Source organism: Neoarius graeffei, chromosome 2, assembly GCF_027579695.1.
Source record: "Neoarius graeffei isolate fNeoGra1 chromosome 2, fNeoGra1.pri, whole genome shotgun sequence".
Lineage (NCBI taxonomy): Eukaryota > Metazoa > Chordata > Actinopteri > Siluriformes > Ariidae > Neoarius > Neoarius graeffei.
This window is the reverse complement of record NC_083570.1, coordinates 15,450,054-15,594,232: the sequence shown is the minus strand read 5'-3', so window position 1 is coordinate 15,594,232 and position 144,179 is coordinate 15,450,054. Positions and strand designations below refer to the sequence as shown.

At 42.5% G+C, this 144,179-nt stretch overlaps 4 protein-coding genes, 1 long non-coding RNA gene and 3 pseudogenes across 5 annotated transcripts; all 8 read right to left on the bottom strand.

The window, feature by feature from the left end:
* Nucleotides 1-11,878: 11,878 nt before the first annotated feature.
* LOC132869000 (CXADR-like membrane protein) lies at nucleotides 11,879-13,918 on the bottom strand (annotated as a pseudogene).
* Nucleotides 13,919-49,019: 35,101 nt separating this feature from the next.
* LOC132868992 (uncharacterized) lies at nucleotides 49,020-64,662 on the bottom strand. Its single transcript, XM_060902376.1, has 9 exons — nucleotides 64,614-64,662; nucleotides 61,411-61,728; nucleotides 60,994-61,302; nucleotides 60,591-60,656; nucleotides 60,146-60,235; nucleotides 56,408-56,515; nucleotides 53,106-53,209; nucleotides 49,145-49,289; nucleotides 49,020-49,036 (listed from the first exon to the last, which is right to left on the bottom strand). The coding sequence occupies exons 1-9, from the start codon at nucleotides 64,660-64,662 to the stop codon at nucleotides 49,020-49,022; spliced, it is 1,206 nt and encodes a 401-aa protein (XP_060758359.1).
* A 4,725-nt stretch (nucleotides 64,663-69,387) lies between these two features.
* Nucleotides 69,388-78,936, bottom strand: LOC132868989 (uncharacterized). The gene is made up of 6 exons (XM_060902362.1): nucleotides 78,903-78,936; nucleotides 77,623-77,751; nucleotides 73,363-73,551; nucleotides 72,991-73,254; nucleotides 69,542-69,664; nucleotides 69,388-69,443 (listed from the first exon to the last, which is right to left on the bottom strand). Exons 1-6 carry the CDS (start codon nucleotides 78,934-78,936, stop codon nucleotides 69,388-69,390), a joined length of 795 nt encoding a protein of 264 aa, XP_060758345.1.
* A 1,881-nt stretch (nucleotides 78,937-80,817) lies between these two features.
* On the bottom strand, nucleotides 80,818-88,113 carry LOC132868983 (uncharacterized). Its single transcript, XM_060902347.1, has 9 exons — nucleotides 88,104-88,113; nucleotides 86,408-86,725; nucleotides 85,988-86,299; nucleotides 85,590-85,652; nucleotides 85,145-85,234; nucleotides 81,303-81,524; nucleotides 81,177-81,244; nucleotides 81,012-81,077; nucleotides 80,818-80,925 (listed from the first exon to the last, which is right to left on the bottom strand). Exons 1-9 carry the CDS (start codon nucleotides 88,111-88,113, stop codon nucleotides 80,818-80,820), a joined length of 1,257 nt encoding a protein of 418 aa, XP_060758330.1.
* Nucleotides 88,114-95,106: 6,993 nt separating this feature from the next.
* LOC132868978 (uncharacterized) lies at nucleotides 95,107-111,375 on the bottom strand (annotated as a pseudogene).
* A 9,228-nt stretch (nucleotides 111,376-120,603) lies between these two features.
* On the bottom strand, nucleotides 120,604-120,990 carry LOC132872111 (uncharacterized). The gene is made up of 3 exons (XR_009651386.1): nucleotides 120,954-120,990; nucleotides 120,785-120,850; nucleotides 120,604-120,688 (listed from the first exon to the last, which is right to left on the bottom strand). It is a non-coding gene; the product is annotated as an uncharacterized LOC132872111 (long non-coding RNA).
* A 4,516-nt stretch (nucleotides 120,991-125,506) lies between these two features.
* LOC132868969 (carcinoembryonic antigen-related cell adhesion molecule 2-like) lies at nucleotides 125,507-129,228 on the bottom strand. Its single transcript, XM_060902322.1, has 3 exons — nucleotides 129,146-129,228; nucleotides 125,947-126,264; nucleotides 125,507-125,838 (listed from the first exon to the last, which is right to left on the bottom strand). The coding sequence occupies exons 1-3, from the start codon at nucleotides 129,219-129,221 to the stop codon at nucleotides 125,507-125,509; spliced, it is 726 nt and encodes a 241-aa protein (XP_060758305.1). The 5' UTR covers nucleotides 129,222-129,228.
* A 4,660-nt stretch (nucleotides 129,229-133,888) lies between these two features.
* LOC132868961 (uncharacterized) lies at nucleotides 133,889-135,896 on the bottom strand (annotated as a pseudogene).
* Between the last annotated feature and the right edge of the window lie 8,283 nt (nucleotides 135,897-144,179).

Genomic DNA, 144,179 nt, shown 5'->3' with positions numbered 1-144,179 from the left:
AGATTTCCTGGAAGATGATCATTAAAGAGCTGAACTCTGTCTGTGTAGAGATTTGTCTGGTCCTTTGGGAAGATTTCTTTGTGAGGAGAACCATTTAAAAACGTCCATGTGAAATTGTGTGGTTTGGCTTGTAGGTCAGAGCAGGAGCAGGGCAGAAGGACAGACTGTCCCACGTATCCAGTCACATTCACTGTCTGTAGATTCAGTGTGCAACCTGGAGAATGAACAAACATCAACATATTGCATCGCTGTTACAACATCAGATTAATCTGTCATGAGATTATCACTGAAGTAGCATTGTGAATAAAAATGAGTCCTTTACCTTTAACAGTGAGTCTGAGGTCTCTGTATTGACTCCCTTTAACACTACACCTGTAAACTCCTCCATCCTCTTCAGTCAGGGTTGATATGAGCAGAGAGAGATTTCCTGAAGAGCGATCATTAACCAGCTGAAATCTCTCTTTGTACTGCTCACTCTCAGGAGATATCTTTACCCATTTATTTTCATTTCTGATGTATTTCTCCCATCTGAATGTCTCAGGTGTGGTGTGGAGGTCAGTGCAGGAGCAGGGCAGCAGTACTGAGCCTCCTGTATATGCAGTGATTTTTATTAAGACTTCATTTCCTTCCAGCCAGCAGCCTGTAGGAACACAGCAGGTAATGATGTGTTAATGAGCAGTTCACCATCTGCAGCAACTCTACAGAACTACAGACAACCTGGAACTCTACAACTCACTAACATCGACCACTCACTGAAGTCCATGAGTCAGCTTATTAACATCCACTCATCACAAAATCAGAGGTGGACAGTAACGAAGTAAATTTACTTGAATACTGTACTTAAGTAGGCGGCACGGTGGTGTAGTGGTTAGCGCTGTCGCCTCACAGCAAGAAGGCCCTGGGTTCGAGCCCCGGGGCCGGCGAGGGCCTTTCTGTGCGGAGTTTGCATGTTCTCCCCGTGTCCGCGTGGGTTTCCTCCGGGTGCTCCGGTTTCCCCCACAGTCCAAATACATGCAGGTTAGGTTAACTGGTGACTCTAAATTGACCGTAGGTGTGAATGTGAATGGTTGTCTGTGTCTATGTGTCAGCCCTGTGATGACCTGGCGACTTGTCCAGGGTGTACCCCGCCTTTCGCCCGTAGTCAGCTGGGATAGGCTCCAGCTTACCTGCGACCCTGTAGAAGGATAAAGCGGCTAGAGATAATGAGACGAGACTGTACTTAAGTACACTTTTTAACTATCTGTACTTTACTTGAGTATTAATTTTTTTGGCAACTTATGACTTTAACTTCACTTCATTTGAACGAGAAATATTGTACTTTTTACTCCACTACATTTCTATCAAGCTCCTTTTTACTTGTTACTATGAAGCAGCTTTGAAAGTGGATGTTTTTTTTCTTTTCTTTTCTAAAACGTTATTGTTTTTTTCGTAGGTGACACTGAGACAGCCTATCAGTAATCACTTGGGTCACGTCTCATCAGGGGCATAGCACCAAATTTGGGGCCCCAGGAACCACCAGTTCCGTGGACCCCCCCCCTCCCTCCCCCGCTGCAATTGCATTGATTCCTCAGAAAATATTGCACATGCACAGTTTTTTGTTTCATTTTCTTTATTCATAATATATAAAATTAACAACGCCAGAGGCAGTACAACATTTTGAACTGGCCCTCTACAACCATGAAATATATACAGATATAAGCATGCAGTCTATTTGATATGACAGAACGATTTGCGATTGGAAGTTGTTTTTTTTTCCTCCTTGCGCTGCCCATTCGCACCGCCGCCTTGACATGGCAGCTGATGGACGTCGATTCACATTCATAAGGTAACGAGGACAGACTCTACAAATTTGATGTGGGCAAGAAGACAATCTCTTGACCTCATTAATGGGTGTTGTGGTATTGTTGTTAAGGATGTTGTGGCCGAATCATTTAGATTACATTTCATTTTATATCTTAGTGTCAGCCACGTTTCTACGGCACCCCTGAGGAGGGCGCGCGGCATCGCACACCAGTGGAGAAGGTTTATTGAGGTATTTCACTCACGTGACCAAGTCATGTGATGCTGCCATTTTGGACGGCACGGCTCGAATCAGTTTGAATGCGAGGAAGGCGACAAACGAAAAACATAAAAGAAAAAGGAGCGAGATGCAGAAAACACCTTCACTATCCAGCGACGTAGGGCATTTACAGGGCGAGCAGAGGGAGAGGTATTTGCAAAAATTGAGGTTAGCAGGCTTAGAGAACGATGTTTACCTGCTTCCACCAGGATTGTTCACTGACAGCTAAGATTTGTTCACATTTTCATTTACTTTCGGTCCTCAGGATAAACAAAATGTTATTAAATGTCATTGAAATAACTTCTTAGTCTGTTGAGACATGGCCCGTTATAAGTTTTTCCTTTACTGTATTTAGTAGTTTACTGAGCGTGCTCCGGGGCTGGCTGGCGCTAGCTAGCTAGCGCTCCGGGGCTCGCTGGCCGGCTAGCGAGCGCTCCGGGGCTCGCTGGCCGGCTAGCGCGCGCTCCGGGGCTCGCTGGCCGGCTAGCGAGCGCTCCGGGGCTCGCTGGCCGGCTAGCTAGCGCTCCGGGGCTCGCTGGCCGGCTAGCTAGCGCTCCGGGGCTCGCTGGCCGGCTAGCTAGCGCTCCGGGGCTCGCTGGCCGGCTATCTAGCGCTCCGGGGCTCGCTGGCCGGCTAGCTAGCGCTCCGGGGCTCGCTGGCCGGCTATCTAGCGCTCCGGGGCTCGCTGGCCGGCTATCTAGCGCTCCGGGGCTCGCTGGCCGGCTAGCTAGTGCTCCGGGGCTCGCTGGCCGGCTATCTAGCGCTCCGGGGCTCGCTGGCCGGCTATCTAGCGCTCCGGGGCTCGCTGGCCGGCTATCTAGCGCTCCGCGGCTCGCTGGCCGGCTATCTAGCGCTCCGGGGCTCGCTGGCCGGCTAGCTAGCGCTCCGGGACTCGCTGGCCGGCTAGCTAGCGCTCCGGGGCTGGCTGGTTCAGCCTACAAAATGACAGATTATTTCATTTCGAATTATTTGATTTAGGCTACTTTCACGGTGGTATGCAACTGAATGGGATAACCAGTTAGCTGCTGTTAATTTTCACATTTGGGCTCACCTTTCTTGGGAAAGAAATCAGTAAGCAGTTGCTTTCCTTCATCTTGTTTCCTCTGCCTTTCTTGCCTTTCTTTTCTTTTCTGAAAGCCTGATTTCTTCTTTGACGACATGATCCTTGTTGGCTAAGAACTGTCTGCTGCGTTTCATGCCGAAGCATGAAAAAATCCGTTGCGCATACAATCAAAAGTCCGCGAGAGGGCGGACTAAACCAATGTGCATTAATAATGAGGGTGTCTGATATAGGTACTATTTGCAGGCTGGGGCATACATTTCAACCGATGTATTCCCAGAGAACATTGAATTTGCATGAAATACCAACATATATTGACATTATTGAGAAAAAAAAAACGAAAGGGGAAAAAATAGACTCCTTTTGGGGACCTCCCAGCCAGGGGCCCTCCCTGTAGTCAGGACGCTGTGAATTAGTCCTACTTTACCCCCCTCTACGACGCCCCTGCGTCTCATCCATAGACTGGATAAAATCAAGAGTAATTATTTGTCCGCAGCATTATTTAACATGATCAGTTGATGGCAGAATGGAAGGAGGTGGTACTTCTGGGGAATGCATGCACTCATGGCTATGGACCCTTTTCAGTCACGTGACCTTCGTAAACGCGACCGCCATTTTGGACATGTAGTGGACTTCGGCTCAAATCGGTTTGAATGCGAGGAAGGCGACAAACATAAAAGAAAAAGGAGCGAGATGCAGAAAACTGTATTTACTAGTTTACTGTAATTATGATCTGGCAGCTATTTACACCGGATCCAGTGTAAATAGCTGCCGGAGCCAACGTCCGGCCGGGCCGCGAGCGAGCGCGCGCTGGCTCCGCGGCCGCCGGCTCCGGCCGGGCCGCGAGCGAGCGCGCTCCGGAACCTCGGACGTTGGCTCCGGCGGCTATTTACACTGGATCCGGTGTAAATAGCTGCCAGATCATAATTACAGTAAATTAGAATGGAATGTTAACAGCAATGTAATGCCTTTTCTGGCTAATTTTATTCGTCTTACCTCCAACAAAGTGGTCACTACACAAGCGCTGGTATGCCGCTATCCATCTTCTCCGTCGGTCAGCATCTACCGGGATCCGATAAAATGATAACCCTTGCCTTGTTTGTCGATGGTTACTACATCCAGGTGCACAACAACATAGTGGCATGATGGAAGTCTTGCTGAAAATAAACACTTTCTTTGCTGCCGTTCCTCAATGCTGGCTGTGGTAAACTACTGGTAGTACATGTCCAAAATGGCGGCCGCGTTTGTCGTGACGTCACGTGAAAAGGGTCCATAGCTAGAGCCCATTTTTCAGTTTTCTGAAAAGAATAAAGAGTTGTTTTGTTTTAAATGTTTGCTTTGTTTGCCGAAAACGGAGCACATCCAGCCTACAAAATCTTGCTGTCCGACCTGCAGAAGCATATTGAGGTATGTAAATATTTTATTCCAAGAGAAAGCTTGCAGTGAAGTTGTCTGTGCTTTTAGAGCTAGCAATAATGTTGCAATCGCTGTGCAGTCTGGTTAGTCAAATGACTTTCTATCGATTTGCCCACCAAGTTGCCATCGCCTTTTCCATGGCTAACGATAACACATAGCTAGTTAACTTGAACACTGTTAGTTAGCATGTAAAAACAGAGTTACACTAACATGAGTAACATTAACTTATCTGAAGTCCTTTCAGAAATGTTTTCGCATAATCTTGCCAAATAAACAAAATATAGAAATCTTTTTTAGTAGCGTTATCTACCCAATATGATTTTGAGTTTGAAAAGAGTTTGCGAGCATGTCAGGTGGCGATCCACTGACCACAATCATTCCACAGACAGATTCATATGTGCATGAATACATGCACTTGTGTGTGTGTGCTCACACACCACCTGTGAGGTAATTGTACTAATCAGTCACAACAAATTGTTGACATTTTTTGTTTTGATGTTGTCTGTAAACCCGCTGAAAACGAGTAAACTACAATCATGGACAACCCCGACTACAACTCCCAGTTCACACAGTGCCCTCTATCTCCCGCCTACTGAATCACAACTGAATCATATTTCCGCAATCACCTGTCCATCTATATAAACCCCAGTCACACTCTCGCCCATTGCGAAGTACTGTCCTGAGTCTCCAGTTTATACCAAGCCTTGTATCTTTCTGACTGCTTTACTGACTTTTGACCCTTGCTTGTTCTTCCTCGTTTTCTCGATCTTTGTCTTGTCCTCGTAACACTGTCTGTCGATCGCCCGACCCACACTAGCCAGTAAATCCAGTAGGTTGCTTCAGACGCATTAGGTTTTGTAAGCGTTGTGGCAATAATACAAAAATGCATTGACAGAAAATGTACTTTTAATACTTAAGTATTTTTAAAAGCAAGTACTTCAGTACTTTAAGTAAAACTTTGACTGGACAACTTTTACTTGTATTGGAGAAACATTTGACCAGTGGGATCTGTACTTTGACTTCAGTAATGGAGTTGGGGACTTTGTCCACCTCTGCACAAAATTCAATAACTCTCTAATATCCACAGCTGGACAGTCAAACTGAAAGAGTTTTGCAGTTGTATGTTATTTTTAAGGATATTTAAGTTGGTGCAACCGTCTAGACACTAGATTATTAAAAGTGAGACACACACACACTGAGGCACACTAAAGTGAGACACACTAAACCCCATAAAGATTGGACCACAGAGGACCGGAGGAAGTTCCTCTTGTCTGAGGAGTTCAGCTTTCAGCTTTTCCCATCACCTGGTTGTTTAATGGTTAAACAGAGACCTAAAGAGGCCTACAAGCCACAGTGTCTCGCACCCAGTGTGAAATTTGGTGGAGGATCGGTGATGATTTGGGGTGCTTCAGCATGGCTGGAATGGGGCAGATTTTTGTTTGTGAAGGAAACATGAGCCATTAAGCCATATAAACAAACACACAAAAAGATCTAAAACCTGCAACAGACCAACTCTGTTGTATTTTGTGTTACACTGAGGCACTGAAACTCTGAATGTATTTTAATCTGAACAGCTAAACTTCCTTCCGTATTAATGACACGCCACCAAAGAGGCCAACTGCTGGTGGAGGAAGCGGCGCTGTGATCACACCACACGGGTAAGCAGTTTACTGACATCAACCACCCATTCTGTGAACAGTGGACACACCCCAGTGTTTCAAGCCTCTTTGGCCACATATGCCGCTTTTCCACTACAAACGCGGCTGAGCCGTGCCGTGCCGAGTCGATCTGAGTCGAGCTGAGCGGGGCTGTTGGAGTTGCATTTCGACTACAACCGCGCTGAACCGTGCTGGCTGGAAGTGGGTGGACACATTGGGTGGAGTTAGCGAAAGTGGGTGGACGTCAGGTGATGTCGTTAAGCAGCGCAAACAGTGACATCAGTGACAGTGGCGGAACAAGTCAGAGCCGGGCCGGGGGCGGGGCAAATGACCGGGCCCTTTATTAAAGCTTATCATAACATCATTTTAGGCTACAAAATGTCCGCAACTGCGGTGTTTACCAATTTCAACACTACCGGGTGCAACTATGTTATTTAGTACATCAAGTCCTTCAAACGAACATGTAACTCAGAAACAAAAAACATTAGGATACTGTACATGGCTCATAATAAAACATCAATAGCCTATACTGCGCACATTATTTGAAGGGCATACGAATGAGCGCTCAGAGGCTGCAACGGTGACAGGAAGAGTCAGAAATAAAAGAAGGGCGGTGCAAACCTCACTGAATGCACTGTGTTTACCAATTTCAACACTACGGGGTGCAACTATGTTATTTTGTACATGTCCTTCAAACGAACATGTAACTCAGAAACAAAAAAACATTAGGTGACATACTGTACATGGCTCATAATCAGTGATGGGAATAACGGCGTTAGAATAAACGGCGTTACTAACGGCGTTACTTTTTTTAGTAACGAGTAATCTAACTAATTACTTTTTACATCGTTATAACGCCGTTCCCGTTACTTACAATAAAATACTATGCGTTACTTTATTAAAGCTGTTTTCAGCTGGCACGCTGCTCGTTCAGCCTTTCTTTACTCTGCTTTAGTGTGGGGCGGGGAGACACGAGACAACGGCACAGTAAGCCAATCAGAGTAGATTTGGACAACATATGTAGGTAGGCCACGCCTACTGCACTACTGCGCACGCTTTCAATCGGAAGAGCCAGCGATGGCGAGCGGTCAGCCCAGCACTGCGCTTTCACACTGGAAATACAGCATTACTTTTCATTACTTGAAATAAAAGGCAAGAGTGTTTACGTGCAATGCACATTATGTCGAGGAACAAAGCGTTTGTCCTCGTCAGTGGCCAGTAATTAGTAACATAATTTTAATAACTGCAAAAATATATTACATTTGATAGATGTCTTATCTCACATTGTCCCACAAAAATATTAATATAGTGTAGATAATGTTACTAAAACTGGTTCTGTTAAGTGTCCATTTCAGTCATTAAACACATTTAACATTCACTTTTATTATGATTACACTAACTGAATTTGATTTTTTTTTGAGGGGGAACAAAATGTAACGGAATAATTACTTTCCCTGGTAATTAGTTACTTTTATGACAAAGTAACTCCGCTACTAACTCACTTTTTGGGAAAAGTAACTAGTAACTATAACTAATTACTTTTTGAAAGTAACGTGCCCAACACTGGTCATAATAAAACATCAATAGCCTACTGCGCGCATTATTTGAAGGGCATACGACGAGCCTTGCGCTCCGCGAACTCGTCCACGATGCTCTGTGTGTCACTGATTCAGTGAGCTTTTAAGCGGTAGTCTCACGACCCGAATAGTAAACAATAAACATGGAGGACATGGAGTCGTTAGTGTTGCTGGTCTTGGTGCTGTGGCTTGTTGTCACCGACAACGCCAACAGATACTGGCAAGAGCGTATAGATGAGGCGAGGCGCATAAGGCTTCAGAAATTCTCGTAATTCGTAATTATTCTTCTTCCGGGTTTGCGGTGTTTACAGATCCCAGCGCGCTCGCGGGGCGTGTGTGGGCATGTGAGGACACTCCTCCTCACCAATCAGTGCACAGGGGAGTGTCTGCTCACGCCCCCAACCTCACTCGGCACGGCTTGGCTCGCTTCAGCCCCACTCCAAAACGGTGCGAGTTTTAGGGGCTAAGCAGGGCTGAAACGAGCTGAGTCGTGCTGGTTTTTGGTAGTCGAAACGCGAGCCGTGTCGGGCTGAAGTGAGCTGAAGCGAGCTGAAGTGAGCTGAAAAAGGGTAGTGGAAAAGGGCCAATAGATGACGCTGTAAGAACCTCGATGAGTAACAGCCAATGAGAGAGCAAGAGGAAACTTTAGAGGGACGAGGCAGAAACCACCAGAACCTCAATCATGATGGCGGAGACTCAGCGTTCTACATGAGCCCAGGAAATAGACGGTGATTAATAAAACTCTGGCAGAAAATTCTTCTTAATAAGTGTTAAGCAGCTTTTATAAAAGTCACATGATGATCATTTTCTCATGTTTATATTTGGTTTGACGGCCAAAAAAAAAAAAAACTCCATAACTCACCCCAATAATTTCAGTTGTTCAGTGTGCACTTTATGTTTCCACATCACGAGTAAGATTACTGCATGACTTTATGCTTTAAAGGCTTTAAATCGTAAAATCTTACATGTAGTATTTCCTGATATATATTCAATGAGAGAGAGAAGAGGAGACTCACCTTCAGTGATATGAAGCTGTATCAGGAGGAGAAGAAAACACACCTGCATTCTTACTGAGGACCCAAACACACACATTTATCCAAAGAGATAATTGGAGCGAAACACACACTGACCTACTCGTACACTGTGTCTCATCAGAATGAACATACAGTAAAAGCCACATGCAGACCTTCACAGTTAAGACAGGAAGTTCAAACTTAGCAGTTTGCCACTGACCACATAGAGGTGAGAAAGTCTCCCATATCTGTTGCACAGCAGAACTGAGTCTATGTTCTGAATAAATCATCCAACACCAATAAAATATTAACTATTCTTCATTTTCATGCCTTCAACTAAACAAAAGCATTTTTTTTTTGCATTTTTTCATTTCTTCTTGGAAAACATGCATTTTATTGTCTTACATTTTGCATGAGCTTGTACATGACGTAATGACAGTCATCTGCAGTCTCCTGCATTACTGATCTAACCGCCATCTACTGGCCTTTCAGGGTTAGTGCACCACAATAAAGCTATACATACAGTGGCATGCAAAAGTTTGTGCACCCTTACTGAAAATGTCTGTTCCTGTGAATAGTTAAGTGAGCAGAAGATGAACTGATCACCAAAAGGCATAAAGGTAAAGATGACACATTTCTTTTCAGCGTTTTCTGCAAGATGTATTATTTTTGTTTTGTACAACTGGAGAGTGAAAAAAGAAAAGGAACACCATGCAAAAGTTTGGGCACCCCAACACATTTGAGTTCTCAGGTAACTTTTACCAAAGTTCCAGACTTTAATTAGTTTATTGAGCTGTGGCTTGTTCAAATTCTTCGTTAGGAAAGGTCAGAAGATACAGATTTCAAAGCTATATAAATTCTCTGAGGGCGGCACGGTGGTGTAGTGGATAGCGCTGTCGCCTCACAGCAAGAAGGTCCTGGGTTCGAGCCCCGGGGCCGGCGAGGGCCTTTCTGTGTGGAGTTTGCATGTTCTCCCCGTGTCCGCGTGGGTTTCCTCCGGGTGCTCCGGTTTCCCCCACAGTCCAAAGACATGCAGGTTAGGTTAACTGGTGACTCTAAATTGACCGTAGGTGTGAATGTGAGTGTGAATGGTTGTCTGTGTCTATGTGTCAGCCCTGTGATGACCTGGCGACTTGTCCAGGGTGTACCCCGCCTTTCACCCGTAGTCAGCTGGGATAGGCTCCAGCTTGCCTGCGACCCTGTAGAAGGATAAAGCGGCTAGAGATAATGAGATGAGATTACACTCACTACACAGTATATTATCAATCAGATATTTGAGAACAGTTTATTGACACAAACCCACTGATGCAGTAACACACACAGACTCAAGGGGGCGTAAATGAGATGTTTGAATAGAGAGATGGGATGATTCTAATGGATGGACATCAACAGTAAACGGGCAGCAAAAGTGAACAAACTGTGGGAGAAAAGTGTGCACCTGGTCACGTGACTCCACCGGGAGCGCGCTGGCTGGCGATGGAGAAAAGGGACACGTGCGCGTTCACAGAGTCTGTAATTCCGTTCCCCTGTTGCAGAGAACCTGCACTGTTTCTGTGTGTGGTGCTGTTTGGAAATAACAATGCACTGTACGCTCATGTCAGGCTTTTATTTGCTTATCAATTGTTATTTTATAGCCAACAAGGGAGTTAAATCTCTCCATGAAAAAGAAGCAAATGAAGGTGAAGAACCAGCTGATGGATGAATGCAGTAAAGAGGAAGCACTTCATGGTGCAGGAGAACACAAGAGCAGCAGTGTGATCACATGCAGAGGTTTAGAGGCGGACTGTTCAGTGTCCATCAGGAGAGAGAGAGAGAGAGAGCTGGGTGAACAGAAAACTCTCACACGAGCAGGAGAAGAATTCCTGTTTGGTTCTGTGCAGATGTGAGGATGATGAGATTCTGAGAGTGGAGAATCTTTTCTCAAGGTGAGTGATGATTATTTTTTTTCCTGTGTATTATGATCTCTGTCCAGCTGATCACCTGATAATGATCAAGTGGAGGAATCTTTTTAATTGAATATATGCCAAGCAGGGCGGCATGGTGGTGTAGTGGTTAGCGCTGTCGCCTCACAGCAAGAAGATGTGGGTTCGAGCCCCGTGGCCGATTAGGGCCTTTCTGTGCAGAGTTTGCATGTTCTCCCCGTGTCCGCGTGGGTTTCCTCCGGGTGCTCCGGTTTCCCCCACAGTCCAAAGACATGCAGGTTAGGTTAACTGGTGACTCTAAATTGACCGTAGGTGTGAATGTGAGTGTGAATGGTTGTCTGTGTCTATGTGTCAGCCCTGTGATGACCTGGCGACTTGTCCAGGGTGTACCCCGCCTTTCACCCGTAGTCAGCTGGGATAGGCTCCAGCTTGCCTGCAAACCTGTACAACAGGATAAAGCGGCTAGAGATCATGAGATGAGATATATGCCGAGCAAAAAAGAATGTGAAAGTGTTGAAAGAAAGCAAAATAAAGGTAACAGGTGATATAAGGACAGGATTGTGTCTGAGGGAGGAGGAGGAAGGTTTTGGGAGGTGGACTGGACATCCGGCTTTGCAGACGAAGATGGAATCCACTGATGAAGCTGATCAATGTTAGGAAAGTTGTTTCCAATCATCACTGTGACACAGATTTGTTTATTTAGGCAAATGTGGTGCAAAAGAATGCTAAAATACAGAAATGTGTATCTCTTGAAATTTTATTTAATTTTAAAAATAGAAAAGGAAAGCGCACCAGCGTTTCTCAGAATACATCAGTTCTGATAGCGTTTACAATACAGGACCAAGAACATTACAATATCATGTGAGGAAAAAAATACAATGTGCCTCGTTTTTAATGATGTAAATATTGTGAAAGTGAAGCAGGCTTCAAAAGTATGTAAGTGTCTGATATAAAACTGTAAATGATACCCTTTTAAATCTAAACACACATTCTGTGATTTAGTTAAAATATTATTCAGCATCAAAGGGAAAGCTGAAAGTCTAAAAGGGCTGAAAAGAACAAATTGTGAATAAAAATGAAGCGACAGTATTTAGAGAAGTGTTTTTAAGCAAGACTATTTCTGAACAACTCTCTTTACTAATTTATTGATGGATCAGCTCACTGAGTTCTCAACTACAGACTCACTGCTCCATCTCCATCAGCTCTGCTGTAATGAACTGTATCAGGACCTGGAGAGTAAAATACACAAGAAAAGCTCAGTTCATGCAGCTGAAATTTTGGGGACGTGGATGATAAATTTCCACAAAGAGCCAGAAAGTGTTTGTACCTTTCTTTCTGGTGGTGTAATAGACCACAGCCACGATAATGTGCAGAAAGAACACAGTCACTACGCCAAAGGGGATGTAGGGAAGATGCTCTGGAGAGACATCAATATCACTCAGAACATTACCTTAACAATGTATTCAGATTTAATTTCAATTTTTAAAACAATCCAGGAATCGTAGTGAAAAGTGAAAGCGGGTCAGAACACAAACTCAGATAATCCATCGTCATCAACACAAATGAGGAGCAGAACACGGAACAGAAACTTTTCACATCTGATTCTTACATTTTATTTCTGATTTTATGTTGCACTTTTCCTCTATTTCTTTATATTTCTTTACTTTAGCTACATACTGTAGTCAGCTTCACACATGGTTTATATACAGAAGGTCATTTTACCTCTTACTGTGAGACGGACGTCTGAGATTCTGTTCCTGATCTCACACCTGTACCGTCCTCCATCCTCTACAGTCAGGTTTGATATGAGCAGAGAGAGATTTCCTGGAAGATGATCATTAAAGAGCTGAACTCTGTCTGTGTAGAGATTTGTCTGGTCCTTTGGGAAGATTTCTTTGGAATCAGAACCATTTAAATACGTCCATGTGAAAGTGTGTGGTTTGGCTTGTAGTTCAGAGCAGGAGCAGGGCAGAAGGACAGACTGTCCCACGTATCCAGTCACAGTCTCTGTTGGTTGATTCAGTGTGCAACCTGGAGAATGAACAAACATCAACATACTGCCTCGCTGTTACAACATCAGATTAATCTGTCATGAGATTTTCACTGAAGTAGCATTTGTGAATAAAAATTAGTCTTTTACCTTTAACAGTGAATCCGAAGGTTCTGTATTGGCTCCTTTTAACACTACACCTGTAATCTTCTCCATCCTCTTCAGTCAGGTTTGATATGAGCAGAGAGAGATTTCCTGAAGAGCGATCATTAACCAGCTGAAATCTCTCTTTGTACTACTGCTCACTCTCAGGAGATATCTTTACCCATTTATTTTCATTTGTTGCCTATTTCTCCCATGTGAATGTCTCAGGTGCGGTGTGGACGTCAGTGCAGGAGCAGGGCAGCAGTACTTGAGCCTCCTGTGTATGCAGCGATTTCTATGGTCCTGCACCATAACTTATTGCATCTTGTCAATGACTGACTTGTTTATCTGCCTGTAACAGGGGAGAAAGCAAGGACAACCCCAGAGAAGACAAAAAAGAAAAAAAGCGGTAGGAGAGACAGAGCTGCGACTGAACAGTGAAACCAGTTCTGGTGAGGATAACGATTCCCCCTGCTACGAACTAAGATACAACCTGAGGACCAGAAACAGAAAGAATGTGATACCTACCAGCGAACCTACCTATGTTCCACGGAGGAATTCAGCTCCTGCTGAATCCAGTCACATAGCCAATTCGGAAAACCTTGGAAAGGAAAGAGAATTAAGACACACAAAGGAGACACCTGTAAAACTGACACGTGGACAGGGAGGAACCGAACAAGAGAGGTCTGACGAACAAAGCATGGAACCTGACTGTTTCGGTGAAGAGGAGGAAAATGTGAGTGATGTGGAGTCAGGCGTCAGTCACGCACCAGCCATGGAGAGTGAAAGTGGAACTGGGCAGCCCGTTCCAGAAGAGACTCATGTTGGGCCAGACCTGGCCCCACATCCAGATGGACAAACACTCAGAAGGTCCACTGGAGATAGGTGACCAGCAGCACTGTTCACCTACAATGCTTTAGGCCAGCCTTCACTTCATGTTCAACCATCAGTCAACAGTGCAGAGGTTTATGAGGCGCCACACATGACACTTTTGAACATGCCACCATACACTTCAACGCCTTACTCTGTTCCAATAGCACATCGCATTCCATCATCCGACCTGCTACCACCATGCACATGGCTAGTATTTTATAACATGCCTTTTTACACTTGCTAAGAGATTCAGAAGGGGCAAGGATAGCATTGAGAGTTGTGATATTGAGTAAATGAGTTAAAGGTGGTAAAATGTCAGGAGCCATTTTTTTTTTTTTTTGGGGGGGAGTGTGTGACACCCACAAATGTATGGTCACAATTGTTGAGTTGTTTGAATTGTTGTGTATTTTTCTATGAAAAAGGCCAGATTTAAATGTGTTTTCTATATGGGTTTTAGTAAGGTGCGTTTCCCCAACTCTACCACAAGAGGGAGTATCACCAAAATTGAGCGCTAGTTGTAGTAAGCTGCGCCAGGCTAACATTCCTCAGAGAGGACTGCCTGCTGAACCAACACAACTGACGACTCTTGTCCGTACTTTTACTGCACAACACGTTAGTAATGTGTGTTAATTTACCACAATGTATCCTGAAGGACTTATAAAGTCTTTGTGATTGTTGTTTGAGTAAAGTTTAAGATAGAAAATGGGGTGTTGGGAACTTTAAGGGACACAGAGTTTTCTTTACTGTGGGAAACAATTAAACAAAATGGCGGCCGTACTGTTGATGTTTTCATTTGGTTGTATAGAGATCTTGCAGTCACGTGACCGGAAAGTACACAACCGCCATCTTGTCGGTCAAAAACACCGCTGAATACTGCTGCACTCGTGTACAGAATGGATCAATTTTAACCGACGGACTACACGGCTCATTTTTCTAATGAACGGATAACTAGATATATGTCTAAAATAAACGATCTACAGATTTGTGACCCTTATGGCTTACCAGATGGCGTTTTCACGACCGGATTTTGAACTGCCAGCGGAATACCCGGACGTGTATAATTACCTCATTAACTTTCCCTCGCTGTTCAGTGGTGAAGCACTGCGTGCTTATAAATCTCTGGACAGTTATCTTTACAGAAATTCAGGATTTGTCAGCGACTCAGATGTGGCATCTTGTAAACAAGAATCCTCATTGGATGGGTAAGTCACTTAAGTATTGAGTATAGCACTGACCAGCCGATTATAGAATAGAATAAGGTAATTCCAGCTGTAATTCCAAATCGTCCGTCTTGTTTACATGGATCTGGCGTCGGAGAGGTAGAGGCTTGGCAGTGGAGATTTGAGTGGCTGTTTTCTGAGCTTAGTCAACAGGCCGGCTCTGCCTGCAGCCTCGCTTTTGCTTCCGCTCCCGGCACCGCCTCCTTCGCTTTGCTTCCGATAACAATCCACGGAGACCCCGCTGGTCTCGCTATCTCGTCCGGAATGTTTTTTTTTTCTCGTCCGGAATGTTGTGCATGCGATGGAAATCGCTACAAACCGTCATTTTCTGCTGGAAACCAATGTCCAGTAAGTCCATACGGTTGTAGTGGATACTGAAGTCCGGTACAGACAAACAACACGCAAAAATACACACAAAAAACATAAAAACGTGCACAGGTAGGGAGAGCTTGTAGCCGCAGCCGTTGTAGTAGAATTGTATATAGTAGGGTTTTCCAGAAGAAAAGGTAGAAGTAAAAGCAGAAGTAGAACCAGAAGTAGAAGGCGGAATATGGCGTTTGACCGACAAGATGGCGTCTGTCACAATCTGGATCGGCTGTGACGTCACATGCAAGTGCTCCATACTGTAGAGCTCCTGAGCATTTCTATTTCATTTCATTAATTTGATTTAGACTAAAATTGTTAATTGATTGTACTGTGTTGATAAGTTAAAAATGTTCAATCTTATATTTTTGTATGGTTAAAAGACTGGCGTTTGTTACTGGGAAGTCTGCATCATTGTGTAAAAATTGTGTAAAAGTGTTCAGGCATACAGTAGGATAGGAAAGCTATGTCAAGCAAGCTGTAGAAACAGTCAGTGCGTTTACATGCACATAGAGAAAATCGAATTTCTGCCGTAGCTCGACTGAAATCGAAGTTCTAAATGCCATGTCAACACATTAGCTCGGCTGAAATCGAACCGAACTGGATTTCTCGTAATCGAGCTACGCGACCTAGATTATGCGATTGTAGCCTAGCTACTTAGTGCATGTAAACCCTATTGAGCTACGTAGTCGAGCTACTTACTTCAGCACTGCCCCTTCCGGAAGTGACGAGACCACAAGCGGGAAACACAACAGCCTTGGTCGGCATGACAACAGTAGTGAGATGTGAAATACACACACTGCAATTTAAACAAGGTCGAAGTAAAATTCATCAGCTTTGAATCATATAGTCTAGTATATGCTCATATGATGTGTTCTTCTTGTGAACACGGAACTGATAACTTTGTTTATACTCTTGAATAGCTCTTCTTCATGACGACAACCGGAAGTGTACCAACACGATGGGGCGTGTAGCGCCACCTGTGGCTTGGGTGCACAATGTACCTCACACAATAGCTCGATTTCCTTGTGTGCATGTAGGACTGGATTTCTCTGGCACCCCTGCTGGGACCCTTAGCTCGATTACCGACAGTAGCTCGATTTGGATGTGCATGTAAACGCACTGAGTGTTGTATCACGGGTGGGATATCTTTTGAGGCTGGTTGAAGCAGCATGGGGAAAATGTGTGTTTGAGGCCAAGTTTACATTAGACCGTATCTGTCTCGTTTTCTTCGCGGATGCACTGTCCGTTTACATTAATACGCCTGGAAACGCCGGGAAACGGGAATCCGCCAGGGTCCACGTATTCAATCCAGATCGTGTCTGGTCCGGTGCTGTGTAAACATTGAGAATACGCGGATACGCTGTGCTGAGCTCTAGCTGGCGTCGTCATTGGACAACGTCACTGTGACATCCACCTTCCTGATTCGCTGGCGTTGGTCATGTGACGCGACTGCTGAAAAACGGCGCGGACTTCCACCTTGTATCACCTTTCATTAAAGAGTATAAAAGTATGAAAATACTGCAGATACTGATGCAAATACTGCCCATTGTGTAGTTATGATTGTCTTTAGGCTTGCCATCCTTCCACTTGCAAGTGGTAAGTGACGCGCATGCCCGACATGCACTGAGATCACACACACAGCGGCTCAGTCCCAAATCACTGCTTGTGCGCTTCACTCGTGCGCTCTGTGAGCTGTGCAGGGCCGGAGTGCGCACCCTCCAGAGGGCACTCGCTGTTCAGGGCGGAGTGATTTGGAGCGCAGGATGCCTGCGGAGCCGAGCGTATCCGTGTATTGGCGTTGCTATGTGCACACTAATCGTTTTAAAAACGTTAATCTGATGATCCGCTGATACGGTCTAATGTAAACCCCACCTGAGTGCGCATTGTCTGTTCACAGTGATTTGTAGTTTAGTCAGTACCAGTAATGAGGCCAAACAAAATGTGTTTCCTGGGTTTTCAAAATAGGGTAGGTAGGTAGGGGAAAAAAATTGCTTATCCCAAAAGTTTACGACAAATTTTCTAGGGTAGGTAGGAAAAAGTGAGAAGTTTCCTTTGAAAACTTTTTTTTTTTTGCAAAATGCTCGTTCAAAACTAAACCTAGTCATCAGATATCGTTGATGATATAAGGATGCACTTGTATATAAATTGTTCTAATAATGATGGCATACTTTCATTTTCCAGGTAAAATGGGAATATTTTGGTGGATGATCTATTTGGTGGTGGCCAGAGTGGTGGTGGTGGTGGTCCAGTACCTAGAGCTATCCCTTCAGTTCTGAACATTTCCAAAATATATTTTTATATACTAGTGGGGACTTTCATACTTAAAACTGATGTCTTGTGTGTTTATCAAAATTGGGTGCATGCCTAACATCTCGGGGGCTATAATCTGTCGGATTGTTCTTCAAAATTAGTCATTGCCACCTATCAAAATACCATCCAGATTCACCCTGAATCATCATATAATCTATTTCAAATATGATATATCAGTTGAAATTCGTTATAGCAACGATGTCCAGTGATTTCTATACCTACCATCGTCGATTGGGGCGTTAGCAGATGCTATATTTCCAAGGTCGTGATGTACGCTCGTAAGGTGAACCGGAACTACATCTATAGCACAATGGAAACTGGGCGTGTTGGTTGTCAGTTTACTCCTGACGGGCCTCGTGTCTTTTGGCAAATACCGAGTGGTTTATATGACACGCCTTAGCGGTTCTCGTTTGACTCGCCAGGTGGCTGCCAAGCAGGTAGGGTCGGGTGCGAGAAATAGTTTGTTTATCGTGGTCATAAACAGTTGCAGGGTAGCAGTGTTTTTACAGGGTCGGTCGGGTAACCGGAAACACATATATTATTTTGTTTGGCCTGATATACAGCATGGGTGTAGTGGACGCGGGGGACATGTCCCCTGCACTTCCCGTATTTGTGCCGTCTGTCCCCCGCACTTTTTACAGCCATTACAACCACTCAATTAATTTTTAACATGTGGAAACGCATTTTTCCGAACCGCCTCTAAACGCATCATGAGCAGGCGGAGCTAACAAACACCGCTGTCGTGTGTGATCAGAGACGCTTTAGAAAATATTGTATGAGTATCTTTGGTGTGATTCAGATCTGGGCAGTGCTTAACCAGCCAAGAGGCTAAAGACTTTAGACAGTTTTTTCCAAACAAACCGTGTAAGTTGAGTAATGCTGTTGAATGTAGATAATGTTTAGCTAAAAGATGACAAATGTCAATTTAGTTAGTTAAGCTAGCTAGCTAACTTGGAGGCGGTAGTAACTAGTTACATTTACTCCGTTACATTTACTTGAGTAACTTTTTGGATAAATTGTACTCGAGTTGTTTTGTTGCAAAATACGTTTTACTTTTACTTGAGTAATATTATTCTAAAGTAACAATACTCTTACTTGAGTAACGTTACTATTTTGGCTACTCTAAGATTACTCACTTCTGGGTAGAAAATAAGAGTATAAATGTATTTTTGTTCCTTTGACTCTTGTTTTTGTAAAGATTTAATTTATTTTTGTGGTAGTTAAAGTTTAAAGTACATGAATTTGCTGATTATTATTACCGTATTCCTAATTCTATTTCAAAATGTTGCTTTCCACATATTTTTTAATCTTTATTGCCACAATAGAAAGAGCAGGGTGAGAGAGGAAACAGTGGACCAGAGGCCAACAGGGATGGTTATGCAGGGTCACAGGTGAGAAGAGAATATAACTAGCTACGTCACTACTACTATTCTTAATTCTATTTATAAATTTTACTAAATAGATTTATAGATTTTGACTTCAGATTTTGATACTATATCATTTTAAAGAACTAAAGTCAGTTCCCTGGTGCTGTGCTGTTTGTGGTTATGTGGTTCTTTAGCTGCTAAGGAGAGGCGCAATTGAATGTGAGAGGATGATAACTCACTCAATAGACCTCTGAACAATTTGTCCCCCTCACTTCTAAAATGATGGCTACGCCCCTGATATACCGTACCGCGATGTAGGGGTACCAGATGTATGTTATGCTAACAGTAATACGTCTGTGAAGTTGTGTATTGGTGGATGTTATATTTAATATTGTGAAAAGAAATGTAAAAGCCTGTTATTAAAGACCGAGGACTGCCTGCTGAACGAACACAACTGATGACTCGTCTGTACTTTTCCCGGACAAAACAGGTAACTCATCCTGAGGCTTGAAACGCCTGAAAACTGCCATAAAACCTGACAGAAGAAGAGAAAATTTAATATTTATTGGGTTTTTCCACAGAGAACAACTCAAACAGTGCAACACAATAATCATCATTTTACACACTTTAATACAAACTTGAAAAAGATGTCAGAACAAGTTCACCAAGGAGAGAAAGATGAAGTGAAAACCGGGAAGAGAGAGAGTTTTGACAGAGGAAGAAAAGGAAAGAAGCGATGAAAGAGCAAGAGAAGGGCAAAGAAATCTTTCACAAGAAAAGCGACAAGCTGAAAGAGAAAGAAAATGGTTAAAAAATGAATGAATAGAAATGAGTTGTAGGAATTTAATTCTAAATAGTGATGTTGATTTTGAAATCACTGCGAAATCCTTCGGGATCTGACAAGTTGCCCTGAATCCACTCAGTGTTTTCATGAATCGTGTCTCTTTTGTTTTCAAAACATTTTGCTATAAATCCCCCTGTCATCCACGAAACCCCTCTATCTGACCCAAGTGGTACAGTCCCTCGGTTCCTCCTAAACCCGTAAGTAGCAGAGTTTGAATGCCGGTGAGTAAAGTGAATACGGAAATGTCATCACAAAGTTTTACCCAATAAATGAGTGTGTACATTTGCATTTCTTGATATTAGCCAAAGTGAACACAGATGAGAGATGTAAATGACAATGAGCATTTTGACCGAGACATGACAAACATTTGGGATCCAAAAATGCTGCTAGGCCTTTCCCCGCTCTCCCCACAGCACAGTTGGGGAGAGCATTTCACAGCATGAAAATGAAGTGATGGCAAACAGTGATTAATGCCGAGCAGGGCTTATGAAACCAGTTATACTGATCAATTCAAACGGTCTGGACAAGGAAAGAAAACAGCAATACACTAGCGACAGGTCAGCTGATGGTAAACTGGTGGCAAAAGGCTGCCTGCGCACTGCGCATGCTCCGTTAGCTTAGCTTTAAAGGTCATAGGCAAGGGTCGGAGGCGAAACGTAGAATATCAACTTTACTGTCTAGAAGAACAGCCCAAAAAGCGAATTCAGTCTTCCTAGTGTCTAATTTGCACCCTAAAATTGAATAAAATGCTTAAAATATACTGTTTTGCCCAATTTCCGAAGGTTTGTTTACATCTCACTTATGCGCACTTTCACCGCCAGGCGGCTGTCATCGTGACGTCATTTAAGGCAAACAGACTGGGAGCAGCTCTGTGTTTACCTGCGAACCGAGCACACGTGTACGGACTTGGGTCGTGAGAGGTTGTGTAAAATGTCTGATGGCGACTTTGAAGTAGGAACTCTCCAAATTGAATATCGAGAGGTGAAACCATATACTAGTGCATTTCAAAAAATTAGAATATTGTGAAAAAGTTCAATATTTTCCATCAGTTATTTAAGAAAGTGAAAATGTTATATATTATAGACTCATTACACATAAACTAAAATGTTTCAAGCATTTTTCTATTTTAATTTTAATCAGTATGTCATACAGTACAAAAACATAAAAAAAATCTCAAAATATTAGCATATTTAATTTCAAGTTTGAGTAAAACAGTATGAACACAGTGTATCTCTCAGTGTAGTTCAGTACACACAACCACAATCATGGGGAAGACTGCTGACTTGACTGTTGTCCAGAAGATGATCAGTCAGTGCGTTTACATGCACATAGAGAAAATCGAATTTCTGCCGTAGCGCGTCTGAAACCGAAGAACTAAATGGCATGTAAACACCTTAGCTAGGCTGAAATTGAATCGAACTTGATTTCTTGTAATCGAGCTACACGACCTAGATTATGTGATTTTTTGCCAAGCTACTTAGTGTACTTAGTTTCTCCTCTCTCGGAAAAAGGTAAAAACTTCTTCCTGAACCGGTCCTGTTGTTAGAGTTCAATGCACAACAATAAGGCATGTTTTTTTTTCTTTGGAAATTCCTGAATGCACGTCTGCACTCAAGCCGAACAGCAATGCAAGTAACGGAAATGGACTCAACTCAAGGGGTTTGTTTGTCTTAAATGATGTCACGCGCCAAGCGGTCACGAAAATCGCTGAACGGAAATTTGCCACGATCCGCACTAACTTATTTTAATTATTATTTATTAACAATACTTCTTGTAACCAGAAGAAAATTACAGAGGGTTTTTTAACAAAGTTTCAAATGTGCATAAATTGAAAACCGTTGCCTATGATCTTTAATATCGCCTGCATGGTTTGGCTCCTGTTGCAACTTGGCCCACAAGGGTAAAAATTTCAACCAAAGACCTTGAAAACTTTTATATTTCCTTTACTTTTCGGCGAAAATTGCCATTCTGTGTTCAAAATAAGAAAGTATGTCACCTATGATTTTGGTGTAGAGCAGAGGAAAAAACTGGGTGGGGGTGGGGTGGTTTCTGTTACGCTCAATCCACAGAAATAACTTCAGATAGCAAATTATCTCGCAAGCACAGTGATTTTCTAAGATGGACATAGTGCCAAAGATGAAAATGACAACTCCCGATGTGTCGTGTTCTGTGTCAAACGGCTGGCTAGCTGTATTGGAGCGATTGGAGAGCAGCAACTGCAAGTCGTGCGTATTCGTCATTCTAGACGACATGCTTTGCAGGCTGCTTTAGAACATCCCCACACCAAAACTAGCTATATCAGTATTTACTCACCACGGAAATCAGTTTAACCTTTAACTGAACCACACTCCTATCGGTAATTAAATTTTAACTCTTCATATTAGTGGAACTCCTTTGGCCCACGCGAGTGGAGCCCCATGGGCATAGTGAATGGATACATAAAGAAACCCATTGAGTTGTTTTCTGATGGTTTTGGTCCTTTGTGTGGCAGGCACACCATGGGAAACCTAACAGCTGAGTAGTGAAAGAAAGAAAGAAAGAAAGAAAGAAAGAAAGAAAGAAAGAAAGAAAGGACAACTTTATTCATCACACACTTGTGAAATTTCCTCTCTACATTGAACCCATCTGAAGCAGTGAACACACACATGCGAGCAACGAGCACACATACATACCCAGAACAGTGGGTAGCCATGCTAACAGCGCCCGGGGAGCAGCTGGGAGTTAGGTGCCTCGCTCAAGGGCACCTCAGCCCAAGGCCGTCCCATGTTAACCCTAACCGCATGTCTTTTTGACTGTGGGGGAAACCAGAGCACCCGAAGGAAACCCAGGCAGACACGGGGAGAACGTGCAAACTCCACACAGAAAGGCCCTCGCCAGCCGCTGGGTTCGAACCCAGAACCTTCTTGCTGTGAGGCAACCGTGCTAACCACTACACCACCGTGCCGCCCAATGAGTAACCCATCGAGTTGTTTTCTGATGGTTTCGGTCCTGTGTGTGCGTGCCTGCCACCACAGGAAACCCAACAACTAGTGAAGTAGAGTAGTATTCGGGACAGTATAGTAGTGAGTAACTTGTCACTGTTGTCGCCCACATTTTGTGCAACATAAGGAAACAGTATAGTAACTATAACGGTCGAAAAATAAAATGAAAAAGGCTGGCTATGATATAAGAAAATTCTACACCCCAGAAACAGATGGAAGCGCTGCTTTTAGGCAGTGCCTAAATCTATATATTATTAAATAAGAGTGAGAGAACCGGAGACTCACCTGCAGTGACGTGGAGAAGAAGAGGAAGAAGATAAAAACACACCTGCATTATTAAGCTCTCATGTAAACAGCTCACTAATGTCCACGCTGCAGTAATGACCACAGACACAAAGACACAATCATTTTAAATGCAGCCTTACCCACTCTCTTCCATGCCCCCCCCACACACAGCCCACATGTAATGTAGCAATCGTTTTGACTGATTTTTCAAGTGAATTGCTTCAACTTCCTTTGCTATTTCATGTTTCAACACACTGCATCACACAGTCACATGGTATCTATGTTGTCAGTAAAGACATTGAGAATGACAGCACTAGCCAAACTACAAAGATGGCCAATCAGAACTACAACTCCCAAAGAGCACAGTGCCCCATGTCAACAGCTTATTGAAATCAGCTGTCATTCATTCACAACTCATCAGCCACACTACTTTAGCCTCTCTTTCACACACCTTCAGTGTGAAGTATCGTTCTGTGTTTTCCAGTCCATACCAAGCCTTTCTATCTCTGCCTGACTCTAGTATTTCTGACCCTTGCTATCGCTCTTAGTTTACATTATTTGTCTTTTCTACATTGCACTGTTTGCTGCTCGACCAACCCTTGCCTTCCCTTTGACCAATCTTCTTGTTTTGCGATTTGGCTTCATTTCAAGTTTGCTCCCCGCTCTCCCCTGCATATACTGTACATCCATAAGTGTCTGCACTGACAGGAAACTTTGCCTATCATGGATGCAGCAGAGGAGGCGAAGCAAACCGCAATGAATGCTCAGGGACATCTTCGAGGAGAACATCAACAGATGCTTGTAGACCTCAACACCTGGATGGCGCAGCTTGCAGCTGTGATGTCGCAGGCCTTCCTAACATGTCCTGAGGCTTCTCCTAGTTCCACATTACAACTCCCCATTCCGGAGAAAATATGCCAGGAATGGTTGTTCAAAAGAGTGTTTGACTATAAACCCGAGGGAACTGAAGTTGGCAAAAGTCTGCTCACCATCTCACAGGGTTCCTGAGGAATCACTGAATACGCCCTAGACTTCAAAATGCTAGCAGCAGCCAGCGGATGGAATGACCCGGCACTGAAAGTGGTGTTTCGCCAAGGTCTCCATCCAGAAATTCTCAGTAAACTGGTGTGTCATTGCTCATCTCTAACGCTTGGCTCCCTCATTGACTTAGCAATATGACTGGATCATTTGCTGACCGATCGACCCTCGCTCAAGGATAACTCCACACCAGTCCAGCCCTCTGAGGAGGCTACACCTGTGGAGGTTTCTCACACCCATCTGAAACATGCTGAATGTGAAAGAAGGAGGAAGGAGGGTTTTTGCTTCTTCTGCGGGAGTTCCGAGCACCATATCAACCAATGTCCCATCCACCCGTCTCACACCAACCCAGTTAAAAGCCCAGCTCATGCAGTGAGTCCGATGAGAAGACTTAATGCAAAGTTATTTAAAGTACCTGTGTTGTTAAAATTGGTATCCTCCACACACATTCTGTCTGCTTATGTCGACCCAGGGGCAGAGTGGAACTTCATCAACAGCATGATTGTCCAGAACATCGGCCTGCCTACTACCCCTCTGCAGAGTCCATTCAGCATCAGGACCATCGATGTTGGACCAATAGGTGATGGTCTCGTCACCACTCGCACCGCTCCTGGTCACAATCAGGTGGGAGCACTCCACTCTGAACTCCTCTCCCTCTGCGTGACCACCACTGTCAATCACGGCATCATTTTTGGTTACCTTTGGTTACAGCTTCATAACCCACTTATCTCATGGCAGAACAAGGAAATTCTCCAGTGATCATCCACCTGTTTTCAGAACTGTCTCTCACGTCCCCAACTCAGTCTTTCCTCCACCACTGTTGAGAGTCCACAATCGGATTCCATGTAGAATGTTCCTGAGTGTTACCTGGACTTGAGAGAGGTCTTTAGCAAGGGGAAAGCCTGCAGGCTACCACCGTGCTGACCTTATGACTGTGCCATCGATTTTCTACCAGGCACATCACCTCCACGTGGTCGCATCTATCCCCTTCCTCTAAAGGAACACTCTGCCATAGAGGGGTACATCCAAGAAGCCCTCAAACAGAGTTCTATATGTCCTTCTAAGTCACCAGCATCAGCAGGCTTCTTCATTGTGGAGAAATGAGGTGGTGGCCTCCGGCCATGCATAGACTATAGAAGATTGAACTAAGTCTCTCTCAAGTGTCCCTATCTTCTTCCTCTTGTTCTTTCTGCCCTGGAACAACTTCCATCTGCCAAGATCTTCTCCAAGCTCGACCTACACATTGCATACAACCTAATCAGAATTAAGAAAGGCAATGAATGGCAGACCGCCTTCAGCACAACCGCTGGCCATTATGAGTACAGGGTAATGACCTATGGCCTTTCTTCAGTGCCAAGCATGTTGCAGTGCTTGATCAATGACGTGCTAAGGGACATGCTAGGCAAGTTTGTGTTTGCATATATCAACAATATCTTGATTTACTCACCCAACAAGAAAAGTCATCTGGAACATGTCGGAGCCATCCTCCAGTGTCTACTGGCCAATTATCTCTACGTGAAAGCAGGGAAATGTGAATTTCATCAGGATCGAATCTCCTTTTTGGGCTCCATCATCAGTGCAGAAGGAGTCAGCATAGATTTCTCCAAGATAGCTGCAGTCACATCCAGGCCAGCACCCACATCCATATAGGCGCTTCAACGTTTCTTAGGCTTTGCCAACTTCTCCTGTCATTTTATTAGAGGCTTCAGCACAATTGCTGCTTCCCTAATGGGCCTGCTCAAGAAGGGACCCAAGCGTCTTCAATGGAACTCTTTGGCAGAGGAGGCTTTCAATCGGCTCAAGAACACTTTCTTCACTTCTGCCCCTGTCCTCCAGCATCCTGACCTGACCAAGCCATTCACGGTCGAAGTTGATGCCTCTGACACGGGAGTAGGAGGAGTCTTGTCTCAACACTTCGGCGAGAAACACAAGCTTCACCCAGTGGCCTTTTTCTCAAATAAACTCACCCCTGCAGAAAGGAATTATGACATTGGTAACAGAGTACTTCAGGTACTTGCCATCAAACTAGCTCTCAAAGAGTGGAGACAGTGGCTGGAGGGAGCCACGCACCCCTTTGTGATACTGACCAATCATAAGAACCTTGAATATCTCAAGAAGGCCAAAAGATTGAACCCATGTCAAGCCAGATGGGCACTCTTCACACGTTTTAATTTCACAATACCAAACAATACCAAAGCAGATGCCCTGTCTCGCACCTTCGACTCCAAAACTCAACCCATACTCTTGCCCAACTGCTTCATCCAGTCCATGACTTGGGACCTGGATCAAGAGATAAAGAACTCCCAACTGTGGACAAGCCCAATCAATCTTCCACTGGGCCTTCTTGACATCCGGAAATACCTCCAAGGGCGACTCATCACCTGGGCTCACACGCCTCCTGCCATGGGACATCCTGGCAGCCAACAAACTCATCAAATGCTCAGGAATGAGTACTGGTGGGAGAACATGCTTACAGAAATTAATCAGTTCATCGCCTCCTGCTCTGAGTGTGCCCAGGCAAATGTCCCATGAACCCCTCCTGCTGGCAAGCTTTGTGCCCTCCCGATCCCTCAAAGACCCTGGTCCTATCTAGCCATTGATTTTTATCACAGACTTACCCCCCTTCCAGGGCAACACCACCATCATGGTGACTATTGACAGTGTCCAAAGCTCTGAAACTCATCTCGTTACCTGCTATCCCCATGGCACTCCAAACAGCTGAACTGCTCTTCCAACAGGTATTCAGGTACTATGGCATCCCTGAGGACATACTGACCGGGGGCCCCAGTTTATCTCATGCCTATGGACCTGTTTTATGGAACAGTTAGGACTTTCAGTGAGTCTCACATCTGGGTACCATCCCCAATCTAAAGGCCAAGTGGAACAGGCCAACCAGGAAACTGGATGTTTTTGTGAGAATCTTCTATATGAGGAACCAGGGGAACTGGTCTCGATTCCTTCCGTGGGTCAAGTGTGCTCAAAACTCACTCAAACGCTCTGTGATGCAACTAACACCATTTCAGTGAATACTCGGCTACCAACTGCCCCTGTTCCCTTGGGACGACGCACCATCACAAGTACAAGTTCTGGAGGACTGGTTCTCTCATAGCCAAGCCATATGGGAGGAGGTACGCTAACACAAAGACCATTAACGCCAAATACAAGTAGCACATAGGTAAACACAGAAGCAACAATCCAGATTTCTCTCCAAGTGACAGAGTATGGGTGTCCACAAGGAACCTCAGGCAACCCAATACCTGTCGGAAGTTACAGCCACATTATAATCATAATAAGTTCAATTTATATAGTGCCTTTCTCAAAACCCAAGGTCGCTTTACAGTGATGGGGAACAAACAAATAAATAAAGTCCACCAAATAGAGGCTAGGATGTCATTCCAATGGTGTAGCAGCCACAGTCCCACCAAAAAGCACACGAAAACAAGTCCCACACTGCCAGCACAGCCGCCGTGACACCGCCAGCAACATCACTCGGAACACCACGCCATGGGTAAACAAAGTGAGCACAGAAGCACCGCCATGCAGAGCACTGCAGTCCATAGCTAGGAGCATAGGCATCACCCACAGCGAGCCAAGGCCTGGAGGGAACCAACACCCAAAACTGGGTCCGGAGCTACACCCCAATTGACGGACAAAAACACTCAAACGAAAACAAACATCAAACTACACAAACACAAGAAAATAATCATAATGAATAAAATAAAAGAGAGAAAAATAAATAAAAAAGCCCATTTAAAGTACTTCAGCATATCAGCAATGTCTTGTAGAGTAGAACTTCTCCCTCACAGCCGGATATGTCCCACGTTTCATGTTTCTTGTCTGAAAACTGTAATTCTTGGCCTTCTTGCTGATAATGCTCCAGTCCAAGAGCACCCACCGCTAAGCCTAGAAGGTGAGCCCATCTACCAGGTAAACAGAATAATTGATTCCAGATGCAGAAGTCGTCAAGTGGAATATCTGGTAGATGGGGAGGGCTATGGACCTGAGGAATGAAGTTGCGTGGGAGCCAAGGACATTCTGGACCCTCTGCTTAAGCAAGAGTTTCATACACAACACCCTGACAAACCTGTACCTGGGGGAAGAGGGCACCCTAGGAAGAATTTAGCTCCCAGAGGGAGCTCCTTGAGGGGGGGTTCTGTAGGTAAAGACATTTGAGAATGATAGTGCTAGCCAAACTACAAACATGGCCACTCAGGACTGCAATTCCCAAAGAGCACAGTGCCCCCTGTCACCAGCTTATTGAAATCAGCTGTCATTCATTCACAACTCATCAGCCACACTACTTTAGCCTCTCTTTCACACACCTTCATTGCAAGGTATCATTCACTACGTTCAGACTGCAACCTGAAACGACCCATATCCAATTTGTTGTGAAATCCGATTTTTTTGTTAGGCCGTTCACATTACCAATTATATGAGACTTGTATGCGATCTCCAATATGAATGGAAAACGACCCAAAAGTGTCCCGCATGCGCAAATTGACACGTAATAAGCACATCTACGTAATACGTAAAAAAAAAAAAGCGCACTCTTCATGTTTAATGATTTCGTTTTTGTTTGTTTGTTTAATTATCTGGTTAGTGTTAAAGTGTGAGGTCTCGTGTGTGTTTTTGTTTCTGGACTGAAATGAAAACGTGTAGCCTGGTAACGAGGGTTGACTCCTAAATGTCTCTCTAATTTCTATATAAGTGCACTACATGTTACTAGGAAGTAATGGATTTTTCAACTCTATATAGTGCACTCGAGCTTCAGTAGGCAGTCATTTGGCATACGGCCACTGTATTACCAAACTTAATTCAGGGTTAATAATTTGCACATATTTCTCATCTCATCTCATTATCTGTAGCCGCTTTATCCTGTTCTACAGGGTCGCAGGCAAGCTGGAGCCTATCCCAGCTGACTATGAGCGAAAGGCGGGGTACACCCTGGACAAGTCGCCAGGTCATCACAGGGCTGACACATAGACACAGACAACCATTCACACCTACGGTCAATTTAGAGTCACCAGTTAACCTAACCTGCATGTCTTTGGACTGTGGGGGAAAACGGAGCATCCAGAGGAAACCCATGCGGACACGGGGAGAACATGCAAACTCCACACAGAAAGGCCCTTGCCGGCCACGGGGATCGAACCCAGGACCTTCTTGCTGTGAGGCGACAGTGCTAACCACTACACCGTGCTGCCCTTTGCACATATTTATTTCGTCATATTAATAAACTTTTTCTACATTTTTATAAATATTTATTTAGATTATTTGTTTATAGCCAGCTGAATTCTGCAGCTTCTCTCAGCGCTGGCTCAAGGTGCAGAAACACCAGTGCAGTTTGCTATGGAGATGAGGCGAGACCTGGCGATGTGGTTTTTGTGGCGGCAGCGGAACTCGCACAATAATCTGATTAATGTGGGCAGCAGACTAATGAGACCACAGGTGTCAAATTACTGGAAATTTCTAGAACAATCTTATTTTGTAATACAGAATGGTTTAAGTTATAAATCAGTTATAGAAACTGTTTTATTTAATCAGGCTAACAGATCAACATCCATGTCCCTACCAAATCCACCATTAGCTTGATCAATTCTATTAAAGTCTATTTAAATTCTGAAAACTGTATAAATGTTGTTTTCCACCAAAGAGGTGGGATTAGCCAACGCAGAATAGTGACGTTTGTCTCTTGTTGATGACGTGTAGGTCGCATGAATGCGACCTGTCCGGTCAGACTGCAGTCGCATGTGAAAATATTGGATATGCATCGGATTTAGGACCACATATCCAAGCGGCCTGGGTCGCATGTGAAAAAATCGGATCTGTGTCGTTCAGATTGTCAATAACAAATCGGATACAGGTCGCATATGGGCAAAAAAATCAGATATGGGTCGTTTCAGGGTGCAGTCTGAACGTAGTCATTGTGTTTTCCAGTCCATACCAAGCCTTTCTATCTCTGCCTGACTCTAGTATTTCTGACCCTTGCTATCTCTCTTTGTTTACGTTACTTGTCTTTTATATATTGCCCTGTTTGCCGATCGACCGGCCCTTGCCTGCCCTTTGACCATGTTTCTTATTTTGCGATTTGGGTTTGTTTCAAGTTTGCTCCCCGCTCTCCCCTGCACATACATCCGGAAGTGCCTGCAGTGATCTAGATGATCATTGCAGACACTTACTTATCACATGATAATGTTCTACAGCGCTGCCTCCCAAAGTAGGGTCAAACAGTTTGATGTATTTTACAGTGATGGACATCACAACCCACCATTAACCATCAAAGTTTTTATATTGCTGACTGAGTTCTTGCAGTTAGTTCCTGCTTTGACTGATTGTGTCAAATAAGTGGGATAAATCCAAATCTTAATCATGAAAGAGCAATTCACTTGGACCATGGATATTTTGTAAGTGGAAATGTTCATTCATATTTAAAAATATTTCAACAATAATAAAGATTTTCTTGCTCGTTTCAGTGAATGATTCGACTCGTGTAAATAGTCATTTTTTCTGTTGAACTCTGTGGTATGGATAAAAATGCAGAATAAGAAGACAGTCCACAGTGAGCTTTTCAGCTTTTATTATTTATTTATGGAATAGAAATAAACATGCACAAAAATTGTTGCAGGAAAAAACAATGAACACGACTTTATCAACAGCCGTAAGCTTTTCCGCATTTTTACAGGTTTATACAGACCTAAAAAAAATTATATAATTTCAAATATCTTATAACAACTCTGATTCACAATACTGCCTTGCAATCAGATCTGCACAGTTTCATTTTTAGGTTTCTCTTTTTTTTTTTTTTTTTTCCAGCCCAGAAATCACCTCGGTCCCAGCCGAGAGAGAGTTTCTTCAGCTTTAAATGTTTTTCTCAAAGATAACCCATGATATGTACACAGTTTAAGCAGCGAGCATGAAGTTGTATCTCTGGATCAAATTGCTGTTTTAAAGATCGAAAGATGATGCAAAATGTCACTACGCCAAAAAAAAGCTGAATATATAAAGACAATAAAGTCACATTGTTCTTTAGAGATAGTAAATTTTGATTAGGATACAAAAAAGTTTTTTTTTTCAATGGTAGACACTTTGGAATAATGCAATGCAAAACCCTCATAAATACAGTGGGGCAAAAAAGTATTTAGTCAGCTACCAATTGTGCAAGTTCTCCCACTTAAAAAGATGAGAGAGGCCTGTAATTTTCATCATACGTACACTTCAACTATGAGAGACAGAATGGGGGGAAAGAATCCAGGAAATCACATTGTAGGATTTTTAATGAATTAATTGGTAAATTCCTCGGTAAAATAAATATTTGATCACCTACAAACAAGCAAGATTTCTGGCTCTCACAGACCTGTAACTTCTTCTTTAAGAGGCTCCTCTGTCCTCCACTCATTACCTGTATTAATGGCACCTGTTTGAACTCGTTATCAGTATAAAAGACACCTGTCCACAACCTCAAACAGTCACACTCCAAACTCCACTATGGCCAAGACCAAAGAGCTGTCAAAGGACACCAGAAACAAAATTGTAGACCTGCACCAGGCTGGGAAGACTGAATCTGCAATAGGTAAGCAGCTTGGTGTGAAGAAATCAACTGTGGGAGCCATTATTAGAAAATGGAAGACATACAAGACCACTGATAATCTCCCTCGATCTGGGGCTCCACGCAAGATCTCACCCCGTGGGGTCAAAATGATCACAAGAACGGTGAGCAAAAATCCCAGAACCACACGGGGGGACCTAGTGAATGACCTGCAGAGAGCTGGGACCAAAGTAACAAAGGCTACCCTCAGTAACACACTACACCGCCAGGGACTCAAATCCTGCAGTGCCAGACGTATCTCCCTGCTTAAGCCAGTACATGTCCAGGCCCGTCTGAAGTTTGCTAGAGAGCATTTGGATGATCCAAAAGAGGATTGGGAGAATGTCATATGGTCAGATGAAACCAAAATAGAACTTTTGGTAAAAACTCAACTTGTCGTGTTTGGAGGAGAAAGAATGCTGAGTTGCATCCAAAGAACACCATACCTACTGTGAAGCATGGGGGTGGAAACATTATGCTTTGGGGCTGTTTTTCTGCAAAGGAACCAGGACGACTGATCCGTGTAAAGGAAAGAATGAATGGGGCCATGTATTGTGAGATTTTGCGTGACAACCTCCTTCCACCAGCAAGGGCATTGAAGATGAAACGTGGCTGGGTCTTTCAGCATGACAATGATCCCAAACACACCGCCCGGGCAATGAAGGAGTGGCTTCGTAAGAAGCATTTCAAGGTCCTAGAGTGGCCTAGCCAGTCTCCAGATCTCAACCCCATAGAAAATCTTTGGAGGGAGTTGAAAGTCCGTGTTGCCCAGCGACAGCCCCAAAACATCACTGCTCTAGAGGAGATCTGCATGGAGGAATGGGCCAAAATACCAGCAACAGTGTGTGAAAACCTTGTGAAGACTTACAGAAAACGTTTGACCTCTGTCATTGCCAACAAAGGGTATATAACAAAGTATTGAGATGAACTTTTGTTATTGACCAAATACTTATTTTCCACCATAATTTGCAAATAAATTCTTTAAAAATCAGACAATGTGATTTTCTGGATTTTTTTTCTCATTCTGTCTCTCATAGTTGAAGTGTACCTATGATGAAAATTACAGGCCTCTCTCATCTTTTTAAGTGGGAGAACTTGCACAATTGGTGACTGACTAAATACTTTTTTGCCCCACTGTATAGCACAGGTGTGTGTGTTAGTTACTTCGTTTTGATGGTGGCATATACTGTTGTATCCCCTGATGCCTCTTGAGTGTGTGCTGCTCTCACAGGGTTGCTGTGGACTACAGTCGAGTACGTCACATCATCCTGCAGAAATACAGCATAAACATTTTTACACACACATGCACATATAAGGTACACAAATCTAGAATGATACACACCTTTTCTTCTGCTTTCTTGCGTTTAGTTTGTGGATTTATAGCTGTGTACAGAACATCCAAATCATTCTGTAGAAAAAGAAGTTACATGACACACTCTCTCTCTCACACACACACCCACACCTCAAATGTGATGATCCTATTATTGGAACATGGATGTGTGTATTCACCTGCTTCTTCTGCTGTGTCCTCTGTCCTGTTTGTCCATCACCGATCTCGGTCTGTCCTCGTCTCTGTGCTACAGAATGAAACCAGACAGAGTGAGACTGCAGAAGTGTGTGTGTGTGTGTGTGTGTGTACCTCTGTGTTTCCAGTACATGACTCCTCCGAGTAGCAGCAGCAGCAGAACCCCAACAGCCGTACAGATGATGATGATGATGTTGCGAGGATTTGGGTTTGTGGGAGTCTCTGTGTGGAACAGAAGACAAGTGAAAAGGACACATGGAGGTTTGAGTTCTCCATTCTGATTGGTCAGATTAATCAACGGTGCTGAATCAATTCTGAGCTCTGACAGAAGTGCAACTGAATATCACAGGTTTATATTAATGCGCTTGTAACCTGTGTCTCAATTTGGGCCGATCAGAAGAGTTCTAGGTGGTTTTTCAGGAGGCAGTCAAACGCAGGTAAGTTTCAAAATTTTACTTAAGAAATGATATTTAGACATATACGAAGTTAAGAGATGGAAAAATACATAACAAACAAGAAACAACACAGACAATAGAATCCTTGAAGCATACAAATACAAAAATTCAAATAAACTCCTTATTAAAACCCTATTGGTTTCTATTTGTGTCCTATTTATATCTATGTTAATGTTATTTAGTTTAAACTGGTTTTGGTTCTAGTATCCTTATTTTGTACAGGAAATAAAATGTCTTTCTTTTAGTTCCTAAAGTTTTTCAGCTAATATTCTAACTCTAAAATAGGTTAATCTAATAAGTACTCTAATTAATTAGTTTTCTTAAGCTTCAACTTAGTTCAGTCTTTGTTTAACATGAACTCAACATACATTCAAAATACACACAGTCCTAACTCCTGCGTGGTTACAAATCAAAACTCACGTTAACAATCTCGTACAGCCTAAGCAAATTTACACCTCCGTAGTCAAAAAAAAGAAATTAAAGCCTAAAATCAGTTTGTCTGCTATGGGTAAATTCTTAGTCTTTCAACTGGTAGTCTCTGTTTACTTTCCCAAGATTTGTACTTATCCAAGTAGTGGGGGGTGATTCAGTGGAATCCGCCGCATGGAGACTTGTCTTTGTTCTTTGGGGGGTGGCTCGCCATCTTGTTCCGTCGTCGTTGTCCATGTTCAGCAATAAACCAGTCAGTAGGGAGACTTTGAAACATACAGTTCTCAAAATATTTTACACTTTCTTACTCCTTGTTCGGAAATCTTCGTTCTTCAAACAATTCAAGTAATCTAACTAGGTTCGATACGACACACTGGAGAGGCTGGCTGTATGGCCTAGGAACAGCACTCACACAACGGCAAATGTCTTCTCTTCCAAAATAAATTCAGCTTATGGTTGAACAAAAAAACGTTTCCAAATGTCTACAACTCAAATTGTATCACAGATATCTTTCTAGACTTTCGTTTACCAATCTTTCTTTCACAGAATTCACCAGTGGTTTACTCGTGGATTTCTTTGTTTTTGTCTCTCTAAAGCTCTCTCCTTAAGTTTCGTTTTTACACTTCCTCTCTACATGTACCCTGTAGAGGGCGCTCCAACATAATTTTTTGTCCATTTCTAGCTTAGAAAAGGTAAGTATTTTAGGTCTATTTATGTAAATGTTTTATGCATATACTGTTCTGTAAATATTTGTCTGTATCCATTTTAAATCTGCTTAATTTATTATTAAAACAACAATGAACTGAAAATGTATTGGTTATTCTACACATTCTGCAACCCTTGGTTACACCCTCCCCCTCTGAATATATGCAAGTCCCTTTGCATGCAGGAAGGCTGTACAGTTATAGAGATGGGGCATTCAGGAGTGGTGAAATCAGGTAGAGAATCTACAATAGCTGTACTCAACCCCTGAAACAAGGATTTCACAATTGTAACAAGTGGGTTTCCAAACTCTGGGTAAGTCAGCATTCTAGGGGGTTCTCTGTGTCTATAAGATCTCCTAAGAGAAGGCTGTTCTTGTTCACTATTCTGATCTGTGTCTGTATCTGTATTTATCAGTGGTTGTTGTGTCTGTGGCTCTTGGGCCATACTGGGTTCATCCAAGACTGAACCAGGCCCTGAGGACCTGCTATCAGTCAGGGCATCTGGACATTGCTCATCTGTAGGTATTTCTTCTACAGGTTTCTGTTCAGGACTCATCGGTGGGGACTCTTCAAGAGGACAAGGTAAGTTTTCTGACGTAGCAGTCTCTGCAGGTGAGTGTTCTTCATTTCTCTCTGTTGTCAGAGGGCTTTCTTTAGTTTGACTTACTGCATCTGGTCGAACAGTACTTTTTTCAGGTGTCATTGGCCTGTGGTTAATCTGCCTTTTACGTGACTCAATCCATGTCATAGGCTCAATGTTCACGTTAGGCCCAAAGAGATAGGGCAAATCTTCTTCAGGGTCAGATGCCATTTCTTCCTCTACTAAGTTCGCATCTCTGTGATTTCGGTGAGTTCTACGAGCTCCTGCAGGAACTGGCCCAACTTCTACCTCTTCTTCCGGAGGAAGGAAACTGCAGGGCAGCAAGAGATCCCTGTGCAGTGTACGCATTGGTCCAGATTGATTCTCAGGGCGCACTTTGTAGACTGGAAGATCACCGGCCTGGCTTAGCACTTCATAGATTGTTTGCTCCCATTTGTCAGCTAGTTTGTGTTTCCCACGTAAACGCAAGTTCCTCACTAACACCCGATCTCCTTCCTTCAGTTGCGAAGCAGTCACATGTTTGTCATATCTGGTTTTGTTCTGTCCAGCCATCTTCTTGGAATGTTCAGCTGCAATCTTGAAGCTCTCCTCAAGATGAGATTTCAAATTCTGTACATACTGTGAGTGTGATGTGTGCTCTTTTTCTCTCATAGGTAGTCCAAAGGCTAGGTCTACTGGCAATCTTGGTTCACGGCCAAACATGGGTTCATATGGACTAAACCCAGTCGTGTCATTTTTTGTACAATTGTAAGCGTGTACAAGGGGTTTCACAAATTCTTTCCATCGACTCTTACTTTTGTTTTCTAGGGTCCCCAGCATACTGAGAAGTGTTCTATTGAACCTTCCTACTGGGTTTCCTCTGGGATGGTAAGGGGTAGTTCTAATTTTCTTTATTCCAGCAATCTCACATAACTCTTTTATCAATCGAGACTCAAAGTCAGGACCTTGGTCGCTATGCAGCCGTTCTGGATAACCATAATGGGAGATAAAGTGTTCCCAAAGGGCTTTTGCTACAGTTCTGGCTGTCTGATTAGATGTAGGGATCGCTAAGGCATATTTGGTGAAATGGTCCGTCACCACTAATATGTCTTTGGTGCTGCTCTGATCTGGCTCTACAGAAAGGAAGTCCATGCAGACCAGCTGTAAGGGCCTAGAAGTGGTGATATTCACTAGAGGAGCTACTTTCTCAGGTAAGGCTTTTCTTCTTACACACCGTCCGCATGTCTTAACCTTGTGTTCTATGTCTGCAGCCATCTTGGGCCAATAGAATCTCCTTCTAACTAAATCAAGGGTTCGATCTATGCCCAAATGTCCAAAGTCATCATGCAAACTCTTCATTACATCACTCTGAAGATCTTCAGGTAAGACAAGTTGGTAAGTAGTCTGATCGCCTGTTAATCTTTTCCTGTAAAGAACTCCATCTTTTAAGACTAAGCGATCGAGCTCTCTAAGCAGAAGAGGTAATTTTGGGATGGCCTCTCTAACTGAACTACAGGGCTTCTCTCCAGTCTCCATCTGTCTGATTACCTCTCGAATACAGGGGTCTGCCATCTGTAACTCCTCAAGATCAACGTCAGACAGGTGGGAAATTAATGGCAATCCCCCACACAGGTCTTCATTCTCATAACTGTCTGGTATGGCACTTGTATCCATTGTCAGAGAGCCAACGAATGCAGTGGCTGCAGATGCTGTTGTCTGGGCGAGGCGACTCTCACAAATAGCTCGGACAACATCAGAAGTAACTTCATCATCGCACAGGTGACTTTCACTGAACTTTAGTATGCGCTCACGCTCTTTTTGCGATGCGAGGTCATCAGCAAGTTCTCCATGGGGTCGCCTTGACAACCCATCCGCGTCATTGTTCTGTCTTCCTGCTCTATATACTAACTTGAAATTATAAGTAGATAGAGCAGCCAGCCACCTGTAACTTGTTGCATCTAACCTAGCAGTGGACAGCACATATGTTAGAGGATTGCTGTCTGTAACTACAGTAAAGGAACTTCCATACAGATAATCATGAAATTTCTCTGTAACTGCCCATTTAAGGGCTAAAAATTCAAGTTTATGGGCTGGGTATCTAGATTCGCTACGGGAGAGTCCCCTACTGGCATAGGCTATGACTCTTAAGCGCCCTTCCTGCTCTTGGTAAAGGGCAGCCCCCAGGCCCGTAGTGCTCGCATCTGTATGAACTCTATAAGGCAGCAGGGGGTCAGCAAATGCTAAAACTGGCGCAGATGTTAACTCACTGATCATTAGCTCAAAAGCTTGCTGGCAACTGACTGTCCACCTGCTACCGAATGGCTCTTTCGGATTATGATATTGTTCATGCTTCTTGATTTTCACATTTTTTCTTAAAGGTGGATATCCTGATGTTAATTCATTCAATGGCTTAACTTTATGGGAGAAATCCTTTATGAATCGTCTGTAATAGCCAATGAATCCAAGAAATGACTTCAGTTATTTTAAGTTGGTTGGTACTGGCCATGTTCTCACAGCAGCTATTTTGTCTGGGTCAGTTTTGACTCCCTCATGAGACACTATATGACCTAAATACTTGACTGAAGTCTGAGCGAAGACACACTTTTCTGGTGCTAGTTTTAGACCATAATCTCTTAGTCTACCCAGGACTTTCATTAATCTCTCCTCATGCTCTTCTAGGTCTTTTGAGAAAACAATTATGTCATCAAGAAACACGAGAACTTCTTTAAGATTCAGGCCTGTCATGCATTTCTCCATAATGCGCTGAAAAGTGCCCGGCGTGTTGGTCACTCCTTGTGGCATCCTGTTGAATTCATAAAATCCAAATGGGCATACAAAGGCAGTCTTTGATTTATCACTCTCTTCAACCTCTATCTGATAATAACCAGACTTTAGATCAAGCACTGAAAACCATTTAGATCCAGTCAAAGCCATGAAAGTGTCCTCCAGATTAGGAAGAGCATATGCATCTTTTACTGTTCTTAGATTTAATTTCCGATAGCCTATGCACAATCTGATATCTCCATTTTTTTTCCGTACCACAACATTTGGCGATGAGAAAGGAGACTCGGATTCTCTTATAATGCCTGTGTCCAACAACTCTTGGAGATGCTTTCGTACACCTTCTCTATCCTCAGGATGTACAGGTCGACAGCGATGTTTAAAGGGCGTCTCATCCGTCAAATTGATTCGGTGCTTCACTTTGTCTGTGCATCCAAAATCTAGCCGGTGCTGGGAAAACACATCCTGCATGTTCTGCAGCTTCTGCGTCAGTCGTTCCTTCCATTCAGAAAGTAATGGGGGAATCTCCGAAATTGAATTCTAGGCTTGGGGCCTTGTCAGTATCAACAGAGACTCTAGGAGGTTCTTTAGGAAGCACAGACTGTACAGCATTCAGCTCTGCCACAACACATCTAGGGGGAATCATGATGTCATGATCTGTGGTATTAGTGATCACTACAGGTAAGTGAGAATGCTGTTGGCTCTCTATAGTGACCAAACAGGCTTTCACAATCAACCCTCCCGGCATAGAAGAGGACGGGTGCTCAAGAATAGCCCATTTGTCTTTGTGTAGATCTCTGACGGTGGCAGATGTGTGTAGGACTAGACTCTGTCCAGCTGGAATTACTTTGGGGTCTTTTCCAGGCAGTCTAGCAAGGCCAATGTTTCCCTCTGTAAACTGTTTCTGTCTTATCTGCAGAATTTTCAGCACGTCTCTGTAATCAAGTCTGGGAGGAGTATGCGGGGCATTTCTTATTTTTGAGTAATCTTTGTAGAGCGCATCTAGTGTGTTCATACCAACTAATATATTGGGCTGTGAACTAGATGGAAGGCCTGGAACAATCAAGGCTAATGTTGGCACTTCTATGTCAACACCTACAAAGTCTTTGGGGAACGCTATAGTGACTTCAATATATCCAAGATACGGGACAGCTTGACCATTAGCTCCCTCAACATTCAACAGGTTGTTCAGAGAGTTGATGGGGTGCTTTAACAAATGTCTGTTGTAGTAAAATTCAGGAATGGTGGTGACCTGAGATCCTGTATCTAATAGACAGGTGCAGTTTCTTCCAGCTATTCTTATCTGTGCAGTACACTTTGTGCCAACTAAACCTTTAGGTACCTGTGCTATGTGTGATCTGACTCCAATTTGTTGTTGTTGTTGCATTAAACTTTGACATTTGGGACGTCTTTTCCCAAACTGAGTTCCTGGTCGTCCCTCAACAGGAACTCCATCTAGTTTAAAGAGCTATCGGAATTCTCAGACTCCCATTCACTTTGTCTTTCTTGTAACTGTCGCTTCTTATCAGCCACTAATGTGGGATTCGGGTCATTACTGCATGATTTTGCGATATGCCCATCTTCACCACATTTAAAACAATACCAGGGTCTAGGCTTGATGGTGTGCTGTTCGCTTGTAGCTTTGGATATAGTTACTGCTTTAGAATTTGTGCCATTGTCTTCATCATTTCTTACTTTCGGTGGTTTGACACCAGTGGACTTTTGAACTTTAGATGTCTGCTTTTTCGCAGTCAGTGTGGCGAGTTGACTTTGTAGTTCTGCGACTTGCTTTGTCAACTGGGCAGTGACTGAGCTTAGCTGCATAACATCATCTTGTTCACAAGAGTAGGATATTTGAGATTTTACTGCAGCAGTCTGTTTGATAGCACCTAAATGCCGTTTCATCCGTGACGCTTTAGAGTCGTTTTTGTTCTCTTTAATGCGCAAAAGTGTCAACAGGTCAGTAAATGATGGCGGCTCTTGCTTTTTCCTTTCTAGCTGTAGTTCTGCAATCAGTGCATCATCCCAGCATCCTCTGCAGAATTGCCTTAAGAGGTGCCTATTCACATCAGTAGGTGGCACACCACCACGTTTCACTGTTAGGGTCAGTGCAACTTGAAGTCTCTGTAGGTAAGCTGATGGCTTTTCACCCGTGTTCTGGAAAATGCCCATGAACGTGGCGAATAACTCATCGCCATCCTCCATAGTGGAGAAAGCAGAATCTAGTAATTTCACATAATCTGCTGGAGGGGATCCAGGACTAACTGATTTAATGATATCAGAAGCTGGTGGATACAGGCTGTCACATATCTTCTGTACTCTTTGCAGGTCAGACACAGCTGGGTCTTGTAAGAGTAGCTCCACACTTGCACGCCAGGTATCATAATCAACTTCGTTAGATGGACGAGGGGTCCTACCAGAGTAGGTCCGGAGTCTGGCAGGTAGGTGGCTTTGAGCCATTAAATCATTACTGCGTACAATGTGTTCTACTACAACCCTCTGAATGTCTGGGGGGTTTAGGTCACTGTTAGAGAGGGATGGAGTCACTGAGGCTTGCACTACTGGCATTGTAGGTACTAGACTATTGTGCAAAACACGTGGCGTCTGTGATTCTACAGGGGCGATGATGTCAACCCTGGGCGAAGCAGGAATTGTGATGTCATCAACTGCAACTTCATCTTCACCAATGGCTGGGTCAAGGGTTCTTTCAGTGGTAATGTTTTCAGTAATCTGTGATAACATCTCTTTCAGGATGTCCTCATAGCCCTTTCCACTACTTTTTGATAAAGATCTGAGCTCGTCTAGGTAAGCTTGAGTTATGTCTTTTCCAGTTTCCTGTGTGTATACATCAGATAAAGCTACAACTGTATATGTCACCCCAGGGTCACAACTGGATTGCTGAGTATAAGGTAAGAGGGACTGAAGACCATGTACAGCTCTCCCAGAGTTATATTCAACTATTATGGATATCCCTGACTTTGAATTTGGATCAGTAATTGGAAGTACTCTGTCAACTGAACCATATTTCTTTAGAAAGTCAAGTATTTCTTCATCTTTATCTGTACCTGTTACCCCCCTAATTAGAGCAGCATTAGGGATTTTAACTCCTTTTTCCATGACAACTTCCATTTTCAGTTCTGGTTTTGGCAGAATTATTTATCTTTAGTCAAGCAAATCTATTTCGTTTAGATTTTTTCCTTAAATCAAGATTTAAACTGCACTCCTCCTGGCTGGCTCGCCAAATTGTGTAACCTGTGTCTCAATTTGGGCCGATCAGAAGAGTTCTAGGTGGTTTTTCAGGAGGCAGTCAAACGCAGGTAAGTTTCAAAATTTTACTTAAGAAATGATATTTAGACATATACGAAGTTAAGAGATGGAAAAATACATAACAAACAAGAAACAACACAGACAATAGAATCCTTGAAGCATACAAATACAAAAATTCAAATAAACTCCTTATTAAAACCCTATTGGTTTCTATTTGTGTCCTATTTATATCTATGTTAATGTTATTTAGTTTAAACTGGTTTTGGTTCTAGTATCCTTATTTTGTACAGGAAATAAAATGTCTTTCTTTTAGTTCCTAAAGTTTTTCAGCTAATATTCTAACTCTAAAATAGGTTAATCTAATAAGTACTCTAATTAATTAGTTTTCTTAAGCTTCAACTTAGTTCAGTCTTTGTTTAACATGAACTCAACATACATTCAAAATACACACAGTCCTAACTCCTGCGTGGTTACAAATCAAAACTCACGTTAACAATCTCGTACAGCCTAAGCAAATTTACACCTCCGTAGTCAAAAAAAAGAAATTAAAGCCTAAAATCAGTTTGTCTGCTATGGGTAAATTCTTAGTCTTTCAACTGGTAGTCTCTGTTTACTTTCCCAAGATTTGTACTTATCCAAGTAGTGGGGGGTGATTCAGTGGAATCCGCCGCATGGAGACTTGTCTTTGTTCTTTGGGGGGTGGCTCGCCATCTTGTTCCGTCGTCGTTGTCCATGTTCAGCAATAAACCAGTCAGTAGGGAGACTTTGAAACATACAGTTCTCAAAATATTTTACACTTTCTTACTCCTTGTTCGGAAATCTTCGTTCTTCAAACAATTCAAGTAATCTAACTAGGTTCGATACGACACACTGGAGAGGCTGGCTGTATGGCCTAGGAACAGCACTCACACAACGGCAAATGTCTTCTCTTCCAAAATAAATTCAGCTTATGGTTGAACAAAAAAACGTTTCCAAATGTCTACAACTCAAATTGTATCACAGATATCTTTCTAGACTTTCGTTTACCAATCTTTCTTTCACAGAATTCACCAGTGGTTTACTCGTGGATTTCTTTGTTTTTGTCTCTCTAAAGCTCTCTCCTTAAGTTTCGTTTTTACACTTCCTCTCTACATGTACCCTGTAGAGGGCGCTCCAACATAATTTTTTGTCCATTTCTAGCTTAGAAAAGGTAAGTATTTTAGGTCTATTTATGTAAATGTTTTATGCATATACTGTTCTGTAAATATTTGTCTGTATCCATTTTAAATCTGCTTAATTTATTATTAAAACAACAATGAACGGAAAATGTATTGGTTATTCTACACATTCTGCAACCCTTGGTTACACGCTCGTTCTAATACGTTATTGTATCTATAGTCACGGCTCATTCCCAGGGTGCAGTCTGTTGGACAGTTCAGATAACCTAAGACTAATTTTAAGCTTTACTTGCTTCACTAACTCACCACCTGGATCATTTTTAGAGCTTATAAAAGTTCTGTATTTATAAAGAGTAGTTTTAAGAGAGAATTCTGTTCCTGGAGATGTTACAAGAACAGGAGAACATCATGAAACTTCATCTGAAATCGACAGACGTTAATGTAGTGTATTGATCAGTACCTGTTTCAGAGGGTGCAGATGTTTTGTCATTAACCACTGGGGTTAATTTTTTTGTTGTTGTGACACCTGCAGAAAGTGAAAGACCAGATAACAGGGATGCAAACAGCGCGCCTTTTGGCGGATGGCGCCTTTTTCACGGCTGAATCGCGCAGATCCGAATTTTTTTTGGGGGGGGGGTTGGAGTGTCTGATTATAATTTCAAAGTAAATTCTGTATTAAAATTACTAAATAAGCAAATCCGTGACAGTCCATGAAACAGGAAGTATAAGGATGAGGGGGGAAAAAAACAGTTTAAATCGGGAAGCTGCGCACATTTGTGCAGCCTGAGCTGCAGGACTGCGCAAATGTGCGCAGCTTCCCGATTTAAACTGTTTTTTTTCCTCATCCTTATACTTCCTGTTTCATGGACTGTAACGGATTTGCTTATTTAGTAATTTTAATACAGAAATTACTTTGAAATTATAATCAGACACTCCAACGCCCCCCCCTAAAAAAAAAAATTCGGATCTGCGCGATTCAGCCGTGAAAAAGGCGTCATCCGCCAAAAGGCGCGCTGTTTGCATCCCTGAGATAAAGTTAGTGTGAGATTGTTGCTGTGAGCTGATGTACTAACACACTAACAAACCCTTTTCATTCCAGTGTGTATCAGTGGTGTGTGGTACCTGGTTTGGAATAAAATGTGTGGTTTTAACCCATATTATTTAAAAAAGTCAGACTTTTCTGAAGATAAGACGCTTCTACCAACCATCAAGTATGAATACAGGTCATTTCGTCCAAAGCCTTTTTCATACACCCTATCAACTATTTTATATTTCAGGTATTTGTTTATTCAAAAAAAAGGAGGAATTCTCAATGGAATTTGACCAAAGCAAAACACATTTTTGTAAAGCAAATGAGTGCCATCGTATGTGCGCTTCGACACTAAAGAGCATACTAAGGGGGGTAGCCATGTCGGCGCGTGCCACTTGCGGATGAGTTAACTCCCTTGTCATTGCAGGCTGCTCACTTGCATGTCTTTGTTTCCAGCTGGATCATATTAAATCTTCAGGCGCAGAGCAGTGCTCTTGCAGGGGATTTGTTTGTGAACACTGGGCCAAGGCGTGGGCCTACCAGCCCAAGACCATACTCTTTTGAAGGGGGAGGCTTAGAGGGAAGTGCCTGTAAAATTTGGCTTCGCTATGAGCTCCACTGGCTGAATTATTCATTTTTAAAGCGGGCTGGATCATGTTAAATCTTTCGGCAGTGCTCTCATGGGCCTTTTATTTGCAAACCCCAGAATATCTGAAATATACTGTAAAATAATTGATAGTGCGTATGAAAAAGGCTTTTGACTGGATGTCTTAACGATTGGACGAAAAAGAAACCTTTATTTGTCACATGCACACTTCAAGCACAGTGAAATTCATCCTCTCTATTTAACCCATCTGAAGCAGTGAACACATGCACCCAGAGCAGTGGGCAGCCACACCAGAGCACCCGGGGAGCAGTCATGGGTTAGGTACCTTCCTTAAGGGCACCTCAGCCCAAGGCTGCCTCACATCAACCTAACTCATGTCTTTGGACTGTGGGGGAAACCGGAGCACCTGGAGGAAACCTACACAGACACGGGGAGAACATGCAAACTCCACACAGAAAGGCCCTCGCCGGCCACTGGGTTTGAACCCGGAACCTTCTTGCTCTGAGGTGACCGTGCTAACCACTACACGACCACTACACGCCGATGAAGTTTCCTGATCCCCTCGTCTCCTCTCCGTACTAAGCCTAAGCGTTTCCTCGCCCTCTTTCCGAATCATGGACGGAATTCTAAAAAATTGGAACATGCCACAGTCACGAGTACTGTTGTGACTAGAGTTGAGCCGGATACTCGGCTGAAACGAGTATCCGGTATGGATAAAGCACTTTTGCCAAATACGAGTATTATACGAGTAATACGAGTCAATATCTGTGCTCGGCCTGAATGAAAATCCTCACAGAGCATCACAGCGCCCCTCCCCTACACACACTGCTCTGCTCGCACACACACACACACTCCCCCCCCCCACACACACACACACACTCACACACACACACACACACACACACACACACACACACACACCTGGTGTGGAAATAAAAAAAATAAAAAAGAACCAAAATAAAAAAATCACACTGATCATAAAAAAAATTTAAAAAAGAAAGTTGAGTATGAAAACTCTTGTTCATTACATTTCATTTCATAATTGCAACCGCATGTGTTGTATTCATTGTTGCAAAACTTGTTCTGTAAATAGTTCGTTTGCTATCGTGATCAAAACCATTGATCTGAAGCTCAATGTTGATGCTGTCCTGTAAATAGTTTTCGAATCAGCAATAAATATAACAATTTCTGATCAACCCATATCAATTGCATGCTTAAAATAACATACTGGTTAAAGCCCTGCCCGTTTCAAGACAACCAGACCCACTTCCGGGTTAAATCCCGCCCACTTCCAGGTTAGGCCCACTCCGAGTATGGATACGGATACAGATAATTCATATGGTTAACAGATACAGATAATGCTGTACTTGCTCATCCCTAGTTGTGACCACAATCGTAAAATACAGCACAAAGATATGGCATAGTTAAAAGAATGCTTAAAGGAGTGGAAAAACAGAGAGTTGTGCACGCGTGATTATGTTTTTTATAGAATGTCGCAGGGTGCCCAGACTTTTGCTTTGAGCCCTTTTCCCTTTTTATCATTTTGAAAATGTAAAAGATGAAAATTTAAAAAATGTTTTTGCTTAAAATATAAAGGGAATGAGTCATCTTTAACTTTATGCCTTTTGGAGATCATTTCATCTTCAACATGCTTAACTCGTAACAGCAATTTTGACCAGGGGTGCCCAAACTTTTGCATACCACTGTACATGTATATATGACATTTCATTTCAAACAAAGTACAAATTGACAAACAGTTGCAATTTTAATGTTTCACCTGAAAATAGTGTCTGATAAAATGCAGACAGTGTCCATTACAAAGAACAGGACAAAACTTAATTACAATTGCTTCAGCAGTTTTTACACTTCAAGATTCCATGAAATACTCATTCATTCATTCATTCATTAATTTCCTTCCTTACCTGCTTAATGGCTCCCCTGGTGTTGTTATATTGTTCACATTGTTGTCTGTATTTATATGATATCCTGTGTGTCTATGAGATGTTTTTGTTGATCTTCCCTGTAGTTTATCACCAGGGTCCTAACATTATCTTGTGTTATTACACTCACTACACAGTATATTATCAATCAGATATTTGAGACCAGTTTATTGACACAAACCCACTGATGCAGTAACACACACAGACTCAAGGGGGCGCAAATGAAATGTTTGAATAGAGAGATGGGATGATTCTAATGGATGGACATCAACAGTAAACGGGCAGCAAAAGTGGGCAAACTGTGGGAGAAAAGTGTGCACCTGGTCACGTGACTCCACCGGGAGCGCGCTGGCTGGTGATGGAGAAAAGGGACACGTGCGCGTTCACAGAGTCTGTAATTCCGTTCCCCTGTTGCAGAGAACCTGCACTGTTTCTGTGTGTGGTGCTGTTTGGAAATAACAATGCACTGTACGCTCATGTCAGGCTTTTATTTGCTTAACAATTGTTATTTTAGAGCCAACAAGGGAGTTAAATCTCTCCATGAAAAAGAAGCAAATGAAGGTGAAGAACCAGCTGATGGATGAATGCAGTAAAGAGGAAGCACTTCATGGTGCGGGAGAACACAAGAGCAGCAGTGTGATCACATGCAGAGGTTTAGAGGCGGACTGTTCAGTGTCCATCAGGAGAGAGAGAGAGAGAGAGAGAGAGAGAGAGCTGGGTGAACAGAAAACTCTCACACACAAGCAGGAGTTGGAGAAGAATTCCTGTTTGGTTTTGTGCAGATGTGAGGATGATGAGATTCTGAGAGTGGAGAATCTTTTCTCAAGGTGGGTGATGATTATTTTTTTCCTGTGTATTATGATCTCTGTGCAGATGATCACCTGATAATGATCAAGTGGAGGAATCTTTTTAATTGAATATATGCCAAGCAGGGCGGCATGGTGGTGTAGTGGTTAGCGCTGTCGCCTCACAGCAAGAAGATGTGGGTTCGAGCCCCGTGGCCGGCGAGGGCCTTTCTGTGCGGAGTTTGCGTGTTCTCCCCGTGTCCGCGTGGGTTTCCTCCGGGTGCTCCGGTTTCCCCCACAGTCCAAAGACATGCAGGTTAGGTTAACTGGTGACTCTAAATTGACCGTAGGTGTGAATGTGAGTGTGAATGGTTGTCTGTGTCTATGTGTCAGCCCTGTGATGACCTGGCGACCTGTCCAGGGTGTACCCCGCCTTTCGCCCGTAGTCAGCTGGGATAGGCTCCAGCTTGCCTGCGACCCTGTAGAACAGGATAAAGCGGCTAGAGATAATGTGATGTGATGTGAAAAAAGAATGTGAAAGTGTTGAAAGAAAGCAAAATAAAGGTAACAGGTGATATAAGGACAGGATTGTGTCTGAGGGAGGAGGAGGAAGGTTTTGGGAGGTGGACAGGATATCCGGCTTTGCAGACGAAGTTGGAATCCACTGATGAAGCTGATCAATGGTAGGAAAGTTGTTTCCAATCATCACTGTGACACAGATTTGTTTATTTAGGCAAATGTGGTGCAAAAGAATGCTAAAATACAGAAATGTGTATCTCTTGACATTTTATTTAATTTTAAAAATAGAAAAGGAAAGCGCACCAGCGTTACTCAGAATAAATCAGTTCTGATAGCGTTTACAATACAGGACCAAGAACATTACAATATCATGTGAGGGAAAAAATACAATGTGCCTCGTTTTTAATGATGTAAATATTGTGAAAGTGAAGCAGGCTTCAAAAGCATGTGAGTGTCTGATATAAAACTGTAAATGACACACGTTTAAATCTAAACACACATTCTGTGATTTAGTTAAAATATTATTCAGCATCAACGGGAAAGCTGAAAGTCTAAAACGGCTGAAAAGAACAAATTGTGAATAAAAATGAAGCGACAGTATTTAGAGAAGTGTTTTTAAGCAAGACTATTTCTGAACAACTCTCTTTATTAATTTATTGATGGATCAGCTCATTGAGTTCTCAACTACAGACTCACTGCTCCATCTCCATCAGCTCTGCTGTAATGAACTGTATCAGGACCTGGAGAGTAAAATACACAAGAAAAGCTCAGTTCATGCAGCTGAAATTTTGGGGACGTGGATGATAAATTTCCACAAAGAGCCGGAAAGTGTTTGTACCTTTCTTTCTGGTGGTGTAATAGAACACAGCCATGATAATGTGCAGAAAGAACACAGTCACTACGGCGAAGGGGACGTAGGGAAGATGCTCTGGAGAGACATCAGTATCACTCAGAACATTACCTTAACACTGTATTCAGATTTAATTTCAATTTTTAAGACAATCCAGGAATCGTAGTGAAAAGTGAAAGCGGGTCAGAACACAAACTCAGATAATCCATCATCAACACAAACACAGACGAGGAGCAGAACACAGAACAAAACTTTTCACATCTGATTCTTACATTTTATTTCTGATTTTATGTTGCACTTTACATCTATTTCTTTATATTTCTTTACTTTAGCTACATACTGTAGTCAACTTCACACATGGTTTATACTGTATACAGAAGGTCATTTTACCTCTTACTGTGAGATGGACGTCTGAGATTCTGTTCCTGATCTCACACCTGTACCATCCTCCATCCTCTACAGTCAGGTGTGATATGAGCAGAGAGAGATTTCCTGGAAGATGATCATTAAAGAGCTGAACTCTGTCTGTGTAGAGATTTGTCTGGTCCTTTGGGAAGATTTCCTTGTGAGCAGAACCATTTAAAAACGTCCATGTGAAAGTGTGTGGTTTGGCTTGTAGTTCAGGGCAGGAGCAGGGCAGAAGGACAGACTGTCCCACGTATCGAGTCACAGTCACTGGCTGTCAATTCAGTGTGCAACCTGGAGAATGAACAAACATCAACATATTGCATTGCTGTTACAACATCAGATTAATCTGTCATGAGATTTTCACTGAAGTAGCATTGTGAATAAAAATGAGTCCTTTACCTTTAACAGTGAGTCTGAGGTCTCTGTATTGACTCCCTTGAACACTACAACTGTAAACTCCTCCATCCTCTTCAGTCAGGTGTGATATGAGCAGAGAGAGATTTCCTGAAGAGCGATCATTAACCAGCTGATATCTCTCTTTGTACTGCTCACTCTCAGGAGATATCTTTACCCATTTCTTTTCATTACCTCCGCCAAGGAGGTTATGTGTTCGGTAGCGTTGATTTGTTTGTTTGTTTGTTGGTTGGTTGGTTGGTTTGTCTGTTAGTAACATTACGGAAAAAGTAATGAACAGATTGCTCTGAAATTATTTCCAGAGGTGTGACTGGGCACAAGTAACAATCCATTAAATTTTGGCGGTGATCCGGATCACCATCTGGATCCCGGATTTTTTTAAAGGATTAATTTTTTCCCCATTGAAATGAATGGGCATGTGACGCAAAAAACAGATTTTTCCTTCTGTAGGCCAAACCGTAAGGTGTAAAGTCATGAAACTTGGTACACTGATAGAGGAGTGGACCCTGATTGATTTCATCAAGTTTCATGTTGGTATGTCTCACGGTCTAGCGCCACCAACTGATCACAGTCTTACATGCGTTCATGCATGTAACTTTTGATCCGTATGTCCAATTTTCATAAGTCTGGTGCTGTTGGAATCCTTGGAGCTAGACGATTCCAACGCACCCTATGACGTCATTCTCCGCCTCATTAGATTTTCCGGCATTTTGAATTTTGTCCAAAGTGAATGTAGAGTGACCCTGGCCGCATGTTTTGTCCGATCATCACGAAACTTGGCACACATGATCTCCAGTCCATGCTTAATGAATGCTATTCGTTTCGCTCTCATACGTCGAAGCGTTCCCCCGTGGCAGCCAATCAAATTCGATGGCGAAGCCACCAAACAGGAATTAAGCTCATATCATGGAAACGCTTTGACGTTTCAAGACCATATTTAGTGGCATCACTTTGGACACCAGCCAAACTACCTTCATCAAATATGGTGTCATTTGGCCTCTAGGGGGCGTCACAATTGGCAAAAATGTATTTTAGCTCATATCTCAGAAACGCTTTGACGTATCAAGACCATATTTGTTGCGATGACTTTCGATACCAGTTCATGTACCCTCATCAAATTTGGTGTCATTTGGCCACTAGGGGCACCACAATGAACAAAAACGTGTTTTGGGTCATATCTCTTTACAGATTTAGAATTGCATCTAAATTTTCATGTTAAGCCTCGGTCACAACCGGCCGTACGTGCTCCTATGGCCGGTCTATGTGCAAAAAACACAAAGAAATGCATGGAAGGCGCGCGTGTGACGTGCTGATTTTCGAGCCGTAGACTGGCCGCGGACCGGCCGCAGAGGTTCTTTGTTATGTCAAACAAACTCTACGGGCGCTTACGTTTTTTTCAGTTTGCAAGACAAACTTACGGCCTCGTGTGTCTTCCGTACGGCCGACGTGCGTCTTTCGTACGATTTGCTGGTGTCAGGTTTGGGCAAAATGTCAATTTTTTTCATACGTCGCACTTGCGGACTCCGTATGTGTGTCGTGCGCCCCACATACGTAATTAATGCGGCCATTGCACGTTCAGATATTTCGTATGTCATCCATGCGTGTCAAGTAAGTCGGCCGTGCATTGGCCGTACAGCGAGAGGGCGTCAATCGCACGAAAACTCGGGTATATATGTCAGCCTCTAGCTGTGTGGGGATCTTATTTTTATTTTTGCTGTGATGGTTTGCTGTGATTTATTTGGGTTGCTGTGATTTTGGTGTGTTCACATAATTGGTTGATTGCTGTGATTTCACTGTGTGCTGCTACAGTAATTGACTGCTACCTACACTGATCTTGTATTTGCGGCTCTCTAATTGCTTAGATGGATCAGCTGTTTGGACAATTATTACCTGACCTATTGAAGCACTTGAAAGACGAAGTGGTGGGGTATAAAAAGGGGACCTTTTCAGTATTAAGGAGGAGTTCAACAGGGCGTGAAATCGTTAAGAGGTGCCCGTGGACAGTGTGAGGCCAGTAACGGCCCCTGCCCCGCCGGGGACGCGGACTTCTCGGAGTCGGGTTGTTTGGGAATGCAGCCCAAAGAGGGGACGTGGATTTCTCGGAGTTGGGTTGTTTGGGAATGCAGCCCAAAGAGGGGATCAGACGCCGCAGCAGATGCGTAGTTACCAGTGGAAGATCAGCGGGCAGATTGAAGGAAGGAAGGAATGAACGGACGAATGAAGGAAGGAAGGAATGAACAAACGAACGAACGAACATACAAACAATTTTTCTCTGCCTGCGCTGTGCTGTTTCCCTGATTTGCTGCCTTCTTTTGAGGTGCGTCGGCTGCGGACTTAGGAAATCGTGACCTAGCCAACGGGAATCTGGAGTCAACTGTACTTAATTCAACACTCGCTAACGACAGGGTAAAGGGACGTAAGACTTCTCCTTCCCTGCTGTTTTTGCCTTGTTGTTGTGTACGTCGGCATTGTTTAATGCTTTCTCTTTTATTGCCCGAGGTGTGCGCTGACCCGGGCGAGCCATAGACGTTTTTGGGAATCCCCCGCTGCTACCTGAACGCTGGAGCTGTGACGTCACGTGCAGGGCTTCCCCACGCATTAGGCTTCCCCACGATTTCAGCACTTCTGGGACTGGGATTCCTCTTTGCACGGACTGCGCACTGCTGAGACGGGACAATTTTATTTTTCTTTTATTTTTTTCTTTCTTTGTAGCTTGGTGCTATTTTTAAAGGATAATTTAGTTATCTATTTACTAAATAAAGCATGCATATTTTTTTAAGCTTCTGTTTTTGTGATCCTTCTGTGTCCTGGGCATTTGCTGTTAATTAAAGGGTTAAAAAGTGCCTTACGGCCGACATATAACCCTCTCCAATCGCCGCAGTGCGACAAACGAACGCCGTTGGTACGCACAACGTATAGATCGTGCGCAGTTCTTGCAACCTTCATATGAAGCCTGCATGGAACGCACGGTCAGTATGATTACTCCTTCATGGTCACCACAACTATGTTCTCCACGAACAAAAAAAAAATCGCACCGATTTGGGAAATGCCAAAAATCGCACAGCCAAAAAATCGTACATCCGGTTGTGACCAAGGCTTTAGTGATGCTCTGGGATGTCCCTCAAAAGAACCTTGCCAGCCTGTCATCTCCGGATGAGAATCCACCTTGTGTCTTAGCCAAACTTCCGCGTGTTGACACAAAACTTGTCGTGTGGGCGTGCGGTCGCCTCTCTTGCCGGGTCGCCATGGCGGCGCACCTGAGCAAGCACACTTTCACATTTTCTCTGGAAATGCATTCTAGTTATTATTATTACCTCCGCCAAGAAGGTTGTGGGCGGCACGGTGGTGTAGTGGTTAGCGCTGTCGCCTCACAGCAAGAAGGTCCTGGGTTCGAGCCCCGGGGCCGGCGAGGGCCTTTCTGTGTGGAGTGTGCATGTTCTTCCCGTGTCCGCGTGGGTTTCCTCCGGGTGCTCCGGTTTCCCCCACAGTCCAAAGACATGCAGGTTAGGTTAACTGGTGACTCTAAATTGACCGTAGGTGTGAATGTGAGTGTGAATGGTTGTCTGTGTCTATGTGTCAGCCCTGTGATGACCTGGCGACTTGTCCAGGGTGTACCCTGCCTTTCGCCCGTAGTCAGCTGGGATAGGCTCCAGCTTGCCTGCGACCCTGTAGAAGGATAAAGCGGCTAGAGACAATGAATGAATAAATGAAGAAGGTTGTTTTCGGTAGCGTTGGTTTGTTTGTTTTTGTCTGTTAGCAACATTACAGAAAAAGTAATGAACGGATTGCTCTGAAAATTTTTCCAGAGGTGTGACTGGGCACAAGTAACAATCCATTACATTTTGGAGGGGATCTGGATCTCTGATTTTTTTAAAGGATTCTTGGCGGTGGTCTGCGCTCTCCGAGTGCTTTTCTAGTTTGTTGTGAGTTTCTCCCATGTGAATGCCTCAGGTGTGGTTTGGAGGTAAGTGCAGGAGCAGGGCAGCAGTACCGAGTCTCCTGTGTATGCAGTGATTCCTATCGTCTTTTTATTTCCTTCCAGCCTGCAGCCTGTAGCGATGGAATGCTCTGCGATGCAACTAACACTATTTCAGTGAATATTCGGCTACCAACTGCCCCTGTTCCCTTGGGACGACGCACCAGCACAAGTACAAGTTCTGAAGGATTGGTTCTCTCATAGCCAAGCCATATGGGAGGAGGTACACCAACACAAAGACCATTAACGCCAAATACAAGTAACATAATAGATAAACACAGAAGCAACAATCCAGATTTCTCTCCAGGTGACCGAGTATGGGTGTCCACAAGGAACCTTAGGGAACCCAATACCTGTCAGAAGTTACAGCCTCACTATCATAATAATAATAAGTTCAATTTATATAGTGCCTTTCTCAAAACCCAAGGTCACTTTACAGTGATAGGGAACAAACAAATAAATAAATAAAGTCCACCAAATAGAGGCAGGGATGTCATTCCAATGGTGTAGCAGCCACAGTCCCACCAAAAAGCACACAAAAACAAGTCCCACACTGCCAGCACAGCTGCCGTGACACCGCCGGCAACATCACTCGGAACACCATGCCATAGATACACAAAGTGAGCACAGAAGCACCGCCACGCAGAGCGCTGGTACCTCCCAAACCACCTGCATATCCGACACGACGCCACCGAGCAACGTCGCTCGGAACACCACACCAAGCACTAAAGCACAGAGCGCTGGACAACCCTGAGGTTAAAATGAGCAATGAGCTCACTGCAGTCCATAGCTAGGAGCACAGGCATAACCCACGGCGGACCAAGGCCTGGAGGGAACCGACACACAAAACGGGGTCCAGAGCTACACCCCAACCGACGGACAAAAACACTCAAACAAAAACAAACATCAAACTACACAAACACAAAAAAATAATCATAATGAATAAAATAAAAGAGAGAAAATAAAATAAAAAAGCCCATTTAAAGTACTTCAGCATATCAACAATGTCTTGCACAGAGTAGAAATTCCCCCTCACAGCCGGATATGCCCCACGTTTCATGTTTCTTGTCTGAAAACTGCAATTATTGGCCCTCTTGCTGAGAACGCTCCAGTCCAAGAGCACCCACCACTAAGCCTAGAAAGTGAGCCCATCTACCAGGTAAACAGAATACTTGATTCCAGATGCAGAAGTCGTCAAGTGGAATATCTGGTAGACTGGGAGGGCTACGGACCTGAGGAACGAAGCTGGGTGGGAGCCAAGGACATTCTGGACCCTCTGCTTAAGCCAGAGTTTCATACACAACACCCTGACAAACCTGTACCTAGAGGAAGAGGGCGCCCTAGGAAGAATTTAGCTCCCAGAGGGAGCTCCTCGAGGGGGGGTTCTGTAAGTAAAGACATTTGAGGACGATAACACTAGCCAAACTACAAACATGGCCACTCAGGACTGCAATTCCCAAAGAGCACAGCGCCCCCTGTCACCAGCTTATTGAAATCAGCTGTCGTTCATTCACAACTCATCAGCCACACTGCTTTAGCCTCTCTCACACATACCTTCAATGTAAAGTATTGTTGTGTTTACCAAGCCTTTCTATCTCTGCCTGACTCTAGTATTTCTGACCCTTGCTATCTCTTTATGTTACTTGTCTTTTATATATTGCCCTGTTTGCTGAGTGACCGGCCCTTGCCTGCCCTTTGACCATGCTTCTTGTTTTGCGATTTGGGTTTGTTTCAAGTTTGCTCCCCGCTCTCCCCTGCACATACATCCATAAGTGCCTGCAATGATCTAGATGATCACTGCAGGCACTTACTGATCACATCATAATGTTCTAGAGCACTGCCTCCCAAAGTGGGGTCAAACAGTTTGATGTATTTTGCAGTGATGGAAATCACAACCCACCATTAACCATCAAAATTTTTATATTGCTGACCGAGTTCTTGCAGTTATTTCCTCCTTTGACTGATTTTGTCAAATAAATAGGATGAATCCAAATCATAATCATGAAAGAGCAATTAACTTGGACCACGGATATTTTGTAAGTGGAAATGTTTATTAATATTTTATAATATTTCAACAATAATAAAGATTTTCTTGCTAGTTGCAGTGAACGATTCAACTCATGTCAATGGTCATTTTTCTGGCGAACTCTGTGTTATGGATAAAAATTCAGAATAAGAAGACAGTACACAGTGAGCTTTTCAGCTTTTATTATTTATTTATGAAATAGAATGAACACTACTTTATCCACAGCCGTAAGATTTTTCTCATTTTTACAGGTTTATACAGACCTAAAAAATGTTTTATATAATTTCAAATATATTGTAACAACTCTGATTCACAACACTGCCTTGCAATCGGATCTGCACAGTTTCATTTTTTGGTTTCTCTCTTTTTTTTTTTTTTTACAGCCCAGAAATCACCTCAGTCCCAGCTGAGAGAGAGTTTCTTCAGCTTTAAATGTTTTCCTCAAAGATAACCCATGATATATACACAGTTTCAGCAGAGAGCATGAAGTTGTATCTCTGGATCAAATCACTTTTTTAAAGATAGAAAGATGATGCAAAATGTAACTACGCCAAAAAAAAAAAGCTGAATATATAAAGACAATAAAGTCATTGTTCTTTAGAGATAGTAAATTTTGATTAGGATACAAAAAAGTTTTTTTTTTTTCAATGGTAGACACTTTGGAATAATGCAATGCAAAACCCTCACAAATATAGCACAAGTGTGTGTGTGTGCGTGCGCGTGTGTGTGAGTTAGTTAGTTAGTTTTGATGCTGGCATATACTGTCGTATCTCCTGATGCCTCTTGAGTGTGTGCTGCTCTCACAGGGCTGCTGTGGACTACAGTCGAGTACGTCACATCATCCTGCAGAAATACAACATTAACATTTTTACACAGACACGTGTCAGTCAACACACACAAGCTACACATATCTAGAATGATACACACCTTTTCTTCTGCTTTCTTGCGTTTAGTTTGTGGATTTATAGCTGTGTACAGAACATCCAAATCATTCTGTAGAAAAAGAAGTTACATGAGACTCTCTCTCTCTCTCACACACACACCCACACCTCAAATGTGATGATCCTGTTATTGGAACATGGATGTGTGTATTCACCTGCTTCTTCTGCTGTGTCCTCTGTCCTGTTTGTCCATCACCTATCTCGGTCTGTCCTCGTCTCTGTGCTACAGAATGAAACCAGACAGAGTGAGACTGCAGAAGTGTGTGTGTGTGTGTGTGTGTGTGTGTGTGTGTGTGTGTGTGTACCTCTTTGTTTCCAGTACATGACTCCTCCGAGTAGCAGCAGCAGCAGAACCCCAACAGCAGTACAGATGATGATGATGATGTTGCGAGGATTTGGGTTTGTGGGAGTCTCTGTGTGGAACAGAAGACAAGTGAAAAGGACACATGGAGGTTTGAGTTCTCCATTCTGATTGGTCAGATTAATCAACGGTGCTGAATCAGTTCTGAGCTCTGACAGTAGTGCAACTGAATATCACAGGTTTACAGTATATTAATGCGCTCGTTCTAATACGTTATTGTATCTATAGTCACGGCTCATTCCCAGGGTGTCGTCTGGTGGACAGTTCAGATAACCTAAGACTAATTTTAAGCTTTACTTGCTTCACTAACTCACCACCTGGATCATTTTTAGAGCTTATAAAAGTTCTGTATTTATAAAGAGTAGTTTTAAGAGATAAAGGGCAGCCCTGGTGGAGTCCCACATGCACTGGGAACGAGTCCAACTTACTGCTGGCCATGCGAACCAAACTCCTGCTCCAGTCATACAGGGTCCGAATGGTCTGCAGCAGTGGGCCCCGAACCCCATACTCCCAAAGCACCCTCCACAGGGCACCACAAGGTCTCTACTCATATCATTGATAAGCTGTAAATGGTTTGTTTATTCACTTTATTTCATCAAACCATAGGGAGACGAGGTAGTAAACTCATGTAACAAGGACTCAGGAGTAGATGACTTGCAACCACGTGATCAAAACGTGCTCGGTCATGAGCATCAGCCCTGATGGTGGATATACAAAGCAACTAGGATGGCAGCCACTGAAAGCGTGTTTGTAAACAATGCTGAATTTTCTCAGTATCACCATGATTTGAACGAACAAGCGAAAATTTGATACACAGAGAAGATAGATATGTATGGTTTTAACCCATATTATTTAAAAAAGTCAGACTTTTCTGAAGATAAGACGCTTCTACCAACCATCAAGTATGAATACAGGTCATTTCGTCCAAAGCCTTTTTCATACACCCTCTCAACTATTTTATATTTCAGGTATTTGTTTATTCAAAAAAAAGGAGGAATTCTCAATGGAATTTGACCAAAGCAAAACACATTTTTGTAAAGCAAATGAGTGCCATTGTATGTGCGCTTCGACACTAAAGAGCATACTAAGGGGGGTAACCATGTCGGCGCGCGCCACTTGCTGACTCTGGGATGAGTTAACTCCCTTGTCATTGCAGGCTACTCACTTGCATGTCTTTGTTTCCAGCTGGATCATATTAAATCTTCAGGCGCAGAGCAGTGCTCTTGCAGGGGATTTGTTCGTGAACACTGGGCCAAGGCGTGGGCCTACCAGCCCAAGACCATACTCTTTTGAAGGGGGAGGCTTAGAGGGAAGTGCCTGTAAAATTTGGCTTCGCTATGAGCTCCACTGGCTGAATTATTAATTTTTAAAGCCGGCTGGATCATGTTAAATCTTTCGGCAGCGCTCTCATGGGCCTTTTATTTGTAAACCCCAGAATATCTGAAATATTCTGTAAAATAATTGATAGTGCGTATGAAAAATGCTTTCGACTGGATGTCTTAACGATTGGACGAAAAAGAAACCTTTATTTGTCACATGCACACTTCAAGCACAGTGAAATTCATCCTCTGCATTTAACCCATCTGAAGCAGTGAACACACGCACCCAGAGCAGTGGGCAGCCACACCAGAGCACCCGGGGAGCAGTCATGGGTTAGGTACCTTCCTTAAGGGCACTTCAGCCCAAGGCTGCCTCACATCAACCTAACTGTATGTCTTTGGACTGTGGGGGAAACCAGAGCACCTGGAGGAAACCTACACAGACACGGGGAGAACATGCAAACTTCACACAGAAAGGCCCTCGCCGGCCGCTGGGTTCGAACCCGGAACCTTCTTGCTCTGAGGTGACCGTGCTGACCACTACACGACCGTGCCACCGATGAAGTGTCCTGTCCTGATCCCCTCGTCTCCTCTCTGTACTAAGCCTAAGCGTTTCCTCGCCCTCTTTCCGAATCATGGACGGAATTCTAAAAAATTGGAACATGCCACAGTCACGAGTACTGTTGTGACTAGAGTTGAGCCGGATACTCGGCTGAAACGAGTATCCGGTACAGATAAAGCACTTTTGCCAAGTACGAGTATTATACGAGTAATACGAGTCAATATCTGTGCTCGGCCTGAATGAAAATCCTCACAGAGCATCACAGCGCCCCTCCCCTACACACACTGCTCTGCTCACTCACACACACACACACACACACCTGGTGTGGAAATAAAAAAGAACCAAAATAAAAAAATCACACTGATCATAAAAAAAATTTAAAAAAGAAAGTTGAGTATGAAAACTCTTGTTCATTACATTTCATTTCATAATTGCAACCGCACGTGTTGTATTCATTGTTGCAAAACTTGTTCTGTAAATAGTTCGTTTGCTATCATGATCAAAACCATTGATCTGAAGCTCAATGCTGATGCTGTCCTGTAAATAGTTTTCGAATCAGCAATAAATATAACAATTTCTGATCAACCCATATCAATTGCATGCTTAAAATAACATACTGGTTAAAGCTCCGCCCGTTTCAAGACAACCAGACCCACTTCCGGGTTAAATCCCTCCACTTCCGGGTTAGGCCCACTCCGAGTAAAGATACAGATAATTCATATGGTTAACAGATATAGATAATGCTGTACTCGCTCATCCCTAGTTGTGACCACAACCGTAAAATACAGCACAAAGATATGGCATAGCTAAAAGAACGCTTAAAGGAGTGGAAAAACAGAGAGAGTTGTGCACGCGTGATTGTTTTTTATAGAATGTCGCTTGACCCTGCATTTGTATATCCACCAACATGACTGACATCCGGGTTTCTATTTTGCTTTGACGTCACTTGCAAGTCAAGGATATATACCGAGCAAAAAAGAATGTGAAAGTGATGAAAGAGAGCAAAACAAAGTGATGATGAATTCTTCCTCCAGTTCCATCAGGTAACAGGTGATATAAGGACAGGATTGTGTCTGAGGGTGTCTGTGCAGAGGAAGATGGACTCCATTGATGAAACTGATCAATGGGAGTAAAGCTGTTTACAATCATCTGTGTGACACAAATTTATTTATTCTGGCAAATGTGGTGGAAAGTGAAGCTAAAATACAGAAATGTGTATCTCTTTAAAATTTTATTTAATTTTAAAAATAGAAAAGGAAAGCGCACCAGCGTTACTCAGAATACATCAGTTCTGATAGCGTTTACAGTACAGGTCCAAGAACATTACAATATCATGTGAGGAAAAAAATACAATGTGCCTTGTTTTTAATGATGTAAATATTGTGAAAGTGAAGCAGGCTTCAAAAGCATGTGAGTGTCTGATATAAAACTGTAAATGATACACGTTTAAATCTAAACACACATTCTGTGATTTAGTTAAAATATTATTCAGCATCAAATGGAAAGCTGAAAGTCTAAAAGGGCTGAAAAGAACAAATTGTGAATGAAAATGAAGCGACAGTATTTAGAGAAGTGTTTTTCAGCAAGACTATTTCTGAACAACTCTCTTTATTAATTTATTGATGGATCAGCTCATTAAGTTCTCAACTACAGACTCACTGCTCCATCTCCATCAGCTCTGCTGGAATGAACTGTATCAGGACCTGGAGAGTAAAATACACAAGAAAAGCTCAGTTCATGCAGCTGAAATTTTGGGGACGTGGATGATAAATTTCCACAAAGAGCCGGAAAGTGTTTGTACCTTTCTTTCTGGTGGTGTAATAGACCACAGCCACGATAATGTGCAGAAAGAACACAGTCACTACGGCGAAGGGGACGTAGGGAAGATGCTCTGGAGAGACATCAATATCACTCAGAACTTTACCTTAACACTGTATTCAGATTTAATATCAACATACTGTTGCAAGATTTTTTTTTTAATTTGGGGTTATATAATTCACACAGAAGATTATCGGTAAGTGCTTCTGAAGTGAACAGAAGGTAATGTAGTGTATTGATCAGCACCTGTTTCAGCGGGTGCAGGGGTTTTGTCTTTAATCACTGGGGTTGATTTTGAGGCTGTTGTTGTGACATGGACAGGAAGTGAAAGACCAGATAAAGTTAGTGTGAGATTGTTGCTGTGAGCTGATGTACTAACAGACGAATAAACCCTTTTCATTCCAGTGTGTATCAGTGGTGTGTGGTACCTGGTTTGGAATGAGATGAAGTTGTTGTGGTCACTGGTGCAGATGTTGAAGGTTTTGTCGGTGCGTCTGCAAGGAGAGAAAAGTTAGAAATAAAGAGAGTGTGAGATGCAGTAAGTGAAGGCAGAACACAAGTGTGTAAACTCGGCGTGTTCTTTATTAACAACAATCCAGGAATCACAGTGAGGCGTGAAAGCGGGTCAGAACACGAACTCAGATAATCCATCATCATAAACACAAACACAGACAAGGGGCAGAACACAGAACAGAAACTTTTCACATCTGATTCTTACATTTTATTGCTGATTTTATGTTGCACTTTACATCTATTTCTTTATATTTCTTTACTTTAGCTACATACTGTAGTCAACTTCACACATGGTTTATATACAGAAGGTCATTTTACCTCTTACTGTGAGACGGACGTCTGAGATTCTGTTCCTGATCTCACACCTGTACCGTCCTCCATCCTCTACAGTCAGGTGTGATACGAGTAGAGAGAGATTTCCTGGAAGATGATCATTAAAGAGCTGAACTCTGTCTGTGTAGAGATTTGTCTGGTCCTCTGGGAAGATTTCTTTGTGAGGAGAACCATTTAAAAACGTCCATGTGAAATTGTGTGGTTTGGCTTGTAGTTCAGAGCAGGAGCAGGGCAGAAGGACAGACTGTCCCACGTATCCAGTCACATACACTGTCTGTAGATTCAGTGTGCAACCTGGAGAATGAACAAACATCAACATATTGCATCGCTGTTACAACATCAGATTAATCTGTCATGAGATTATCACTGAAGTAGCATTGTGAATAAAAATGAGTCGTTTACCTTTAACAGTGAGTCTGATGTCTCTGTATTCATTCTGTGTAGGATAACACCTGTAATATCCTCCATCCTCTTCAGTCAGGTGTGATATGAGCAGAGAGAGATTTCCTGAAGAGCGATCATTAACCAGCTGAAATCTCTCTTTGTCCTGCTCACTCTCAGGAGATATCTTTACCCAATTATTTTCATGTGTTATGTGTTTCTCCCATGTGAATGTCTCAGGTGTGGTTTGGAGGTCAGTGCAGGAGCAGGGCAGCAGTACTGAGTCTCCTGTGTATGCAGTGATTTCTATTAAGCCTTCATTTCCTTCCAGCCTGCAGCCTGTAGGAACACAGCAGTTAATGATGTGTTAATGAGCAGTTCACCATCTGCAGCAACTCTACACAACTACAGACAACCTGGAACTCTACAACTCACTAACATCTACCACTCACTGAAGTCCATGAGTCAGCTTATTAACATCCACTCATCACAAAATCAGAGGTGGACAGTAACTAAGTAAATTTACTTGAGTACTGTACTTAAGTACACTTTTTACCTATCTGTACTTTACTTGAGTATTAATTTTTTTGGCAACTTATGACTTTAACTTCACTTCATTTGAACGAGAAATATTGTACTTTTTACTCCACTACATTTCTATCAAGCTCCTTTTTACTCGTTACTATGAAGCAGCTTTGAAAGTGGATGTTTTTTTCTTTTCTTTTCTAAAACGTGATTGGTTTTTTCGTAGGTGACACTGAGACAGTCTATCAGTAATCACTTGGGTCACGTCTCATCCACAGACTGGATAAAATCAAGAGTAATGATTTCTCCGCAGCATTATTTAACATGATCAGTTGATGGCAGAATGGAAGGAGGCGGTACTTCTGGGGAATGCATGCACTCATGGCTATAGCTAGAGCCCATTTTTCAGTTTTCTGAAAAGAATAAAGAGTTTTGTTTTAAATGTTTGCTTTGTTTGCCTAAAACGGAGCACATCCAGCCTACAAAATTTTGCTGTCCGACCTGCAGAAGCATATTGAGGTATGTAAATGTTTTATTCCAAGAGAAAGCTTGCAGTGAAGTTGTCTGTGCTTTTAGACCTAGCAATAATGTTGCAATAGCTGTGCAGTCTGGTTAGTCAAATGACTTTCTATGGATTTGCCCACCAAGTTGCCATCGCCTTTTCCATGGCTAACGATAACACATAGCTAGTTAACTTGAACACTGTTAGTTAGCATGTAAAAACAGAGTTACACTAACATGAGTAACATTAACTTATCTGAAGTCCTTTCAGAAATGTTTTCGCATAATCTTGCCAAATAAACAAAATATAGAAATCTTTTTTAGTAGCGTTATCTACCCAATATGATTTTGAGTTTGAAAAGAGTTTGCGAGCATGTCAGGTGGCGATCCACTGACCACAATCATTCCACAGACAGATTCATATGTGCATGAATACATGCACTTGTGTGTGTGCTCACACACCACCTGTGAGGTAATTGTACTAATCAGTCACAACAAATTGTTGACATTTTTTGTTTTGATGTTGTCTGTAAACCCGCTGAAAACGAGTAAACTACAATCATGGACAACCCCGACTACAACTCCCAGTTCACACAGTGCCCTCTATCTCCCGCCTACTGAATCACAACTGACTCATATTTCCGCAATCACCTGTCCATCTATATAAACCCCAGTCACACTCTCGCCCATTGCGAAGTATTGTCCTGAGTCTCCAGTTCATACCAAGCCTTGTATCTTTCTGACTGCTTTACTGACTTTTGACCCTTGCTTGTTCTTCCTCATTTTCTCGATCTTTGTCTTGTCCTTGTAACACTGTTTGTCGATCGCCCGACCCACACTAGCCAGTAAATCCAATAGGTTGCTTCAGACGCATTAGGTTTTGTAAGCGTTGTGGCAATAATACAAAAATGCATTGACAGAAAATGTACTTTTAATACTTAAGTATTTTTAAAAGCAAGTACTTCAGTACTTTAACTTTAAGTAAAACTTTGACTGGACAACTTTTACTTGTATTGGAGAAACATTTGACCAGTGGGATCTGTACTTTGACTTCAGTAATGGAGTTGGGGACTTTGTCCACCTCTGCACAAAATTCAATAACTCTCTAATATCCACAGCTGGACAGTCAAACTGTAAGAGTTTTGCAGTTGTATGTTATTTTTAAGGATATTTAAGTCGGTGCAACCGTCTAGACACTAGATTGTTAAAATTGAGACACACACACACACACACACACACACACTGAGGTTTGCTAAACCCCATAAAGATTGGACCACAGAGGACCGGAGGAAGTTCCTCTTGTCTGAGGAGTTCAGCTTTCAGCTTTTCCCATCACCTGGTTGTTTAATGGTTAAACAGAGGCCTAGAGAGGCCTACAAGCCACAGTGTCTCGCACCCAGTGTGAAATTTGGTGGAGGATCGGTGATGATTTGGGGTGTTTCAGCATGGCTGGAATGGGGCAGATTTTTGTTTGTGAAGGAAACATGAGCCATCAAGCCATATAAACAAACACACAAAAAGATCTAAAACCTGCAACACACCAACTCTGTTGTATTTTGTGTTACACTGAGGCACTGAAACTCTGAATGTATTTTAATCTGAACAGCTAAACTTCCTTCCGTATTAATGACACGCCACCAAAGAGGCCAACTGCTGGTGGAGGAAGCGGCGCTGTGATCACACCACACGGGTAAGCAGTTTACTGACATCAACCACCCATTCTGTGAACAATGGACACACCCCAGTGTTTCAAGCCTCTTTGGCCACATAGATGACGCTGTAAGAACGTCGATGAGTAACAGCCAATGAGAGAGCAAGAGGAAACTGTAGGGGGACGAGGCAGAAACCACCAGAACCTCAATCATGATGGCGGAGACTCAGCGTTCTACATGAGCCCAGGAAATAGACGGGGATTAATAAAACTCTGGCAGAAAATTCTTCTTTAATAAGTGTTAAGCAGCTTTTATAAAAGTCACATGATGATCATTTTCTCACGTTTATATTTGGTTTGACGGCCAAAAAAAAAAAAAACTCCATAACTCACCCCAATAATTTCAGTTGTTCATTGTGCACTTTACATTTCCACATCACGAGTAAGATTACTGCATGACTTTATGCTTTAAAGGCTTAAAATCGTAAAATCTTACATGTAGTATTTCCTAATATATATTCAATGAGAGAGAGAAGAGGAGACTCACCTTCAGTGATATGAAGGTGTATCACGAGGAGAAGAAAACACACCTGCATTCTTCCTGAGGACCCAAACACACACATTTATCCAAAGAGAGAATTGGAGTGAAACACACACTGACCTACTCGTACACTGTCTCATCAGAATGAACATACAGTAAAAGCCACATGCAGACCTTCACAGTTAAGACAGGAAGTACAAACTGAGCAGTTTGCCACTGACCACATAGAGGTGAGAAAATCTCCCATATCTGTTGCACAGCAGAACTGAGTCTATGTTCTGAATAAATCATCCAACACCAATAAAATATTAACTATTCTTCATTTTCATGCCTTCAACTAAACAAAAGCATTTTTTTGCATTTTTCATTTCTTCTTGGAAAACATGCATTTTATTGTGTCTTACATTTTGCATGAGCTTGTACATGACGTAATGACAGTCATCTGCAGTCTCCTGCATTACTGATCTAACCGCCATCTACTGGCCTTTCAGGGTTACTGCACCACAATAAAGCTATACATACAGTGGCATGCAAAAGTTTGTGCACCCTTACTGAAAATGTCTGTTCCTATGAAAAGTTAAGTGAGCAGAAGATGAACTGATCACCAAAAGGCATAAAGGTAAAGATGACACATTTCTTTTCAGCGTTTTCTGCAAGATGTATTATTTTTGTTTTGTACAACTGGAGAGTGAAAAAAGAAAAGGAACACCATGCAAAAGTTTGGGCACCCCAACACATTTGAGTTCTCAGGTAACTTTTACTAAAGTTCCAGACTTTAATTAGCTTATTGAGCTGTGGCTTGTTCAAATTCTTCGTTAGGAAAGGTCAGATGATACAGATTTCAAAGCTATATAAATTCTCTGACTCCTCAAACTTGTGCCTAAAATCAACAGCCATGGGCTCCTCTAAGCAACTCCGTCACATTCTGAATAATAAAATAATTGACGCTCACAAAGCAGGAGAAGGCTACAAGAACGTAGCAAAGTGTTTTCAGGTAGCTGTTTCCTCAGATTGTAATGTTATTAAGAAATGGCAGTTAATAGAAACAGTGGAGATCAAGGTGAGGTCTGGGAGATGAAGAAAACTTTCTGAAAGAACTGCTCACTGGACTGTTAGAAAGGCAAATAAAAACCCCCGTTTGACTGCAAAAGACCTTCAGAAAGATTTAGCAGACCCTGGAGTGGTGGTGCACTGTTCTACTATGCAGCAACACCTGAACAAATACTTTCATGGAAGAGTCATCAGAAGAAAATTGTTCCTGTGTCCTAGCCACAAAATTCAGCGTCTGAAGTTTGCAAATGAACATCGAAATAAGCCTGATGCATTTTGGAAACAAATCCTGTGGACTCTCATCTCATCTCATTATCTCTAGCCGCTTTATCCTGTTCTACAGGGTCGCAGGCAAGCTGGAGCCTATCCCAGCTGACTACGGGTGAAAGGCGGGGTACACCCTGGACATGTCGCCAGGTCATCATAGGGCTGACACATGGACACAGACAACCATTCACACTCACATTCGCACCTACGGTCAATTTAGAGTCACCAGTTAACCTAACCTGCATGTCTTTGGACTGTGGGGGAAACCGGAGCACCTGGAGGAAACCCACGCGGACACGGGGAGAACATGCAAACTCCACACAGAAAGGCCCTCGCCGGCCACGGGGCTCGAACCCAGACCTTCTTGCTGTGAGGCGACAGCGCTAACCACTACACCACCGTGCCACCAATCCTGTGGACTGATGAAATCAAAATGGAGCTTTTTGGCCACAATGTGCAAAGGTATGTTTGGAAAAACAAAGGGTGCCAAATTCCAGGAAAAGAACACCTCTCCAACTCCGAAGCATGGGTGTGGATCGATCATGCTTTGAGGTTGTGTTGCAGCCAGTGGCACAGGGCACATTTCATTGGTCAAGGGAAGCATGGATTCGAATAAATACCAGCAAATTCTGGAAGCAAACATCTCCACATCTGTAAAATGTTGAAGTTAAAAAGAGGATAGGTCCTACAATAAGACGATGATCCAAAACACACCTCAAGATCTACAATGGAATACCTCAAGAGGCACAAGCTGAAGGTTTTGCCCTGGTCCTCACAGTCCCCTGACCTAAACATCATTGAAAATCTGTGGATAGATCTCAAAAGAGCAGTGCATGCAAGACAGTCCAAGAAACTTGTAGAACTGGAAGCCTTTTGCAAGGACGAATGCATGAAAATCCCCCAGGAAAGAACTGAAAGATTATTAGCTGGCTACAAAAAGTGTTTATAAGCTGTGAGACTTCCCAAAGGGGGTGTTACTAGGTACTAAACATGCAGGGTGCCCAGACTTTTGCTTTGAGCCCTTTTCCCTTTTTATCATTTTGAAAATGTAAAAGATGAAAATTTAAAAAATGTTTTTGCTTAAAATATAAAGGGAATGAGTCATCTTTAACTTTATGCCTTTTGGAGATCATTTCATCTTCAACATGCTTAACTCGTAACAGCAATTTTGACCAGGGGTGCCCAAACTTTTGCATACCACTGTACATGTATATATGACATTTCATTTCAAACAAAGTACAAATTGACAAACAGTTGCAATTTTAATGTTTCACCTGAAAATAGTGTCTGATAAAATGCAGACAGTGTCCATTACAAAGAACAGGACAAAACTTAAATACAATTGCTTCAGCAGTTTTTACACTTCAAGATTCCATAAAATACTCATTCATTCATTTCCTTCCTTACCTGCTTAATGGCTCCCCTGGTGTTGTTATATTGTTCACATTGTTGTCTGTATTTATATGATATCCTGTGTGTCTATGAGGTGTTTTGTTGATCTTCCCTGTTGTTGTTTATCACCAAGGTCCTAACATTATCTTGTGTTATTACACTCACTACACAGTATATTATCAATCAGATATTTGAGACCAGTTTATTGACACAAACCCACTGATGCAGTAACACACACAGACTCAAGGGGGCGTAAATGAGATGTTTGAATAGAGAGATGGGATGATTCTAATGGATGGACATCAACAGTAAACGGGCAGCAAAAGTGAACAAACTGTGGGAGAAAAGTGTGCACCTGGTCACGTGACTCCACCGGGAGCGCGCTGGCTGGCGATGGAGAAAAGGGACACGTGCGCGTTCACAGAGTCTGTAATTCCATTCACCTGTTGCAGAGAACCTGCACTGTTTCTGTGTGTGGTGCTGTTTGGAAATAACAATGCACTATACGCTCATGTCAGGCTTTTATTTGCTTAACAATTGTTATTTTATTGCCAACAAGGGAGTTAAGTCTCTCCATGAAAAAGAAGCAAATGAAGGTGAAGAACCAGCTGATGGATGAATGCAGTAAAGAGGAAGCACTTCATGGTGCAGGAGAACACAAGAGCAGCAGTGTGATCACATGCAGAGGTTTAGAGGCGGACTGTTCAGTGTCCATCAGGAGGGAGAGAGAGAGAGAGAGAGAGAGAGCTGGGTGAACAGAAAACTCTCACACACGAGCAGGAGTTGGAGAAGAATTCCTGTTTGGTTCTGTGCAGATGTGAGGATGATGAGATTCTGAGAGTGGAGAATCTTTTATTAAGGTGGGTGATGATTATTTTTTTTTCCTGTGTATTATGATCTCTGTACAGCTGATCACCTGATAATGATCAAGTGCAGAACTCTTTTTTTTTTTTTTTAAATGGAATATATGCCAAGCAGGGCGGCACGGTGTTGTAGTGGTTCGCGCTGTCGCCTCACAGCAAGAAGGTCCGGGTTCGAGCCCCGTGGCCAGCGAGGGCCTTTCTGTGTGGAGTTTGCATGTTCTCCCCGTGTCCGCGTGGGTTTCCTCTGGGTGCTCCGGTTTCCCCCACAGTCCAAAGACATGCAGGTTAGGTTAACTGGTGACTCTAAATTGACCGTAGGTGTGAATGTGAGTGTGAATGGTTGTCTGTGTCTATGTGTCAGCCCTGTGATGACCTGGCAACTTGTCCAGGGTGTACCCCGCCTTTCACCCGTAGTCAGCTGGGATAGGCTCCAGCTTGCCTGCGACCCTGTAGAACAGGATAAAGCAGCTAGAGATAATGAGATGAGATATATGCTGAGGAGAAAAGAATGTGAAAGTGTTGAAAGAGAGCAAAATAAAGAGATGATGAATTCTTCCTCCAGTTCCATCAGGTGACAGGTGATCTAAGGACAGGATTGCGTCTGAGGGAGGAGGAGGAAGGTTTTGGGAGGTGGACTGGACATCCGGCTTTGCAGAGGAAGATGGAATCCACTGATGAAGCTGATCAATGGTAGGAAAGTTGTTTCCAATCATCACTGTGACACAGATTTGTTTATTTAGGCAAATGTGGTGCAAAAGAATGCTAAAATACAGAAATGTGTATCTCTTGAAATTTTATTTAATTTTAAAAATAGAAAAGGAAAGCGCACCAGCGTTACTCAGAATAAATCAGTTCTGATAGCATTTACAATACAGGACCAAGAACATTACAATATCATGTGAGGAAAAAAATACAATGTGCCTCGTTTTTAATGATGTAAATATTGTGAAAGTGAAGCAGGCTTCAAAAGCATGTGAGTGTCTGATATAAAACTGTAAATGATACACGTTTAAATCTAAACACATTCTGTGATTTAGTTAAAATATTATTCAGCATCAAAGGGAAAGCTGAAAGTCTAAAAGGGCTGAAAAGAACAAATTGTGAATGAAAATGAAGCGACAGTATTTAGAGAAGTGTTTTTAAGCAAGACTATTTCTGAACAACTCTCTTTATTAATTTATTGATGGATCAGCTCATTGAGTTCTCAACTACAGACTCACTGCTCCATCTCCATCAGCTCTGCTGTAATGAACTGTATCAGGACCTGGAGAGTAAAATACACAAGAAAAGCTCAGTTCATGCAGCTGAAATTTTGGGGACGTGGATGATAAATTTCCACAAAGAGCCAGAAAGTGTTTGTACCTTTCTTTCTGGTGGTGTAATAGACCACAGCCACGATAATGTGCAGAAAGAACACAGTCACTACGGCGAAGGGGACGTAGGGAAGATGCTCTGGAGAGACATCAATATCAGTCAGAACATTACCTTAACACTGTATTCAGATTTAATTTCAATTTTTAAGACAATCCAGGAATCGTAGTGAAAAGTGAAAGCGGGTCAGAACACAAACTCAGATAATCCATCATCAACACAAACACAGACAAGGAGCAGAACACAGAACAGAAACTTTTCACATCTCATTCTTACATTTTATTTCTGATTTTATGTTGCACTTTACATCTATTTCTTTATATTTCTTTACTTTAGCTACATACTGTAGTCAACTTCACACATGGTTTATACTGTATACAGAAGGTCATTTTACATCTTACTGTGAGATAGACCCCGAAGCCGCCGCCAGGCGCCGCTTAAACCGCCATTTAGAATTTGAGCCGCCGCCAGCCAATAATTTTGTAAGCCAATTTGAGCCGCTATCTAATAAAATTTGGCTGAGCCACTAAGAATTGTGTACATCAAATCATGGGTTTATCCACATCATGAGCTACAAGAAAAGTGACACAAACATGATCAACTGTACACACTAGTAGTAACACAATAGAGACGTATAGGCATACACTGTAGAGATTTAGAACTGATATCACAGCACAGAGAGCCACCACAAGCTTGCCGTTGTGACTACCTGTCTGGCTTCCCGCCCCTCACACCGTTACCATGATACACTGGGGAACCCGGGAACCCACCCAGAGCATCAATCGACTCCGATATCGACGAGATGGCTGCATTCTTTGCCGCTGCTGAGGGAAAGTGTAAAGGTATTTTTTTTTGTTTGTTTGTTTGTTTGTTTCACATACTTCGAGATTGATAAAAAAAAAAGTACTCCACCACTCTACTTTCATCGTAGTAAGATAGCTGCCAGTCCTTCACTGGTCATTGCTAGTGAGAGTAGATAGCTAGATGCATTCCTCGAACAATCCAGATTAGCTTATTATTAGCATTGAACTACAATCTTGCTAGATTTATATTTACAATGAAGTAAGAGACCAGGGCCCTGTACTACGAACGGAGGTTAACCTACCCAGAAGTAACCCAGGGTTCCCCCGCTAAACCGGGGTTGACAAAACCTGGTTATCTTGTTTGGGGTTAAACGGTACTACGACGCCAGTTATGAAGTTGATTTGTTGAACCTGGTTTAACCTAATCAGGGTTAATGCGCGTTCATGTTAAAGGGGAGGTTATCAGCGCAAATCACCACTGTTCACAATGGCACGGTCGCCGTACTTCACGGAGGAAGAATGCGCTGTCATAATGCAAAGCTACGAGGAGTTCAAAACAACATTAAGAGCAAAATCTAACACAGCGGCTGCCAATAAGGAGCGGCAAGCATGTTGGCAACGAATTGCCGATCGGGTAAATGCGCAAGTACATTCTCCCTTCTACGTGTTCCAGAACAGAAGTATAGGATGAGAGAAAGCTTCATGATCAATCACAAGTCACAGAAAATGGTCCTTCGACGTGGCCCCAGTCATATATAGCTTGTTTAATGTCCGAAAAATCCTGAATAAAATTTGGTATGGTAAATTCATGGAGTAGCCTACTTAAGCTGATATGTGCGCAGAGTCACATGAATTAGGATGACTGACTGTTCAGTCCCTTTGACTAAGTTGGTGTCGGTCCTGTGAACATTTCAGAGGCAACAGCAGTGCCAAACGCACCTGGCAACAGGTGAAAATGAAATATAAAAACATCATTCATAATGGTAAGTGTGTGTGTGTCGTTCTTTTTCTGTACTGTGTTTCAGATGAAAAAGCTTTTGCCCAAGGACAAGAAGTAGGCTAAACAGCATTTGCCTTTTATTTATTCAAGTTTTATCTGTTTGCCTAATAGTTCAAATTGTTTTGTATATAGTTTATAATGTTGTTGTGTGATATTAATGATAATATTGTGGGAAAACTACTTTGCACGGACATTCATTTAATTTATTCTATTGTCATTTTGTTTGATCTATTTTTGTGTATTTTATTTATTTATCTGTTTGTCTAGTTGTATCTATTTTTCTAATAATATATTTTTTGCATTAATTGTTTTTTCCTATTAAAATAATCTTGTGTTCTTGTTATAACTTTATCTATTTATCTGACTGTTTAGTTGTAATCTATTTTTGTTACAATTTCAATATTTTTAATATAAGTTTTTTTCTATTAAAATGTTCTTGTGTTATATTTATTGTAGTTATATCTATTTTATATCTCAGACTTAAATATTTTTGTAAAACAAGTGTTTTTCTATAAAATATTCTTGCGTTCTTGATAACTATGTTCTTGAGTGGGTTCTTTTTTTTTTTTTTACAGAAAAGCCATTCTGCATGGACATTCATTGAAGCCCTCGTTGTTTTTTAATGGCTATTTATGAGCGTTTAGGGGTTACAATAATGTATGTCTAGGTTGCTTTGTATAAAAGGTATGTCCAGAAATATTGATGTCACTGTCTAAGCAGAGGGATCTGGCTTCTTTAGACGCTGTCTTCTTAAAACTGAATAAATATTTAAAAAGAGCCAAATGAGCCAGTCTTTTGAACGGCTCTTTTCAAAGAACGGATCACAAAGATGCGGATCCCATCAAAGAGCCATAAATCCCATCTCTAATCTGCGCTCCGATATCGTACGGGTCATCCAGGTACGCTGGCATTGTCTCTAGAGGAAATGTCGGTGGAGAGGTGGTGTATAAAAAGGGTGTGGTTAATCGGAAACCTCGGGTTAACCAAGAACATAACCTGAGACGAGCAGGTTTGAGATGCAGCGTAAGTTGCCATGGCAGCATACCTCGGTTTGAACATAGCCAACTTTCGTAGTATGGGTTAATCGGGAAGTTACGCTGCATGTGATCAAGTTACTCTCGAAGTTACCCTGGTAAGCCAGAAAACCCGCTTCATAGTACAGGGCCCAGGGGACCTGTGGTAAATATGATTTCACGTTAAATGACCCCTGTGTGTGTGTGTGTGTGTGTGTGTGTGTGTGTGTGTGTGAGAGAGAGAGAGATAATAATAATACATCTAAGTACTTATAATAAATAAATGTAATAAATAAATAACTTATAATCAATAAATGCTATCATAAATACACCATTTGTTGTAGTACAATCAGTTTTTTAACCAAACTGTGTTGTGGAAATAGCCTATGTACCTGTGTAACCAGTACACTGCATCTTATAATCAATTGAACATAGACCATAGGCGTGAAGAAACAGTATCAGCCATTTGTAGCCATAAATATTTTGGTGGCTGCAGCAGCCATTAAGGTTTTGGCTGAGTCAGCTAGCCAGCCAATAATTTCATCAGCCAGCCATTATCCTGAAAACAAACGGCTTCGGGGTCTACTGTGAGATGGACGTCTGAGATTCTGTTCCTGATCTCACACCTGTACCGTCCTCCATCCTCTACAGTCAGGTGTGATATGAGCAGAGAGAGATTTCCTGGAAGATGATCATTAAAGAGCTGAACTCTGTCTGTGTAGAGATTTGTCTGGTCCTTTGGGAAGATTTCCTTGTGAGCAGAACCATTTAAAAACGTCCATGTGAAAGTGTGTGGTTTGGCTTGTAGGTCAGAGCAGGAGCAGGGCAGAAGGACAGAATGCCCCACGTATCGAGTCACAGTCACTGGCTGTCGATTCAGTATGCAACCTGGAGAATGAACAAACATCAACATATTGCATCGCTGTTACAACATCAGATTAATCTGTCATGAGATTTTCACTGAAGTAGCATTGTGAATAAAAATGAGTCCTTTACCTTTAACAGTGAGTCTGATGTCTGTGTATTGACTCCCTTTAACACTACACCTGTAAACTCCTCCATCCTCTTCAGTCAGGTGTGATATGAGCAGAGAGAGATTTCCTGAAGAGCGATCATTAACCAGCTGAAATCTCTCTTTGTACTGCTCACTCTCAGGAGATATCTTTACCCATTTCTTTTCATTACCTCCGCCAAGGAGGTTATGTGTTCGGTCGCGTTGATTTGTTTGTTTGTTTGTTTCTTTGTTTGTTGGTTGGTTGGTTTGTCTGTTCGCAACATTACGGAAAAAGTAATGAACAGATTGCTCTGAAATTATTTCCAGAGGTGTGACTGGGCACAAGTAACAATCCATTAAATTTTGGCGGTGATCCAGATCACCTTCTGGATCCCGGATTTTTTTAAAGGATTAATTTTTTCCCCATTGAAATGAATGGGCACGTGACGCAAAAAACAGATTTTTCCTTCTGTAGGCCAAACCGTAAGGTGTAAAGTCATGAAACTTGGTACACTGATAGAGGAGTGGACCCTGATTGATTTCATCAAGTTTCATGTTGGTGTGTCTCATGGTCTAGCGCCACCAACTGATCACAGTCTTACATGCGTTCATGCATGTAACTTTTGATCCGTATGTCCAATTTTCATAAGTTTGGTGCTGTTGGAATCCTTGGAGCTAGACGATTCCAACGCACCCTATGACGTCATTCTCCGCCTCATTAGATTTTCCGGCATTTTGAATTTTGTCCAAAGTGAATGTAGAGTGACCCTGGCCGCATGTTTTGTCCGATCATCACCAAACTTGGCACACATGATCTCCAGTCCATCCTTAATGAATGCTATTCGTTTCGCTCTCATACGTCAAAGCGTTCCCCCGTGGCAGCCAATCAAATTCGATGGCGAAGCCACCAAACAGGAATTAAGCTCATATCATGGAAACGCTTTGACATATCAAGACCATATTTAGTGGCATGACTTTGGACACCAGCCAAACTACCTTCATCAAATATGGTGTCATTTGGCCTCTAGGGGGCGTCACAATTGGCAAAAATGTATTTTAGCTCATATCTCAGAAACGCTTTGACGTATCAAGACCATATTTGTTGCAATGACTTTCGATACCAGTTCATGTACCCTCATCAAATTTGGTGTCATTTGGCCACTAGGGGGCGCCACAATGAACAAAAACGTGTTTTGGGTCATATCTCTTTACAGATTTAGAATTACATCTAAATTTTCATGTTAAGCCTCGGTCACAACGGGCCATACGTGCTCCTACGGCCGGTCTACGTACAAAAAACGCAAAGAAATGCAAGGAGGGCGCGCGTGTGACGTGCTGATTTTCGAGCCGTAGACTGGCCGCAGACCGGCCGCAGAGGTTCTTTGTTATGTCAAACAAACTCTACGGGCGCTTACGTTTTTTTCAGGTTGCAAGACAAACTTACGGCCTCGTGTGTCTTCCGTACGGCCGACGTGCGTCTTTCGTACGATTTGCTGGTGTCAGGTTTGGGCAAAATGTCAATTTTTTTCGTACGTCGCACTTGCGGACTCCATATGTGTGTCGTGCGCCCCACATACGTAATTAGTGCAGCCAACGCACGTTCAGATATTTCATATGTCATCCATGCGTGTCAAGTAAGTCGGCCGTGCATTGGCCGTACGGCGAGAGGGCGTCAATCGCACGAAAACTCGGGTATATATGTCAGCCTCTAGCTGTGTGGGGATCTTATTTTTATTTTTGCTGTGATGGTTTGCTGTGATTTATTTGGGTTGCTGTGATTTTGGTGTGTTCACATAATTGGTTGATTGCTGTGATTTCACTGTGTGCTGCTACAGTAATTGACTGCTACCTACACTGATCTTGTATTTGCGTCTCTCTAATTGCTTAGATCAGGGGTTTTCAAAGTGTGGGAGAGTCAGCCCCCCCTCAGAGAGCAAATAAACAACAGTGCCCCCCCTTACAATTTTTGTTGTTGCTATACTTAATGTTCCATTCGTATTTTTTAAAAAAAAATGGTTGTTGTACACATTTATTTTTTTCTTTTTCACATTTTAAACATCTGTGCTTTTTAAAACATTTTGTTTTACACATTTTAAACATCCCATAGCATCGTTAGCTAGCACCTCTTGGCAGACAACACACTGTGGCAGTGGAGCATCTTCAGATCCAGTCCATGAAAATCCAAACTTTAAATAATCGTGGTAATACTTCCTTCTTTTTCCAGTCCCCCAGGATTCCGCGGGCCTTTTTTGTGATTGTTGCGGGCTAAAATGTCTGATGTTGCGGGGGGGTTTCCAAAAAATTGCGATGAAAGTTGCGGTATTTTTTAGGTTTTTGTTGCGATTACATTGCGGGAGGAAGTGAAAGTTGCGAGAAATTGTTGCGATTTTCTCTTTTTGTGATTAAAATTGAGTGATATGTTAAATATTAAGTTATTACTGAAAAACTATTGATTAAAAAAACAAAGAGAAATGGTCCTATAAACAACTTTACCAATATAAAAGATTACCAGGACTACAAAAATGCAGAAAAATAGGCTTTACTTATCCAAATGCACCTGTTGGTTCAAAAGTTAAAGTGCATAGAACCTCACAGCACAACATGAAGTTACCTTAAAATATAATATAAATGCCTCAGCTTTCATGTAAGAAAAAAAAACCTATTAATACTAGTACTGTGTGCAGGCAGTCTCTCCTGAAGACTAAATTAAACAATAATTATAAACTAATAAAATAAATGGCTCAGGCTTCATAGAAGAAAAAAACAATTTGAACAGAATCTCACAGTATGATGCTGAAGCTGCCTAAACAATGGAAAATAAAATACCATTTTGGCAAAAATGTTGGCATCCATTAACTTCTTGTATTAAGTAAAAAAATAAATAAAGTGCACACAGTCCTTCACTGTAAACATAACACTCTTTCAGTGTTGCCAGATACTGCTGACGTTTTCCAGTCCAAAATATGTTCAAAACCCGCCAAAATGCACTTGACAGGGTAAAGGGACGCAAGACTTCTCCTTCCCTGCTGTTTTTGCCTTGTTGTTGTGTACGTTGGCATTGTTTGATGCTTTCTCTTTTATTGCCCGAGGTGTGCGCTGACTCCGGGCGAGCCATAGACGTTTTTGGGAATCCCCCGCTGCTACCTGAACGCTGGAGCTGTGACGTCACGCGCAGGGCTTCCCCATGCATTAGGCTTCCCCACAATTTCAGCGCTTCTGGGACTGGGATTCCTCTTTGCACGGACTGCGCACTGCTGAGACGGGACAATTTTATTTTTCTTTTATTTTTTTCTTTCTTTGTAGCTTGGTGCTATTTTTAAAGGATAATTTAGTTATCTATTTACTAAATAAAGCATGCATATTTTTTTAAGCTTCTGTTTTTGTGATCCTTCTGTGTCCTGGGCATTTGCTGTTAATTAAAGGGTTAAAAAGTGCCTTACGGCCGACATATAACCCTCTCCAATCACCGCAGTGCAACAAACGAACGCCGTTGGTACGCGCAACATACAGATCGTGTGCAGTTCTTGCAACCTTCATACGAAGCCTACATGGAACGCACGGTCAGTATGATTAGTGCACGTTTGAAGGTGCGTTGGCTGTACGAATGAAGCGACAGCCGTACGTCCGAGCAGCCTCAGATTTCGTGTGTGGTACGCACATTCGACTTTCAGGTTGTATGTTGGGTGCGCGGTGATCTTACTCCTTCATGGTCACCACAACTATGTTCTCCACGAACAAAAAAAAAAACGCACCGATTTGGGAAACGCCAAAAACCGCACGGCCAAAAAATCGTACGTCCGGTTGTGACCGAGGCTTTAGTGATGCTCTGGGATGTCCCTGTAAAGAACCTTGCCAGCCTGTCATCTCCGTATGAGAATCCACCTTGTGTCTTAGCCAAACTTTCGCGTGTTGACACAAAACTTGTCGTGTGGGCGTGCGGTCGCCTCTCTTGCCGGGTCGCCATGGCGGCGCACCTGAGTAAGCACACTTTCACATTTTATCTGGAAATGCATTCTAGTTATTATTATTACCTCCGCCAAGAAGGTTGTTTTCGGTAGCGTTGGTTTGTTTGTTTTTGTCTGTTAGCAACATTACAGAAAAAGTAATGAACGGATTGCTCTGAAAATTTTTCCAGAGGTGTGACTGGGCACAAGTAACAATCCATTAAATTTTGGAGGTGATCCGGATCACCTTCTGGATCTCTGATTTTTTTAAAGGATTCTTGGCGGAGGTCTGTGCTCTCCGAGTGCTTTTCTAGTTTGTTGTGAGTTTCTCCCATGTGAATGTCTCAGGTGTGGTTTGGAGGTCAGTGCAGAAGCAGGGCAGCAGTACTGAGTCTCCTGTGTATGCAGTGATTCCTATCGTCTTTTTATTTCCTTCCAGTCTCCAGCCTGTAGCGATGGAATGCTCTGCAATGCAACTAACACTATTTCAGTGAATATTCGGCTACCAACTGCCCCTGTTCCCTTGGGATGATGCACCAGCACAAGTTCTGGAGGATTGGTTCTCTCATAGCCAAGCCATATGGGAGGAGGTACACCAACACAAAGACCATTAACGCCAAATACAAGTAACATATAGATAAACACAGAAGCAACAATCCAGATTTCTCTCCAGGTGACCGAGTATGGGTGTCCACAAGGAACCTCAGGGAACCCAATACCTGTGGGAAGTTACAGCCACACTATAATCATAATAAGTTCAATTTATATAGTGCCTTTCTCAAAACCCAAGGTCACTTTACAGTGATGGGGAACAAATAAATAAATAAATAAATAAAGTCCACCAAATAGAGGCAGGGATGTCATTCCAATGGTGTAGCAGCCACAGTCCCACCAAAAAGCACACAAAAACAAGTCCCACACTGCCAGCACAGCTGCCGTGACACCGCTGGCAACATCACTTGGAACACCATGCCATGGATACACAAAGTGAGCACAGAAGCACCGCCACGCAGAGTGCTGGTACCTCCCAAACCACCTGCATATCTGCCACGACGCCACCGAGCAACATCGCTCGGAACACCACACCAAGCACTAAAGCACAGAGCGCTGGACAACCCTGAGGTTAAAATGAGCAACGAGCTCACTGCAGTCCATAGCTAGGGGCACAGGCATCACCCACGGGGACCAAGGCCTGGAGGGAACCGACACCCAAAACTGGGTCCGGAGCTACACCCCAACCGACGGACAAAAACACTCAAACAAAAACAAACATCAAACTACAAAAACACAAGAAAATAATCATAATGAATAAAATAAAATTGAGAAAATAAAATAAAAAAGCCCATTTAAAGTACTTCAGCATATCAACAATGTCTTGCACAGAGTAGAAATTCCCCCTCACAGCCGGATATGCCCCACGTTTCATGTTTCTTGTCTGAAAACTGCAATTATTGGCCCTCTTGCTGAGAATGCTCCAGTCCAAGAGCACCCACCGCTAAGCCTAGAAAGTGAGCCCATCTACCAGGTAAACAGAATACTTGATTCCAGACGCAGAAGAAGTCAAGTGGAATATCTGGTAGACTGGGAGGGCTACGGACCTGAGGAATGAAGCTGGGTGGGAGCCAAGGACATTCTGGACCCTCTGCTTAAGCAAGAGTTTCATACACAACACCCTGACAAACCTGTACCTAGAGGAAGAGGGCGCCCTAGGAAGAATTTAGCTCCCAGAGGGAGCTCCTCGAGGGGGGGTTCTGTAAGTAAAGACATTTGAGGACGATAACGCTAACCAAACTACAAACATGGCCACTCAGGACTGCAATTCCCAAAGAGCACAGCGCCCCCTGTCACCAGCTTATTGAAATCAGCTGTCATTCATTCACAACTCATCAGCCACACTGCTTTAGCCTCTCTCACACGTACCTTCAATGTAAAGTATTGTTGTGTTTACCAAGCCTTTCTATCTCTGCCTGACTCTAGTATTTCTGACCCTTGCTATCTCTTTATGTTACTTGTCTTTTATATATTGCCCAATTTGCTGAGTGACCGGCCCTTGCCTGCCCTTTGACCATGCTTCTTGTTTTGCGATTTGGGTTTGTTTCAAGTTTGCTCCCCGCTATCCCCTGCACATACATCCGTAAGTGCCTGCAATGATCTAGATGATCACTGCAGGCACTTACTGATCACATCATAATGTTCTAGAGCAGGGGTGTCAAACCTGATCCATAAAGGGCCGTGTGGCTGCAGGTTTTCATTCCAGCCATGCAGCAGCACCCTGATTTGGCTTATTCAATCAACTGACACACCCACCCTTTAATCAAGGGTGGGTGTGGCTGCAAGTATTTGACTGTGTGAAGACAGTTCAGTTGATTGAATGAGCCAAGTCAGGTGTGCTGCTGCATGGCTGGAATGAAAACCTGCAGCCACACGGCCCTTTATGGATCAAGTTTGACACCCCTGTTCTAGAGCACTGCCTCCCAAAGTGGGGTCAAACAGTTTGATGTATTTTGCAGTGATGGAAATCACAACCCACCATTAACCATCAAAATTTTTATATTGCTGACCGAGTTCTTGCAGTTATTTCCTCCTTTGACTGATTTTGTCAAATAAATAGGATGAATCCAAATCATAATCATGAAAGAGCAATTAACTTGGACCACGGATATTTTGTAAGTGGAAATGTTTATTAATATTTTATAATATTTCAACAATCTCATCTCATCTCATTATCTCTAGCCGCTTTATCCTTCTACAGGGTCGCAGGCAAGCTGGAGCCTATCCCAGCTGACTACGGGCGAAAGACGGGGTACACCCTGGACAAGTCGCCAGGTCATCACAGGGCTGACAATAATAAAGATTTTCTTGCTAGTTGCAGTGAACGATTCAACTCATGTCAATGGTCATTTTTCTGGCGAACTCTGTGTTATGGATAAAATTTCAGAATAAGAAGACAGTCCACAGTGAGCTTTTCAGCTTTTATTATTTATTTATGAAATAGAATGAACACTACTTTATCTACAGCCGTAAGATTTTTCTCATTTTTACACGTTTATACAGACCTAAAAAATGTTTTATATAATTTCATATATAACAACTCTGATTCACAACACTGCCTTGCAATCGGATCTGCACAGTTTCATTTTTTGGTTTCTCTTTTTTTTGTACAGCCCAGAAATCACCTCAGTCCCAGCTGAGAGAGAGTTTCTTCAGCTTTAAAATGTTTTCTTCAAAGATAACCCATGATATATACACAGTTTCAGCAGAGAGCATGAAGTTGTATCTCTGGATCAAATCACTGTTTTAAAGATAGAAAGATGATGCAAAATGTAACTACGCCAAAAAAAAAAGCTGAATAAATAAAGACAATAAAGTCATTGTTCTTTAGAGATAGTAAATTTTGATTAGGATACACAAAAGTTTTTTTTTTTCAATGGTAGACACTTTGGAATAATGCAATGCAAAACCCTCACAAATATAGCACAAGTGTGTGTGTGTGTGCGCGCGCGTGTGTGTGAGTTAGTTAGTTTTGATGCTGGCATATACTGTTGTATCTCCTGATGCCTCTTGAGTGTGTGCTGCTCTCACAGGGCTGCTGTGGACTATAGTCGAGTACGTCACATCATCCTGCAGAAATACAACATTAACATTTTTACACAGACACGTGTCAGTCAACACACACATAAGCTACACATATCTAGAATGATGCACACCTTTTCTTCTGCTTTCTTGCGTTTAGTTTGTGGATTTATAGCTGTGTACAGAACATCCAAATCATTCTGTAGAAAAAGAAGTTACATGAGACTCTCTCTCTCTCACACACACCCACACCTCAAATGTGATGATCCTGTTATTGGAACATGGATGTGTGTATTCACCTGCTTCTTCTGCTGTGTCCTCTGTCCTGTTTGTCCATCACCTATCTCGGTCTGTCCTCGTCTCTGTGCTACAGAATGAAACCAGACAGAGTGAGACTGCAGAAGTGTGTGTGTGTGTGTGTGTACCTCTGTGTTTCCAGTACATGACTCCTCCGAGTAGCAGCAGCAGCAGAACCCCAACAGCAGTACAGATGATGATGATGATGTTGCGAGGATTTGGGTTTGTGGGAGTCTCTGTGTGGAACAGAAGACAAGTGAAAAGGACACATGGAGGTTTGAGTTCTCCATTCTGATTGGTCAGATTAATCAACGGTGCTGAATCAATTCTGAGCTCTGACAGTAGTGCAACTGAATATCACAGGTTTACAGTATATTAATGCGCTCGTTCTAATACGTTATTGTATCTATAGTCACGGCTCATTCCCAGGGTGTCGTCTGGTGGACAGTTCAGATAACCTAAGACTAATTTTAAGCTTTACTTGCTTCACTAACTCACCACCTGGATCATTTTTAGAGCTTATAAAAGTTCTGTATTTATAAAGAGTAGTTTTAAGAGATAAAGGGCAGCCCTGGTGGAGTCCCACATGCACTGGAAACGAGTCCAACTTACTGCTGGCAATGCGAACCAAACTCCTGCTCCAGTCATACAGGGTCCGAATGGTCTGCAGCAGTGGGCCCCGAACCCCATACTCCCAAAGCATCCTCCACAGGGCACCACAAGGTCTCTACTCATATCATTGATAAGCTGTAAATGGTTTGTTTATTCACTTTATTTCATCAAACCATAGGGAGACGAGGTAGTAAACTCATGTAACAAGGACTCAGGAATAGATGACTTGCAACCACGTGATCAAAACGTGCTCGGTCATGAGCATCCGCCATGATGGTGGATATACAAAGCAACTAGGATGGCAGCCACTGAAAGCGTGTCTGTAAACAATGCTGAATTTTCTCAGTATTACCATGATTTGAACGAACAAGCGAAAATTTGATACACAGAGAAGATAGATATGTATGGTTTTAACCCATATTATTTAAAAAAGTCAGACTTTTCTGAAGATAAGACGCTTCTACCAACCATCAAGTATGAATACAGGTCATTTCGTCCAAAGCCTTTTTCATACACCCTCTCAACTATTTTATATTTCAGGTATTTGTTTATTCAAAAAAAAAGGAGGAATTCTTAATGGAATTTGACCAAAGCAAAACACATTTTTGTAAAGCAAATGAGTGCCATTGTATGTGCGCTTCGACACTAAAGAGCATACTAAGGGGGGTAACCATGTCGACGCGCGCCACTTGCTGACCCTGGGATGAGTTAACTCCCTTGTCATTGCAGGCTGCTCACTTGCATGTCTATGTTTCCAGCTGGATCATATTAAATCTTCAGGCGCAGAGCAGTGCTCTTGCAGGGGATTTGTTCGTGAACACTGGGCCAAGGCGTGGGCCTACCAGCCCAAGACCATACTCTTTTGAAGGGGGAGGCTTAGAGGGAAGTGCCTGTAAAATTTGGCTTCGCTATGAGCTCCACTGGCTGAATTATTAATTTTTAAAGCCGGCTGGATCATGTTAAATCTTTTGGCAGCGCTCTCACGGGCCTTTTATTTGTAAACCCCAGAATATCTGAAATATTCTGTAAAATAATTGATAGTGCGTATGAAAAATGCTTTCGACTGGATGTCTTAACGATTGGACGAAAAAGAAACCTTTATTTGTCACATGCACACTTCAAGCACAGTGAAATTCATCCTCTGCATTTAACCCATCTGAAGCAGTGAACACACGCACCCAGAGCAGTGGGTAGCCACACTAGAGCACCCGGGGAGCAGTCATGGGTTAGGTACCTTCCTTAAGGGCACCTCAGCCCAAGGCTGCCTCACATCAACCTAACTGCATGTCTTTGGACTGTGGGGGAAACCGGAGCACCTGGAGGAAACCTACACAGACACGGGGAGAACATGCAAACTCCACACAGAAAGGCCCTCGCCGGCCGCTGGGTTCGAACCCGGAACCTTCTTGCTCTGAGGCGACCGTGCTAACCACTACACGACCATGCCGCCGATGAAGTGTCCTGATCCCCTCGTCTCCTCTCCGTACTAAGCCTAAGCGTTTCCTCGCCCTCTTTCCGAATCATGGATGGAATTCTAAAAAAATGGAACATGCCACAGTCACGAGTACTGTTGTGACTAGAGTTGAGCCGGATACTCGGCTGAAACGAGTATCCGGTACAGATAAAGCACTTTTGCCAAGTACGAGTATTATACGAGTAATACGAGTCAATATCTGTGCTCGGCCTGAATGAAAATCCTCACAGAGCATCACAGCGCCCCTCCCCTACACACACTGCTCTGCTCACTCACACACACACACACACACACACACAAACAAACTCCCCCCCCCCCCCCCCTTACTCACTCTCACTCACACACACACACACACACACACACACACACGGTGTGGAAATAAAAAAAAATAAAAAAGAACCAAAATATTAAAAAAAAAAAAATCACACTGATCATAAAAAAAATTAAAAGTTAAAAAAAGAAAGTTATGTTGAGTATGAAAACTCTTGTTCATTACATTTCATTTCATAATTGCAACCGCATGTGTTGTATTCATTGTTGCAATACTTGTTCTGTAAATAGTTCGTTTGCTATCGTGATCAAAACCATTGATCTGAAGCTCAATGCTGATGCTGTCCTGTAAATAGTTTTCTAATCAGCAATAAATATAACAATTTCTGATCAACCCATATCAATTGCATGCTTAAAATAACATACTGGTTAAAGCCCTGCCTGTTTCAAGACAACCAGACCCACTACTGGGTTAAATCCTGCCCACTTCCGGGTTAGGCCCACTCCGAGTACGGATACGGATACAGATAATTCATATGATTAACAGATACAGATAATGCTGTACTCGCTCATCCCTAGTTGTGACCACAACCGTAAAATACAGCACAGAGATATGGCATAGCTAAAAGAACGCTTAAAGGAGTGGAAAAACAGAGAGAGTTGTGCACGCGTGATTATGTTTTTTATAGAATGTCGCTTGACCCTGCATTTGTATATCCACCAACATGACTGACATCCGGGTTTCTATTTTGCTTTGACGTCACTTGCAAGTCAAGGATATATACCGAGCAAAAAAGAATGTGAAAGTGATGAAAGAGAGCAAAACAAAGTGATGATGAATTCTTCCTCCAGTTCCATCAGGTAACAGGTGATATAAGGACAGGATTGTGTCTGAGGGTGTCTGTGCAGAGGAAGATGGACTCCACTGATGAAACTGATCAATGGTAGGAAAGTTGTTTACAATCATCTATGTGACACAAATGTATTTATTCAGGCAAATATGGTGGAAAATGAAGCTAAAATACAGAAATGTGTATCTCTTTAAAATTTTATTTAATTTTAAAAATAGAAAAGGAAAGCGCACCAGCGTTACTCGGAATACAGTTCTGATAGCATTTACAGTACAGGACCAAGAACATTACAATATCATGTGAGGAAAAAAATACAATGTGCCTCGTTTTTAATGATGTAAATATTGTGAAAGTGAAGCAGGCTTCAAAAGCATGTGAGTGTCTGATATAAAACTGTAAATGATACACGTTTAAATCTAAACACAGTCTGTGATTTAGTTAAAATATTATTCAGCATCAAATGGAAAGCTGAAAGTCTAAAAGGGCTGAAAAGAACAAATTGTGAATAAAAATGAAGCGACAGTATTTAGAGAAGTGTTTTTAAACAAGGCTATTTCTGAACAACTCTCTTTATTAATTTATTGATGGATCAGCTCATTGAGTTCTCAACTACAGACTCACTGCTCCATCTCCATCAGCTCTGCTGTAATGAACTGTATCAGGACCTGGAGAGTAAAATACACAAGAAAAGCTCAGTTCATGCAGCTGAAATTTTGGGGACGTGGATGATAAATTTCCACAAAGAGCCAGAAAGTGTTTGTACCTTTCTTTCTGGTGGTGTAATAGACCACAGCCACGATAATGTGCAGAAAGAACACAGTCACTACGGCGAAGGGGACGTAGGGAAGATGCTCTAGAGAGACATCAATATCACTCAGAACTTTACCTTAACACTGTAATCAGATTTAATTTCAACATACTGTCGCAAGATTTTTTTTTAAATTTGGGGTTATATAATTCACACAGAAGATTATCGGTAAGTGCTTCTGAAGTGAACAGAAGGTAATGTAATGTATTGATCAGCACCTGTTTCAGCGGGTGCAGGGGTTTTGTCTTTATTCACTGGGGTTGATTTTGAGGCTGTTGTTGTGACATGTACAGGAAGTGAAAGACCAGATGAAGTTAGTGTGAGATTGTTGCTGTGAGCTGATGTACTAACAGATGAATAAACCCTTTTCATTCCAGTGTGTATCAGTGGTGTGTGGTACCTGGTTTGGAATGAGATGAAGTTCTTCTGGTCACTGGTGCAGATGAAGGTTTTGTCGGTGCGTCTGCAAGGAGAGAAAAGTTAGAAATAAAGAGTGTGAGATGCAGTGAGTGAAGGCAGGACACAAGTGTGTAAACTCGGCGTGTTCTTTATTAACAACAATCCAGGAATCACAGTGAGGAGTGAAAGCGGGTCAGAACACGAACTCAGATAATCCATCATCATAAACACAAACACAGACAAGGGGCAGAACACAGAACAGAAACTTTTCACATCTGATTCTTACATTTTATTTCTGATTTTATGTTGCACTTTACATCTATTTCTTTATATTTCTTTGCTTTAGCTACATACTGTAGTCAACTTCACACATGGTTTATATACAGAAGGTCATTTTACCTCTTACTGTGAGATGGATGTCTCTGTAGATTCTGTTCCTGATCCTACACCTGTACCGTCCTCCATCCTCTTCAGTCAGGTGTGATATGAGCAGAGAGAGATTTCCTGGAAGATGATCATTAAAGAGCTGAACTCTGTCTGTGTAGAGATTTGTCTGGTCCTTTGGGAAGATTTCTTTGGAATCAGAACCATTTAAAAACGTCCATGTGAAAGTGTGTGGTTTGGCTTGTAGTTCAGAGCAGGAGCAGGGCAGAAGGACAGACTGTCCCACGTATCGAGTCACAGTCTCTCTCTGTCGATTCAGTGTGCAACCTGGAGAATGAACAAACATCAACATATTGCATCGCTGTTACAACATCAGATTAATCTGTCATGAGATTATCACTGAAGTAGCATTGTGAATAAAAATGAGTCCTTTACCTTTAACAGTGAGTTTGATGTCTCTGTAATGACTCCCTTTAACACTACACCTGTAATCTCCTCCATCCTCTTCAGTCAGGTGTGATATGAGCAGAGAGAGATTTCCTGAAGAGCGATCATTAACCAGCTGAAATCTCTCTTTGTACTGCTCACTCTCAGGAGATATCTTTTCCCATTTCTTTGCATTTGTTGTGTATCTCTCCCATGTGAATGTCTCAGGTGTGGTTTGGAGGTCAGTGCAGGAGCAGGGCAGCAGTACTGAGCCTCCTGTGTATGCAGCGATTTTTTTGGTCTCTTCATTTCCTTCCAGCCAGCAGCCTGTAGGAACACAGCAGTTAATGATGTGTTAATGAGCAGTTCAACATCTGCAACAACTCTACAGAACTACAGACAACCTGGAACTCTACAACTCACTAACATCGACCACTCACTGAGTCCATGAGTCAGCTTATTAACATCCACTCATCACAAAATCAGAGGTGGTCAGTAACGAAGTAAATTTACTTGAGTACTGTACTTAAGTACACTTTTTAACTATCTGTACTTTACTTGAGTATTAATTTTTTTGGCAACTTATGACTTTAACTTCACTTCATTTGAATGAGAAATATTGTACTTTTTACTCCACTACATTTCTATCAAGCTCCTTGTTACTTGTTACTATGAAGCAGCTTTGAAAGTGGATGGTTTTTTTCTTTTCTTTTCTAAAACGTGATTGGTTTTTTTCGCAGATGACACTGAGACAGCCTATCAGTAATCACTAGGGTCATGTCTCATCCATAGACTGGATAAAATCAAGAGTAATGATTTCTCCGCAGCATTATTTAACATTATCAGTTGATGGCAGAATGGAAGGAGGCGGTCCTTCTGGGGAATGCATGCACTCATGGCTATAGCTAGAACCCATTTTTCAGTTTTCTGAAAAGAATAAAGAGTTGTTTTGTTTTAAATGTTTGCTTTGTTTGCCTAAAACGGAGCACATCCAGCCTACAAAATCTTGCTGTCTGACCTGCGGATGCATATTGAGGTATGTAAATGTTTTATTCCAAGAGAAAGCTTGCAGTGAAGTTGTCTGTGCTTTTAGAGCTCGCGATAATGTTGCAATAGCTGTGCAGTCTGGTTAGTCAAATGACTTTCTATGGATTTGCCCACCAAGTTGCCATCGCCTTTTCCATGGCTAATGATAACACATAGCTAGTTAACTTGAACACTGTTAGTTAGCATGTAAAAACAGGGTTACACTAACATGAGTAACATTAACTTATCTAAAGTCCTTTCAGAAATGTTTTCGCATAATCTTGCCAAATAAACAAAATATAGAAATCTTTTTTAGTAGCGTTATCTACCCAATATGATTTTGAGTTTGAAAAGAGTTTGCGAGCATGTCAGGTGGCGATCCACTGACCTCAATCATTCCACAGACAGATTCATATGTGCATGAATACATGCACTTGTGTGTGTGCTCACACACCACCTGTGAGATGGACGCTAATTGTACTAATCAGTCACAACAAATTGTTGACATTTTTTGTTTTGATGTTGTCTGTAAACCCGCTGAAAACGAGTAAACTACAATCATGGACAACCCCGACTACAACTCCCAGTTCACACAGTGCCCTCTATCTCCCGCCTACTGAATCACAACTGACTCATATTTCCGCAATCACCTGTCCATCTATATAAACCCCAGTCATACTCTCGCCCATTGCGAAGTATTGTCCTGAGTCTCCAGTTCATACCAAGCCTTGTATCTTTCTGACTGCTTTACTGACTTTTGACCCTTGCTTGTTCTTCCTCGTTTTCTAGATCTTTGTCTTGTCCTTGTAACACTGTCGATCGCCCGACCCACACTAGCCAGTAAATCCAGTAGGTTGCTTCAGACGCATTAGGTTTTGTAAGCGTTGTGGCAATAATACAAAAATGCAATGACAGAAAATGTACTTTTAATACTTAAGTATTTTTAAAAGCAAGTACTTCAGTACTTTAACTTTAAGTAAAACTTTGACTGGACAACTTTTACTTGTATTGGAGAAACATTTGACCAGTGGGATCTGTACTTTGACTTCAGTAATGGAGTTGGGGACTTTGTCCACCTCTGCACAAAATTCAATAACTCTCTAATATCCACAGCTGGACAGTCAAACTGAAAGAGTTTTGCAGTTGTATGTTATTTTTAAGGATATTTTAGTCGGTGCAACCATCTAGACACTAGATTATTAAAAGTGAGACACACACACACTGAGGTTTGCTAAACCCCATAAAGATTGGACCACAGAGGACCGGAGGAAGTTCCTCTTGTCTGAGGAGTTCAGCTTTCAGCTTTTCCCATCACCTGGTTGTTTAATGGTTAAACAGAGGCCTAGAGAGGCCTACAAGCCACAGTGTCTCACACCCAGTGTGAAATTTGGTGGAGGATCGGTGATGATTTGGGGTGCTTCAGCATGGCTGGAATGGGGCAGATTTTTGTTTGTGAAGGAAACATGAGCCATCAAGCCATATAAACAAACACACAAAAAGATCTAAAACCTGCAACACACCAACTCTGTTGTATTTTGTGTTACACTGAGGCACTGAAACTCTGAATGTATTTTAATCTGAACAGCGAAACTTCCTTCCGTATTAATGACACGCCACCAAAGAGGCCAACTGCTGGTGGAGGAAGCGGCGCTGTGATCACACCACACGGGTAAGCAGTTTACTGACATCAACCACCCATTCTGTGAACAGTGGACACACCCCAGTGTTTCAAGCCTCTTTGGCCACATAGATGACGCTGTAAGAACCTCGATGAGTAACAGCCAATGAGAGAGCAAGAGGAAACTCTAGGGGGACGAGGCAGAAACAACAAGAACCTCAATCATGATGGCGGAGACTCAGCGTTCTACATGAGCCCAGGAAATAGACGGGGATTAATAAAACTCTGGCAGAAAATTCTTCTTTAATAAGTGTTAAGCAGCTTTTATAAAAGTCACATGATGATCATTTTCTCATGTTTATATTTGGTTTGACGGCCAAAAAAAAAAACTCCATAACTCACCCCAATAATTTCAGTTGTTCAGTGTTCACTTTATATTTCCACATTACGAGTAAGATTACTGAATGACTTTATGCTTTAAAGGCTTTAAATCGTAAAATCTTACATGTAGTATTTCCTGATATATATTCAATGAGAGAGAGAAGAGGAGACTCACCTTCAGTGATATGAAGCTGTATCAGGAGGAGAAGAAAACACACCTGCATTCTTACTGAGGACCCAAACACACACATTTATCCAAAGAGACAATTGGAGCGAAACACACACTGACCTACTCGTACACTGTGTCTCATCAGAATGAACACACAGTAAAAGCCACATGCAGACCTTCACAGTTAAGACAGGAAGTACAAACTGAGCAGTTTGCCACTGACCACATAGAGGTGAGAAAGTCTCCCATATCTGTTGCACAGCAGAACTGAGTCTATGTTCTGAATAAATCATCCAACACCAATAAAATATTAACTATTCTTCATTTTCATGCCTTCAATTAAAGAAAAGCATTTTTTTTTGTATTTTTCATTTCTTCTTGGAAAACATGCATTTTATTGTGTCTTACATTTTGCATGAGCTTGTACATGACGTAATGACAGTCATCTGCAGTCTCCTGCATTACTGATCTAACCGCCATCTACTGGCCTTTCAGTGTTAGTGCACCACAGTAAAGCTATACATACAGTGGCATGCAAAAGTTTGTGCACCCTTACTGAAAATGTCTGTTCCTGTGAATAGTTAAGTGAGCAGAAGATGAACTGATCACCAAAAGGCATAAAGGTAAAGATGACACATTTCTTTTCAGTGTTTTCTGCAAGATGTATTATTTTTGTTTTGTACAACTGGAGAGTGAAAAAAGACAAGGAACACCATGCAAAAGTTTAGGCACCCCAACACATTTGAGTTCTCAGGTAACTTTTACCAAAGTTCCAGACTTTAATTAGCTTATTGAGCTGTGGCTTGTTCAAATTCTTCGTTAGGAAAGGTCAGATGATACAGATTTCAAAGCTATATAAATTCTCTGACTCCTCCAACTTGTGCCTAAAATCAACAGCCATGGGCTCCTCTAAGCAACTCCGTCACATTCTGAATAATAAAATAATTGACGCTCACAAAGCAGGAGAAGGCTACAAGAACGTAGCAAAGTGTTTTCAGGTAGCTGTTTCCTCAGATTGTAATGTTATTAAGAAATGGCAGTTAATAGAAACAGTGGAGATCAAGGTGAGGTCTGGGAGATGAAGAAAACTTTCTGAAAGAACTGCTCACTGGACTGTTAGAAAGGCAAATAAAAACCCCCGTTTGACTGCAAAAGACCTTCAGAAAGATTTAGCAGACCCTGGAGTGGTGGTGCACTGTTCTACTATGCAGCAACACCTGAACAAATACTTTCATGGAAGAGTCATCAGAAGAAAATCGTTCCTGTGTCCTAGCCACAAAATTCAGCGTCTGAAGTTTGCAAATGAACATCGAAATAAGCCTGATGCATTTTGGAAACAAATCCTGTGGAATCTCATCTCATCTCATTATCTCTTGCCGCTTTATCCTGTTCTACAGGGTCGCAGGCAAGCTGGAGCCTATCCCAGCTGACTATGGGTGAAAGGCGGGGTACACCCTGGACAAGTCACCAGGTCATCACAGGGCTGACACATGGACACAGACAACCATTCACACTCACATTCACACCTACGGTCAATTGAGAGTCACCAGTTAACCTAACCTGCATGTCTTTGGACTGTGGGGGAAACCGGAGCACCCGGAGGAAACCCACGCAGACACGGCGAGAACATGCAAACTCCACACAGAAAGGCCCTCGCCGGCCACGGGGCTCGAACCCAGACCTTCTTGCTGTGAGGCGACAGCGCTATCCACTACACCACCGTGCCACCAATCCTGTGGACTGATGAAATCAAAATGGAACTTTTTGGCCACAATGTGCAAAGGTATGTTTGGAGAAAAAAGGGTGCCAAATTCCAGGAAAAGAACACCTCTCCAACTCCGAAGCATGGGTGTGGATCGATCATACTTTGGGGTTGTGTTGCAGCCAGTGGCACAGGGCACATTTCATTGGTCAAGGGAAGCATGGATTCGAATAAATACCAGCAAATTCTGGAAGCAAACATCTCCAAATCTGTAAAATGTTGAAGTTAAAAAGAGGATAGGTCCTACAATAAGACGATGATCCAAAACACACCTCAAGATCTACAATGGAATACCTCAAGAGGCACAAGCTGAAGGTTTTGCCCTGGTCCTCACAGTCCCCTGACCTAAACATCATTGAAAATCTGTGGATAGATCTCAAAAGAGCAGTGCATGCAAGACAGTCCAAGAAACTTGTAGAACTGGAAGCCTTTTGCAAGGACGAATGCATGAAAATCCCCCAGGTAAGAACTGAAAGATTATTAGCTGGCTACAAAAAGTGTTTATAAGCTGTGAGACTTCCCAAAGGCGGTGTTACTAGGTACTAAACATGCAGGGTGCCCAGACCTTTGCTTTGAGCCCTTTTCCCTTTTTATCATTTTGAAAATGTAAAAGATGAAAATTTAAAAAAATGTTTTTGCTTAAAATATAAAGGGAATGAGTCATCTTTAACTTTATGCCTTTTGGAGATCATTTCATCTTCAACATGCTTAACTCGTAACAGCAATTTTGACCAGGGGTGCCCAAACTTTTGCATACCACTGTACATGTATACATGACATTTCATTTCAAACAAAGTACAAATTGACAAACAGTTGCAATTTTAATGTTTCACCTGAAAATAGTGTCTGATAAAATGCAGACAGTGTCCATTACAAAGAACAGGACAAAACTTAATTACAATTGCTTCAGCAGTTTTTATACTTCAAGATTCCATGAAATACTCATTCATTCATTCATTCATTCATTCATTTCCTTCCTTACCTGCTTAATGGCTCCCCTGGTGTTGTTATATTGTTCACATTGTTGTCTGTATTTATATGATATCCTGTGTGTCTGTGAGGTGTTTTGTTGATCTTCCCTGTTGTGGTTTATCACCAAGGTCCTAACATTATCTTGTGTTATTACCAGGGGTTAAATTGGGATTGGTTATGTGGGGGGGCTCTGCCTCGTACCCGCTGCCCTGCCCCAATATACTTTTTGGAAAATAACCCTCTAATTTGATAACCATATCATATTGCACAGAGATATACACCTTATCTGTGTGTTGTAGGCCTATGTGTGTCTTGTAGTGCCCTCCTACACATTATGGCAGTTTGAATGTAGATTGGTTGGCCAATGTAACAGATTGTACAGGTTGTTGTACATTGGCTTGAAGGAAATGATTAGTGGGGGGTCTGGGGGTCCTCCCCCAGAAGTTTTTTATTATCATACATGTTATTTGCTGAATTCTGGTGCATTTTAATAAGTTGTTAGCTGACTTTACAGAGGTAGGTTGAGCAATATCATGTTAAATCTTGTCACATGCCTACAGGTGAAAAATGTGAAGGAGAAATGTTCAGTGAGAAAATTTGAAGGCTTGCACAATCTTAAACCAAAACAGTTGATTTATTTTGGAGGATAAATGTTAAATATGCCAAAACACTGTCAGTCAAATTGTCAATCAAATATATTCATGCAGTGAATGCAACCAAATACAAACAACACTTGTATCGACAGTTAATTAAGGCTAGAGCACAAGACGAGTGTTTTGTTTATGTTTGCCAAAGGTAGCTAACTTGAGGCAACGTTAGGCTCAACTTTTGGTCAATCTCAGGAGCTAACTTTAACTGACATCTCCCCCTTCCCCCTGGCTAATTTCTGTCGATAACTGGGGACTATGGAAATTGAACTCGCCAAATGCACAGACAGTTCGTTCAAGCACCTCTGATGGATTAGGATCGTATGCAGGTAAAAGGGGAGACGGTGTACGGAGAAAATTATAAACAAGTCACAACGCTGAAACACAAGCCCAAAATCCCGCAAACCACGACTTCTGATTTTTTTTTTTTAAAGCGAGCTCACAAAAAAAGAAACCCCAAAGTCGCTTATAAAAAGCGGAATTGGCAACCCACGCAGTGTTCCAGAAACCAGAATCTCTGATCGCAAGTTCTGTTCTAAATAGCTTTGACAGGTCGTCTTGTTATCAGGAAAACTATGATCGATCTCATAAAAGTCATGGGTTTATTGATTAATAAAACGATATTTAATTATTCAGAACTGAAAATCGTGAAAAGGGTTTGTTGCTTTTGATGTGTGCGTGATCATATGCCATCCGCTCCGAGCTTCAGCCCCGGACAGCCCCGGCCCAATTTAACCCCTGATTATTACACTCACTACACAGTATATTATCAATCAGATATTTGAGACCAGTTTATTGACACAAACCCACTGATGCAGTAACACACACAGACTCAAGGGGGCGCAAATGAGATGTTTGAAGAGAGAGATGGGATGATTCTAATGGATGGACATCAAAAGTAAACGGGCAGCAAAAGTGAACAAACTGTGGGAGAAAAGTGTGCACCTGGTCACGTGACTCCACCGGGAGCGCGCTGGCTGGCGATGGAGAAAAGGGACACGTGCGCGTTCACAGAGTCTGTAATTCCGTTCACCTGTTGCAGAGAACCTGCACTGTTTCTGTGTGTGGTGCTGTTTGGAAATAATGCACTGTACGCTCATGTCAGGCTTTTATTTGCTTAACAGTTGTTATTTTATAGCCAACAAGGGAGTTAAATCTCTCCATGAAAAAGAAGCAAATGAAGGTGAAGAACCAGCTGATGGATGAATGCAGTAAAGAGGAAGCACTTCATGGTGCAGGAGAACACAAGAGCAGCAGTGTGATCACATGCAGAGGTTTAGAGGCGGACTGTTCAGTGTCCATCAGGAGAGAGAGAGAGAGAGAGAGAGAGAGCTGGGTGAACAGAAAACTCTCACACACGAGCAGGAGTTGGAGAAGAATTCCTGTTTGGTTCTGTGCAGATGTCAGGATGATGAGATTCTGAGAGTGGAGAATCTATTATTAAGGTGAGTGGTGATTATTTTTTTTTTCCTGTGTATTATGATCTCTGTACAGCTGATCACCTGATAATGATCAAGTACAGGAATCTTGTTTTTTTTAATGGAATATATGCCAAGCAGAATTCTTCCTCCAGTTCCATCAGGTAACAGGTGATATAAGGACAGGATTGTGTCTGAGGGAGGAGGAGGAAGGTTTTGGGAGGTGGACAGATTTGTTTATTTAGGCAAATGTGGTGCAAAAGAATGCTAAAATACAGAAATCTGTATCTCTTGAAATTTTATTTAATTTTAAAAATAGAAAAGGAAAGCGCACCAGCGTTACTCAGAATACATCAGTTCTGATAGCATTTACAATACAGGACCAAGAACATTACAATATCATGTGAGGAAAAAAATACAATGTGCCTCGTTTTTAATGATGTAAATATTGTGAAAGTGAAGCAGGCTTCAAAAGCATGTGAGTGTCTGATATAAAACTGTAAATGATACACGTTTAAATCTAAACACACATTCTGTGATTTAGTTAAAATATTATCCAGCATCAAATGGAAAGCTGAAAGTCTAAAAGGGCTGAAAAGAACAAATTGTGAATAAAAATGAAGTGACAGTATTTAGAGAAGTGTTTTTAAGCAAGACTATTTCTGAACAACTCTCTTTATTAATTTATTGATGGATCAGCTCATTGAGTTCTCAGCTACAGACTCACTGCTCCATCTCCATCAGCTCTGCTGTAATGAACTGTATCAGGACCTGGAGAGTAAAATACACAAGAAAAGCTCAGTTCATGCAGCTGACATTTTTGGGACGTGGATGATAAATTTCCACAAAGAGCCGGAAAGTGTTTGTACCTTTCTTTCTGGTGGTGTAATAGACCACAGCCACGATAATGTGCAGAAAGAACACAGTCACTACGGCGAAGGGGACGGAGGGAAGATGCTTTGGAGAGACATCAATATCACTCAGAACTTTACCTTAACACTGTATTCAGATTTAATTTCAATTTTTAAGACATTCCAGGAATTGTAGTGAATAGTGAAAGCGGTTCAGAACACAAACTCAGATAATCCATCGTCATCAACACAAATGAGGAGCAGAACACGGAACAGAAACTTTTCACATCTGATTCTTACATTTTATTTCTGATTTTATGTTGCACTTTTCCTCTATTTCTTTATATTTCTTTACTTTAGCTACATACTGTAGTCCACTTCACACATGGTTTATATACAGAAGGTCATTTTACCTCTTACTGTGAGACGGACGTCTGAGATTCTGTTCCTGATCCTACACCTGTACCATCCTCCATCCTCTACAGTCAGGTGTGATATGAGTAGAGAGAGATTTCCTGGAAGATGATCATTAAAGAGCTGAACTCTGTCTGTGTAGAGATTTGTCTGGTCCTTTGGGAAGATTTCTTTGGAATCAGAACCATTTAAAAATGTCCATGTGAAAGTGTGTGGTTTGGCTTGTAGTTCAGAGCAGGAGCAGGGCAGAAGGACAGACTGTCCCACGTATCCAGTCACAGTCACTGTTGGTTGATTCAGTGTGCAACCTGGAGAATGAACAAACATCGACATATTGCATCGCTGTTACAACATCAGATTAATCTGTCATGAGATTTTCACTGAAGTAGCATTGTGAATAAAAATGAGTCTTTTACCTTTAACAGTGAATCCGAAGGTTCTGTATTGACTCCCTTTAACACTACACCTTTAATCTTCTCCATCCTCTTCAGTCAGGTGTGATATGAGCAGAGAGAGATTTCCTGAAGAGCGATCATTAACCAGCTGAAATCTCTCTTTGTACTACTGCTCACGCTCAGGAGATATCTTTACCCATTTCTTTTCATTTGTTGCCTATTTCTCCCATGTGAATGTCTCAGGTGTGGTGTGGAGGTCAGTGCAGGAGCAGGGCAGCCGTACTGAGCCTCCTGTGTATGCATTGATTTCTATGGTCCTGCACCATAACTTATTGCATCTTGTCAATGACTTACTTTATCTGCTTGTGACAGGGGAGAAAGCAAGGACAACTCCAGAGAAGACAAAAAGGAAAAAAGCGGTAGGAGAGACAGAGCTGCGACCGAACAGTGAAACCAGTTCTGGTGAGGATAACGATTCCCCCTGCTACGAACTAAGATACAACCTGAGAACCAGAAACAGAAAGAATGTGATACCTACCAGCGAACCTACCTATGTTCCACGGAGGAATTCAGCTCCTGCTGAATCCAGTCACATAGCCAGTTCGGGAAAACCTTGGAAAGGAAAGAGAATTAAGACACACAAAGGAGACACCTGTAAAACTGACACATGGACAGGGAGGAACCGAACAAGAGAGGTCTGACGAACAAAGCATGGAACCTGACTGTTTCGGTGAAGAGGAGGAAAATGTGAGTGATGTGGAGTCAGGCGTCAGTCACGCACCAGCCATGGAGAATGAAAGTGGAACTGGGCAGCCCGTTCCAGAAAAGACTCATGTTGGGCCAGACCTGGCCCCACATCCAGATGGACAAACACTCAGAAGGTCCACTGGAGATAGGTGACCAGCAGCACTGTTCACCTACAATGCTTTAGGCCAGCCTTCACTTCATGTTCAACCATCAGTCAACAGTGCAGAGGTTTATGAGGCGCCACACATGACACTTTTGAACATGCCACCATACACTTCAACACCTTACTCTGTTCCAATAGCACATCGCATTCCATCATCCTACCTGCTACCACCATGCACATGGCTAGTATTTTATAACATGCCTTTTTACACTTGCTAAGAGATTCAGAAGGGGGAAGGATAGCATTGAGAGTTGTGATATTGAGTAAATGAGTTAAAGGTGATAAAATGTCAGGAGCCTTTTTTTTTTTTTTTGGGGGGGGAGGGAGTGTGTGACACCCACAAATGTATGGTCACAATTGTTGAGTTGTTTGAATTGTGTATTTTTCTATGAAAAAGGCCAGATTTAAATGTGTTTTCTATATGGGTTTTAGCAAGGTGCGTTTCCCCAACTCTACCACAAGAGGGAGTATCACCAAAATTGAGCGCTAGTTGTAGTAAGCTGCGCCAGGCTAACATTCCTCAGAGAGGACTGCCTGCTGAACCAACACAACTGACGACTCTTGTCCGTACTTTTACTGCACAACACGTTAGTAATGTGTGTTAATTTACCACAATGTATCCTGAAGGACTTATAAAGTCTTTGTGATTGTTGTTTGAGTAAAGTTTAAGATAGAAAATGGGGTGTTGGGAACTTTAAGGGACACAGAGTTTTCTTTACTGTGGGAAACAATTAAACAAAATGGCGGCCGTACTGTTGATGTTTTCATTTGGTTGTATAGAGATCTTGCAGTCACGTGGCCGGAAAGTACACAACCGCCATCTTGTCGGTCAAAAACACCGCTGAATACTGCTGCACTCGTGTACAGAATGGATCAATTTCAACCGACGGACTACACGGCTCATTTTTCTAATGAACAGATAACTAGATATATGTCTAAAATAAACGATCTACAGATTTGTGACCCTTATGGCTTACCGGACGGCGTTTTCACGACCGGATTTTGAACTGCCAGCGGAATACCCGGACGTGTATAATTACCTCATTAACTTTCCCTCGCTGTTCAGTGGTGAAGCCCTGCGTGCTTATAAATCTCTGGACAGTTATCTTTACAGAAATTCAGGATTTGTCAGCGACTCAGATGTGGCATCTTGTAAACAAGAATCCTCATTGGATGGGTAAGTCACTTAAGTATTGAGTATAGCACTGACCAGCCGATTATAGAATAGAATAAGGTAATTCCAGCTGTAATTCCAAATCATCCGTCTTGTTTACATGGATCTGGCGTCGGAGAGGTAGAGGCTTGGCAGTGGAGATTTGAGTGGCTGTTTTCTGAGCTTAGTCAACAGGCCGGCTCTGCCTGCAGCCTCGCTTTTGCTTCCGCTCCTGGCACCGCCTCCTTCGCTTTGCTTCCGATAACAATCCACGGAGACCCCGCTGGTCTCGCTATCTTGTCCGGAATGTTGTGCATGCGATGGAAATCGCTACAAACCGTCATTTTCTGCTGGAAACCAATGTCCAGTAAGTCCATACGGTTGTAGTGGATACTGAAGTCCGGTACAGACGAACAACACGCAAAAATACACACAAAAAACATAAACGTGCACAGGTAGGGAGAGCTTGTAGCCGCAGCCGTTGTAGTAGAATTGTATATAGTAGGGTTTTCCAGAAGAAAAGGTAGAAGTAAAAGCAGAAGTAGAACCAGAAGTAGAAGGCGGAATATGGCGTTTGACCGACAAGATGGCGTCTGTCACAATCTGGATCGGCTGTGACGTCACATGCAAGTGTTCCATTCTGTAGAGCTCCTGAGCATTTCTATTTCATTTCATTAATTTGATTTAGACTAAAATTGTTAATTGATTGTACTGTGTTGATAAGTTAAAAATGTTCAATCTTATATTTTTGTATGGTTAAAAGACTGGCGTTTGTTACTGGGAAGTCTGCATCATTGTGTAAAAATTGTGTAAAAGTGTTCAGGCATACAGTAGGATAGGAAAGCTATGTCAAGCAAGCTGTAGAAACAGTCAGTGCGTTTACATGCACATAGAGAAAATCGAATTTCTGCCGTAGCTCGACTGAAATCGAAGTTCTAAATGCCATGTCAACACCTTAGCTCGGCTGAAATCGAACCGAACTGGATTTCTCGTAATCGAGCTACGCGACCTAGATTATGCGATTGTAGCCGAGCTACTTAGTGCATGTAAACCCTATCGAGCTACGTAGTCGAGCTACTTACTTCAGCACTGCCCCTTCCGGAAGTGACGAGTGACGAGACCACAAGCAGGAAACGCAACAGCCTCGGTCGGCATGACAACAGTAGTGAGATGTGAAATACACACACTGCAGTTTAAACAAGGTCGAAGTAAAATTCATCAGCTTTGAATCATATAGTCTAGTATATGCTCATATGATGTGTTCTTCTTGTGAACACGAAACTGATAACTTTGTTTATACTCTTGAATAGCTCTTCTTCATGACGACAACCGGAAGTGTACCAACACGATGGGGCGTGTAGCGCCACCTGTGGCTTGGGTGCACAATGTACCTCACACAATAGCTCGATTTCCTTGTGTGCATGTAGGATTGGATTTCTCTGGCACCCTTGCTGGGACCCTTAGCTCGATTACCGACAGTAGCTCGATTTGGATGTGCATGTAAACGCACTGAGTGTTGTATCACAGGTGGGATGTCTTTTGAGGCTGGTTGAAGCAGCATGGGGAAAATGTGTGTTTGAGGCCAAGTTTACATTAGACCGTATCTGTCTCGTTTTCTTCGCGGATGCACTGTCCGTTTACATTAATACGCCTGGAAACGCCGGGAAACGGGAATCCGCCAGGGTCCACGTATTCAATCTAGATCGTGTCTGTTCCGGTGCTGTGTAAACATTGAGAATACGCGGATACGCTGTGCTGAGCTCTAGCTGGCGTCGTCATTGGACAACGTCACTGTGACATCCACCTTCCTGATTCGCTGGCGTTGGTCATGTGACGCGACTGCTGAAAAACGGCGCGGACTTCCGCCTTGTATCACCTTTCATTAAAGAGTATAAAAGTATGAAAATACTGCAGATACTGATGCAAATACTGCCCATTGTGTAGTTATGATTGTCTTTAGGCTTGCCATCCTTCCACTTGCAAGTGGTAAGTGACGTGCATACCCGACATGCACTGAGATCACACACACAGCGGCTCAGTCCCAAATCACTGCTTGTGCGCTTCACTCGCGCGCTCTGTGAGCTGCACAGGGCCGGAGTGCGCACCCTCCAGAGGGCACTCGCTGTTCAGGGCGGAGTGATTTGGAGCGCAGGATGCCTGCGGAGCCGAGCGTATCCGTGTATTGGCGTTGCTATGTGCACGTGAATCGTGTATTGGCGTTGCTGTGTGCACACTAATCGTTTTAAAAACGTTAATCTGATGATCCGCTGATACGGTCTAATGTAAACCCCACCTGAGTGCACATTGTCTGTTTACAGTGATTTGTAGTTTAGTCAGTACCAGTAATGAGGCCAAACAAAATGTGTTTCCTGGGTTTTCAAAATAGGGTAGGTAGGTAGGGGAAAAAAAATTGCTTATCCCAAAAGTTTACGACAAATTTTCTAGGGTAGGTAGGAAAAAGTGAGAAGTTTCCTTTGAAAACTTTTTTTTTTTTTTGCAAAATGCTCGTTCAAAACTAAACCTAGTCATCAGATATCGTTGATGATATAAGGATGCACTTGTATATAAATTGTTCTAATAATGATGGCATACTTTCATTTTCCAGGTAAAATGGGAATATTTTGGTGGATGATCTATTTGGTGGTGGCCAGAGTGGTGGTGGTGGTGGTGGTCCAGTACCTAGATCTATCCCTTCAGTTCTGAACATTTCCAAAATATATTTTTATATACTAGTGGGGACTTTCATACTTAAAACTGATGTCTTGTGTGTTTATCAAAATTGGGTGCATGCCTAACATCTCGGGGGCTATAATCTGTAGGATTGTTCTTCAAAATTAGTCATTGCCACCTATCAAAATACCATCCAGATTCACCCTGAATCATCATATAATCTATTTCAAATATGATATATCAGTTGAAATTCGTTATAGCAACGATGTCCAGTGATTTCTATACCTACCATCGTCGACTGGGGCGTTAGCAGATGATATATTTCCAAGGTCGTGATGTATGCTCGTAAGGTGAACCGGAACTACATCTATAGCACAATGGAAACTGGGCGTGTTGGTTGTCAATTTACTCCTGACGGGCCTCGTGTCTTTTGGCAAATACCGAGTGGTTTATATGACACGCCTTAGCGGTTCTCGTTTGACTCGCCAGGTGGCTGCCAAGCAGGTAGGGTCGGGTGCGAGAAATAGTTTGTTTATCGTGGTCATAAACAGTTGCAGGGTAGCAGTGTTTTTACAGGGTCGGTCGGGTAACCGGAAACACATATATATTATTTTGTTTGGCCTGATATACAGCATGGGTGTAGTGGACGCGGGGGACATGTCCCCTGCACTTCCCGTATTTGTGCCGTCTGTCCCCCGCACTTTTTACAGCCATTACAACCACTCAATTAATTTTTAACATGTGGAAACGCGTTTTTCCGAGCCGCCTCTAAACGCATCATGAGCAGGCGGAGCTAACAAACACCGCTGTCGTGTGTGATCAGAGACGCTTTAGGAAATATTGTATGAGTATCTTTGGTGTGATTCAGATCTGGGCAGTGCTTAACCAGCCAAGAGGCTAAAGACTTTAGACAGTTTTTTCCAAACAAACCGTGTAAGTTGAGTAATGCTGTTGAATGTAGATAATGTTTAGCTAAAAGCTGACAAATGTCAATTTAGTTAGTTAAGCTAGCTAGCTAACTTGGAGGCGGTAGTAACTAGTTACATTTACTCCGTTACATTTACTTGAGTAACTTTTTGGATAAATTGTACTCTTGAGTTGTTTTGTTGCAAAATACGTTTTACTTTTACTTGAGTAATATTATTCTAAAGTGACAATACTCTTACTTGAGTAACGTTACTATTTTGGCTACTCTAAGATTGGTCACTTCTGGGTAGAAAATAAGAGTATAAATGTATTTTTGTTCCTTTGACTGTTGTTTTTGTAAAGATTTAATTTATTTTTGTGGTAGTTAAAGTTTAAAGTACATGAATTTGCTGATTATTATTACCGTATTCCTAATTCTATTTCAAAATGTTGCTTTCCACATATTTTTTTAATCTTTATTGCCACAATAGAAAGAGCAGGGTGAGAGAGGAGACAGTGGACCAGAGGCCAACAGGGATGATTATGCAGGGTCACAGGTGAGAAGAGAATATAACTAGCTACGTCACTACTACTATTCTTAATTCTATTTATACATTTTACTAAATAGATTTATAGATTTTGACTTTAGATTTTGATAGTATATCATTTTAAAGAACTAAAGTCAGTTCCCTGGTGCTGTGCTGTTTGTGGTTATGTGGTTCTTTAGCTGCTAAGGAGAGGTGCAACTGAATGCGAGAGGATGATAAATCACTCAATAGACCTCTGAACAATTTGTCCCCCTCACTTCTAAAATGATGGCTACGCCCCTGATATACCGTACCGCGATGTAGGGGTACCAGATGTATGTTATGCTAACAGTAATACGTCTGTTAATTTGTGAAGTTGTGTATTGGTGGATGTCATGTTTAATATTGTGAAAAGAAATGTAAAAGCCTGTTATTAAAGACCGAGGACTGCCTGCTGAACGAACACAACTGATGACTCGTCTGTACTTTTCCTGGACAAAACAGGTAACTCATCCTGAGGCCTGAAACACCTGAAAACTGCCATAAAACCTGACAGAAGAAGAAGAGAAAATTTAATATTTATTGGGTTTTTCCACAGAGAACAACTCAAACAGTGCAACACAATAATCATCATTTTACACACTTTAATACAAACTTGAAAAAGATCTCAGAACAAGTTCACCAAGGAGAGAAAGATGAAGTGAAAACCGGGAAGAGAGAGAGTTTTGACAGAGGAAGAAAAGGAAAGAAGCGATGAAAGAGCAAGAGAAGGGCAAAGAAATCTTTCACAAGAAAAGCGACAAGCTGAAAGAGAAAGAAAATGGTTAAAAAATGAATGAATAGAAATGAGTTGTAGGAATTTAATTCTAAATAGTGATGTTGATTTTGAAATCACTGCGAAATCCTTCGGGATCTGACAAGTTGCTCTGAATCCACTCAGTGTTTTCATGAATCGTGTCTCTTTTGTTTTCAAAACATTTTGCTATAAACCCCCCTGTCATCCACGAAACCCCTCTATCTGACCCAAGTGGTACAGTCCCCCGGTTCCTCCTAAACCCGTAAGTAGGAGAGTTTGAATGCCGGTGAGTAAAGTGAATACGGAAATGTCATCACAAAGTTTTACCCAATAAATGAGAGTGTGTACATTTGCATTTCTTGATATTCGCCAAAGTGAACACAGATGAGAGATGTAAATGACAATGAGCATTTTGACCGAGACATGACAAACATTTGGGATCCAAAAATGCTGCTAGGCCTTTCCCCGCTCTCCCCACAGCACAGTTGGGGAGAGCATTTCACAGCATGAAAATGAAGTGATGGCAAACAGTGATTAATGCCGAGCAGGGCTTATGAAACCAGTTACCGTATTTTCTGGACTATAAGCCGCTACTTTTTTCCTAGGTTTTGAACCATGCGGCTTATACAAAGGTGCGGCTATTCTGTGGATTTTTCTTCCACTGCTAGGGGCGCTTTAACCGGAAGTAGAATCAAAAATAAGATAGACGAAAAATCAATGCAAAGAAGAATTAGCAGATCTTTAGCAGATAGAACACGCACGACAAATTACTAACTGGTAATTATTTTCAAATCCAGCGAAGATGATTAAAGTGACTTGTGGTTTCAAACACAGGAGAAATGAAGGTAAATAAATACTGGTTATTTTCTCTTGGTTCTGTTCCGTTTTAATCAGCAAAGTTGCTGCCGTGTTAAAAGGCACTGTTCAGAAAGAATCTGTTAAGGTACATGCATGTACATTTACAGTACAAAATCGTTCTGTACATGCAGTAAATATCTAATTTTTCAACATAGATATCTGCGGCTTATAGCCCGGTGCGGCTTGTATATCTTTTTTTTTTTTTTAAATAGAGCGGATGCGGCTTATATACAGGTGCGCTCTATAGTCCAGAAAATACGGTATACTGATCAATTCAAACGGTCTGGACAAGGAAAGAAAACAGCAATACACTAGCGACAGGTCAGCTGATGGTAAAGTGGTGGCAAAAGGCTGCCTGCGCACTGCGCATGCTCCGTTAGCTTAGCTTTAAAGGTCATAGGCAAGGGTCGGAGGCGAAACGTAGAATATCAACTTTATTGTCTAGAAGAACGGCCCAAAAAGCGAATTCAATCTTCCTAGTGTCTAATTTGCACCCTAAAATTGAATAAAGCGCTTAAAATGTACTGTTTTGCCCAATTTCCGAAGGTTTGTTTACATCTTACTTATGCGCACTTTCACCGCCAGGGGGCCGTCATCGTGACGTCATTTAAGGCAAACAGACCGGGAGCAGCTCTGTGTTTACCTGCGAACCGAGCACACGTGTACGGACTTGGGTCGTGAGAGGTTGTGTAAAATGTCTGATGGCGATTTTGAAGTAGGAACTCTCCAAATTGAATATTGAGAGGTGAAACCATATACTAGTGCATCTCAAAAAATTAGAATATTGTGAAAAAGTTCAATATTTTCCATCAGTTATTTAAGAAAGTGAAAATGTTATATATTATAGACTCATTACACATAAACTAAAATGTTTCAAGCATTTTTCTATTTTAATTTTAATCAGTATGTCACACAGTACAAAAACATAAAAAAAAATCTCAAAATATTAGAATATTTCATTTCGAGTTTGAGTAAAACAGTATGAACACAGTGTATCTCTCAGTGTAGTTCAGTACACACAACCACAATCATGGCGAAGACTGCTGACTTGACTGTTGTCCAGAAGATGATCAGTCAGTGCGTTTACATGCACATAGAGAAAATCGAATTTCTGCCGTAGCTCGTCTGAAATCGAAGCTCTAAATGGCATGTAAACACCTTAGCTAGGCTGAAATTGAATCGAACTTGATTTCTCGCAATCGAGCTACACGACCTAGATTATGCGATTTTTGCCGAGCTACTTAGTGCATGTAAACCCTATCGAACCACGCAGTCCAGCTACTTACTTCAGCACTGCCCCTTCCGGAAGTGACAAGTGACGAGACTACAAGCGGGAAACACAACACCCTCGGTCGGCATGACACTTCACCTTAGCCGCCCACTTTATTAGGAACACTTCTGTTCGTACATACAAACTACAAACACTGTTCTTGGAGTTTAGAGTTTATTTTATTTTTAAAAGGGACAGTGTACAAATTAAACATTATCCTTGTGGTAAGGACAGATGTCTGTACCAGGTTATAGCAGTACATGCTAATTTCCGCCTGTAGTCACTTTGTTTATGCTCTTGAATAGCTCTTCTTCATGACGACAACCGGAAGTGTACCAACACGATGGGGCGTGTAGCGCCACCTGTGGCTCAGGTGCACAATGCACCTCATAACAATAGCTCGATTTAAACACTGTGCATGTAGGATTGGATTTCTCTGGCACCCCTGCTGGGACCCTTTGCTCGATTACTGACAGTAGCTTGATTTGGATGTGCATGTAAACATAGTGACTGATGCCCTCCACAAGGAGGGTAAGCCACAAAAGGTCATTGCTGAAAAGGGTGGCTGGAAAAGGTGCACAAGCAACAGGGATGGCTGCAGTCTTGAGAGGATTGTCAAGAAAGTTGATTCAAGAACTTGGGAGAGCTTCACAAGGAGTGGACTGAGGCTGGTGTCAGTGTATCAAGACCCATCACGGACAGACATCTTCAAGAAAGGGGATACAACTTTCGCATTCCTAATATCAAGCTACTCCTGAGCCAGAGACAATGTCAGAAGTGTCTTATCTGGGCTAAGGAGAGAAAGAAATGGACTGTTGCTCAGTGGTCCAAAGTCCTCTTTTCAGATGAAAGTACATTTTGCATTTAATTTGGAAATCACGGTTCAAGAGTCTGGAGGAAGAGTGGAGAGGCACAGAATCCAAGGTGTTTGAAGCCCAGTGTGAAGTTTCCACAGTCTGTGATGATTTGGGGTGCCATGTCATCTGCTGGTGTTGGTCCACTGTATTTTATCAAGTCCAAAGTCAACACAGTCATCTACCAGGAGATTTTAGAGCACTTCATGCTTCCATCTGCTGACGAGCTTTTTGGAGATGCTGATTTCCTTTTCCAGCAGGACTTGGCACCTACCCACAGTGCCAAAACTACTACCAAATGGTTTGCTGACCATGATATTACTGTGTTTGATTGGCTAGCCAACTTGCCTGACCTGAACCACATAGAGAATCTATGGGGTATTGTCAAGAGGAAGATGAGAACACCTGACCCAAAAATACAGATACACTGAAGGCCACTATCAAAGCAACCTGGGCTTCAATAACACCTCAGCAGTGCCACAGACTGATCACCTCCATGCCACACCGCATTGATACAGTAATTCATGGTAAAGGAGCCCCAACCAAGTATTGAGTGTATAAATGAATATACTTTTCAGAAGTTGGACATTTCTGTATTGTAAATCCTTTTTTTGATTGATCTTAGGGAATATTCTAATAATTTGAGATACTGGATTTCTGATTTTCATGATCTATAAGCCATAATCATCAAAATTAAAACAAAAAAGGCTTTAAATATTTCACTTTACATGTAATGAATATAGAATATATGAAAGTTTACCTTTTTGAATTAAATTATGAAAAAAAGAAACTTTTTCATGGTATTTAAATTTTTTGAGATGCACTAGTATGTATGAACCTATGGCTGTTGCGAAGCAATCGGTGAATGTGGCTCACTGGTTTGACCGTGCGGCCTCGGAATCGGACAGCGACCCGGCCGACTCTGATCGCGGTGATCCCGGACCTCAACAAGACTCGCGCCCAAACGATTTATCCTGGTAATTATGATAAATTCCTACTTTTGTCGTAATACTAAATAAGAGCTCTTTTGAAGAATAATTAAACCGCCCTCCCTAGTGGATATAGGTAACGATTACTGGACAGTGCTCCGGTAGGCCACATTAGCCTGCCATCCGCGGCATTATACTATTTATAGCCGACTCTAAGCGAGGAAATATCCCTTTGTCTCATTTCCACAATGATTGTACAGGATCCTTCAGGATTCTTGACTTGTCAATTGCAAGCAAAAGTAAAAATGTTTACCTCCAATCTTCTCCTTTTTGCTTGAGTGTTGTTGCTCCGTTTCTTCTTTGACTACTTGATTTTGTTTCACATGCACAATCCACTCTCTCTGCCTCTTCTCCTCTTCCAGAAAAAACAACTCTCTGGCTTCACATGCACAATCCACTCTCTCCGCCTCATCTCCTCTTTGGGGGAAAAAGCCAACCCTCTCACTCCACCTCTTCTCCTTTTTTGGAAAAAGCCAACCCTCTCACTCTGTCTCTTCTCCTTTTTTGGAAAAATCCAACCTTCTCGCTCTGCCTCTTCTCCTTTTTCAGAAAAAGCCAATCCTCTTGCTCCTCCTCTTGGGGGAAAAGCCAATCCACTCTCTCTGCCTCTTCTCCTCTCTCGGAAAAAGGTAAAAACTTCTTCCTGAACCGGTCCTGTTGTTAGAGTTCAATGAACAACAATAAGGCATGTTTTTTCTTTGGAAATTCCTGAATGCACGTCTGCACTCAAGCCGAACAGCAATGCAAGTAACGGAAATGGACTCAACTCAAGGGGTTTGTTTGTCTTAAATGTCACGCGCCAAGCGGTCACGAAAATCGCTGAACGGAAATTTGCCACGATCCGCACTAACTTATTTTAATTATTATTTATTAACAATACTTCTTGGGACCAGAAGAAAATTACAGAGGGTTTTTTAACAAAGTTTCAAATGTGCATAAATTGAAAACCGTTGCCTATGATCTTTAATATCGCCTGCATGGTTTGGCTCGTGTTGCAACTTGGCCCACGAGGGTAAAAATTTCAACCAAAGACCTTGAAAACTTTTATATTTCCTTTACTTTTCGGCGAAAATTGCCATTCTGTGTTCAAAATAAGAAAGTATGTCACCTATGATTTTGGTGTAGAGCAGAGGAAAAAACTGGGTGGGGGTGGGGTGGTTTCTGTTACACTCAATCCACAGAAATAACTTCAGATAGCAAATTATCTCGCAAGCACAGTGATTTTCTAAGATGGACATAGTGCCAAAGATGAAAATGACAACTCCCGATGTGTCATGTTCTGTGTCAAACGGCTGGCTAGCTGTATTGGAGCGATTGGAGAGCAGCAACTGCAAGTCGTGCGTATTCGTCATTCTAGACGACATGCTTTGCAGGCTGCTTTAGAACATCCCCACACCAAAACTAGCTATATCAGTATTTACTCACCACGGAAATCAGTTTAACCTTTAACTGAACCACACTCCTATCGGTAATTAAATTTTAACTCTTCATATTAGTGGAACTCCTTTGGCCCACGCGAGTGGAGCCCCATGGGCATAGTGTATGGATACATAAAGAAACCCATTGAATTGTTTTCTGATGGTTTTGGTCCTGTGTGTGGCAGGCACACCATGGGAAACCTAACAGCTGAGTAGTGAAAGAAAGAAAGAACAACTTTATTCATCACACACTTGTGAAATTTCCTCTCTACATTGAACCCATCTGAAGCAGTGAACACACACATGCGAGCAACGAGCACACATACATACCCAGAACAGTGGGCAGCCATGCTAACAGCGCCCGGGGAGCAGCTGGGAGTTAGGTGCCTCGCTCAAGGGCACCTCAGCCCAAGGCCGTCCCATGTTAACCCTAACCGCATGTCTTTTTGACTGTGGGGGAAACCAGAGCACCCGAAGGAAACCCAGGCAGACACGGGGAGAACGTGCAAACTCCACACAGAAAGGCCCTCGCCGGCCACTGGGTTCGAACCCAGAACCTTCTTGCTGTGAGGCGACCATGCTAACCACTACACCACCGTGCCGCCCAATGAGTAACCCATCGAGTTGTTTTCTGATGGTTTCGGTCCTGTGTGTGCGTGCCTGCCACCACAGGAAACCCAACAACTAGTGAAGTAGAGTAGTATTCGGGACAGTATAGTAGTGAGTAACTTGTTACTGTTGTCACCCGACATTTTGTGCAACATAAGGAAACAGTATAGTAACTATAACGGTCGAAAAATAAAATGAAAGAGGCTGGCTATGATATAAGAAAATTCTACACCCCAGAAACAGATTGAAGCGCTGCTTTTAGGCAGTGCCTAAATCTATATATTATTAAATAAGAGTGAGAGAACCGGAGACTCACCTGCAGTGACGTGGAGAAGAAGATAAAAACACACCTGCATTATTAAGCTCTCATGTAAACAGCTCACTAATGTCCACGCTGCAGTAATGACCACAGACACAAAGACACAATCATTTTAAATGCAGCCTTACCCACTCTCTCCCATGCCCCCCCCCCAGAGCCCACATGTAATGTAGCAATCGTTTTGACTGATTTTTCAAGTGAATTGCTTCAACTTCCTTTGCTATTTCCAATTTCATGTTTCAACACACACTGCATCACACAGTCACATGGTCTCTATGTTGTCAGTAAAGACACTGAGAATGACCGCACTAGCCAAACTACAAACATGGCCAATCAGAACTACAACTCCCAAAGAGCACAGTGCCCCATGTCAACAGCTTATTGAAATCAGCTGTCATTCATTCACAACTCATCAGCCACACTACTTTAGCCTCTCTTTCACACACCTTCAGTGTGAAGTATTGTTCTGTGTTTTCCAGTTCATACCAAGCCTTTCTATCTCTGCCTGACTCTAGTATTTCTGACCCTTGCTATTGCTCTTAGTTTACATTATTTGTCTTTTCTACATTGCACTGTTTGCTGCTCGACCAACCCTTGCCTTCCCTTTGACCAAGCTTCTTGTTTTGCGATTTGGCTTCATTTCAAGTTTGCTCCCCACTCTCCCCTGCATATACTGTACATACATAAGTGTCTGCACTGACAGGAAACTTTGCCTATCATGGATGCAGCAGAGGAGGCGAAGCAAACCGCAATGAATGCTCAGGGACATCTTCGAGGAGAACATCAACAGATGCTTGTAGACCTCAACACCTGGATGGCGCAGCTTGCAGCTGTGATGTCGCAGGCCTTCCTAACATGTCCTGAGGCTTCTCCTAGTTCCACATTACAACTCCCCATTCCGGAGAAAATATGCCAGGAATGGTTGTTCAAAAGAGTGTTTGACTATAAACCCGAGGGAACTGAAGTTGGCAAAAGTCTGCTCACCATCTCACAGGGTTCCTGAGGAATCACTGAATACGCCCTAGACTTCAAAATGCTAGCAGCAGCCAGCGGATGGAATGACCCGGCACTGAAAGTGGTGTTTCGCCAAGGTCTCCGTCCAGAAATTCTCAGTAAACTGGTGTGTCATTGCTCATCTCTAACGCTTGGCTCCCTCATTGACTTAGCAATATGACTGGATCATTTGCTGACCGATCGACCCTCGCTCAAGGATAACTCCAAACCAGTCCAGCCCTCTGAGGAGGCTACACCTGTGGAGGTTTCTCACACCCATCTGAAACATGCTGAATGTGAAAGAAGGAGGAAGGAGGGTTTTTGCTTCTTCTGCGGGAGTTCCGAGCACCATATCAACCAATGTCCCATCCACCCGCCTCACACCAAGCCAGTTAAAAGCCCAGCTCATGCAGTGAGTCCAATGAGAAGATTTAATGCAAAGTTATTTAAAGTACCTCTGTTGTTAAAATTGGTATCATCCACACACATTCTGTCTGCTTATGTCGACCCAGGGGCAGAGTGGAACTTCATCAACAGCATGATTGTCCAGAACATCGGCCTGCCTACTACCCCTCTGCAGAGTCCATTCAGCATCAGGACCATCGATGTTGGACCAATAGGTGATGGTCTCGTCACCACTCGCACCGCTCCCGGTCACATTCAGGTGGGAGCACTCCACTCTGAACTCCTCTCCCTCTGCGTGACCACCACTGTCAATCACGGCATCATTTTTGGTTACCTTTGGTTACAGCTTCATAACCCACTTATCTCATGGCAGAACAAGGAAATTCTCCAGTGATCATCCACCTGTTTTCAGAACTGTCTCTCACGTCCCCAACTCAGTCTTTCCTCCACCACTGTTGAGAGTCCACAATCGGATTCCATGTAGAATGTTCCTGAGTGTTACCTGGACTTGAGAGAGGTCTTTAGCAAGGGGAAAGCCTGCAGGCTACCACCGTGCTGACCTTATGACTGTGCCATCGATTTTCTACCAGGCACATCACCTCCACGTGGTCGCATCTATCCCCTTCCTCTAAAGCAGACCTGGGCATTTTACGGCCCGCGGGCCGCATCTGGCCCTTTGGTTCATTCTGACCAGCCCGCGTAAGGTTAATGAGAAATTACAAAATAAACGTATTTTCTAATTTTACCTCATGCATGGACTGAATGTGCATTGCTTTTATTGTGAAGTTGTGTTCAACAAAAACGCAATGCGCGTGACAGGAACACGACATGAAATCCCACGAAACCTAATCCCGCGATAACTACTTCCGTAATTTGTCCAGACCAACCACAAACTTGTACGTCATCCTTCAAACGGTCCAGCCAATCACATCATGTGACGTCACCAGCAGGCGCCGGAGCCTGAGCTGATCTCTGGCGAAAAGCACCAAATGAGGTGATTAAACTACAAATGTGGGCATCATTATTATAATATGATGTATCTTGCTTGATATTTGGAGTAGAAAGACAATATTGTGATGCCTTTATTGTGTTTTGGGGTGAATGTGACTGAAAAAAAAATGGTACAAACGTTCATATTTTGTTAACCATTGTTTTGGGAAATCTCATCTCATTATCTCTAGCCGCTTTATCCTTCTACAGGGTCGCAGGCAAGCTGGAGCCTATCCCAGCTGACTACGGGCGAAAGGCAGGGTACACCCTGGACAAGTCGCCAGGTCATCACAGGGCTGACACATAGACACAGACAACCATTCACACTCACATTCACACCTACGGTCAATTTAGAGTCACCAGTTAACCTAACATGCATGTCTTTGGACTGTGGGGGAAACCGGAGCACCCGGAGGAAACCCACGCGGACACGGGGAGAACATGCAAACTCCACACAGAAAGGCCCTCGCCGGACCCGGGGTTCGAACCCAGGACCTTCTTGCTGTGAGGCGACAGCGCTAACCACTACACCACCGTGCCGCCCCTGTTTTGGGAAATTTGATTGAATAAATGACATTTTTGTAAGGCAACCTCGTTTTTTCCATACTCTTACCAGTCTTAGCAGCTTGTAAAAACAATGTTATTTATTGCTTTATATAAAGAAATACAATTAATATTATGCAGAATTTAGTTCAGCCTTTTGGTCTGGCCCTCCACAAAATTTCCTGTTTCTCATGTGGCCCCATGGAAAAAATAATTGCCCACCCCTGCTCTAAAGGAACACTCTGCCATAGAGGGGTACATCCAAGAAGCTCTCAAACAGAGTTATATATGTCCTTCTAAGTCACCAGCATCAGCAGGCTTCTTCATTGTGGAGAAATGAGGTGGTGGCCTCCGGCCATGCATAGACTATAGAAGATTGAACCAAGTCTCTGTCAAGTGTCCCTATCTTCTTCCTCTTGTTCTTTCTGCCCTGGAACAACTTCCATCTGCCAAGATCTTCTCCAAGCTCGACCTACACATTGCATACAACCTAATCAGAATTAAGAAAGGCAATGAATGACAGACCGCCTTCAGCACAACCACTGGCCATTCTGAGTACAGGGTAATGGCCTATGGCCTTTCTTCAGTGCCAAGCATGTTGCAGTGCTTGATCAATGACGTGCTAAGGGACATGCTAGGCAAGTTTGTGTTTGCATATATCAACAATATCCTGATTTACTCACCCAACAAGAAAAGTCATCTGGAACATGTCAGAGCCATCCTCCAGTGTCTACTGGCCAGTCATCTCTACGTGAAAGCAGGGAAATGTGAATTTCATCAGGATCGAGTCTCCTTTTTGGGCTCCATCATCAGTGCAGAAGGAGTCAGCATAGATTTCTCCAAGATGGCTGCAGTCACATCCAGGCCAGCACCCACATCCATATAGGAGCTTCAACGTTTCTTAGGCTTTGCCAACTTCTCCTGTCATTTTATTAGAGGCTTCAGCACAATTGCTGCTTCCCTAATGGGCCTGCTCAAGAAGGGACCCAAGCGTCTTCAATGGAACTCTTTGGCAGAGGAGGCTTTCAATCGGCTCAAGAACACCTTCACTTCTGCCCCTGTCCTACAGCATCCTGACCTGACCAAGCCATTCACGGTCGAAGTTGATGCCTCTGACACGGGAGTAGGAGGAGTCTTGTCTCAACACTTCGGCGAGAAACACAAGCTTCACCCAGTGGCCTTTTTCTCAAATAAACTCACCCCTGCAGAAAGGAATTATGACATCGGTAACAGAGTACTTCAGGTACTCGCCATCAAACTAGCTCTCAAAGAGTGGAGACAGTGGCTGGAGGGAGCCACGCACCCCTTTGTGATACTGACCAATCATAAGAACCTTGAATATCTCAAGAAGGCCAATAGATTGAACCCATGTCAAGCCAGATGGGCACTCTTCAAACATTTTAATTTCACAATAACAAACAATACCAAAGCAGATGCCCTGTCTCGCACCTTCAACTCATCACGCCAGGACTCCAAAACTCAACCCATACTCTTGCCCAACTGCTTCATCCAGTCCATGACTTGGGACCTGGATCAAGAGATAAAGAACTCCCAACTGTGGACAAGCCCAATCAATCTTCCACTGGGCCTTCTTGACATCCGGAAATACCTCCAAGGGCGACTCATCACCTGGGCTCACACACCTCTTGCCATGGGACATCCTGGCAGCCAACAAACTCATCAAATGCTCAGGAATGAGTACTGGTGGGAGAACATGCTTACAGAAATTAACCAATTCATCGCCTCCTGCTCTGAGTGTGCCCAGGCAAAGGTCCCATGAACCCCTCCTGCTGGCAAGCTTTGTGCCCTCCCGATCCCTCAAAGACCCTGGTCCTATCTAGCCATTGATTTTATCACAGACTTACCCCCCTTCCAGGGAAACACCACCATCATGGTGACTATTGACAGTGTCCAAAGCTCTGAAACTCATCTCGTTACCTGCTATTCCCATGGCACTCCAAACAGCTAAACTGCTCTTCCAACAGGTATTCAGGTACTATGGCATCCCTGAGGACATACTGACCGGGGGCCCCAGTTTATCTCATGCCTATGGACCTGTTTTATGGAACAGTTAGGAGTTTCAGTGAGTCTCACATCTGGGTACCATCCCCAATCTAAAGGCCAAGTGGAACAGGCCAACCAGGAAACTGGATGTTTTTGTGAGAATCTTCTATATAAGGAACCAGGGGAACTGGTCTCGATTCCTTCCGTGGGTCAAGTGTGCTCAAAACTCACTCAAACGCTCTGTGATGCAACTAACACCATTTCAGTGAATACTCGGCTACCAACTGCCCCTGTTCCCTTGGGACGACGCACCATCACAAGTACAAGTTCTGGAGGACTGGTTCTCTCATAGCCAAGCCATATGGGAGGAGGTACGTTAACACAAAGACCATTAACGCCAAATACAAGTAGCACATAGGTAAACATAGAAGCAACAATCCAGATTTCTCTCCAAGTGACAGAGTATGGGTGTCCACAAGGAACCTCAGGCAACCCAATACCTGTCAGAAGTTACAGCCACATTATAATCATAAGTTCAATTTATATAGTGCCTTTCTCAAAACCCAAGGTCGCTTTACAGTGATGGGGAACAAACAAATAAATAAATAAAGTCCACCAAATAGAGGCTAGGATGTCATTCCAATGGTGTAGCAGCCACAGTCCCACCAAAAAGCACACGAAAACAAGTCCCACACTGCCAGCACAGCCGCCGTGACACCGCCGGCAACATCACTCGGAACACCACGCCATAGATACACAAAGTGAGCACAGAAGCACCGCCATGCAGAGCACTGCAGTCCATAGCTAGGAGCATAGGCATCACCCACAGCGAGCCAAGGCCTGGAGGGAACCAACACCCAAAACTGGGTCCGGAGCTACACCCCAATTGACGGACAAAAACACTCAAACGAAAACAAACATCAAACTACACAAACACAAGAAAATAATCATAATGAATAAAATAAAAGAGAGAAAAATAAATAAAAAAGCCCATTTAAAGTACTTCAGCATATCAGCAATGTCTTGTAGAGTAGAACTTCTCCCTCACAGCCGGATATGTCCCACGTTTCATGTTTCTTGTCTGAAAACTGTAATTCTTGGCCTTCTTGCTGATAATGCTCCAGTCCAAGAGCACCCACCGCTAAGCCTAGAAGGTGAGCCCATCTACCAGGTAAACAGAATAATTGATTCCAGATGCAGAAGTCGTCAAGTGGAATATCTGGTAGACGGGGAGGGCGATGGACCTGAGGAATGAAGTTGCATGGGAGCCAAGGACATTCTGGACCCTCTGCTTAAGCAAGAGTTTCATACACAACACCCTGACAAACCTGTACCTGGGGGAAGAGGGCGCCCTAGGAAGAATTTAGCTCCCAGAGGGAGCTCCTTGAGGGGGGGTTCTGTAGGTAAAGACATTTGAGAACTAGACAGGGACACTCTAACGAGTGCAAACCCTGCCTTTTCCCTATTAAAATACATTGGGCGAAAATTTCTAAGTTCTGCCATGACCTTGACCTTTGACCTTTGACCTCCAAAATTTAATGGTTTCCTTACTGGGTGATTGGCAACACGTACAAAATTTGGTCCAAATCGATCCATTGGTTCTTGAGATATCTTGCAGACACACAGACAGACAGACAGATAGATACACACACACACACACACACACACACACACACACACAGACTGACGCAGGTGAAAATAATAACCCCTCCGACTACTGTCGGCGGGGTTAATGATAGTGCTAGCCAAACTACAAACATGGCCACTCAGGACTGCAATTCCCAAAGAGCACAGTGCCCCCTTTCACCAGCTTATTGAAATCAGCTGTCATTCATTCACAACTCATCAGCCACACTACTTTAGCCTCTCTTTCACACACCTTCATTGCAAGGTATCATTCACTACGTTCAGACTGCAACCTGAAACGACCCATATCCAATTTGTTGTGAAATCCGATTTTTTTGTTAGGCCGTTCACAAGTCTCATTCATATGAGACTTGTATGCGATCTCCAATATGAACAGAAAATGACCCAAAAGTGTCCCGCAGGCGCAAATTGACACGTAATAAGCACATCTACGTAATACGTAAACAAACAAAAAAAAGCGCACTCTTCATGTTTAATGATTTCTTTTTTGTTTGTTTGTTTAATTATCTGGTTAGTGTTAAAGTGTGAGGTCTCGTGTGTGTTTTTATTTCTGGACTGAAATGAAAACGTGTAGCCTGGTAACGAGGGTTGACTCCTAAATGTCTCTCTAATTTCTATATAAGTGCACTACATGTTACTAGGAAGTAATGGATTTTTAAACTCTATATAGTGCACTCGAGCTTCAGTAGGCAGTCATTTGGGATACGGCCACTGTATTACCAAACTTAATTCAGGCTTAAAAATTTGCACATATTTATCATCTCATCTCATTATCTGTAGCCGCTTTATCCTGTTCTACAGGGTCACAGGCAAGCTGGAGCCTATCCCAGCTGACTATGAGCGAAAGGCGGGGTACACCCTGGACAAGTCGCCAGGTCATCACAGGGCTGACACATAGACACAGACAACCAATCACACCTACGGTCAATTTAGAGTCACCAGTTAACCTAACCTGCATGTCTTTGGACTGTGGGGGAAACCGGAGCACCCGGAGGAAACGCATACGGATATGGGGAGAACATGCAAACTCCACACAGAAAGGCCCTCGCCGGCCACGGGGATCGAACCCAGGACCTTCTTGCTGTGAGGCGACAGTACTAACCACTACACCGTGCCGCCCTTTGCACATATTTATTTCGTCATATTAATAAACGTTTTCTACATTTTTATAAATATTTATTTAGATTGTTTATAGCCAGCTGAATTCTGCAACTTCTCTCAGCGCTGGCTCAAGGTGCATAAACACCAGTGCAGTTTGCTATGGAGATGAGGCGAGACCTGGCGATGTGGTTTTTGTGGCGGCGGCGGAACTCACACAATAATCTGATTAATGTGGGCAGCAGACTAATGAGACCACAGGTGTCAAATTACTGGAAATTTCCAGAACAATCTTATAATCTTGTAATACAGGATGGTTTAAGTTATAAATCAGTTATAGAAACTGTTTTATTTAATCAGGCTAACAGATCAACATCCATGTCCCTACCAAATCCACCATTAGCTTGATCAATTCTATTAAAGTCTATTTAAATTCTGAATACTGTATAAATGTTGTTGTTGTTGTTTTCCACCAAAGAGGCGGGATTAGCCAACGCAGAATAGTGACGTTTGTCTCTTGTTGATGACGTGTAGGTCGCATGAATGCGACCTGTCCGGTCAGACTGCAGTCACATGTGAAAATATTGGATATGCATCGGATTTAGGACCACATATCCAAGCGGCCTGGGTCGCATGTGAAAAAATCAGATCTGTGTCGTTCAGATTGTCAATAACAAATCGGTTACAGGTCGCATATGGGCAAAAAAATCAGATATGGGTCGTTTCAGGGTGCAGTCTGAACGTAGTCATTGTGTTTTCCAGTCCATACCAAGCCTTTCTATCTCTGCCTGACTAGTATTTCTGACCCTTGCTATCTCTCTTTGTTTACGTTACTTGTCTTTTATATATTGCCCTGTTTGCCGATCGACCGGCCCTTGCCTGCCCTTTGACCATGCTTCTTATTTTGCGATTTGGGTTTGTTTCAAGTTTGCTCCCCGCTCTCCCCTGCACATACATCCGGAAGTGCCTGCAGTGATCTAGATGATCATTGCAGGCACTTACTGATCACATGATAATGTTCTAGAGCACTGCCTCCCAAAGTAGGGTCAAACAGTTTGATGTATTTTACAGTGATGGAAATCACAACCCACCATTAACCATCAAAGTTTTTATATTGCTGACTGAGTTCTTGCAGTTAGTTCCTGCTTTGACTGATTGTGTCAAATAAGTGGGATAAATCCAAATCTTAATCATGAAAGAGCAATTCACTTGGACCATGGATATTTTGTAAGTGGAAATGTTCATTCATATTTAAAAATATTTCAACAATAATAAAGATTTTCTTGCTCGTTTCAGTGAATGATTCGACTCGTGTAAATAGTCATTTTTTCTGTTGAACTCTGTGTTATGGATAAAAATGCAGAATAAGAAGACAGTCCACAGTGAGCTTTTCAGCTTTAATTATTTATTTATGGAATAGAAATAAACATGCACAAAAATTGTTGCAGGAAAAAACAATGAACACGACTTTATCAACAGCCGTAAGCTTTTCCGCATTTTTACAGGTTTATACAGACCTAAAAAAAATTATATAATTTCAAATATCTTATAACAACTCTGATTCACAATACTGCCTTGCAATCAGATCTGCACAGTTTCATTTTTAGGTTTCTCTTTTTTTTTTTTTTTCCAGCCCTGAAATCACCTCGGTCCCAGCCGAGAGAGAGTTTCTTCAGCTTTAAATGTTTTTCTCAAAGATAACCCATGATATGTACACAGTTTCAGCAGCGAGCATGAAGTTGTATCTCTGGATCAAATTGCTGTTTTAAAGATCGAAAGATGATGCAAAATGTCACTACGCCAAAAAAAAGCTGAATATATAAAGACAATAAAGTCACATTGTTCTTTAGAGATAGTAAATTTTGATTAGGATACAAAAAAGTTTTTTTTTTTTTCAATGGTAGACACTTTGGAATAATGCAATGCAAAACCCTCATAAATACAGTGGGGCAAAAAAGTATTTAGTCAGCTACCAATTGTGCAAGTTCTCCCACTTAAAAAGATGAGAGAGGCCTGTAATTTTCATCATACATACACTTCAACTATGAGAGACAGAATGGGGGGAAAGAATCCAGGAAATCACATTGTAGGATTTTTAATGAATTAATTGGTAAATTCCTCGGTAAAATAAATATTTGATCACCTACAAACAAGCAAGATTTCTGGCTCTCACAGACCTGTAACTTCTTTTTTAAGAGGCTCCTCTGTCCTCCACTCGTTACCTGTATTAATGGCACCTGTTTGAACTCGTTATCAGTATAAAAGACACCTGTCCACAACCTCAAACAGTCACACTCCAAACTCCACTATGGCCAAGACCAAAGAGCTGTCAAAGGACACCAGAAACAAAATTGTAGACCTGCACCAGGCTGGGAAGACTGAATCTGCAATAGGTAAGCAGCTTGGTGTGAAGAAATCAACTGTGGGAGCCATTATTAGAAAATGGAAGACATACAAGACCACTGATAATCTCCCTCGATCTGGGGCTCCACGCAAGATCTCACCCCGTGGGGTCAAAATGATCACAAGAACGGTGAGCAAAAATCCCAGAACCACACGGGGGGACCTAGTGAATGACCTGCAGAGAGCTGGGACCAAAGTAACAAAGGCTACCATCAGTAACACACTACGCCGCCAGGGACTCAAATCCTGCAGTGCCAGACGTGTCCCCCTGCTTAAGCCAGTACATGTCCAGGCCCGTCTGAAGTTTGCTAGAGAGCATTTGGATGATCCAGAAGAGGGTTGGGAGAATGTCATATGGTCAGATGAAACCAAAATAGAACTTTTTGGTAAAAACTCAACTTGTCGTGTTTGGAGGAGAAAGAATGCTGAGTTGCATCCAAAGAACACCATACCTACTGTGAAGCATGGGGGTGGAAACATCATGCTTTGGGGCTGTTTTTCTGCAAAGGGACCAGGACGACTGATCCGTGTAAAGGAAAGAATGAATGGGGCCATGTATCGTGAGATTTTGCGTGACAACCTCCTTCCACCAGCAAGGGCATTGAAGATGAAACGTGGCTGGGTCTTTCATCATGACAATGATCCCAAACACACCGCCCGGGCAATGAAGGAGTGGCTTCGTAAGAAGCATTTCAAGGTCCTGGAGTGGCCTAGCCAGTCTCCAGATCTCAACCCCATAGAAAATCTTTGGAGGGAGTTGAAAGTCCGTGTTGCCCAGCGACAGCCCCAAAACATCACTGCTCTAGAGGAGATCTCCATGGAGGAATGGGCCAAAATACCAGCAACAGTGTGTGAAAACCTTGTGAAGACTTACAGAAAACGTTTGACCTCTGTCATTGCCAACAAAGGGTATATAACAAAGTATTGAGATGAACTTTTGTTATTGACCGAATACTTATTTTCCACCATAATTTGCAAATAAATTCTTTAAAAATCAGACAATGTGATTTTCTGGATTTTTTTTCTCATTCTGTCTCTCATAGTTGAAGTGTACCTATGATGAAAATTAAAGGCCTCTCATCTTTTTAAGTGGGAGAACTTGCACAATTGGTGACTGACTAAATACTTTTTTTGCCCCACTGTATAGCACAGGTGTGTGTGTGTTAGTTACTTAGTTTTGATGCTGGCATATACTGTTGTATCTCCTGATGCCTCTTGAGTGTGTGCTGCTCTCACAGGGTTGCTGTGGACTACAGTCGAGTACGTCACATCATCCTGCAGAAATACAACATAAACATTTTTACACACACACACACACACACACACACACACACGCACATATAAGGTACACAAATCTAGAATGATACACACCTTTTCTTCTGCTTTCTTGCGTTTAGTTTGTGGATTTATAGCTGTGTACAGAACATCCAAATCATTCTGTAGAAAAAGAAGTTACATGAGACTCTCTCTCTCTCTCACACACACACCCACACCTCAAATGTGATGATCCTGTTATTGGAACATGGATGTGTGTATTCACCTGCTTCTTCTGCTGTGTCCTCTGTCCTGTTTGTCCATCACCTGTCTCGGTCTGTCCTCGTCTCTGTGCTACAGAATGAAACCAGACAGAGTGAGACTGCAGAAGTGTGTGTGTGTGTGTGTGTGTGTGTGTGTACCTCTGTGTTTCCAGTACATGACTCCTCCGAGTAGCAGCAGCAGAACCCCAACAGCAGTACAGATGATGATGTGAGGATTTCGAAAAAAACAGTTTAAATCGGGAAGCTACGCACATACAAATGTGCGTAGCTTCCCGATTTAAACTGTTTTTTTCCCTCATCCTTATACTTCCTGTTTCATGGACTGTAACGGATTTGCTTATTTAGTAATTTTAATACAGAATTTACTTTGAAATTATAATCAGACACTCCAACGCCCCCCCCCCAAAAAAAAATTCGGATCTGCGCGATTCAGCCGTGAAAAAGGCGCCTTCCGCCAAAAGGCGCGCTGTTTGCATCCCTGAGATAAAGTTAGTGTGAGATTGTTGCTGTGAGCTGATGTACTAACACACTAACAAACCCTTTTCATTCCAGTGTGTATCAGTGGTGTGTGGTACCTGGTTTGGAATAAAATGTGTGGTTTTAACCCATATTATTTAAAAAAGTCAGACTTTTCTGAAGATAAGATGCTTCTACCAACCATCAAGTATGAATACAGGTCATGTATAAACTCATGTAACAAGGACTCAGGAATAGATGACTTGCAACCACGTGATCAAAACGTGCTCGGTCATGAGCATCCGCCATGATGGTGGATATACAAAGCAACTAGGATGGCAGCCACTGAAAGCATGTCTGTAAACAATGCTGAATTTTCTCAGTATTACCATGATTTGAACAAACAAGCGAATATTTGATACACAGAGAAGATAGATATGTATGGTTTTAACCCATATTATTTAAAAAAGTCAGACTTTTCTGAAGATAAGACGCTTCTACCAACCATCAAGTATGAATACAGGGCATTTCGTCCAAAGCCTTTTTCATACACCCTCTCAACTATTTTATATTTCAGGTATTTGTTTATTAAAAAAAGGAGGAATTCTCAATGGAATTTGACCAAAGCAAAACACATTTTTGTAAAGCAAATGAGTGCCATCGTATGTGCGCTTCGACACTAAAGAGCATACTAAGGGGGGTAGCCATGTCGGCGCGTGCCACTTGCTGACCCTGGGATGAGTTAACTCCCTTGTCATTGCAGGCTGCTCACTTGCATGTCTTTGTTTCCAGCTGGATCATATTAAATCTTCAGGCGCAGAGCAGTGCTCTTGCAGGGGATTTGTTCGTGAACACTGGGCCAAGGCGTGGTCCTACCAGCCCAAGACCATACTCTTTTGAAGGGGGAGTCTTAGAGGGAAGTGCCTGTAAAATTTGGCTTCGCTATGAGCTCCACTGGCTGAATTATTAATTTTTAAAGCCGGCTGGATCATGTTAAATCTTTAGGCAGCGCTCTCACGGGCCTTTTATTTGCAAACCCCAGAATATCTGAAATATACTGTAAAATAATTGATAGTGCGTATGAAAAAGGCTTTCGACTGGATGTCTTAACGATTGGACGAAAAAGAAACCTTTATTTGTCACATGCACACTTCAAGCACAGTGAAATTCATCCTCTGCATTTAACCCATCGGAAGCAGTGAACACACGCACCCAGAGCAGTGGGCAGCCACACCAGAGCACCCGGGGAGCAGTCATGGGTTAGGTACCTTGCTTAAGGGCACCTCAGCCCAAGGCTGCCTCACATCAACCTAACTGCATGTCTTTGGACTGTGGGGGAAACCGGAGCACCTGGAGGAAACCTACACAGACACGGGGAGAACATGCAAACTTCACACAGAAAGGCCCTCGCCGGCCGCTGGGTTCGAACCCGGAACCTTCTTGCTCTGAGGTGACCGTGCTGACCACTACACGACCGTGCCACCGATGAAGTGTCCTGATCCCCTCGTCTCCTCTCCGTACTAAGCCTAAGCGTTTCCTCGCCCTCTTTCCGAATCATGGACGGAATTCTAAAAAATTGGAACATGCCACAGTCACGAGTACTGTTGTGACTAGAGTTGAGCCGGATACTCGGCTGAAACGAGTATCCGGTACAGATAAAGCACTTTTGCCGAGTACGAGTATTATACGAGTAATACGAGTCAATATCTGTGCTCGGCCTGAATGAAAATCCTCACAGAGCATCACAGCGCCCCTCCCCTACACACACTGCTCTGCTCACTCACACACACACACACACACACCTGGTGTGGAAATAAAAAAAAAAATAAAAAAGAACCAAAATATTTAAAAAAATCACACTGATCATAAAAAAAATTAAAAGTTAAAAAAAGAAAGTTATGTTGAGTATGAAAACTCTTGTTCATTACATTTCATTTTATAATTGCAACCGTATGTGTTGTATTCATTGTTGCAAAACTTGTTCTGTAAATAGTTCGTTTGCTATCGTGATCAAAACCATTGATCTGAAGCTCAATGCTGATGCTGTCCTGTAAATAGTTTTCGAATCAGCAATAAATATAACAATTTCTGATCAACCCATATCAATTGCATGCTTAAAATAACATACTGGTTAAAGCCCTGCCTGTTTCAAGACAACCAGACCCACTACTGGGTTAAATCCCACCCACTTCCGGGTTAGGCCCACTCCGAGTACGGATACAGATACAGATAATTCATATGGTTAACAGATACAGATAATGCTGTACTCGCTCATCCCTAGTTGTGACCACAACCGTAAAATACAGCACAGAGATATGGCATAGCTAAAAGAACGCTTAAAGGAGTGGAAAAACAGAGAGAGTTCTGCATTTGTATATCCACCAACATGACTGACATCCGGGTTTCTATTTTGCTTTGACGTCACTTGCAAGTCAAGGATATATGCCGAGCAAAAAAGAATGTGAAAGTGATGAAAGAGAGCAAAACAAAGTGATAATGAATTCTTCCTCCAGTTCCATCAGGTAACAGGTGATATAAGGACAGGATTGTGTCTGAGGGTGTCTGTGCAGAGGAAGATGGACTCCACTGATGAAACTGATCAATGGGAGTAAAGTTGTTTACAATCATCTGTGTGACACAAATTTATTTATTCTGGCAAATGTGGTGGAAAATGAAGCTAAAATACAGAAATATGTATCTCTTTAAAATTTTATTTAATTTTAAAAATAGAAAAGGAAAGCGCACCAGCGTTACTCGGAATACAGTTCTGATAGCATTTACAGTACAGGTCCAAGAACATTACAATATCATGTGAGGAAAAAAATACAATGTGCCTCGTTTTTAATGATGTAAATATTGTGAAAGTGAAGCAGGCTTCAAAAGCATGTGAGTGTCTGATATAAAACTGTAAATGACACACGTTTAAATCTAAACACACATTCTGTGATTTAGTTAAAATATTATTCAGCATCAAAGGGAAAGCTGAAAGTCTAAAAGGGCTGAAAAGAACAAATTGTGAATGAAAATGAAGCGACAGTATTTAGAGAAGTGTTTTTCAGCAAGACTATTTCTGAACAACTCTCTTTATTAATTTATTGATGGATCAGCTCATTGAGTTCTCAACTACAGACTCACTGCTCCATCTCCATCAGCTCTGCTGGAATGAACTGTATCAGGACCTGGAGAGTAAAATACACAAGAAAAGCTCAGTTCATGCAGCTGAAATTTTGGGGACGTGGATGATAAATTTCCACAAAGAGCCGGAAAGTGTTTGTACCTTTCTTTCTGGTGGTGTAATAGACCACAGCCACGATAATGTGCAGAAAGAACACAGTCACTACGGCGAAGGGGACGTAGGGAAGATTCTCTGGAGAGACATCAATATCACTCAGAACTTTACCTTAACACTGTATTCAGATTTAATTTCAACATACTGTCGCAAGATTTTTTTTTAATTTGGGGTTATATAATTCACACAGAAGATTATCGGTAAGTGCTTCTGAAGTGAACAGAAGGTAATGTAATGTATTGATCAGCACCTGTTTCAGCGGGTGCAGGGGTTTTGTCTTTAATCACTGGGGTTGATTTTGAGGCTGTTGTTGTGACATGGACAGGAAGTGAAAGACCAGATAAAGTTAGTGTGAGATTGTTGCTGTGAGCTGATGTACTAACCGATGAACAAACCCTTTTCATTCCAGTGTGTATCAGTGGTGTGTGGTACCTGGTTTGGAATGAGATGAAGTTGTTGTGGTCACTGGTGCAGATGTTGAAGGTTTTGTCGGTGCGTCTGCAAGGAGAGAAAAGTTAGAAATAAAGAGTGTGAGATGCAGTGAGTGAAGGCAGGACACAAGTGTGTAAACTCGGCGTGTTCTTTATTAACAACAATTCAGGAATCACAGTGAGGAGTGAAAGCGGGTCAGAACACAAACTCAGATAATCCATCATCATAAACACAAACACAGACAAGGAGCAGAACACAGAACAGAAACTTTTCACATCTGATTCTTACATTTTATTTCTGATTTTATGTTGCACTTTACATCTATTTCTTTATATTTCTTTGCTTTAGCTACATACTGTAGTCAACTTCACACATGGTTTATATACAGAAGGTCATTTTACCTCTTACTGTGAGACGGACGTCTGAGATTCTGTTCCTGATCTCACACCTGTACCGTCCTCCATCCTCTACAGTCAGGTGTGATATGAGCAGAGAGAGATTTCCTGGAAGATGATCATTAAAGAGCTGAACTCTGTCTGTGTAGAGATTTGTCTGGTCCTCTGGGAAGATTTCTTTGTGAGGAGAACCATTTAAAAACGTCCATGTGAAATTGTGTGGTTTGGCTTGTAGTTCAGAGCAGGAGCAGGGCAGAAGGACAGACTGTCCCACGTATCCAGTCACAGTCTCTGGCTGTAGATTCAGTGTGCAACCTGGAGAATGAACAAACATCAACATATTGCATCACTGTTACAACATCAGATTAATCTGTCATGAGATTATCACTGAAGTAGCTTTGTGAATAAAAATGAGTCCTTTACCTTTAACAGTGAGTCTGATGTCTGTGTATTGACTCCCTTGAACACTACAACTGTAAAGTCCTCCATCCTCTTCAGTCAGGTGTGATATGAGCAGAGAGAGATTTCCTGAAGAGCGATCATTAACCAGCTGAAATCTCTCTTTGTACTGCTCACTCTCAGGAGATATCTTTACCCATTTCTTTTCATTTGTTGTGAGTTTCTCCCATGTGAATGTCTCAGGTGTGGTTTGGAGGTCAGTGCAGGAGCAGGGCAGCAGTACTGAGCCTCCTGTGTATGCACTGATTTCTATTAAGTATTTATTTCCTTCCAGCCAGCAGCCTGTAGGAACACAGCAGTTAATGATGTGTTAATGAGCAGTTCACCATCTGCAGCAACTCTACACAACTACAGACAACCTGGAACTCTACAACTCACTAACATCGACCACTCACTGAGTCCATGAGTCAGCTTATTAACATCCACTCATCACAAAATCAGAGGTGGACAGTAACGAAGTAAATTTACTTGAGTACTGTACTTAAGTACACTTTTTAACTATGTGTACTTTACTTGAGTATTAATTTTTTTGGCAACTTATGACTTTAACTTCACTACATCTGAACGAGAAATATTGTACTTTTTACTCCACTACATTTCTATCAAGCTCCTTTTTACTCGTTACTATGAAGCAGCTTTGAAAGTGGATGTTTTTTTTTTCTTTTCTTTTCTAAAACGTGATTGTTTTTTTCGTAGGTGACACTGAGACAGCCTATCAGTAATCACTTGGGTCACGTCTCATCCATAGACTGGATAAAATCAAGAGTAATGATTTGTCCGCAGCATTATTTAACATGATCAGTTGATGGCAGAATGGAAGGAGGCGGTACTTCTGGGGAATGCATGCACTCATGGCTATAGCTAGAACCCATTTTTCAGTTTTCTGAAAAGAATAAAGAGTTGTTTTGTTTTAAATGTTTGCTTTGTTTGCCTAAAACGGAGCACATCCAGCCTACAAAATCTTGCTGTCTGACCTGCGGATGCATATTGAGGTATGTAAATGTTTTATTCCAAGAGAAAGCTTGCAGTGAAGTTGTCTGTGCTTTTAGAGCTCGCGATAATGTTGCAATAGCTGTGCAGTCTGGTTAGTCAAATGACTTTCTATGGATTTGCCCACAAAGTTGCCATCGCCTTTTCCATGGCTAATGATAACACATAGCTAGTTAACTTGAACACTGTTAGTTAGCATGTAAAAACAGAGTTACACTAACATGAGTAACATTAACTTATCTGAAGTCCTTTCAGAAATGTTTTCGCATAATCTTGCCAAATAAACAAAATATAGAAATCTTTTTTAGTAGCGTTATCTACCCAATATGATTTTGAGTTTGAAAAGAGTTTGCGAGCATGTCAGGTGGTGATCCACTGACCACAATCATTCCACAGACAGATTCATATGTGCATGAATACATGCACTTGTGTGTGTGCTCACACACCACCTGTGAGGTAATTGTACTAATCAGTCACAACAAATTGTTGACATTTTTTGTTTTGATGTTGTCTGTAAACCCGCTGAAAACGAGTAAACTACAATCATGGACAACCCCGACTACAACTCCCAGTTCACACAGTGCCCTCTATCTCCCGCCTACTGAATCACAACTGACTCATATTTCCGCAATCACCTGTCCATCTATATAAACCCCAGTCACACTCTCGCCCATTGCGAAGTATTGTCCTGAGTCTCCAGTTCATACCAAGCCTTGTATCTTTCTGACTGCTTTACTGACTTTTGACCCTCACTTGTTCTTCCTCGTTTTCTCGATCTTTGTCTTGTCCTTGTAACACTGTTTGTCGATCGCCGGACCCAAGGCCAGTAAATCCAGTAGGTTGCTTCAGACGCATTAGGTTTTGTAAGCGTTGTGGCAATAATACAAAAATGCATTGACAGAAAATGTACTTTTAATACTTAAGTATTTTTAAAAGCAAGTACTTCAGTACTTTAACTTTAAGTAAAACTTTGACTGGACAACTTTTACTTGTATTGGAGAAACATTTGACCAGTGGGATCTGTACTTTGACTTCAGTAATGGAGTTGGGGATTTTGCCCACCTCTGCACAAAATTCAATAACTCTAATATCCACAGCTGGACAGTCAAACTGAAAGAGTTTTGCAGTTGTATGTTATTTTTAAGGATATTTTAGTCGGTGCAACCGTCTAGACACTAGATTGTTAAAAGTGAGACACACACACACACACACACACTGAGGTTTGCTAAACCCCATAAAGATTGGACCACAGAGGACCGGAGGAAGTTCCTCTTGTCTGAGGAGTTCAGCTTTCAGCTTTTCCCATCACCTGGTTGTTTAATGGTTAAACAGAGGCCTAGAGAGGCCTACAAGCTACAGTGTCTCGCACCCAGTGTGAAATTTGGTGGAGGATCGGTGATGATTTAGGGTGCTTCAGCATGGCTGGAATGGGGCAGATTTTTGTTTGTGAAGGAAACATGAGCCATCAAGCCATATAAACAAACACACAAAAAAGATCTAAAACCTGCAACACACCAACTCTGTTGTATTTTGTGTTACACTGAGGCACTGAAACTCTGAATGTATTTTAATCTGAACAGCGAAACTTCCTTCCGTCTTAATGACACGCCACCAAAGAGGCCAACTGCTGGTGGAGGAAGCGGCGCTGTGATCACACCACACGGGTAAGCAGTTTACTGACATCAACCACCCATTCTGTGAACAGTGGACACACCCCAGTGTTTCAAGCCTCTTTGGCCACATAGATGACGCTGTAAGAACGTCGATGAGTAACAGCCAATGAGAGAGCAAGAGGAAACTGTAGGGGGACGAGGCAGAAACCACCAGAACCTCAATCATGATGGCGGAGACTCAGCGTTCTACATGAGCCCAGGATATAGACGGGGATTAATAAAACTCTGGCAGAAAATTCTTCTTTAATAAGTGTTAAGCAGCTTTTATAAAAGTCACATGATGATCATTTTCTCATGTTTATATTTGGTTTGACGGCCAAAAAAAAAAAAAACCTCCATAACTCACCCCAATAATTTCAGTTGTTCAATGTTCACTTTATATTTCCACATCACGAGTAAGATTACTGAATGACTTTATGCTTTAAAGGCTTTAAATCATAAAATCTTACATGTAGTATTTCCTGATATATATTCAATGAGAGAGAGAAGAGGAGACTCACCTTCAGTGATATGAAGCTGTATCAGGAGGAGAAGAAAACACACCTGCATTCTTACTGAGGACCCAAACACACACATTTATCCAAAGAGAGAATTGGAGTGAAACACACACTGACCGACTCGTGCACCGTGTCTCATCAGAATGAACACACAGGAAAAGCCACATGCAGACCTTCACAGTTAAGACAGGAAGTACAAACTGAGCAGTTTGCCACTGACCACATAGAGGTGAGAAAATCTCCCATATCTGTTGCACAGCAGAACTGAGTCTATGTTCTGAATAAATCATCCAACACCAATAAAATATTAACTATTCTTCATTTTCATGCCTTCAACTAAACAAAAGCATTTTTTTTGCATTTTTCATTTCTTCTTGGAAAACATGCATTTTATTGTGTCTTACATTTTGCATGAGCTTGTACATGACGTAATGACAGTCATCTGCAGTCTCCTGCATTACTAATCTAACCGCCATCTACTGGCCTTTCAGGGTTAGTGCACCACAATAAAGCTATACATACAGTGGCATGCAAAAGTTTGTGCACCCTTACTGAAAATGTCTGTTACTGTGAATAGTTAAGTGAGCAGAAGATGAACTGATCACCAAAAGGCATAAAGGTAAAGATGACACATTTCTTTTCAGCGTTTTCTGCAAGATGTATTATTTTTGTTTTGTACAACTGGAGAGTGAAAAAAGACAAGGAACACCATGCAAAAGTTTGGGCACCCCAACACATTTGAGTTCTCAGGTAACTTTTACCAAAGTTCCAGACTTTAATTAGCTTATTGAGCTGTGGCTTGTTCAAATTCTTCGTTAGGAAAGGTCAGATGATACAGATTTCAAAGCTATATAAATTCTCTGACTCCTCCAACTTGTGCCTAAAATCAACAGCCATGGGCTCCTCTAAGCACCTCCGTCACATTCTGAATAATAAAATAATTGACGCTCACAAAGCAGGAGAAGGCTACAGGAACGTAGCAAAGTGTTTTCAGGTAGCTGTTTCCTCAGATTGTAATGTTATTGAGAAATGGCAGTTAATAGAAACAGTGGAGATCAAGGTGAGGTCTGGGAGATGAAGAAAACTTTCTGAAAGAACTACTCACTGGACTGTTAGAAAGGCAAATAAAAACCCCCGTTTGACTGCAAAAGACCTTCAGAAAGATTTAGCAGACCCTGGAGTGGTGGTGCACTGTTCTACTATGCAGCAACACCTGAACAAATACTTTCATGGAAGAGTCATCAGAAGAAAATCGTTCCTGTGTCCTAGCCACAAAATTCAGCGTCTGAAGTTTGCAAATGAACATCGAAATAAGCCTGATGCATTTTGGAAACAAATCCTGTGGACTCTCATCTCATTATCTCTAGCCGCTTTATCCTGTTCTACAGGGTCGCAGGCAAGCTGGAGCCTATCCCAGATGACTATGGGTGAAAGGCGGGGTACACCCTGGACAAGTCACCAGGTCATCATAGGGCCGACACATGGACTCAGACAACCATTCACACTCACATTCACAACTACGGTCAATTTAGAGTCACCAGTTAACCTAACCTGCATCTCTTTGGACTGTTGGGGAAACCGGAGCACCCGGAGGAAACCCACGCGGACACTGGGAGAACATGCCATCTCCACACAGAAAGGCCCTCGCCGGCCACGGGGCTCGAACCCAGACCTTCTTGCTGTGAGGCAACAGCGCTATCCACTACACCACCGTGCCACGAATCCTGTGGACTGATGAAATCAAAATGGAACTTTTGGGCCACAATGTGCAAAGGTATGTTTGGAGAAAAAAGGGTGCCAAATTCCAGGAAAAGAACACCTCTCCAACTCCGAAGCATGGGTGTGGATCGATCATACTTTGAGGTTGTGTTGCAGCCAGTGGCACAGGGCACATTTCATTGGTCGAGGGAAGCATGGATTCGAATAAATACCAGCAAATTCTAGAAGCAAACATCTCCACATCTGTAAAATGTTGAAGTTAAAAAGAGGATAGGTCCTACAATAAGACGATGATCCAAAACACACCTCAAGATCTACAATGGAATACCTCAAGAGGCACAAGCTGAAGGTTTTGCCCTGGTCCTCACAGTCCCCTGACCTAAACATCATTGAAAATCTGTGGATAGATCTCAAAAGAGCAGTGCATGCAAGACAGTCCAAGAAACTTGTAGAACTGGAAGCCTTTTGCAAGGACGAATGCATGAAAATCCCCCAGGTAAGAACTGAAAGATTATTAGCTGGCTACAAAAAGTGTTTACAAGCTGTGAGACTTCCCAAAGGGGGTGTTACTAGGTACTAAACATGCAGGGTGCCCAGACTTTTGCTTTGAGCCCTTTTCCCTTTTTATCATTTTGAAAATGTAAAAGATGAAAATTTAAAAAATGTTTTTGCTTAAAATATAAAGGGAATGAGTCATCTTTAACTTTATGCCTTTTGGAGATCATTTCATCTTCAACATGCTTAACTCGTAACAGCAATTTTGACCAGGGGTGCCCAAACTTTTGCATACCACTGTACATGTATATATGACATTTCATTTCAAACAAAGTACAAATTGACAAACAGTTGCAATTTTAATGTTTCACCTGAAAATAGTGTCTGATAAAATGCAGACAGTGTCCATTACAAAGAACAGGACAAAACTTAAATACAATTGCTTCAGCAGTTTTTACACTTCAAGATTCCATGAAATACTCATTCATTCATTCATTCATTCATTCATTTCCTTCCTTACCTGCTTAATGGCTCCCCTGGTGTTGTTATATTGTTCACATTGTTGTCTGTATTTATATGATATCCTGTGTGTCTGAGATGTTTTTGTTGATCTTCCCTGTTGTTGTTTATCACCAAGGTCCTAACATTATCTTGTGTTATTACACTCACTACACAGTATATTATCAATCAGATATTTGAGAACAGTTTATTGACACAAACCCACTGATGCAGTAACACACACAGACTCAAGGGGGCGTAAATGAGATGTTTGAATAGAGAGATGGGATGATTCTAATGGATGGACATCAACAGTAAACGGGCAGCAAAAGTGGGCAAACTGTGGGAGAAAAGTGTGCACCTGGTCACGTGACTCCACCGGGAGCGCGCTGGCTGGCGATGGAGAAAAGGGACACGTGCGCGTTCACAGAGTCTGTAATTCCGTTCCCCTGTTGCAGAGAACCTGCACTGTTTCTGTGTGTGGTGCTGTTTGGAAATAACAATGCACTGTACGCTCATGTCAGGCTTTTATTTGCTTAACAATTGTTATTTTAGAGCCAACAAGGGAGTTAAATCTCTCCATGAAAAAGAAGCAAATGAAGGTGAAGAACCAGCTGATGGATGAATGCAGTAAAGAGGAAGCACTTCATGGTGCAGGAGAACACAAGAGCAGCAGTGTGATCACATGCAGAGGTTTAGAGGCGGACTGTTCAGTGTCCATCAGGAGAGAGAGAGAGAGAGAGAGAGAGAGCTGGGTGAACAGAAAACTCTCACACACAAGCAGGAGTTGGAGAAGAATTCCTGTTTGGTTTTGTGCAGGTGTGAGGATGATGAGATTCTGAGAGTGGAGAATCTTTTATCAAGGTGGGTGATGATGATTTTTTTTCCTGTGTATTATGATCTCTGTCCAGCTGATCACCTGATAATGATCAAGTGCAGGAATCTTTTTAATTGAATATATGCCAAGCAGGGCGGCATGGTGGTGTAGTGGTTAGCGCTGTCGCCTCACAGCAAGAAGATGTGGGTTCGAGCCCCGTGGCCGGTGAGGGCCTTTCTGTGTGGAGTTTGCATGTTCTCCCCGTGTCCGCGTGGGTTTCCTCTGGGTGCTCCGGTTTCCCCCACAGTTCAAAGACATGCAGGTTAGGTTAACTGGTGACTCTAAATTGACTGTAGGTGTGAATGTGAGTGTGAATGGTTGTCTGTGTCTATGTGTCAGCCCTGTGATGACCTGGCGACTTGTCCAGGGTGTACCCCGCCTTTCACCCGTAGTCAGCTGGGATAGGCTCCAGCTTGCCTGCAAACCTGTACAACAGGATAAAGCGGCTAGAGATAATGAGATGAGATATATGCCGAGCAAAAAAGAATGTGAAAGTATTGAAAGAAAGCAAAATAAAGGTAACAGGTGATATAAGGACAGGATTGTGTCTGAGGGAGGAGGAGGAAGGTTTTGGGAGGTGGACTGGACATCCAGCTTTGCAGAGGAAGATGGAATCCACTGATGAAGCTGATCAATGGTAGGAAAGTTGTTTGCAATCATCACTGTGACACAGATTTGTTTATTTAGGCAAATGTGGTGCAAAAGAATGCTAAAATACAGAAATGTGTATCTCTTGAAATTTTATTTAATTTTAAAAATAGAAAAGGAAAGCACACCAGCGTTACTCAGAATACATCAGTTCTGATAGCGTTTACAATACAGGACCAAGAACATTACAATATCATGTGAGGAAAAAAATACAATGTGCCTCGTTTTTAATGATGTAAATATTGTGAAAGTGAAGCAGGCTTCAAAAGCATGTGAGTGTCTGATATAAAACTGTAAATGATACACTTTTAAATCTAAACACACATTCTGTGATTTAGTTAAAATATTATTCAGCATCAAAGGGAAAGCTGAAAGTCTAAAAGGGCTGAAAAGAACAAATTGTGAATGAAAATGAAGCGACAGTATTTAGAGAAGTGTTTTTAAGCAAGACTATTTCTGAACAACTCTCTTTATTAATTTATTGATGGATCAGCTCATTGAGTTCTCAACTACAGACTCACTGCTCCATCTCCATCAGCTCTGCTGGAATGAACTGTATCAGGACCTGGAGAGTAAAATACACAAGAAAAGCTCAGTTCATGCAGCTGAAATGTTGGGGACGTGGATGATAAATTTCCACAAAGAGCCAGAAAGTGTTTGTACCTTTCTTTCTGGTGGTGTAATAGACCACAGCCACGATAATGTGCAGAAAGAACACAGTCACTACGGCGAAGGGGACGTAGGGAAGATGCTCTGGAGAGACATCAATATCACTCAGAACTTTACCTTAACACTGTATTCAGATTTAATTTCAATTTTTAAGACAGTCCAGGAATCGTAGTGAAAAGTGAAAGCGGGTCAGAACACAAACTCAGATAATCCATCGTCATCAACACAAATGAGGAGCAGAACACGGAACAGAAACTTTTCACATCTGATTCTTACATTTTATTTCTGATTTTATGTTGCACTTTTCCTCTATTTCTTTATATTTCTTTACTTTAGCTACATACTGTAGTCCACTTCACACATGGTTTATATACAGAAGGTCATTTTACCTCTTACTGTGAGACGGACGTCTGAGATTCTGTTCCTGATCTCACACCTGTACCATCGTCCATCCTCTACAGTCAGGTTTGATATGAGCAGAGAGAGATTTCCTGGAAGATGATCATTAAAGAGCTGAACTCTGTCTGTGTAGAGATTTGTCTGGTCCTTTGGGAAGATTTCTTTGGAATCAGAACCATTTAAAAACGTCCATGTGAAAGTGTGTGGTTTGGCTTGTAGTTCAGAGCAGGAGCAGGGCAGAAGGACAGACTGTCCCACGTATCCAGTCACAGTCACTGTCGGTTGATTCAGTGTGCAACCTGGAGAATGAACAAACATCAACATATTGCATCACTGTTACAACATCAGATTAATCTGTCATGAGATTTTCACTGAAGTAGCATTTGTGAATAAAAATTAGTCTTTTACCTTTAACAGTGAATCCGAAGTTTCTGTATTGACTCCCTTTAACACTACACCTGTAGTCTTCTCCATCCTCTTCAGTCAGGTGTGATATGAGCAGAGAGAGATTTCCTGAAGAGCGATCATTAACCAGCTGAAATCTCTCTTTGTACTGCTCACTCTCAGGAGATATCTTTACCCATTTCTTTTCATTTGTTGCCTATTTCTCCCATGTGGATGTCTCAGGTGTGGTGTGGAGGTCAGTGCAGGAGCAGGGCAGCAGTACTGAGCCTCCTGTGTATGCAATGATTTCTATGGTCCTGCACCATAACTTATTGCATCTTGTCAATGACTGACTTGTTTATCTGCCTGTGACAGGGGAGAAAGCAAGGACAACCCCAGAGAAGACAAAAAAGGAAAAAAGCGGTAGGAGAGACAGAGCTGCGACCGAACAGTGAAACCAGTTCTGGTGAGCATAACGATTCCCCCTGCTACGAACTAAGATACAACCTGAGAACCAGAAACAGAATGAATGTGATACCTACCAGTGAACCTACCTATGTTCCACGGAGGAATTCAGCTCCTGCTGAATCCAGTCACATAGCCAGTTCGGGAAAACCTTGGAAAGGAAAGAGAATTAAGACACAAAGGAGACACTTGTAAAACTGACACGTGGACAGGGAGGAACCGAACAAGAGAGGTCTGACGAACAAAGCATGGAACCTGACTGTTTCGGTGAAGAGGAGGAAAATGTGAGTGATGTGGAGTCAGGCGTCAGTCACGCACCAGCCATGGAGAGTGAAAGTGGAACTGGGCAGCCCATTCCAGAAGAGACTCATGTTGGGCCAGACCTGGCCCCACATCCAGATGGACAAACACTCAGAAGGTCCACTGGAGATAGGTGACCAGCAGCACTGTTCACCTACAATGCTTTAGGCCAGCCTTCACTTCATGTTCAACCATCAGTCAACAGTGCAGAGGTTTATGAGGCGCCACACATGACACTTTTGAACATGCCACCATACACTTCAACACCTTACTCTGTTCCAATAGCACATCGCATTCCATCATCCTACCTGCTACCACCATGCACATGGCTAGTATTTTATAACATGCCTTTTTACACTTGCTAAGAGATTCAGAAGGGGCAAGGATAGCATTGAGAGTTGTGATATTGAGTAAATGAGTTAAAGGTGGTAAAATGTCAGGAGCCATTTTTTTTTTGAGGGGGGGGAGTGTGTGACACCCACAAATGTATGGTCACAATTGTTGAGTTGTTTGAATTGTTGTGTATTTTTCTATGAAAAAGGCCAGATTTAAATGTGTTTTCTATATGGGTTTTAGTAAGGTGCGTTTCCCCAACTCTACCACAAGAGGGAGTATCACCAAAATTGAGCGCTAGTTGTAGTAAGCTGCGCCAGGCTAACATTCCTCATAGGCCGTAAGGTGAACCCCGAAAAGTCTTTCAGAAACAAGATTCCGCTCCGACATCTCCGAACTACATAATATCCAATTCTTAAAAATGGACGTATTATGAAATGATGTCATCAAAAAGTTCTCACCTTGTAATGCTGTCAATTTTTCGCACGAAGGCTTGAAAAAGCGAACTAATGTCATCGGCGCGGAATGATATTTTGGCACCGTGGAATAAGATTTCGCTACAGAACAGGTTCCACGGTTGCTGACGTATCCCATAAACACCCGCGACGTAGCCCATTTCGTAAACAAGAGACCAACATGGCAGCCGCCACAGCCTCGTCTAGCAGCAGTGGAGGAGAGGAAAGTTTGGAAATAACGGCAAAAAGGAGAAAACTTCTTGCACGTAAGCAGTGTTGTATGCATATAGCTTCTGTGAAGCACGGAGTGACCCAGGAATTTACCTTCAAACGGTGGAATACGATGACCACAGTATTCTGGTACACATTAAGGACAAAGTGTGGCTCTGGAGGTGCAGTACCACAAGAGCTGCTACCAGCAGTACACCAGATTTCTGAATGAGCCTGCTAGACAAGAGAAGGACAAGTAAGCCATGTACTAACTTCTCATACATGACCATAGAATGCTACTTGCTACTGTTCAATGTGAAGACAATTAGTCACAGCACTGTGTGTGTGTGTGTGTGTGTGTGTGTGTGCGTGCGTGCATGCATGCGCATGTTTATTTAGGTCAGTGTAGTAGTGGTTGGCAATATCTATCTGCATTTCTTTTCTAAATACTTCAGATAATACATACATTCAATTTAGCATGTAAACATTGCACCTTGTGTAAGCTGTATTTTGTTCCCCTGTACTTGTGTACTGTCAATGAAGTAAACTCTGAAACCTAATCTAAATCTTATGTATATTCTGCTGTATTTTCTGAAGGAATGAGCCAACATATGAAATAAGCTACAAGGCGTTCTGTGAGAGGATCATCCGGCAAAGGCTGATTATCAACCAGGAGGTGCTGAGAATGGCCCATCTGAGAAAGAAATTCATTGACATGGTGAAGTCAATCGAAGGACTGGCAGATGCTCTTGTGTCTCTGCAGGAGTCTGTTGCACGGACTTGTGCAGGTGTAGCAATTGCTCAAATATGAAGGAGACAGAGGACAAGGAAGACGACCAGTGCCCTGACAGTGATGACGAGGAGTGTGTCTTCCCCCCCCCTCTCTCTTTCTCTGTCACTGACACCTAGGTCATTGCCTGGATGCTGACCCCTGCCTTTTTGCACCGTGCCACAGGGGATATATATATAAATTTGTAATGTGTATATATCACTGTTTTGTTGTTTACATTTTCTATTAAAGTATGCAATTTGCCACATAGTTCTGTTGTGTGATGTATGATGACTCAGTCTTGCATCTTCTTTGTTGCCGCTGCTGCAGGTGCATAGTGCTGCCTAGTGCTTACCTACCTCTACTGTGCCGCTGCATAGGTAGTGAATACTTGAATCCCTGCCATTGTGCTTCTGAACTGAGTAATAGAACTGCAATATTTTATATATATATGTGTGTGTGTGTGTGTGTGTGTGTGTATGTTGTATTATTATTGTGTATTATTATTCCTATGGACTCTTCTCCTTCCTGCACAATTTCTTAAATCTTGATCTGAAGTCACACGCATTGCCTATATATTATATATGCCATTTTATGGCTAATCCATGGTGTGTATAGCCCACAATGACGAGTCAATACTCTATTCCATTACTGCCTGTGTAACATTGTAGGTCTGTTTTTCAAGCAAATTGTTTTATGGTTGATCAGTACTTTATAGTTAATAACCTAAGAGAATGAATACATGAATGGTCCTAGTCATAGACCATTACACCATATTTTGTACTATAATAATGGTGATAATAAAAATTATTTTTATTCTAATATAAACACTTCAATATACCACATGTATGCAATATTGTCTTAGTGATGTATTTAAAGCACTATTTAGGACTTAGAAGACATTTCACCCACTTTGGAGGGTGTTTTGGAGACTTTCTACTAATGTGACTGTAATTACGCAAGCTGTCAGCTGATCTGTGGTCAAAAATCGGCAACGCGATTGGTCCAGACCCGTCACGTGATGTCCCGACACGTCATTTTTAGAGGAAAATAGTTCGCCACGCGATCGCTCGGTGCGAGGAATTGACAGGATTATAAGGTGAGAACTTTTTTCGCCACACTTTCTAGTACTCATTCTTAATTTTAAAATAAATATTTCGTAGTTCGGAGACGTCGGAGCGAGATGAAACGAAAACGGGGTTCACCTTACGGCCTATCAGAGAGGACTGCCTGCTGAACCAACACAACTGACGACTCTTGTCCGTACTTTTACTGCACAAAACAGGTTAGTAATGTGTGTTAATTTACCACAGTGTATCCTGAAGGACTTATAAAGTCTTTGTGATTGTTGTTTGAGTAAAGTTTAAGATAGAAAATGGGGTGTTGGGAACTTTAAGGGACACAGAGTTTTCTTTACTGTGGGAAACAATTAAACAAAATGGCGGCCGTACTGTTGATGTTTTCATTTGGTTGTATAGAGATCTTGCAGTCACGTGACCGGAAAGTACACAACCGCCATCTTGTTGGGCAACAACACCGCTGAATACTGCTGCACTCTTGTACAGAATGGATCAATTTCAACCGACGGACTACACGGCTCATTTTTCTAATGAACAGATAACTAGATATATGTCTAAAATAAACGATCTACAGATTTGTGACCCTTATGGCTTACCGGACGGCGTTTTCACGACCGGATTTTGAACTGCCAGCGGAATACCCGGACGTGTATAATTACCTCATTAACTTTCCCTCGCTGTTCAGTGGTGAAGCACTGCGTGCTTATAAATCTCTGGACAGTTATCTTTACAGAAATTCAGGATTTGTCAGCGACTCAGATGTGGCATCTTGTAAACAAGAATCCTCATTGGATGGGTAAGTCACTTAAGTATTGAGTATAGCACTGACCAGCCGATTATAGAATAGAATAAGGTAATTCCAGCTGTAATTCCAAATCGTCCGTCTTGTTTACATGGATCTGGCGTCGGAGAGGTAGAGGCTTGGCAGTGGAGATTTGAGTGGCTGTTTTCTGAGCTTAGTCAACAGGCCGGCTCTGCCTGCAGCCTCGCTTTTGCTTCCGCTCCCGGCACCGCCTCCTTCGCTTTGCTTCCGATAACAATCCACGGAGACCCCGCTGGTCTCGCTATCTCGTCCAGAATGTTTGTTTTTTTTTTCTCGTCCGGAATGTTGTGCATGCGATGGAAATCGCTACAAACCGTCATTTTCTGCTGGAAACCAATGTCCAGTAAGTCCATACGGTTGTAGTGGATACTGAAGTCCGGTACAGACGAACAACATGCAAAAATACACACAAAAAACATAAAAACCATGCACAGGTAGGGAGAGCTTGTAGCCGCAGCCGTTGTAGTAGAATTGTATATAGTAGGGTTTTCCAGAAGAAAAGGTAGAAGTAAAAGCAGAAGTAGAACCAGAAGTAGAAGGCGGAATATGGCGTTTGACCGACAAGATGGCGTCTGTCACAATCTGGATCGGCTGTGACGTCACATGCAAGTGCTCCATACTGTAGAGCTCCTGAGCATTTCTATTTCATTTCATTAATTTGATTTAGACTAAAATTGTTAATTGATTGTACTGTGTTGATAAGTTAAAAATGTTCAATCTTATATTTTTGTATGGTTAAAAGACTGGCGTTTGTTACTGGGAGGTCTGCATCATTGTGTAAAAATTGTGTAAAAGTGTTCAGGCATACAGTAGGATAGGAAAGCTGTGTCAAGCAAGCTGTAGAAACAGTCAGTGCGTTTACATGCACATAGAGGAAATCGAATTTCTGCCGTAGCTCGACTGAAATCGAAGTTCTAAATGCCATGTCAACACCTTAGCTCGGCTGAAATCGAACCGAACTGGATTTCTCGTAATCGAGCTACGCGACCTAGATTATGCGATTGTAGCCGAGCTACTTAGTGCATGTAAACCCTATCGAGCTACGTAGTCGAGCTACTTACTTCAGCACTGCCCCTTCCGGAAGTGACGAGTGACGAGACCACAAGCGGGAAACACAACAGCCTCGGTCGGCATGACAACAGTAGTGAGATGAGAAATACACACACTGCAGTTTAAACAAGGTCGAAGTAAAATTCATCAGCTTTGAATCATATAGTCTAGTATATGCTCATATGATGTGTTCTTCTTGTGAACACGAAACTGATAACTTTGTTTATACTCTTGAATAGCTCTTCTTCATGACGACAACCGGAAGTGTACCAACACGATGGGGCGTGTAGCGCCACCTGTGGCTTGGGTGCACAATGTACCTCACACAATAGCTCGATTTCCTTGTGTGCATGTAGGATTGGATTTCTCTGGCACCCCTGCTGGGACCCTTAGCTCGATTACCGACAGTAGCTCGATTTGGATGTGCATGTAAACGCACTGAGTGTTGTATCACGGGTGGGATATCTTTTGAGGCTGGTTGAAGCAGCATGGGGAAAATGTGTGTTTGAGGCCAAGTTTACATTAGACCGTATCTGTCTCGTTTTCTTCGCGGATGCACTGTCCGTTTACATTAATACGCCTGGAAACGCCGGGAAACGGGAATCCGCCAGGGTCCACGTATTCAATCTAGATCGTGTCTGGTCCGGTGCTGTGTAAACATTGAGAATACGCGGATACGCTGTGCTGAGCTCTAGCTGGCGTCTCACTGGACAACGTCACTGTGACATCCACCTTCCTGATTCGCTGGCGTTGGTCATGTGACGCGACTGCTGAAAAACGGCGTGGACTTCCGCCTTGTATCACCTTTCATTAAAGAGTATAAAAGTATGAAAATACTGCAGATACTGATGCAAATACTGCCCATTGTGTAGTTATGATTGTCTTTAGGCTTGCCATCCTTCCACTTGCAAGTGGTAAGTGACACGCATGCCCGACATGCACTGAGATCACACACACAGCGGCTCAGTCCCAAATCACTGCTCGTGCACTTCACTCGCGCGCTCTGTGAGCTGCGCAGGGCCGGAGTGCGCACCCTCCAGAGGGCACTCGCTGTTCAGGGCGGAGTGATTTGGAGCGCAGGATGCCTGCGGAGCCGAGCGTATCCGTGTATTGGCGTTGCTGTGTGCACGCGAATCGTGTATTGGCGTTGCTGTGTGCACACTAATCATTTTAAAAACGTTAATCTGATGATCCGCTGATACGGTCTAATGTAAACCCCACCTGAGTGTACATTGTCTGTTTACAGTGATTTGTAGTTTAGTCAGTACCAGTAATGAGGCCAAACAAAATGTGTTTCCTGGGTTTTCAAAATAGGGTAGGTAGGTAGGGGAAAAAAAATTGCTTATCCCAAAAGTTTACGACAAATTTTCTAGGGTAGGTAGGAAAAAGTGAGAAGTTTCCTTTGAAACCTTTTTTTTGCAAAATGCTCGTTCAAAACTAAACCTAGTCATCAGATATCGTTGATGATATAAGGATGCACTTGTATATAAATTGTTCTAATAATGATGGCATACTTTCATTTTCCAGGTAAAATGGGAATATTTTGGTGGATGATCTATTTGGTGGTGGCCAGAGTGGTGGTGGTGGTTGTCCAGTACCTAGATCAATCCCTTCAGTTCTGAACATTTCCAAAATATATTTTTATATACTAGTGGGGACTTTCATACTTAAAACTGATGTCTTGTGTGTTTATCAAAATTGGGTGCATGCCTAACATCTCGGGGGCTATAATCTGTAGGATTGTTCTTCAAAATTAGTCATTGCCACCTATCAAAATACCATCCAGATTCACCCTGAATCATCATATAATCTATTTCAAATATGATATATCAGTTGAAATTCGTTATAGCAACGATGTCCAGTGATTTCGATACCTACCATCGTCGATTGGGGCGTTAGCAGATGCTATATTTCCAAAGTCGTGATGTACGCTCGTAAGGTGAACCGGAACTACATCTATAGCACAATGGAAACTGGGCGTGTTGGTTGTCAGTTTACTCCTGACGGGCCTCGTGTATTTTGGCAAATACCGAGTGGTTTATATGACATGCCTTAGCGGTTCTCGTTTGACTCGCCAGGTGGCTGCCAAGCAGGTAGGGTCGGGTGCGAGAAATAGTTTGTTTATCGTGGTCATAAACAGTTGCAGGGTAGCAGTGTTTTTACAGGGTCGGTCGGGTAACCGGAAACACATATATTATTTTGTTTGGCCTGATATACAGCATGGGTGTAGTGGACGCGGGGGACATGTCCCCTGCACTTCCCGTATTTGTGCCGTCTGTCCCCCGCACTTTTTACAGCCATTACAACCACTCAATTAATTTTTAACATATGGAAACGCGTTTTTCCGAGCCGCCTCTAAACGCATCATGAGCAGGCGGAGCTAACAAACACCGCTGTCGTGTGTGATCAGAGATGCTTTAGAAAATATTGTATGAGTATCTTTGGTGTGATTCAGATCTGGGCAGTGCTTAACCAGCCAAGAGGCTAAAGACTTTAGACAGTTTTTTCCAAACAAACCGTGTAAGTTGAGTAATGCTGTTGAATGTAGATAATGTTTAGCTAAAAGATGACAAATAGATGTCAATTTAGTTAGTTAAGCTAGCTAGCTAACTTGGAGGCGGTAGTAACTAGTTACATTTACTCCGTTACATTTACTTGAGTAACTTTTTGGATAAATTGTACTCTTGAGTTGTTTTGTTGCAAAATACGTTTTACTTTTACTTGAGTAATATTATTCTAAAGTAACAATACTCTTACTTGAGTAACGTTACTATTTTGGCTACTCTAAGATTGGTCACTTCTGGGTAGAAAATAAGAGTATAAATGTATTTTTGTTCCTTTGACTGTTGTTTTTGTAAAGATTTAATTTATTTTTGTGATAGTTAAAGTTTAAAGTACATGAATTTGCTGATTATTATTACCGTATTCCTAATTCTATTTCAAAATGTTGCTTTCCACATATTTTTTAATCTTTATTGCCACAATAGAAAGAGCAGGGTGAGAGAGGAAACAGTGGACCAGAGGCCAACAGGGATGATTATGCAGGGTCACAGGTGAGAAGAGAATACACTGAGTGCAGAATTATTAGGCAAGTGAGTATTTTGACCACAACATCCTTTTAATGCATGTTGTCCCACTCCAAGCTGTTTAGGCTTGAAAGCCTACGACCAATTAAGTATATCAGGTGCTGTGCATCTGTGTAATGAGAGGGGGTGTGGTCTAATGACATCAACACCCTATATCAGGTGTGCATAATTATTAGGCAACCTCTTTTCCTCTGGCAAAATGGGTCAGAAGAGAGATCTGACAGACTTTGAAAAGTATAAAATTGTGAGATGTCTTGCAGACGGATGCAGCACTCTTGAAATTGCGAAGATGTTGAAACGTGATCACTGAACAATCAAGCGTTTCATTGCAAATAGTCAACAGGGTCGAAAGAAGCGTGTGGAAAAAAAAAGGCGCAAAATAACTGCACATGATCTGCGGAAAATCAAGCGTGAAGCTAACAAGCAGCCATTAGCATCCAGTTCTGCCATATTCCAGAGTTGCAACATTCCTGGAGTGTCAAAGAGTACAAGGTGTGCAATACTGAGGGACATGGCCAAGGTAAGGAAGGCTGAAAAACGACCACCACTGAGTAAGGCACACAAGATAAAACGTCAAGACTGGGCCAAGAAATATCTTAAGACTGATTTTTCTAAGGTGCTGTGGTCTGATGAGATGAGAGTGACTCTTGATGGGCCAGATGGATGGGCCTGTGGCTGGATCAGTAATGGGCACAGAGCTCCACTCCGACTCAGAAGCCAGCAAGGTGGAGGTGGAGTACTGCTATGGGCTGGTATCATCAAAGACGAGCTTGTTGGA

Coding starts and splice junctions, on each gene's coding strand:
- LOC132868992 (XM_060902376.1), bottom strand. CDS start 64,662: ATGCAGGTGTGTTTTCTTCTCCTCGTGATACACCTTCATATCACTGAA. Junction 61,729..64,613: donor ACACCTTCATATCACTGAAG/GTGAGTCTCCTC, acceptor GTGTTCCTACAG/GCTGCAGGCTGGAAGGAAAT. Junction 60,236..60,590: donor TTCATCTCATTCCAAACCAG/GTACCACACACC, acceptor ATGTCTCTCCAG/AGCATCTTCCCTACGTCCCC.
- LOC132868989 (XM_060902362.1), bottom strand. CDS start 78,936: ATGTCCTTGGCTCCCACCCAGCTTCATTCCTCAG. Junction 73,552..77,622: donor CACATGGGAGAAACTCACAA/CAAACTAGAAAA, acceptor TCCTTGGCGGAG/GTAATGAAAAGAAATGGGTA. Junction 73,255..73,362: donor CATCAGACTCACTGTTAAAG/GTAAAGGACTCA, acceptor TTCATTCTCCAG/GTTGCATACTGAATCGACAG.
- LOC132868969 (XM_060902322.1), bottom strand. CDS start 129,221: ATGTGTGTGTTTGGGTCCTCAGTAAGAATGCAGGTGTGTTTTCTTCTC. Junction 126,265..129,145: donor ACAGCTTCATATCACTGAAG/GTGAGTCTCCTC, acceptor GTGTTCCTACAG/GCTGCTGGCTGGAAGGAAAT. Junction 125,839..125,946: donor CATCAGACTCACTGTTAAAG/GTAAAGGACTCA, acceptor TTCATTCTCCAG/GTTGCACACTGAATCTACAG.
- LOC132868983 (XM_060902347.1), bottom strand. Junction 81,525..85,144: donor TTACACCACCAGAAAGAAAG/GTACAAACACTT, acceptor TGTGATATTCAG/TTGCACTACTGTCAGAGCTC. Junction 80,926..81,011: donor GCAAGAAAGCAGAAGAAAAG/GTGTGCATCATT, acceptor GTATTTCTGCAG/GATGATGTGACGTACTCGAC.